The sequence below is a fragment of the Hibiscus syriacus genome, unplaced genomic scaffold (genome assembly GCF_006381635.1).
Source record: "Hibiscus syriacus cultivar Baekdansim isolate YM2019G1 unplaced genomic scaffold, ASM638163v2 tig00006172_pilon, whole genome shotgun sequence".
NCBI lineage: Eukaryota > Viridiplantae > Streptophyta > Magnoliopsida > Malvales > Malvaceae > Hibiscus > Hibiscus syriacus.
The window spans coordinates 1-138081 of NW_024062083.1; the positions used below are offsets into that span (position 1 = coordinate 1).

General features: G+C 35.3%; 3 protein-coding genes, 2 long non-coding RNA genes and 2 pseudogenes across 5 annotated transcripts; 3 read left to right on the forward strand and 4 right to left on the reverse strand.

Moving 5' to 3' along the window:
* The first annotated feature begins 800 nt into the window (after positions 1–800).
* LOC120200553 (novel plant SNARE 11-like) lies at positions 801–1420 on the forward strand. The gene is made up of 3 exons (XM_039201361.1): positions 801–904; positions 995–1069; positions 1275–1420. The coding sequence occupies exons 1-3, from the start codon at positions 821–823 to the stop codon at positions 1362–1364; spliced, it is 249 nt and encodes an 82-aa protein (XP_039057292.1). The 5' UTR covers positions 801–820; the 3' UTR covers positions 1365–1420.
* A 4556-nt stretch (positions 1421–5976) lies between these two features.
* On the forward strand, positions 5977–8060 carry LOC120200554 (annotated as a pseudogene).
* A 698-nt stretch (positions 8061–8758) lies between these two features.
* Positions 8759–91341, reverse strand: LOC120200555. The gene is given in 67 exon segments (XM_039201362.1): positions 8759–9280; positions 9430–9538; positions 9910–9962; positions 10052–10267; positions 10342–10472; positions 10475–10622; positions 10706–10864; positions 11215–11574; positions 11653–11874; positions 11992–12118; positions 12862–12998; positions 13085–13262; positions 13679–14170; positions 14270–14451; positions 24307–24462; positions 24541–24639; positions 24723–25071; positions 25175–25248; positions 25368–26144; positions 26816–27331; positions 27508–27626; positions 28298–28340; positions 28445–28639; positions 29079–29348; positions 29526–29688; positions 38401–38564; positions 38774–39263; positions 39348–39698; positions 39869–40207; positions 40291–40375; positions 40475–40764; positions 41217–41320; positions 42328–42519; positions 42616–43254; positions 43439–43723; positions 43832–43975; positions 44490–44598; positions 44708–44892; positions 44970–45083; positions 63546–63677; positions 63818–64165; positions 64250–64693; positions 64786–64860; positions 64943–65095; positions 65566–65664; positions 65788–65887; positions 72822–72931; positions 73061–73264; positions 73340–73546; positions 73630–73750; positions 74385–74452; positions 74865–74960; positions 75041–75145; positions 75235–75556; positions 75655–75747; positions 76304–76474; positions 76719–76879; positions 76963–77048; positions 77051–77150; positions 77251–77352; positions 77943–78060; positions 78146–78240; positions 78643–78693; positions 78797–78931; positions 79427–79530; positions 80308–80567; positions 91330–91341. Coding segments are annotated over 66 exon segments (12999 nt in total). The 5' UTR covers positions 80405–80567; positions 91330–91341; the 3' UTR covers positions 8759–8944.
* Positions 18991–28072, forward strand: LOC120200557. Its single transcript, XR_005523569.1, has 3 exons — positions 18991–19098; positions 20600–20606; positions 28063–28072. It is a non-coding gene; the product is annotated as an uncharacterized LOC120200557 (long non-coding RNA).
* On the reverse strand, positions 90712–92091 carry LOC120200556 (E3 ubiquitin-protein ligase BOI-like). The gene is made up of 3 exons (XM_039201363.1): positions 91885–92091; positions 91376–91802; positions 90712–91278 (listed from the first exon to the last, which is right to left on the reverse strand). Exons 1-3 carry the CDS (start codon positions 91929–91931, stop codon positions 90727–90729), a joined length of 1026 nt encoding a protein of 341 aa, XP_039057294.1. The 5' UTR covers positions 91932–92091; the 3' UTR covers positions 90712–90726.
* A 32403-nt stretch (positions 92092–124494) lies between these two features.
* On the reverse strand, positions 124495–132437 carry LOC120200552 (annotated as a pseudogene).
* A 36-nt stretch (positions 132438–132473) lies between these two features.
* On the reverse strand, positions 132474–136223 carry LOC120200559. Its single transcript, XR_005523570.1, has 3 exons — positions 136214–136223; positions 135972–136097; positions 132474–132534 (listed from the first exon to the last, which is right to left on the reverse strand). It is a non-coding gene; the product is annotated as an uncharacterized LOC120200559 (long non-coding RNA).
* Between the last annotated feature and the right edge of the window lie 1858 nt (positions 136224–138081).

Genomic DNA, 138081 nt, shown 5'->3' on the forward strand with positions numbered 1-138081 from the left:
GGTAGTGGCTGTAAGATGTGCCAGTAATTCTCAGCATAAACTTTGCTATGAAGAACTATTCGAGCGTTGATCAGAGCTATATCTAATGGCTAATATATTCTGTTGGTATGGCAGCATGAATTTCCAGAAATAATCTTACTATGAAGCTTTGTTCTACTGTTCTGCCTGATCCAATTCTGACTCCTTTACATGATTCTTGGGATGTTGTTGGAATGTACTGGAAATGGTTTGTAGGTATCTTATTTTCCTTCAATTTTGAACTTCTTCTGAGACAACCTGTGTAGTTCTGCAGCTATGACAAATCAACAGCTAATGGATAGAGGAAACCAGATGAGGGATGAGACTGATCAATCCATTGACAGGGCTAAGAAGGTTGGTATCAAAACTTTTCTGCATCTGATTATATGACACCCGTGCATTTTCTATATAGAGAAATAATTTGTTTTATATTCAGATCCTTAGATCTTGAAATTTCCTTCTATATTCTTTCTATATTAACTTAAATCAACAAAATGCAAGAAGTCTTGGGATGTCCAACGTTTTGTATTAATTCCCCCGTCATTAACACATCCAGATTGATGGGCTATTGAGAATGAATGACTAATTTTGCCTGAACCTTTTTAATATTAGGTTGTTCAAGATACTGTTGATGTTGGAACAGAAACTGCTGCAGCTCTCAAGGCTCAGTACACAACTTGAAAGCATTAAGAATTAAACATCATGGTCATCAAGTTTTACACTTAGATTGTATTAATCTTTGAGATTATACAGCGATATTCAAACTAAGGCATGTTATTTCTATCATATCTAGACTGAACAAATGAGCAGGATCGTTAATGAGCTGGATTCTATCCACTTCTCAATCCAGAAAGCATCTAAACTGGTCAAAGAAATTGGCAGGCAGGTCAGTCTCTGAAACATACACTTCCTCTCACTCATATGATCCATATCACGTTAAATTGTATTTACTAATTTTATTATCCATTGTGAATAGGTTGCTACTGATAAATGCATTATGGCATTGTTGTTTCTTATTGTCATTGGAGTTATAGCCATCATAATCGTGAAGGTAGGATTGTTTTCCTCAACCTCGCTCCAACATTTTGACCACTGAACTAATATGTATTGTGGATCGTGTATAACTGGATGAATATTAAAATCATTTTCTCTAGATTCCAAGTGAAATTCCAGATTGAAAGCTGCCTAGGTTAATTTATCGTTCTTGTTGCACACAGTAGCTATACCTATGCTCAATTGCTGGGTTTTCTTTTCAGATTGTGAATCCAAACAACAAGGACATCCGTGATATCCCGGGATTAGCACCACCTGCAATGAACCGACGGCTACTTTGGACTCCGAATTGAAGAGTTAGAATGGACCACCTGATGACATGTCAGGACTATTTGTAATGTAGAATCATTGCTACCTATACTCCGGGAGAAGGGTATGGTTGTGCTGTTTTGATTTTTGTTTATAATAGTTTGGTGTATCCACTAAGAGTTTGGCTGAACTTCCCATGCGCTAACCTCGCAGTAGTCATGTTATATTATATCATTGAATAGCATTAGCATGATGAGATCTGTACACCGTTTTTTTTCTTACTCTAATACATTGTTCTGATTTTCATAATGTTTTATTACTACTACTACTACTGTAACTGTACCCAAGACTATATTCTAATCAGTATGCTCAAATCTTTATTTTTATTTTCTATATTGGAAGATTTTTATTTAATATTCATATATTAACATCTGCATACATCTCAGTTTTTCTTTTTAATAATGGTCAGAGTAAAAGATTTTGAGTTTTATGTCATTTCTCGTCAAACGATTTTTGAGGAAATAAGAGTCTAAGATGGTTCACATTCAAATCTTCAAATTGAATTTACTCTCTGACATAATCATAAGTGAAAAAGAATGAATAAAATTGAAATTTCGTTGGTCTTTAAAATTGGTGTATGAATAAGCAGTATATGGAATTATAATTCTCTCGTCCTAAATCACAGTTTTAATTTCATTCGCATAGAAAAGTATTCATATCGTTAAGAATGTGTCACATCAATTTATACAATCTAACAAAATAGATGTATTTTCTTTTTAATCAACAGCATAAAAGTTGCACAAACACCAAATTGGAGCACAGAGACAATATATCTCACACATAATTAGTAACGTGAAACGCGTTATTTAAGTGGAAAATATTCTTTAAATTGTAAAAGTTTCATGTAAGGCCAAAAGAAGATTGACTCATAGTAACGAGTTGGTTCAAGTGGTAAGTATATTTTTATTCGAGTTTCGTGTATATAAAAAATTTCTGTTGAGAGATTCACTCACCAAAATAAGGTGTGATCGATCTCAATTCGTTAAGGCGAAACCTTGAAATTAGAGAACAACCAAAAACAAAGAAGACGGATTATATTAAATTGGATTCATTTTTAAATACTTTTATTTATGGCTTTTTGTCATTAAAAATTATTGAATTTGAGTTTTAGTTGGCTCATATTGGTTTGGTTATTCCAACAAAGGTGAGGAAAACGAATTGCATTATCAAAGAATTCAAGAGGTGGGTACCGAGCTTAAATTGTTCGGCGGCAGAAGTTGGGTAATTATGGCTATTTGACCAATTTACTTTGGCAATGTGCGAGGGCAAAATTAAATCCTAAAGCAAGATGGGAAGGGGTAGGACCTAAAATGAGACAAGAGAGATCGTAAATTATTCGATATTGATACGGGCAAAGTTGAAATACTCAATTCGAATGGACTTGATTTGAGCTCAATTTCGACTCGAGTTCTTAACGAGCCGAAACAAACTACTTAATACTCGACTCGAAAGCTTGCGAGCAGCTCGAAAATATAATATATCAAGATTTTTTAAGAAAAATAAATTATATTAACATTTAAGTTGATTTGTTTAAAAGAAAACGTAGAAAAATTTTCATGTATTTAAGGTTTAGGTTGGAGTTCTAGTTTGAGGTTTCAATAGAGTTAAGTTTCAGATTTTTTTTATTTCGAGCTTTAGTTCATAATTTCGAGTTCCAGTCAAGTTTAAAAATTTTAAATTCGGTGAATTTTGAAACGAATCAAGCTTTATTTTAGAATTTTGAATCAAGTTAAGTTCAACATACTCGAGCTCAACTCAACTCGTTTACTGCCCTAAGAAGGGTGAAATGCCAGCAGAGAGAAGCGTTAAAGTATAATATGAATGAAAAAGCATAATTCAATATGATGGTTAAATTTTGATTTGAGATGAGATGATTTGAAGACTACTAAGTAGAGGGGAAAATTGTAATTTAAGGGGAGAATTAGTAGTGCCTATTAAGACTTTTAATTAGATTAGAATAATCAATTTTAAATTTAGGCTTTATCTTTTTTAGATCGGGTAATTCTTTCCTCTTAGATATTTAAATAAGGTATAATGTAAAATTAATCTCTATATTTATCAAAATGATCATTTGATAAATGTTATTTTTTAAAAAATTTGGTATTTAACGTTATATTGCGAGATAAAAGACCCTTCTATATAAAATCGTAGTTAACGTACGATTAACGTCAAAACATGAGTTTTTAAAAAAATTATAAAGTTTTTTTATGAGAGAAAATAAACAATTTTTAAAATTAACTATACACTTCATTTTTGTTTAAATATGTGTACTCTCACCTATTTGTTATAATTCAAAAAATTGAAGTGACAAAACAATCTCTTCAAATAATTTACAGGTGAAAGTTGAAGTTGAATAGAAATTCTGCTCTTAGCAATTTCCAGTTGCCTTCACTGTTGAAACGACAACAACGTAAACCATTTTGACTATCCATTTCTCCACCGTTTGTGTATGAATTTTGGAATTCTCAAGAAGGTATCAACTTGACGATCCACTCCACTCATTTTTAAACACAAAAAACCAAATTTGAATATTGCAAATTGTTAATGAACAAAGATTTCATTTAGGTTGTAAATTTTAGGGGTAACTGAAATATTATCGGTCTTACATACTGATTATGGGTATATTTGTAAGTTACGACTTAAAATGTTAATCCAAACAATCTAAAATGTCAAATGTGGTTAATACTTATTTCACGATAAATATCAATATCTGTAACTAAATATCGATACTTATGAGCATCTAAAATTGAGGTTAGCATTTTAGGTTGTAATTGGAAAAGTTATCATTTTCACATGCTTGGTTAAGATTAACGTAATATTTTAGTTTGCAACCTAAAATGTTATATATTTTGGTAACATTCCAATTGCAACCTAAAATGTAAAACACGATTCACGACAAATATCAATATTTGTAACTAAATATCGACTCTCAAAGATATAAAATTGAGATTAACATTTTAGTTAATTTTTAAAATATGATATTTTATGATAAAGTTTTCAATTACATTAATTTATTCTAGAATAATTAAGTAAGATAATTTTGAAGTAACGAAACTTATAAGAAGAATAGTCCATTCAATTTATTTCATATTTATCAAAATAAATTAGCTTAGTACGAATATTTCAGTGCGAATAAAATATTTTCAACTTCTTTGTCCAGATGTTAAAGTTTGTTACTTAAACAAGTTGGAGTATGAAATTTTTTATAACCTCATACCCTAAAATGTTAAGTGGATGTCTTGAGTATCGAAACTCATTTGATGAGTATCAGAACTTGTGTTAATATAACCGAGTTTGAGTGAAATCATGCTGTAATGAAATATTCCATCACATGAGAAATAAAAACCATGAGTTTTATTTTTGTGTTTAAACGTTGCAAATCGATTGTATTTCACGCTAAGTATCAATATTTTTATTTGAGTATCGAAACTTATCGGAAAATAATCCGACATTTACGATTAAGGTAATGTTTTAGGTTGTAATCTAAATTATTATCCAATCCAAACCTAGAATGTTATACATTTTTCTAACATTTAGGTTGCAGCTGAAAAAAATATTCTTTTTAATATTTGTTATGATTTAGGATAATGTTTAAAGTTTGACTTAAAATGATTATATATTTTGGTAACATTTCTGATTACAATCTAAAATGTTGCATGAATTTCGAAATTGAGTCAAACTTAAATCGAGGTTAATATTTTAGGTTTTAATCGGAAAAATTATCTCATTTACATACTTTGTTATTAACTTAATATTTTAGATTATAAACTAAAATATTACCTATTCCAACCTAAAAGTTATATACTCTAGTAATATTTTATTATAATTTAAAATATTAAATACAGTTTAATATTTATTTCAGATAAGTATCCATTTATAACTAAATATATATATACTTATCAATACTTAATATTTCTTGGTTTCACAATTTTTTTTTTACATGCAACGATAACTATTGATTTTTTCCCCTCAAATAATTGATCTAACGGCAAAAAGCAAAATACATCCACTATTTTAGGAGCAGAATTAGGAATTTATTATAGTGGAGGTTAAAATATTTTTATTTTTTATAAATAGAAATTCTTTTAATTGAAGGATATTTAAAAAAATATTTATTTTATATTAATTAATAATTAAAAATATAATCGGTGGGGGCCAAAGCTCCATTGCCCTCCTTGGATCCGCCCTGCACCGTTGTTAAGCTGAAATTTTTTAGACTTCCCCAACAAATGTGAATGTAGAAAAAACTATACCCCATTCTTCACGAATTTTATAATATTGCTGATGACTTGTGCTTTTAAAAGTCCTCCCTTTAAAAATCAAAATGAGCCTTGCCAACGAAGGGATATAACTTTATAGAATAGATTTGTATAAAAGCGTGTGTATTTGCTGTCAGTTTGGTCAAACTGGGTCTCTCCTTTCTTCTCCCGTCCTTTTCATGGTCTTGACTTCAATGACTGAATGCATCATTCACCCTTGTTTTCTTCTATACTCTAACCTAGGTGTCGGCAGTGATTTCCAAACCTTAATCACCCTCTCTTGTCTGGGTTTTGCTTCTTAGCTGGCTTTCGATTTTGTTTCACACACCTATTCTTTTTCTTCTTCTTCATTTTTCCATTGCTTTGAAACTGGGCTTTTCTGGGTATTTTTCTTTCCCTTGTTCCTTATCCGGGTCTAATCTTCTCCTTTTGAAGCAACGATTTTGAGGATATAACCTGAAGAGATTTTGTTTTGCCAAGTTAGAGAAAATGAAGTGTTTTTCTATGTTCAGCAAGGACAAATCAAAGAGCAAACGAAGGGAATCAAGATCTGCTCCTGAATTGAGGAACCAAAGTAAGCCAGATAATCCACTGAGTCGGACAACAAGATCAACTCCTTCTCCTAGGAGCATACCGGAATTGTATAAAGAGAAAGAGCATAATTTGAGGGTCTTCTCTTTAGAGGAGTTGAAGGATGCAACAAACGGGTTCAACAGGATGTTAAAGATCGGCGAGGGAGGTTTTGGGAGTGTTTATAAGGGATCAATTAGGCCTCTCAATGGTCGAGGCGACCCTACTGTTGTAGCCATAAAGAGGCTCAACACGCTCGGTTTACAGGTACTTGCTTCAAGGTTGAAACTTGTTTCTTCCTTTCGCATTTGTGGGATCAGATTCTGTTTCTTCATGGTATTGTGGTTAACCTTGTAGGGTCATAAAGAATGGCTTGCGGAGATTCAATTCCTGGGTGTGGTTAGTCATCCGAACCTTGTAAAACTTTTAGGGTACTGTTCGGTAGACGGGTGAAAGAGGGATCCAAAGGCTGCTGGTGTATGAATTCATGCCTAATCGCAGCTTGGAAGATCATCTTTTTAACACTACATCCACGTTACCTTGGAGAACAAGACTAGAGATTATGCTTGGTGCTGCTGAAGGACTTGCTTATCTACACGATGGTTTGGAAGTTAAGGTACAATCTTATATGAAACATGCTAAATTATCACCCGGGATCGTCCTCTGCTTCAGCATCTCTAACAACTGATGCACTAAATTACCTACTTGTTATTGTACTGCAGATGATCTTGTTCAATCTTTATAATGGGCTGCTACTGTGATATTTGTATAGGTGATATATCGAGATTTCAAATCCTCGAATGTGCTCTTGGACGAAAACTTTAGGCCGAAGCTCTCGGACTTTGGTCTTGCAAGGGAAGGGCCATCAGGGGATCGTACTCATGTATCCACTGCGGTAAGTAGATATCGGAGTACACTATTTCTTGTCTCAATTTGTTGTGTGCAACGAATCTAACGAATCTGCATTGCATCCTTGTTTGTTGTTAGTTTACCCTCCACTATCTGCTGACCTTTTTTGTTGACTCTCATGACTCACAATTGCCTCTTAAATAGTTTTGAGAATCATGATGCATTTCATAACATTTGTTGAACTAAGGTAGTTGACTGTTTCGTTTCATTTCGGTAAAGGTGGTCGGAACTTACGGCTATGCTGCCCCAGAATATGTTGAAACCGGTCATCTCACAATCCAAAGTGATATATGGACATTCGGAGTGGTACTTTTCGAGATCCTCACGGGGAGGCGAGCCATCGAAAGAAACCGCCCAACATCCGAGCAGAAGCTTCTAGACTGGGTTAAACAGTTCCCACCCGATAGTAGACGATTCACCATGATAATCGATCCTCGACTTAGAGGCAACTATTCACTCGGTGCAGCTCAAAAAGTGGGAAAGTTGGCCAACAGCTGCCTAAACAAAAATGCCAAGAAGACCAACGATGAGTCAAGTGGTAGAGAGCTTGAAGCAAGTAATAAAGAATCAGATGAGGCAAGTTCTTCGGCCGACAAGTCCGCCGGTACATCTTCCACTAGAAAGGGTGACAGGCAAAAGGTTTGAAGTTCGAACTATGAATGAATTTCTGGATGTCCCATGCTCCGCCGAGCTGTGCAGCTTAAGGTTTCTCATACAGAGATATGTTTAAAGACAAGGGATGCCCTGAAGACTTGGTCTTTGCATTCCTTTTTTCCCCCTTTTTTTCTTTTCCTTTACTTCCATAATACGATTCATGGATAGAACATATAAGAGATAGTACCTAAAATGGCGAGAATTTTAGAATCTAGGATTAGTGCTTTGTAAATTAAAACTATAAGCCCTTACGAATTGAATAGATATGTGAATGCCATTGTCAATGAATCTACAGAAGTATAAATATATTATTTTTATTGCCAGGCACAAATTATCGAATTATACATCATAAATTGATTTAAAAATTATTATTATATTAATAAAAAAAACTTTAGATTCAAAATATTGTGTAAAATTTCCTTAATTTAATTATTTTATTTACAATTACATGTGAATTATTTAAAGTATAAATAGTATAACTTATATTATTTATAATAAATTTTTATTAATTAATTATTTCTAACTAAACAAAGTAAAATTGATTGCAGCTAAAATTTTACATTAAATTAATCATATACTACTATTTTCTCGGTTCACGGACTCACTTCAGTAGGAAATTAGGTAAAAAGGGCTTTGAACTTTGAAAGAGAAATTAAAAATTATTTTTTAAATTATTTTTCACGGACTCCCCCAATTAAAAAATAAAATCAATACAATTTTTTAAACATTTTTTTGTTGACCGTTAAAATGTTAACGTGACAATTTACGATATTAATACGAAAGTTGACTAATTTTTTCTGTTGACGCTAAAATATTCACGTGATATTAATATGATTAGGAGAAACATATTAAACAGTCTTAAACCGCTAATGGAGAAAGTCAGGGTCAGTTTTACCCGACTTGTTCAACTCTCTGGATAGGTATTTTGGGGGCAAATATATGAAATATTGGCTTATTCTTGGGAAGAATTTGTTTCCAAGTAGGAGTAAAATAAAATTACTTCTTCCATCTCACTCCGTGCATAAGAAAGAGCAGTAGGGTTGATAATCAAAGAATTGACCATTCAAACATATCTATCGGATTCTAATATTCTCAGAGGCCTGGAAAAACAATTGTATGAATCATGGCACATCTCCTGTTGGTTTTTGGCTCGACATCATCACCTTCTGTCTTTACTCGGATTGCAAAGGCTGGAAATCATCACGAACCCTGGTGGGCTTCCACCCGGATTCTTCTTTAGTTTCTCTTAGAGCAACAAAATGAAGAGCGTCACTTTGGACTTGATACACATGACAACCCCACGGGTATGATTCCGGTGCGAACCAAACTTTTTGCTCCTCAAATGTTGTTTCCTCCCCAAGTGTTTCTGCCACACAATGTACCAAATCAGCTTCAGGCTCGGCGAAATCTGCCACAACAACACACCCAGGAGAGATGAACCCCGCAGGAGCCCGTGGAGACCAGATCGAGACCGGAGTCGTGTAATCATCTAGACAGTTCCTCCATACCTGCAGAGACTCAATATGAACTCCATTTTCCAAATGGTACACTGGCTAGCAATCTTAAGTCAAATTAGGATATTTATTTACTCTTTCAAGCCGTAATAGACAAAATGGGTATAGAGATAAAATTTCACAACGCCTTTGCTCTGTCTTACCAGGTCATAACCTACAGGAAGCGCAAATAGATTGTCAATTTTCCGGTAAACAGCAGCAACGTTAGGAGGATGGCTCCCGACACGAGCTATGTCACCAATGAACACATACCTGAAGGGAAGATCATGATCCAATTCCAAACTTAATGCAAAAGTAAAAAGGAGGAAAAAAACACATGGCAACTTAAGGTGATGATTAGGATAAAAAGTGAGATCAAAGAAACAAAGCCATGATGCAACAACAAAATTAATGCCAAAATAAGCAATTACGACTTAAGGTGATGATAAGGATAAAAGGTTTGAGAATCAAAAGTATTCCATATTTCATAAATATATTAATTCGTACACTGTTATTGAGTGAGCTTGTTACAACTCTCTGAAAGCTAATCTTCAATAATGATGACCTGCTTTTAGCTTTTAAGTTATAATGTGGTTAGAATCTAAGACAAGTCAAAAAGAGTTATCAAAGAACTTTGTAATTACCCTTCCGGACAAATGGGCCTCCAAATGCTACATACTCCACCATCATCGGCGACCTAGTAGACAAAATAAACTATCTATGTTAAGATTGTGGAATGAAGTAATCTACGGTAAAACAAGAAGAGAATGGCAAGGAATACATCACCTGTTTTCTACATAATGCACATCGGCCGTTCACTTCTCTCTCGCTGCTCCAGATCTTCAGAAAGTTTACACTGTGTTCAATAAATTTTGTTCCATCAGATGCAGAAATTGATGCAGAAAGCTCTCCTGATTTAATGATGGATTTCTTCAGGGCATGTGGTGCTTTCTTATCAGTCTCACTCCAAGATAAATGCAGATGCCTCTGGCTTGAAGGAACCTGCACAAGTAAAATCTTGTTAGTGTTGTTTACATGACATCTTTAAAGCGTACAGATTTATACGAAGTACCAACCTTTGGCACAATGCTGTTCGGGTCAGATTGATGTGCTCTCCACATCTTACGCACTACCGAGCAGATCTTAACAGCTTGCGGTTCTGTTCCCTCAACTTCTTCAACACTGCATTTTATGACTCTAACAAAGCTTCTGATCTCCTAAAATTCTTAAGATGGAGGAGTAAGCAAGAAGGTATATGACTGCCCGCTTTCGCCAACTCCAGCGACATGAGTTCTTCCCATGGAACGTCCCATATGATCTTGCAAGGTTTTTTGTCCATCTTGTCGAGAGATGAACACTGCGGACAACAAGAAAAAAACAGCATAAGAAAATTAGCTGAAAATTTACTTACGAGTCCTAGCCCAAGTCCTCTTGTCTCACCTGCAATAGCATAACTCGTTTATTGGTCACTAGAAGTATCTTTTGGTATGGTACAATAAAATGCTCTTCGTAATAATCAGAGCAAGCAAATTTAGAGGGCTCTTTAAATATCTCAGTACACCCAAAACGTCGACTTGCTTCTGCCAGATAGAGCACCATCTGGAACAAAACCAAGAAAACAGTCAAGTATCAAATTTTCCATTGTTACTCTCAATGCATGAGACCTATTTGCTTTTGTTGGTAGGGTAATATTTGGCTTACATGTGACGGGAGTGGTGTTATCATATCATTTAAAAAATATATATATAGTGACTCAGTTGGGTATTTCCATATAATACCAATTGGTTTTGCTTTGGAAGCTTACTAGTTGAGACAAATTAAGGTTTAGGCAGTCCATGGTCATACATTTCATTCCTAACTACAAAAGTGACAAAAAGTAAAATGATAGCTTTTTCTAAGAAGAAACATCTCAGGAACACTTTTCCATCTCAAAAAAGGCTACAAGATACCTGACCAGTAGCTTCTTTCTCAGAGTACTCTCTAAGAATGCCATCAGCATGAATAGCTCGGGGGTTTCTAATTCTCTGGAAGGTGCTATTGTTAGTCAAAGCCTCCAAACATTTGGAACAACTAGCTTCAATTCCATCAACGGTCAATGAGAAGAAATCTAATGCTCCACTGACTGGTTGAACAATAAATCCTAAGAAAGCACGACCAATTCCATGAGCAAATCCCACAAAACCCTCCTGTCTGGTACTTTCCACTGGTTTTCTCACAATTCCAGACACCCCAAAAGCAACACCCTGTGCAAGGGCTTCTGTTCCTTGAACAATTCCATCTCGTACTCCAGTGATTCTCCTTGATGAAACCTAAAATCTTGAGTTAGGATCAGGTTCTCAAATTTTTTTAATAACCACTTGCTTAAAAAATGAAAGAGACAGACTTACCTGCTTTGAGCGCAATTGGAGAAATTGTCCATCAGTTGAAAGCTCAGCAAATCCTTTACTCAAAGAAGCCAAGGTCGAACTAGTCATACCAAGTACATCTACTGAAAATAACAAATGAAGAGGGTTATGAATCAAATCTCTCCAAATACGGTTTCCAATTGCAGGAAGTATGGAACTTCTCCGCATGAATCTGTCTTTCCGTATTACCCTCCTCAGATGCACCTAAAATTAAAAAATCAGTCAGTAGCCTGATATTTGCAATGCCTGTAGACTTTTCTCCTGAACTCAACTATGCTGTTTTAGCAGGAAGGGTCATTGCAATATTAAATGTTCTCTGACCTGAAATTTGAAGGCATTTCCAATAGCAGAAAGTATAGGACTCCACACACCAAGAACCCCTTGAGGTCTCTGAGCTGGTGCTGTCTCCAGAGACACTTTCAACCTTAATTCCGAAACATCTATCAGGCTGAAAAGTTCAGAAGAGGGAAAAATAATCATTACAACTCAGCTTCAAACTCCTAAATGATATTCTCTTCTAATAAGCATTTGATGATGAAGATATATTTTATTGACTGAAATAAGTGCTCTCAGAACACTTTTCATTGAAGGAGAAATTCTAGTAATGGTAAACGAGCATTTCATAAAATATTACTCATATAACAATATGTGCGCATGGAATTCAAGTGGAGAAAATGGGTTTTGGCCAGAAATGGGTTTCGAAAATATGTGCATAAAATATTACTCATATCATAATCTTAGCTTCGAAAATATCGGAAGATACTGAAAACAAGAACACTAAGACCCTAAAAGAATAACTTAAATAGTTAACAAAGTCAACTCAACTTGGATATAGAAAATTTGTATGTCTTAAAAGTGGATAAATATGTAGGCTGTAGAATTAGAACATATACAAGTGTAATGTGCACGTGTACTTGCATGCACCATCTAGGAGCATATAGCCCAACAGACGGAGGAAAGTCAACAGGAGGAAAGGAGTTACAGAAACTGACATGAAAATATCATAAACACTATCAATAACTTTATGCTATTTTCCTCCCCCGTGATAATGAATAACAGCCATATACGTAGATTCTACCAAGGCATTGACCTTGCCAACATTGCTGATGCCCAAGTGTAGCACTCAAATCCTCTTCAGTCTATTAACATTTCAAGTTTCTAACTGAGAAAAGATTTGAATATTAGTCTTACTCAACACGTATCTCTGGGTCAACTTGAGTGATGCTTGAACTTTGGGGAATGTGATCTAGCTGAAGATTGTTATAGAAATCAACTAATGCCCAGATGATCGGTTCATGAACATTAAGCCTCCAAGACTTGTCAGTCACCTATCAACATAATATGATCAGTTACGCTATTGTCTAAAGAAACCCAGTGTACCCAAATGCTAAGCATAATGCAGATAGAGCTTTACCCGTATATAGACATACGGATACACCTGAATTCCATCAGAGTTCACATTTCGCATTGTAATAGTCGTCTTAAATACGGGATGATGAATATCACTCATCTGCTCAGGTGCTAATAGCACTGGCATCAAAGTTAAAGGAAGCTGGTTGTCAATTTGCAAATGTCCCAGTATGAGCTTGAACCTAGAGGAAAGAAATAGAATCTCTTAGCATATTCATCTGAAGTACCGAGACAGATAACAGATAGAAGATATATATTTAAATCCAAGACATGAAAATATTTTCAAAGAAGGAATGAAAAAGCCAAGGAATTCAGGAAAAGGATGTTAATTTAAGTCATCTCATATTAAGCAACAGACCGTTTCCATTTATGAAACAAGAGTACACCACACAATAGGAATTTTAAATGCAACTGATAAAATTCAAAGAAGTCACTAGATCATAAAGCACAACGTGTTTAAATAACTTTCAACAGGTAGCAGAACATTCTAAGCTGTGTGTCATCAGAAACATTATACTACAATGGCCAAGAATAAAATTTCCAAACAGCTGAAAACTACAATATCATGCCAAACAAAATCTGAAATTGAAGCTCTTACCTGCTGGTGGTTCCACCATCATAGCCTGTAGAATATGATATAAAGGCTCTGTCAAGGTACACGTAAAAGAGCTCTCTTGGCATGTGGTCCACAAGAGATACCCCAACAACTCCCAATTCAATGATGACTTCTATTGGTGTAACATCAACCTGTGGCTTTCCAGCAGCCATCAGAGGCCTATCTCCATGTGAACTCAACTTCCATGTCCGATTATCAGTAAATCTAACAACTTTTATATTACCTATTTCAAAAACATGCAACTGCATTCCAAGATCTCCTTCACCTGTAGGAGACTGCACAAAACTTTCCAAATTGACTTTCCAGATTCGGTTATTGCAATCTCCATTGATTTTAACATCAATGAACTTTTCTCCATATGGATCTTCCCAGGAAAAAATTGTAGTTGAAAGAGCTCCTAAACTGATCCATGCATACTCACCAAATCCAGATTGGCAAATACTTATTGTTCTATCAAAGGTTCTGTTCTCAATCCTGTTTATTCATGTTTTGACAAGTCAATAAACACCAACATAAACTTGCATCGCCTCACAAACTATCAGTATTTATATCTAGGAAACAATGTATACTTGCCTGATAGGACCTTTGGTTGATCCAAGGCGGAATACAACTATAAAACGTGATCCTTCTTCATAGCCACGTATTTCTACATTCAAAAAAGTCCTTGTACCACCATGTCCCCTCAAAACCAATGAGATAGTATCCTCTTTCACTATTTGAACAGGAAATGACCAATCTGTATCTTCTAGTCTTATCTGGAGATTTCAAATGAATCAACACAATAAGGAAGATAAATTTGATGCATCATAGAGTGCAAAAATGAAGAAAAACAACAATCCTGAAAACCATAACAATAAATAGTTTTAAAAACCAAGTAGGCAAAACTATAGATCATTTTGAAAATCATAAAAGCAAATGAAGGCATCGGCTAGTGGAGGAGGAAAGGTATTGTGTTTAAAGTAGATTTCAGAAGAGCATACGAATCAGTTGATTGGGATGTCTTGATCAAAATTATGGAGTACATGGGTTTTTAACGAGGCCTGAAATTCTTATCAAAAAAAAAAAATTATGGAGTACATGGGATTTGGGCAGAGATGGCGGTCTTGGATTTTGAAGTGCTTATCCTCAACATCCATTTCGGTATTAGTAAATGGTTCTCCAACAGAAAGCTTCAACATATCTCGGGGATTATGCCAAGGGTGTTCATTATCACCGCTGTTATTTAATTTAGTGGGAGAGCTGCTTAACCTTTTACTGTCCAGGCAGTAAAGTTGGGTTTGTTTAATGGATTTTAGATCGGTTGCGATGATAGGTCTTTCTCGCTCTCTCATTTGCAATTCGCCGACGATTTGATAATTTTTTTTAGCTTTAGAAGGTTAATTGAAGTGTAACGTCCTCCATACCGGGTTAGTGATCAAATTGGGAAATTTTAAAATTTAGTGACCAAAGTAGATAAATTGAATGGTTGAAAGATTTAATAGGAATGTTTCATGTAGGATGGATAAGCAAAGAAGGGGAAATTAAGAGGGCAAAGGAGTCTTTTAGTAAGAGAAATAATTAAATATTCCTTAAGGTTATTTATAAACCATGTGGAAAGCATTTGAGAGAAAACAAGGTGTAGAATTATTTGGAGTTTAGTTTGAATGCATATCTGTCTGCATGTTAGAGGGCCGAAATTAAGGAAATCTAGAGTCAAACAGATCAATATTCAGTTCCATATATTAAGGGATTCTGGTAGCTTGTTACCATATCCTTATATATTTATTTCCTGTTTATTTCTTTCTATTTTAGATAAGATTTGATCCTATTCTAGGTAAGTTGTATATATCCCTAGAAATTAGGTGTTTCAGCATGTATATATTTAGGGGATGTGTAACCTGTTTGATTATTGAAAAAGAAATAAAAAAAAAGGTATTCCTCTAATTTCTACATGGTGTCAGAGCATTCTCTGAACCCTAAATACCTCATATAACCAAATACGGGTAGCCATGGCCTCCAGTAACAGTAGTGGAGATAGCAATCCCATGCCCATTACAGGACACAAACTGAATGGGAACAACTATCTCCAATGGTCCCACTCTGTTATGATGTTCATATGCGGAAGAGGAAAGGATGATTATCTCAAAGGAGTGGCTGCCAAGCCAAGCCAGGATGATGAGAAGTTCAAAATCTGGAATTCCGAGAATAATATGGTCATGTCATGGCTCATCAATTCCATGACAAATGAAATCGGAGAGAACTTTCTACTCTACAGAACAGCAAGGGAAATCTGGGAGGCTGCAAAGGAAACGTATTCCAACAATGAGAATACATCTGAGTTGTTTGAAGTGGAGAGTGTTCTCCATGACTTCCGTCAAGGAGATTTAACAGTAACCCAGTACTTCAATACACTCAACCGCTATTGGCAATAGCTGGACTTGTTCGAGGAGCACAATTGGAGCTGCCTAGATGATGGAATCAGGTATAGACAGATCATTGAACGGAAGAGAATATATAAGTTTCTGATTGGATTAAATAAAAATCTAGATGAAGTAAGAGGAAGAATCTTGGGATCCAAACCTCTACTTAATATCCGGGAGGCTTTTTCTGAAGTCCGGAGAGAGGAGAGTCGAAAGAAAATCATGATGGGCTCTCAAGAACCAATGACAAGTCTTGAGAGCTCAGCCCTTGCTGTTAGAGGGAACTCCTACAACGACACCAAACCAAAGAAAGGACGCCCTTGGTGTGATCACTGCCGCCGACCTGGTCACACCAGGGACACTTGCTGGAAAATTCATGGTAAGCCAGCAGATTGGAAGTCTTCTCGGTCTGCCAACGACAAAGAAGGGCGAGGCAATTTTGCCTCAATGGATGACAAACCTTCACCTGAACCCACTCCATTCAGCAAGGAACAATTAGAGGTTCTACAGAATCTGTTCAACCAGTCTTTGCATGCCCAAACCTCCACTGTGGTTGGTACTGGGTCCTTAGCCCAAAAAGGTAATTTTTTAAGCGCTCTCAGTGTTAAAAAAGAGATGTCAAATCCATGGATTATAGATTCTGGAGCTTCAGACCATATGACTGGAAATGAGGACCTATTTTCTACTTACAGTCCATGTGATAAACACTTAACGGTCAGAATAGCCGATGGTTCACTCTCAAAAGTGGTTGGTACAGGTTCTATTAAAGTATCAGAGAATATTACACTTGAATCAGTCCTTCTTGTGCCAAATTTGAATTGCAATTTACTGTCCATTAGTAAACTTACTCGAGACCTGAATTGTGTGACTAAATTTGGTTCAACCATGTGTGAATTTCAGGTCTTGGACTCGGGGAAGACGATTGGCAGTGCTAAAATGTGCTCGGGACTCTATCTTCTCGAGGTTACAAATCCTCCTCAAGGCACAACTTATCAGTCCGATTGTCTAGTGTCTGGTAATCCTACTTCTTTTTCTGTCAGTTGTTCTAATAATGATAGTGCAATCATGTTATGGCACTATAGATTAGGCCATCCGAATTTCTTGTATCTTGAGAAGCTGTTTCCTTCTCTATTTCATAATAAAAATCCAAATGAGTTCAAGTGTGAAATTTGTCAATTCTCTAAACATGTCCGTAATTCTTATCCCAACCAATCTTACAAAGAATCCCATCCTTTTTCAATGATTCACAGTGATGTTTGGGGGCCATCTAAACTAAAAAATGTGACTGGTTCCCGTTGGTTCATTACATTTATTGATGATCACACTCGGCTTACATGGGTCTTTCTCATGAAAGAAAAATCAGAGGCAGGTCAGATTTTCAAAAACTTCAACACCATGATACAAACTCAATTCCAAGCCAAAATCCAAATTCTGAAAACTGACAATGCCAAAGAATACTTCAAATTCATACTCAATGATTATCTCTTGAGTCATGGCATCATTCATCAAAGCTCATGTGTCAACACCCCTCAGCAAAATGGAATTGCTGAAAGGAAAAATCGGCACCTTCTAGATGTTGCAAGATCTCTTATGTTTTCTACTCATGTACCGAAACATTTCTGGGGTGAAGCTATTCTCACTGCAGCATACCTCATAAACTGGATGCCATCTAGGATTCTCAACTTTCAAAGTCCTTGTCAAACCTTACTTCAGTTTTTCCCAAATACACGTCTCATCAACACTATTCCCTTCAAGGTTTTCGGGTGTTCAGCCTTTGTTCATGTCCATCAACATAAAAGGGATAAATTTGATCCTAGAGCACTTAAGTGTATCTTCCTTGGGTACTCTCCAACTCAAAAGGGGTATAAGTGCTACTCACCGGTCACTAAACAGTACTACCACTCCATGGATGTTACATTTTTTGAGCACCAGCCCTACTACCCCAAATCTGATATTCAGGGGAAGACCAATTTTACCCAGGAATATCAAATTTGGGATATTGATGAATCAGTTCAGCTCTCTCCAAATTCTAACTCTATTTCTCCTCAACCACATCTCTCCCTAGAATCTTCATACCAAAATCTGGACATTAGTGAATCAACAACTAATAAAGAGTTGATTACCTATTCACGGAGGAGAAAGAACCAAAAGGAGATGGAACCTTCAGCACCTCTGCAGCAAAACCAAGAATCTGATCCTAGTCCAAGATCTTGTGAAGATCCAGCACCTCTGCAGCAAAACCAAGAATCTGATCCTGGTCCAAGATCTTGTGAAGATCCTTTAGGTAATCCTAATCCTGAGCCCTCACAGAGTAAACTAACTGGTGATGACAGTGACTATCCTATTGCCGTGAGGAAAGGGGTTAGAACTTGCACAAAACATCCTATATACACCTTTATATCATATGAAGGCCTGTCACCAAAATTCAAGTCGTTTGTTGCCAACCTCGACAGCACTCAGGTCCCAAATAACATACAAGAAGCTCTTGGATCTCCTGAGTGGAAAGCTACTGTGCTTGAAGAAATAAATGCACCGAAAAAGAATGGCACTTGGGAAATATCAAAATTACCATCGGGAAAAAGGCCAGTAGGATGCAAATGGATATTCTCAATCAAGTACAATGAAGATGGAAGTGTTAATCGTTTCAAGGCACGGCTAGTGGCAAAGGGATTCACTCAATCATATGGAATCGACTATGAAGAAACATTTGCCCCAGTAGCCAAGTTAAACACAGTTCGGGTTCTCCTATCACTAGCTGCAAATCTTGATTGGCCCCTTCACCAACTAGATGTCAAGAATGCTTTTCTAAATGGGGACTTAGCTGAGGAAGTTTACATGGAAATCCCTCCAGGATTTGAGACACCGAAAACTGACAACAAAGTTTGCAAACTTAAAAGATCATTATACGGGCTCAAGCAATCACCAAGAGCTTGGTTTGAGAAATTTACCAAGGTAATAAAGAATCATGGCTATTCTCAATGTCAATCAGATCACACCTTGTTTGTCAAACACTCATTTGCAGGAAAACTGGCTATCCTCATTGTATATGTGGATGACATTATCCTAACAGGAGATTATGAGGAAGAAATCAACACTACCAAAGGTCTTCTAGCTAAGGAATTTGAAATCAAGGACCTTGGACAGCTCAAATACTTCCTAGGAATGGAAATTACAAGGTCAAGAAAAGGAATCTGTGTTTCCCAAAGAAAATACGTACTGGATCTTTTAAAAGAAACTGGGATGCTTGGATGTAAGCCAGCGGACACACCTATGGATTCAACAACAAAATTAGGCACTAAAGAAAATTGTGCACCGGTGGATAAAGGCAGATACCAAAGGCTAGTAGGTAAACTTATCTACCTTTCTCACACACGACCAGACATTGGTTTTTCAGTCAGCATGGTAAGTCAGTTTATGAACAATCCAAATGAAGAACATATGGAGGCGGTGTATAGAATTCTAAGGTATCTGAAGCTAACACCAGGGAAAGGATTATTTTTTGAGAAGAATCAAAGAAGAGACATAGAGGTGTTCAGTGATGCAGATTGGGCAGGATCAATACAAGACCGAAGATCAACTTCAGGGTATTGTACTTATGTGTGGGGAAATCTAGTCACATGGAGAAGTAAGAAGCAATCAGTGGTGTCAAGGAGCAGTGCAGAAGCTGAATTTCGGGCAATGGCCCATGGTATTTGTGAGGGAATATGGCTAAGAAGGGTACTAGAGGAATTAAGAATTTCTAGTGGAGAACCTATGAAGATGTTCTGTGATAACCAATCAGCAATCAGCATTGCCAAGAATCCAGTCCATCATGACAGAACTAAGCATGTGGAGATTGATCGGCACTTCATAAAGGAGAAGATAGAGGAAGGGATGATCAAAATGCTATTTGTACCCACATGTCTTCAAACAGCCGACATTCTTACTAAGGCTCTACCAAGAAAGACTTTTGATGATCTAAGTTCCAAGCTGGGGTTAATTAACATTTACCATCCAGCTTGAGGGGGAGTGTAGAATTATTTGGAGTTTAGTTTGAATGCATATCTGTCTGCATGTTAGAGGGCCGAAATTAAGGAAATCTAGAGTCAAACAGATCAATATTCAATTCCATATATTAAGGGATTCTGGTAGCTTGTTACCATATCCTTATATATTTATTTCCTGTTTATTTCTTTCTGTTTTAGATAAGATTTGATCCTATTCTAGGTAAGTTGTATATATCCCTAGAAATTAGGTGTTTCAGCATGTATATATTTAGGGGATGTGTAACCTGTTTGATTATTGAAAAAGAAATAAAAAAAAAGGTATTCCTCTAATTTCTACACAAGGTTCCATATATTTCTCTCTTCTTCTTCTCCAACCGTGAAGCTTGCAAGCAAAGGTGAGTTGTCTTCTTTTGGATTAATTCTTATGAGTTAAGCATGGTTTTGGTTAATGAAGATTTAGGAAAGATGATGGAGAGAAACAAGGACTTAGAAACTCAAAGAATTCTAAGTTAAGAGAGATTAAAGGTTGGGAGCCATTGAATGAAATCTTGGATTAAAGGTCATAATAAGAATTAGAAGCTGGATTTGACTTATCATCAAGCTAATTAAGAAGTATGAGGTGATAGAATTAAAATTAGAACAAGTTGGAATTTGAGCAAGATTCTTAAATTCTATATGGAGGATTGGTTTTTTTATGTTTTAGAGGTATTGAATGGATAATAATTAATTTAAGTAAGAGTATGAAAGTTAAGTATATTAAAGGGAGTAAAATAGGAAGGTTTGAGCTGAAATGAGATGATTTTCGAGCTCAAAATAGGATTTCTGGGCCAGGGGAATCGGTACTCATTCAAGGGGAATCGATACCCCCTCAAACGAATATGAAATTCCACAATGCCAGAGGGGAATCGATACCCCCACAGTAGGGAACCGATTCCCCCCTAAAGAAAAAAAATAAAAATCAATTCCTTAAATTTGCTTAGGCTATTAGAAGTTAATTTTAAGACTTAGGCATCTGATAATCATATTGAAAATTATGTTTATGTAGATATTGAGCCTAATCGAGTTCTGGAACAATCGACAAGTAAGATCGATCGAGGAAAAAACAAGGAAATATAGGTGAGTGCATATGCATAGCATGAATATAGTATTATATTCAGTTCTAGACTTGTGATAAGTCTAGATTCAATATTTGATACATGATCACATTCCATATTATGATACTTGACATGAATTCATATTATATTCATTATGTGACATGAATATGCAGGAAAAGTTATATGAATTATGTGATAAAGGTATGGAAAATGAAATGTTTATGTGATAAAGGTATGAAAATGATATGTCTATGCGATATAAATTATGTGAATTGTAAAAGCCCATGTTCTGTAGATGAGAACTATAGGTATAATTGGCATGCCAAGGGTAGAGGGTCTACGCGGTCCTTCGGGATATATATATATTCTTTGGAACATTTGTGAGTTCTTTTGAGACACATAATTGATCCTTGGCATATGTATATGATTCTTAAGGAATTTATATGTGGTCCTTCGGGACAAATTCTACGCGATCCTTCGGGACAAAGTTCTACGCGACACTTCGGTGCAATTTATACGAGCTGTGGTGACAACATAGTGCACAAACTCGCAATACTCAGTACCTTAGGTTCTCAGTATGGTATCAGGGGTCAATAATCTTCTTAATACAAATTCGTGAATGCTAATGTAATATGCTTAGGGTAAGGATCATGGTGATATAAACTACATTGATTAAGTATACGATTTCATCTCATTTCATATCATTATGGCATCTTCATCCAGTTCCTTGCTATTATTATTACATTGCCTCACTAAGTCGATGACTTAGCGTGCGAGTGTTTCACGCGTAGGATCCGAGAAAGTAGAAGATACATGTTAAGCAGCTGACAACATTACTCATGCAACTATCAGATCAGAACAACCTAATCAGTAGGTCATTTTGTTATGTAAATGGGTGTTGGCGTGTAACTAAAGGGTTAAGTTGTGTATGCTCTGAGTATTTTGGTAAACTTGTATTAATATATGTATATTATCGTATTTTCTTAATATAATTTTAAGTATTTTGCTATTATTTGTTAAGAGTAATGTTTGAAAAAGGTAATGTGACATCTCGGATTCGTATCCGGGTCGGGTACGGGTTGGGGTGTTACATGAAGAATATTGAAGATTTTGGTTGTCTTTGAGATGTATACAGAGCTGCAATTAAATCTGTCGAAGAGTAAGATATATGGTATTAATATGGAAGAATCAACAGTCAAAGAATGGGCAAATTCAATTGGGTGTATGTTTGGTGTTTTTCCGTCGGAGTATCTTGGGCTTCCCATGGGTGCCAGGCGAAACTCGGTAGCTTTATGGGAGCCGATTCTTAAGAAATTTTTTCAGAAGCTAGCTGGGTGGAAAACATCTATGTTATCTCTTGCGGGGAGGGCTGTTTTAGGAAAGTCTGTTCTAAATATGTCTTTGTTCAGGATGTCATCTGGTGTTCGAAAGAAGTTGGATTCACTAATGGCTAACTTTTTGTGGGGGAGCTCGGCTTAGAGAAATCGAATCCATTGGGTGAATTAGTCGACAATATGCAAACAAAAGGATTATGGGGGGTTTGGGTATCACGGATTTAAATATGATGAATAGGGCCCTCTTAGGGAAATGGGCCTTCAAGTTCAATAGTGAAAAGGAGTCTTGGTGGAAGCGGATGGTGTGCTGTAAGTACAGCGTAGATAGAAGGTCGATTTTGCTGGATAAGAATCTACCTTCCATTTCTTCTTGGCTTTGGAAAAAAGTAATTAATAATCATTGGTCGAACGATGCTTTTGGCCTTTGCTTCCACAATCATCTTATTTTGCAAGTGGGGAAGAGAAATTCCATTCTATTTTGGCACGATACATGGATATGCAACATTCCATTGAAGGGAAAATTCCCAAGACTTTTCACTCTGTTAGTAAATCAAGATGGGGTCATTGAGGATTATGGTTGTCTAAACAATGGGAGTTGGTTCTGAGATATCCAAATGAGGCGAAATATGCTGGATTGGGAAGTTAAACAATGGATGGAGCTATTGTCAATGTTGGATAGTGTTAGTCTTGGATCGGAGGATGATGATTGTTGTGTCTGGAAGGGGAACAGGAGGGTGTATATTCGGTTAAATCGTGCATTAGTTTAGTATCAAACTTGTCCGTTCCGGATTTATCTTCGTCGAAGCTGGTTTGGGTTGGAATTGCTCCTCTAAATGTCGAAATCAAATGGTGTTTGAGAATGGAAGGTTGGATCAAACTCTTCTTTTCTTTTTGGCCAGGTACAGGGTGGCTGCTTAGTTCTCGGTGAAGAATTTGAATTTCTTTGTTTCACTAGATTGTCTTGTGGGAGACTTAACTTTGGCTGATTTGCACTTTTCTCCGATGAAGAAAGTTTCCAAGACTTATGGTTTGTGCCTCCCTCCTCGGGGTTTTCTTTAAAGTGAATGTGGATGGGGCTGTAAGTAGTGACTGGAGGCGTAGTGGTATCAGTGGATTGCTTAGGGATGTTGATCATAAGCAGTTGGGGTATTTCTCGGAAGCGACCGGTCTAGGCCCTCCCGATTCTTGTCGAGTTAAAAGCAATTCAATATGGGTTGAGTCTTTTCTTGGATTCGGAGTGGAGCGACAAGGGGCGTCTTATTGTAGAAAGTGATTCTTCTATTGCTTTGATGTGGATTAAAAACCCGGAGGCAAGCCCGACTTCTTTTGTTCATATGGTGAAGGAAATCGCCAAGCACGTGATGAATTATAATGTGACTATTAGGCATATCTATAAGTGTTTTAATTGTGAAGCAGATAGTTTAGCTAAGTCGGGCATAGGGTAATGTGGGGAGTTATGGATGGGGGGAGGTTGAGCGTTTTGGGTGTTTTGTGAGGATGGTTTGTACTTGAAATGGTTTTACCTTGTTTGTACTATGTTTTAGAAATAAAATTTTTGGGCACTCTTTTCCTCCTTCCAATGTCCGTTGAGAGATATAGCTCGACGGTTATGAAGGGGGTTTAACGAGGCCCATTTCTTATAAAAAAATCATAACGTAAAACAAAATTGCAATATAGGCCTGTGTAGGTAAACATGAAATGAGATAGGCATAAGTATTATCCCATAATATCACGGCACACCACCAAGACGTGGATAGTTTACAAACACGGGAAGTGAGGTTTTAGGCATCCACTAACCTGAAGTTTATCTGTCCCATCGTTCTCACAATGTACAAAGGAGATTCTTGTATCAGATGCGCGGAGAATATTAGATTCATCTTCACTGCTTAACTTAATGTATATGTCCCGACCGAGTCTGTTTGTAAAGGTCATGTATGGCCGGACAGTAATCACCTACAAAAATTTGATTGAATGAATTTCTTGTATTCCTGGTAACACATACATTTTTAGAGCACTGAGTAATATTTCTACCTTTGTAGGGACAGATTGATAGGGGCAGGGCTTTGCAGAAACAAAAAGGTGCATACATTTTCCATCAGCATTATAAGCATAGAGATCCACAGAGCCATCCTGCAGAGTCGGGAAAAAGGAAGTGCTAAACAAAAAAATTCTTTTAAGATATGGCTTCTAATTACAGTTAATATTTGATCTACCATGTCCGCAAGGGGAGAAAGATCTTTAGCGGTCCCGAAGTGCTCATTGCTAGACTCCGTAATTGCTACACACAGACCAAACAAATTAAAGTTCAATGATGAGGCAATTGTGTGACCACTATACATTTCCTCATCAGTTATTTCCTCAATGATTCCTGTATTTTCTTTTTTAGCACGAAATGGGAACTCAATCTTTCTTGTGCGTTTCTTCCCTCCCATATCAACAAGCCGGTATGTAAGTGGCGGACATCTGGAAACTGAAAACCAGTAAGGAGCATAGACTCTGATTATTTTTGACAAAATTGTTTGTTCCTTGTCAGAATTATGCTCAATAATGAGTTGAACTATCCTGCATATACCACAAATATTGAAGGCATTAGATCGGGGAAGATTTTGATTTAACATATTCAAGAGAATTCAATTTTTTTAGGGTAATCCAGCATATAATAAACCTTCCAGAAATTGAACTTCTTAAGCTTATTGATTTGGATGGAATTTCACAAGGATGAGATATCAGAACAGCTTCCTGTAAATCAGTAGAAGTTAAAAGAGAAAATAGACAACAGAGTACGACAGAATAGACAGACTTGATGGGCACCTTTATATGCATTATAAACAAAAACTATTGGATTTTCCTAAACTCACATTTAATGTCATCCATCCTCTCTGTGGAAGTAGTGTGAAGAACAAAGGATTACGTATATCAGCATTGTAAATATTTACAGTTCTTCCAGGGTGAAATATTCCTCTGGAGCAGGCAATGAAATGACCACTAGGTTGCATCTCAAGGATAGAATATTCAGCAGTAAGAGGAAGATAATTGGAGATAGACAATGGGGATTTGACCACAAGACTCCAGTCCATGATAGAATCGGAACGTATGTCTTTTGATATCTCTGTTGCTTGTATGCCTAAGCAAAACCATAGTTTATGTGCAGAGGCATTAGAAGAGGTCTCAATTAGCTGGTTGCAGCATAGCAATTCCTCAGACTCGGTGAGAGCTGATACATATATCCCAGAAGTGCCCTTAGCTTTTTCAGAAACCTCCCGTTGACCAGGCTTTTCAACTACAGAGCTCCAAGAATACTTGTTAGAACCATCAAATTCTGAAGGTCGCAACTGGAAAACAAATGGTCTAGACTGATTTAAGGCAGATAAGGGAAGAGGTACTGTATCTCCAGGTTTCAATTGGCCCAAAAGTATCTCATTGGTTGTGTGAAGTGATATTTGTTTCCTATTCCTTATCCATTTCCTTTGCCTCGCAGAATTCAAAGATATTGGGGAGTCATCAGACCCGGGCCATTTTAGGCTTTCTACATCTGGAGCATGAACCCATCCACCAGCAGTACTAGCAGATGGTGTATCCAAATGCCAATCATCTAGCCAATCCCAACCCGATGGTAACTTGACACCAAAAGTTTCCTGCAAGGTTGGGGAGGAGTCAAAAACCAAATTAGACCTCATCTTAAAGGATAAGTAGGTCCTTTTTTTATAGGAATTGAAGGCCTCATTAAAAAACCCCTTCTTGATAGGATAAGTAGGTCCTGAAATATCAAAATACATTTCTATAGACCCTAGAACAAGAACAGGCTTTAAAGCATGTAATTATGAAAGATGTGCAACAATATAAATATAAAGACTACTCCAGTATCAAAAAGTTATACAGATATCATATTTACGTATTGTCAGGTATTAAGTATACAAGTTTACCCACGGGGAATTCGTAACCTTATTATCCGGGACAAATGCAATCAATATAAAGTGGAAGGGGAAAAATGTATTGCATGTTCGTAGAATTAGAGACAAAAGCAATACAAGTAAAATAAGATGAATATATATCAAGTGATCATTTTTCGAAAGACAGATTTCTGGAGTACTGCAATGGAAACAATGTTCATTGCTGATGTAGGAAAATGATAAAGGAGGCATAATTCCCATAATTCAAAATACTACCATAGCTAGAGGTTCTTCAAACAAAAACTTCATGTTAAAATAATGAGCATGTTAACATGTGATTTAGATAAGGCAGCAAGAAAAACTAGTTATGCTAAAAAATGAGTTAGTTACAGCTAAGAAATTACTAATTAGCTTACCTTCTGGGAGCCTCCGCAATAGGGCTGATCTTGATTCAGTTGAACATTACAACCCACCCACCCAATATTTGGATCATAAGTTTCAGTTTCAAAGAACTCATCTGTCTGAATTCTGCTACAATCAAGTTGAGCACCTTCAGGTATTCTTAAATCAGTAGGCTGCTCCATAATCTGAGTGGAAGACTTTGGTACAAGACATAAATCAAGAATGAAATCTGTGTTATTATGCACAGAAACCAGTGACCTAATATTTACATATCTGTTGCCATCCTTCACACTAACTTCACCAACCACAACATCATTGCCTAAGCGCCAACAAGCAGTGGGTGCCGCATAGTTGAGTTGCACAGTAGTCCAAGGTCCTCCCATGCTAGGGCTTATCTGAATGAATCCGAATTTTCTGCCACCGACAAAGGGCTCACTTGTCTCATCAACATCAGATTTTGATGACAAAATTACAGCACATCTCAATCTCCCACTTGAATGTTTCCTGCTCCCATCTACTTGAGTGGTATTCTACAAGAAATAGTCCATTTAGGTATCACAGCTGTTGGAATCCCTTGAAAATATTTCCTCTTAAAACCTTGGATTAGTGATCTCAAGTACCAAGTTACACACACACACACACACACATACATATATATATATAAAGATTATCTCAACAAGTTTTAAAATAAGAGAATTACATTTACAGTAGAAACTGGCAAGGATAAGTCCATCCACATTAAGGAATTGGAGTAATCATGCGAACCATCGGGAGTATGCATGGCTATCTGATTCAGAGGAGCTGAGAAAAATCCAATAGCATCACCTGTAAAAGAACTTGTGGATTCAGCAATGAAGGTATGTAAAGTAGGAGATTATCTGGTTCCTAGAGTTCCTCTTTTATTCTAGACTACAAAAAGATACTACTTGAGTTGCTTTTTTTTTTTTGATAAAAAGGAAGGCCCCATTAAAAAAACCCCTTCATTTACTGTAAATGGACTTACTGTTATCTTTATCAAAACCCCAACAGTAAAATATTTTCATTCCCTTTGATGCTAGCATGTCACTTCGATTCAAAATCATAATTACCTTGGGTCAGGAAAACAGGTTATTTTTTTATCCAAAAGTGTCATATATCAACGTTATTAGAATATATACAATCTTTTTTATTTTATTTTATTGTATATGTATTATAATACACAAAACAAGTTCCTGCAGTCATAGAACGTCTATTTGGTGCACAATTCATAAGCTTGAGATAGTAACCTAAAGAAGTCCTGATGCTAGTTGTATAACTATTAAATTTACCACATATTCTCATATCCTTTGTCCCCTTATCACATTTCTGATCGTTCTCTCAGCGATACAACAAATGCAACAACATTAAAATTGTTTAAGAGTTGTGTTTAACAGCTTAATGATTTGGAATATCATATATACATATCCAAGTTAAGTTGTCGCCTGCAGAATGAATAGGTTGGCATATATATCTAATACCTTTTCCTACATCAGCAACAATTAGCTCCACTGTATATGAGTCCTGTGAAAAATCAACATTATAATAAGGGAATATGCAGAAAAGGAGAAGCCGCATTACAAATGCACAGGGTCCATTAAAGAAAGATGAAGATTATTCATACGTACTGGGGAGTCAACTATAAAGAAAAATATTTCACTCCAGTCAACCAATTCAATATCAGAAGACATGTTACTTGAGATGCGTCCACATGTCCGTGCACTTTGTTGGTGATGCAGTGATTCACTTGGAAGGCTATGGCTTGGAGAAAGGCGAACAGCCACAGTATACTGATGAGAACTCAATCCCTCAACTCTGGGTAACTTCATCAAAAGCGTGCCAACAGACCATGAAAATGATCAAAGTATTTGTCACATTATAGCTAATAGGAATAGAAAGTGAAATGGAACATAAGTGAACTGAAAACTGTTTCACAGTCAAATTTCTATAACTTGCCACGATATCCCAGAATCTAGAACTTCATAACTTTTAAAATCAATTCAAAAATAACCAAGTATGCCTTCAGGTTCAATCATCGTAATTTTTATTTGTAACTTCTAAAATTGCAAAAGCAATCCAATAACATTCTCAACAAAGTTAACCAAAATAATAGGAAAAATGAAATTTCAATTGAACACTGATTTATATTTGTAAACATTTTCCTTCTTTACATTAGCTCATACATAAATCACAAAGTTTGTAACAAGAACAAAGAAAGTCATAGTCTCCATCAATAGATTGAAAGAGATCAAAAGACTATACCATTGCATCTGCTATAATGATTGTTATCATTGTTCTTATTTTCCTGCACAGCTTTCCTTTCAAGTGAGAGTCCGGCATATTTTCTGAAGCAGGAACTTTTATAGGCTTCGTATCACCAGCCGGCATCATAGTAATATCCGAGAAACCTTTCCTCTCCATGGCACGAACAAAAATATCCTGACCAAGTTTATTCTGTGGGACGATGTAATAACTTCTTTTTTGGTGAATATTAACAATCGATCTTGTTGCAGAGGTTGGAAAACGTGCTTCCTATTTAAAGTAATGTAAAGAAGAAACTTTCAAATCCAAAATTCAATATAAAAGAAAATTTTCAAAACTGAAAACAATAGAAGATAAGAAAAGAGCATTCATATCAGCGCGATATAGATATCAAGCACTAAAAAATAGTGTATTATCAGAACATTCCAAAAAATAGCAAAAACTTACTGGTCTTTTATAATATTGATGAATATCACCAAGATTATTCCAGCTTGCATAAGCTTGAATAATCATATTAGCATTGGACACTGAGATATTCAAGTTGAGATCCCTGGTGGAGGTGAAACGTAACTGAGAAGCCGCTCCAGGGGAGCTAGGATCATACTGATACCTGCAAATTACCATAAATTGGGCCAGGAAAGTTAAAAACAACAAAATAGAAGGGTGAGAAAAGTAGTAATAAAAACAGATGAAAGATAAGATAAAGCCAAAAAGGAGCCAAGGATCATTTATTTCATAACTACATGGCTGGGTAAAGGACAACACATTTTTGGTAAATAGGAAGAGGAAGATGGTAAGAGAAGCTTATAAATTCATCCGCTAAATATGAACTTATAGAATTTTTATTACCAAGAAAAGGCTTCAGAAAAACATAAGTACTTAAATATCAAACTTCAGTATTCAAAACTTTAGTAAAATCAAAGATAAATATCAATTGCCAAGGATAATTGTTGGTCGAGGAGAGAAGAATTGCAATGGAAGAAAGATGGGAAGCTCTGTCATTTTGGTTTCAATTATTGGATCCGGTTGTGGACGAGGGGGGCATCCCATTAGCTTATTGTGCGATTTCAATGGTTGGTGTTCCATTAAATTGTTGGTCGGTCCCGTTCTTTTCTAGTTTAGCATCCAGATGGGGCAAGTTAGTTAGAATTCAAGATCAAACTGCACATAGAGTGGATTGCAGAGTGGCACAGTTGTTACTAAGGGTTGAGAGTCCATTTGATATTCCCGAACATGTCATCATCAATACATATGGGAGGAAGTTCATGATTAAAATTAAGGTTAAATGTGTGGAGGATTTTTTTCCTGAGTTAACAGACATGGAGGAAGAAGAAGTTGCAGAAGACCCATGGGAGAAAAGTTCTTCGGAATGGAGCAATGAAGAAGTGCAAAATGGACAGGAAGAGCAGGTGGGAGAGGAGCTGTCAAAATCCCAAAATAGGGTTGACGAATGGGTTAGAAGTTCCCAACCAGGGATACACACAAATACCGAGGGGGGTTTGAATTTAAACATAGGAATGGAAAATACGTTTGACCTGTGCAAAGATGTGACTGAGGCAGGTAATGTCTCCATCCAGCAGGAAAAGTCAGAAGAAGTTAATGAAGGGAGAGAAAATGGGAAATGTCTAGGAGATCCTCCCAATGAGCATGAGAAAGTTGACTGTGGGAGTGGGTTTCTTAGGGGCCTAATAGTATATGTGAGGAGTGGGCTGGATCAAGAGAAGGAGAGATTAAGCAAGGATTATTGTACTACTACAACAGGATTCAATGTTGTGCACTATCAGTGTCTGCTCATAAAAATTCTGGGAGTAGAGTGGGAAGGGGTAAGTGCAAACGTGTTTATTCACGATCAAGGAAGGGGGATCTAGGAGCCGTATTGGTACAAGTTCGGAGCATGCTTATAACAATGAGGAAGTGGATGGGGCAGAGGCTTTGGAGTGTTGGAACGTAAGTGAATTGTTAGGGGTCACATTCAGAGGGGGGAAAGAAGCTTTTATGAACAAAACGATTCCTTTGATAAAGGAGAGGGAAGTACAGGGGGGTAATTAAAGGGTGATGGATTTTAGGGTTATAGCTGGATATTGATGACTAGTTGGAATTTAATGTCTTGGAATATTAGGGGTTTGGGTAGGAGGGTAAAGGCTAGAGCTGTTAGGAGGGTTGTGGAGGAGAGAAAGCCTTTAGTTTTATCCATTCAGGAATCGAAAATGGAAGTGGTGAATCAATCGATAGTGAGGAAAATGGGAGGAAATTTGTTGACAGCTACGGCAGTTTCAGCAGCTGAAGGTTCTGTTGGTGGTCTGATTACTTTGTGGAATAAAAAAGTGTCAGGTTCAAGAGGAGATCATTCATAGGAGATTTGTAACAGTTAAGGGTACTATTGATGAGGTACTAGGGTCTTGCTGGTTCATAAATGTGTATGGACCGAGTGTGGAGTCAGAGAAGGAGGCGTTCTTCGGGGAGCTGCTTTTATTTCTGGAGAATTTAGACAGTCCAGTCTGTCTCGGAGGGGACTTCAACGTGGTTATGTCACAGGAGAAGATTGGAGGTGCAGCGAATTTAGCTTCAATGTTTGCTTTCAGAGAATGTGAGTAAAGCTAATCTAGTGGATTTGCCTATGGTTGGAGGTCGATTTACATGGTGCAACAATAGAGAAATTCCAACTTATGAGAGACTAGATCGGTTCTTAGTGGATCAAAGTTTTTTATCAGTGTTCCCCATGATAACACAAAAACTCTTAGAAAGGTCTGTTTCAGATCATAACAGCATCTTACTGGAAAATAGGGGATGGAATTGGGGACCGAACCCGTTTAAATTATTTAACTATGTCATGGAAGAGGAGGGTTTTTGTAGAATGATGGAGGGAGAGCTGCACAAGCTATGTAGAGTGGAGAATAGACAGCCGATTTCTACTGTATTAAAAGAGGTGCAGGAAGCAGTGAAGAAATGGTCTAGGAAGGGGTATTTAGAGTTTCCCGGGAGAATAAATAGGTTGGAGAAAGGAATTCATGAAAAGGAACTTCAATTGCAACAAGGTCTCCCCATGGTGTCTATGAAGAATTTAGTGGAAGCAAAGAAAGAGCTGTGGGACTTGTATAAAAAAGAAGAATCGATTTGGCTACAAAAGTCAAGATTGAAGTGGAGTTTGGAAGGGGATAAGAACACTAGATTTTTCCACCAATGTGCAAGAGGTAGAGGAAGGAGAAATGGTATCAAATCCATCAAAGTAGACAATGAAGACATTTCAGACCCAGAATTAATTAAAACTTCAGTGGTGCATTTTTTCAAGGGGTTGTTTAATCAGGAAAATATATTAGAAGTGGAGGAACTGGACCTGGATTTTTTACAACTCTCGGAACAACAGAGATTGGCCCTTGAGAAGCCTTTTTCTGAAGAGGAAATTTGGGGTGTAATTGCTAACTCGGATAGTAACAAAGCACCTGGCCCGGATGGACTGAATTTAGGTTTTTTCAAGAAGTTCTGGTCAAGTTTGAAGGAAGTTCTGTTGCTGTTTTTTAAGAAATTTTATGAGGGAAAGGGCTAGGATAATGACACCAATCACTCTTTCCTTTCTCTTATTCCTATGAAGGCCAATCCGGAGGGGTTAGAAGATTTTAGGCCAATTAGCCTAGTTGGGGGTTTCTATAAAATTCTTTCAAAAGTACTAGCGAGAAGGTTAAGCTTGTGTATTAGTGAAGTTATTAGTCCATCTCAATTTGCATTTATACCGAGGAGACATTTTGGATTGTTCGTTTATAGCAAATGAGGGCATTGAGTGTTGGAGGAAAAAAGGATTGAAGGGAGTTGTTTTTAAGGTGGATTTCAAGAGAGCCTATGATTCGGTTGATTGGAGGATATTGGTGAAAATAATGAGCAAAATAGGGTTTGGAGATAGATGGAGTTCTTGGATGTACAAGTGTATCTCAACAGCTTCCATTTCGGTTTTGGTAAATGGCACACCTACAGAGAGAATATACACTACTAGAGGATTAAGATAGGGCTGTTCATTATCTCCTATGTTGTTCAATTTGGGAGGCGAACTGTTACATCTAATGTTGGTGAAAGCAGTGAACAAAGGGTTGTTTTCGGGTTTTGAATTAGGCTCGATGGGTCGGTCTTTCATGTTATCACATTTGCAATTTGCGGATGACTTAATAATTTTTAGCAAGGCATCTACTCATGATTTGGTGAATATTAGAAGGGTGCTTTTAATTTATGAATTGTTGGTGGGGCTGAAGTTGAATTTGAATAAGAGCAGAATTTTTGGAATCAATGTGGGGGAGGAGGAGTTAGCTTCTTGGGCCAAGGAAATAGGTTGTGCAAGAGGAGCTTTTCCATCGGAGTACCGTTAGGGGCTAAGAGGAATTCTTTTTCTTTGTGGGAATCGGTGGTACAAAAATTTTATAATAGTTTGCCTGGGTGGAAGGCAAAGTCTTTATCTTTGGCTGGACGGGCAGTTTTGGTTAAATCAGTGTTGTGCTCTCTTCCAATTTATTACCTTTCTATTTTTAGGATCCCTATTAGTGTTCTCAACAAATTAAATTCTATCATGGCGTCTTTTCTTTGGGGGGGATCGACAGAAAAAAAGATCCATTGGGTTAAATGGGAATTGGTGTGTAAGCCAAAGAAGTTGGGGGGTTTGGGAATTCCAAATCTGTTGCTTTTAAACAGGGCTCTTATGGGGAAGTGTGTGGAAATTTGCTGCAGAAAAATCCTCTTGGTGGAAAACAGTGGTCTGTTGTGTAAACAATATGGATCCAAATTCAATGATGATCCGGAATACTTGGACAACACGTACTTCTTGGATTTGGAGAGGAGTTGTAAAGAACTTCTTTTCAAGTGATGCATTTGGGGATTGTTTTAGGAAAAGTTTGTGTGTTAGAGCTGGGAATGGAGAATCAGTGTAGTTTTGGCATGATGTATGGTTGGGTACGGTTCCTCTGAAAGATAGGTTTCGAAGGTTATTTGCTCTGTCGAACAACAAAGGGGGGAAGGTTGCAGAGTTCAGGCTGTATAATGATTTGGGTGGGGTCTGGGATATTCAGACAAGAAGGAATCTGGTGGATTGGGAGGTTGAACAGTGGCTGCAGCTTATCTCTCTCTTGAACAGTTACTCATTATCATTAGTTGAGGAGGATTGTTGGGTTTGGTTGGGAACTGGTGAAGGCTGTTTTACAGCAAAATCATGCATGCAATTGTATTTTGATAGAGAGGGTAATGATGAAGTAGAAGGTAATTGGGAAAGATATGTTTGGAAGGGGGTAGCTCCACCACGAGTGGAAACCTTTGTTTGGCAACTTGCTCATCACAGAGTAGTGGTGAAGGAGGAACTGCTAAAGAGAGGAGTTACTGGGGTGGAAGACACTGTGTGCTCTTTGTGCAGGAAGTGTAATGAGTCGGTCTCACATTTGTTTCTGCACTGTGATGTGGTGTGATAGAGAGGGTAATGATGAAGTAGAAGGTAATTGGGAAAGATATGTTTGGAAGGGGGTAGCTCCACCACGAGTGGAAACCTTGTTTGGCAACTTGCTCATCACAGAGTAGTGGTGAAGGAGGAACTGCTAAAGAGAGGAGTTACTGGGGTGGAAGACACTGTGTGCTCTTTGTGCAGGAAGTGTAATGAGTCGGTCTCACATTTGTTTCTGCACTGTGATGTGGTGTGGGACCTGTGGGTTAAGTTCTTAAAGTACTGGAATGTTTGCTTTGTGGTTCCGGCTAAGTTGATGGAATTCTTAATTGTGTGGGATGAGTTAGTTCCAAGATCTTTCATATGGAAGTTTATCCCTAGGGTTGTGTTGTGGTCGGTTTGGAAATGTAGGAATGAGGTGATTTTTTAGCAAGGGAAGGTTGATTCTGCGTTGTTGTTCTTCATTACAAGGTTCAGAATTGTTTCGTAGTTTGGAACTTCATTTAAGGATGTCCATATTCCTTTCGATTCCTTGATGGGGGACTTAAAATTAGCAGACTGTAATGGTAATTTGAATAAGAGGACTCCTCCTCCTTCTAGTTGGAGTCCTCCTCTGGAAGGTTTTTTAAAAGTAAATGTTGATGGTGCAATGGTCAAAGGTTGGGATAAGGGGGGAATTGGTGGATTGATTAGGGATGGGAGTGGTTCGGTGCTTGGGTCGTTTTCAAAGAAGGTAGGGGGAGGTCCTCCTTTACTTGCAGAGCTTTTGGCGATCAAAAGAGGGTTGATTCTTACTGAGGAAGTTGGTTATAGTCCAAGCCAGAGGATTATTTTGGAATCAGATTCGACTAATGCTCTAATATCTTTCTTTAAAATGCCTTGCAAAGTTGGGAATAAATTAAACTCCTTAATGGCCAGATTTTTATGGGGTGACAGTGCGGATAAAAGGAAGATCCACTGGGTTAGTTGGGGTACAGTTTGCAAACCAATGAACAGTGGTGGCCTTGGGGTTCTTGACTTGAATGTTTCTAATCGGGCATTATTGGGGAAATGGGTGTGGAAGTTCGCAAATGAAAAGGAATCCATATGGAAAAGAGTGTTATGTAGTAAGCAAAATATTAGTAGTAATACTATGTCTATTAGTAAGGTCATTTCTCCAAAATCTTCTTGGAATTTGAGAAGTATTGCTAATAATTTTTTGAAGAATGATTCGGCGGGTGAGTGTCTTAGATCATTTTTGAAGTTGCAAGTAGGCAATGGTAAGTCCATATCTTTTTGGACTGATCCATGGGTGGATGAGGTTCCTTTAAAAATTCTTTTCCCTAGAATTTTTGCACTCTCTACTAACAAATAGGGTAAGGTTGTTGATTTTGGAAGCTTTGAGTTGAATGGTTGGCAGTGGAACATTATTACTAGGAGGAATTTGTCTGATTGGAAATTGGAACAATGGTTGGATTTGATGATGAAATTAAAGGAAATAAAACTCACTGATTCGGTTGAAGATTTTCTCTCTTGGTCTGCAAGTGGTGATGGGTTATTCTCAGTAAAATCGTGCAGGAAAGCTCTTGGTAAGGAAGTTGGGGGTATTGATTTGTGATCAAAAGGGGTGTGGTTGGGTTTGTCTCTGCCTCGTGTAGAAGCTTTCCTATGGCAGTTAGCTCACCAGAAAGTTGCAGTTAAAATGGAGTTAGTGAAAAGAGGAATGTCCTTAGAAGAAGATATTCTATGTCCTTTCTGCAAGGAACATGAGGAATCTGTGCAACACTTATTCATTTCGTGTTTTGTAGTTTGGGAACTATGGAATAAATTGGCAAGCTTCTGGGACTTGTCTATTGTGCTACCACAGGACCCTCCTTCCTTACTTAATTCGTGGGAGAGTTTGAGGTTGAATTCATTGATTTGGAAGTTTATCCCGGGAGTCATTTTTTGGTCTATTTGGAAAGCAAGGAATGCGATTGTGTTTGAAGGTTTAAACCTTGATAGGCTGTCTCTCTTTTTCCTTGTGAGATTTAGGTTATCTAAATGGTTCCTAGCCAAGTATCCTAAATTCCCTATTCAGGAAGATCTGCTAATTGGGGATCCATCACTTGCTGATGGTATTTCTGTTCCTAAACCTAAGGATCATTCTGTTATTGGTTGGCTTCCTCCACCTGTTGATTTCTTAAAGATGAATGTTGATGGAGCTGTGAAGTTAAATGACTCGATTGGAGGTATTGGAGGCATTTTAAGGGACTGGAATTGCTGCACTCTTTTGACTTTTTCAGGGAATATTGGTCAAGGTCCCCCACCAGTTGCAGAGTTAAAGGCTATTAAAAGAGGCATCGAAATTTTTCTAGCTTCAAGTTGTTCTGCTGCCAGTAGATTGGTTGTTGAGAGTGATTGTAAGTCAGCAGTGGAGTGGATTCACACCCCGTCTTTGGCACCAGTTTTCATGTTGCCTCTTGTTAAAGAAATTTTGTTGATCCTTTCTGAAAAGGTGGTTTTAATTAGGTTAATTCCAAGGTTTTATAATGGGGAGGCAGATAGTTTAGCAAAGCAGGGGATCGGTTGATTGTATGTTTTAGTTATAGTTTATTTTTCTATGGCTGTAGGTTCTTGAAGTAGTTGAAGTTGTTAAGTCTAATGTAAAATCATCTGTTGTATTGTTAAGTCTTATGTAATTCCGGTTTGGTAATAAAATGAGGCACTCTTTTCCTCCCTCCACTACTTGATCCTTTCTATTAGGAAAGGGTCAACTATGAGGGAGGTTTTTAACGAGGCTTCCTATTCCTATAAAAAAAAATCATTGGTGACGGATATAGCTACTCGTGTGGAAATGAAGGGTATTATTACAAGGCATATTCCGAGAGCTGCAAATTGGGAAGCGGATGAATTAGCAAAAGCTGGTATAGGTTGATTTTTGGGTTTCTATTGTGGTTAGAGGTGTTATATCTTGGCTGTTTTTTAAGGGAGTTGTTAGGGTGCGTTATGTATCCACAGTTGTGGCTTAAAGGTTATATTGTTAGTAGTTAGTCATGTAGGTGTGGAGGTGTATTATGGTTCTCGTTAATAAAAGTTAGAGGCACTCTTTTCCTTCTTCCTATGCCCTTCATGTTATGTTTATATTATAACATGTAGGGTATGAAGGGGGTTTTTAATGAGGCCTTTTTTATCAAAAAAAAAAGCCCTTTTGATACTTTGCTACCCCTGCCGAAATTCTCTTCCCATAGATCAAGGCATTGTTTGCCTGGTCAACAAGGTAGAGCAGATCTTTCTATCTCGCAAAAAAAATGAAAGCAATAGTTACATCCCTGTATTTGGGTCTCTTGTTGACAAGGGGATGAAAACCTTAATGACCTTACCATGGTGGTTAAAGAACTCATATTATCAATGAAAGCTATCCAGTTCGCTCCAGTGGGAAGCGAACCATTTATTAGACTCATGACGTATTGGAGCTCTTATTTGCTGGCAGTTACTTATTGTCAGAATCAGCCGTGTAGAAGTCTCATTTATTAGACTCATGTTGTATGTAAAAGTGTTTTTAAGTCTTATGTAACTTGGCTTTCATTAATAAATTGAAGTACTCTTTTCCTCCTTCCGTTAGTTGGGCCTTACCTTACGGATAAGGTCCACTAAGAGGGAGGTTTTTAATGAGACCTCCTATTCCTATCAAAAAAAAAGTCTCATTTGTTGTTTAGAAGCCTTTTATGATTGGAGCAAAGGAGATCAAGCTAGAAAACTCAAAATTTAATAGAATGAACTTACAGAATCTAGAATGGACTATCACTTATATCTTATTCACCACAAGAGAGCTAAAACACAGTCCAAAAACTATATTTTTTTGGATAAGTTAACTAAACATGCCAGACAGCCGAGTGATGCTAACTATGGTATTACATTTGGTTAGATCACTAGATGCATCATAAGAAAAATTACCTTAAAAACCCATCCATTGGCTCGACAATCGGTTCCCATGATTCGTATTTATCATTATATGACCTGGCAGCCAAAGAGAAGCTAACAGTAGAATTTGAGTACTCAGGTCTTCCATGTAAACTGAATGCGATTCCACTCAATGATATATTGAACAATGGAACCACCTGCATCATGTCACGTATATAACCGTTTGAATTAAACCAGAAGTAAATTTATCACAGATAGTGGTGGTTAATACTTTGGCAAGTCCAATTACAACGTGAGAAACTTATTTATTGGAAACTGGAAGGGTTTGGGCTTAAACATTTTCAGAGCTAAAAAGAACCATAGATCACCAAGCTACCATAGAGGAACTTCAAATAAAATAACCTACCAGGCCACCATAGTCATCAAAAAGGGCAGCAGAAAAGGTCCTTATTTCAGCATCAATGACAGTATCATCTGAACCACTGTGCAAATATGGATCTGCTAGCTTTAGAGCAAACCTTCTTGGAGGTTTTCTGGATCCAGCACGGACAAAAAAAGTCCCCAAGTCATTAGCAACAACCCAGATGCTAAATGGTACTGTGCCAAACTTGGCATCTGTTGGGTCCAAAACACTTTCTTCCAAAAATTGATCACCAGTTACCATATCACTCCGCATGCATCTTAATGTGCAAAAATCTTGTTGCTTTGGTGTCCCCTTAGATGCAATACAACCTAACGAAACATAACCTGGAGGGGCTTGAGGCAACCAAAAAGAGACACTCTCCATTCCTCTCTGTTTCTTTATCTGTCCAACTGGCTGGAAGCCTGAAGGTGCTTTGAAAAGATCTTCATCTTCAGCATCATGAAGAACAATGCATGTATTTGGAGGCTCGTACCTGACACACAAAAAATTAGCAATCATCAATGTTTATAAATTATACAACACATCCAAAATCAATCCATTATTAAATATCACGAACCCTTGAACAGCAATATCGCCAAAATACACCATTCCTTGGGGAACCAATGGACGCCATATGGATAGTTTCTTCCTTGAGCTTGAATTTCTATTCCACCACACCAACCTAAAACTAGCAACAGCTTCAAACCGCCGACCAGAATTTACAACAATTGAATGATCTGACTGTTGATTGCTGATGCGACCAGATACAGCAGTTTGGATATCTGAACTTCTAGATGCTTTTGGGTATACTTCAGGAGACATAATAATTACATGGCGTAATTCATATGGTCTAGCTAGCAAACTAAGATTCGTTGGTTCTGCTGGCAAGAAGGTCCCAAGAGAATTATCCACGCGCCAAAATGCCAGACTGCATGGATATTCGCAATACACAAGTAGCATATTGGAAGTAACTTCATTAGGAAATTTGTTAACATAACAGTACTAGCAATCCATCAAAAATAAATAAAAAACATGTGCCCATTAGGATATACAGGTAACTGAATTCATGATAGAAAGAAGATTTATTATTAAACATACCGACTGGTATCACTGGTGGTAATGCAGTCCCTGAGTGAACAAGGAGAAACACAAGAATTCAAGATGCAGAAAATTGAAGATGGTGGTGGTTGCAACTTCCCAGGGGAAACCACACAACCTAATGCAACATAACCTTCAGGTGCTTCAGGGAACCAAACAGAACAGCAGATTTCTCCCTCACCAAGCACCCCATTTGACAATGTTTTGGAATCGAGTTCAAATTCATCAGAGATGCCTCCAGAATCTAAAGGCGGCCAAATTTGTTTAAAGGATGTGGGTCTCTTGACTGGCACATAGTTGGTGTTTACAGCAAGAACTCCTTTTGTAGGTGGTTTGTCCCTGTCATGTGAAGCCCATCAGTATCAAAGTACAAAGAGAAGTACAATAACTTTAAAAAAAGGCATAGTTAAGAGTCCACCGACAATGGTGTCAAATAGTCGCCAAGAACAGCAAAGCCAACAGGTGCACGAGCTCTCCAAAAGGCATATATCTGGTCATTGTTGGGATCTGTAAAGCACGCTAAGGCAATAAGTCACCATGTGAAACTTCAAACAAATTCAGTTCGTTCAACATTGGATTTAAGAAGAGAAAAAGAAATGGGCATACTTCTAATTGTTCCAACTCTGTCGAACTGGGAACAACAGACAGTCATTTCCCTTGACGTTCTCCTTAGAAAGGCCAAAATATCTTCTTCAACAGCTAAAAACAGTCTAAGGATGCTGAATGAAAAATTCATGAATATGTCTGAAACAGATAAATGAATATTTGTCTTTCCAGATGCATTAGAATACTTAATGGAGGTGTCAAAAGGCTCCAAAATTCTGACTCCATTACTCTCCATTGTCAAGCCAAGAGCATTTGAAGTCATCTCAACAGTATCACCTTTCAGAATAAGCCTGCAGAAGTATGTGGTATCAGAATATCTACTGTCATATTGTCAAGAGTTCATTACAAGTTAAAGCTTCATTCCTAGGCCACATTACTCTTGCTCTACATTTGATATCGAAGGAAACTAAAAATTCTATTTTGATGTCTGAACACTTTAAGAAGTGCTTACAAGCATTCAAATTTCAACCACCATTTGATCATGAAAATTATACCAGCTACAAATTTTATACACCAAAAATCATACAATGATCATGCTATTATCTTCTGAGAATAAAGGGATTTAACATAATTTATATTGAAAAAAATGGTTATCAAATATGAACATTGAATATGCACTATAGTTCAGACTTTAGAATAAAAACAAATCTATAGAGAGAATGAAGTAGAGTCTGCATTGAGCATTGAGAAGAAATAAACATAAGGCTTGTGATTGAAGATGAGAAAAGTAAAAAAGAACCACCTTCCAAAAGCATCCAACTGGGTATGCAAAAGTTTGTTAGACAAGACTGAAGATTCTCCCACATCTTTTGATGCATTATAAAAGGTCAGTTCTGGACCAATTGCCTGCACAAGGTAAAATTATTCATGGGCACCTATCGAAATTTTAATGTCATAGAGATTAAATGTCACTTTAAATCAATCATAACTGATAGCAATCATGTCACATTCAGAATATAACATGTGAAGCATATGTGAGCAGGGGGAACAATAACATATGATCACTTCATTGGAAGCCTTGACATCAATTACAGTACACAAACGCAAGTCAGCATTTAGACTTCGACAATGAAGATGATTCATAGTCAATCATAAACAATAGCAAGATACACATTCAGTCATGCTTTGCAATAGTTGCAACCAACATCATGGTATCATTATGCCAGAAGCGGCCATGTTAGTCGTCGTCATCTCATTTTTTCAGGTGTCTTTTATGATTAGAAAGATAAGTCTTATGAGTATATATAATCTAGTCAAGATAGCATAGTAATCCAAAAAGTTATGAAACTTTTTTTTGGGGGGGGGGGGTGGTGGTGACTGCAATTTTACCTTTCTTTCAAATACATATGAAACATAAATGAAGACCTTATATTTAAGGGGAGAAGCCAGGACACCTGCTTGGCCCCCTTAGCTTCATCTCTGAATAGTACTCGGATTTATCACATTGAAACCAATAAACAGTTCATCTATACACAAGCCTGGCGGCTCAAAGATTGCAACATGTTGATTTGGTAACTTTTGAAACGTTAACGGAAGCACCAAGAAATATGCCAAGAACCATACCACATATGGTTTCAACCACACCCTTTTTGGCGGATAAAGAGGGCACCATACCTCGAAAGCCTAGGATCTCTATCCAAAACCCACTTCATCCTTGCCACTAAAATAAAGTGAAATCTAGTGGCTTTTCTACCAACCAACTGAAAACAGGAATATCCTTTCGGTTTCCGGCAAATCATTGACCAAAACACACCTTGATAACTAGCTAGCTTTATGAACAAAAACTAGAAAACACAAATGGAAATCCAAAATATAAATAAACAAAAAGGGAAAGAAACAACCAACCAAACAACCTGAAACTCAATGATAAACTCTGCAGATCTGTCAACAACGGCATTTTGAGGTGTGATGTGATTAGCAATTTCCCTTGAAGTATCCACTTCAAGATCTTCCTCTCCTCCCTCTAAGTAGACCAGATCATCCTTCGAAGCACAGTAGCCACTGTTGGTTCCCAGGGAAATACATGAATCTAAATAATGCCCATTCTGCACCAAGATAATGGTAGTTAAGGATTAGTCCATTCTCAGAAAAGATGTTCATTCATTACGACAAACAAAAAAAGATGTGTTCAAAACATATACCTTGATAAGAACATTCTTAAATTGCAACTTTTTCCCATTTCCCACATATATCAAAGCCTCATTACTAGGTGCAGCAAGATCAACTCCTTCCCTATCTTTTAAATGCAATACTCCACCATTACCATCATAAATAAAATGATCGAACTTTTCATCATCAGCAACTAAAGGTTTCAAAGGAGAGAGTGAGAACTGAGCAGATGGCTGTGCGTATGTTGGTTTATCTAGAATAATAGCATCTGCCATATGCAAGGACTTCTTATCTTCTTCATTTGTCATCATGGTGCCAACTGTTGGAACAAAGAACTCGACAAGTGCCAGCAGAAAATCAAGTGCTACAAGCAACTGAGGCTTCTGGATACAAACGGAAACAGATGTTGACAATTTACTAAATTTCGCATCAACAAGAAGCATCGTAGGACGTGGTTTGATATAATTCTCTTTTGTATTGTTTGCATTGGATATGTTCTGGTCATTGGTATTAGCAACAGAAAATAGAGGGTTCTTTGGCATTGCTATTGCCAACTTAAACTCTTCTCTGGTTCCCACACGGTTATCAATCACAGTGAAACCCTTAAGACTTGCTGATAGAATACCTTCGTCTAAAGTATTAGACATGTAGAGAAGCCAGGCATCACTTGCCTGCATGACAAAGAGGAAAAACAACCAGGACGTGCAAACAATTTACTATAGCATGAACAATTAACTTAAAAGCCAGATGTCTTATTCACTTTGAAAGCTTTAAAACTCAACATTCATCAGAAAGAACAAATGAAATGATAGAACTACAGACTGTAACAAAAAAATGTAGAAAATTGAAACTTACCTGCACAGTGGCCAGAGGTGAACGCCATTCTTCCCCAACATATAAGCCCATTTCAACAAGATTGATGACAACTGAGACCTTCATGACAGTCCAAGTTTCACCATTTGGAGTCCTAGGCTCAACACCACTTTCAGGAATAACATCTTCTACAGCGTCCAATGATGATTTCAGAAAATCACTGCTTAATGGTGGCACAATATGCGGAGTCTCAGATATATTAGACAATGCACACTCAGTAATAATCATGTACTCCCTGTTCGTCAACTCTGCTTTCAGTTCCTCTATCTGAAAATCATGTCAAAGAAAGATATAACTCTTCTCATCATATAAACGTCAAGAAGACAACAAAGCATTTTGGTTGCTGTACCAGCACATAAACACACGGTGTGTTACCTTGATGGCAGCTTCAATACTTGGTACTTGATGCATTAAGTCTCGAAGAGACCTCCGGATGACAATAGAAACCCCTTTGACATCCTTAATAATACTTTCACTTAAAACTGATTCAGTACCAACATTTAAATTGATATCCTCAATCTGCATCCCATTAGGAAAAACAGAGTAAAAAAATGCATAAGAAAGACGAAGTTAGCCAGGTTAATAGTTGAATTAAATCATTGATCAAATCAAATTGGTCCCATGTGATGTGGTGATAATTAATTGGTGCATCTAGAAACATCTTATTTACGAAATTCATAGGCCAACCTTGAACTTATTAAACAAATTAATCCCAGTCTAGAAGGGAATATTTGGACAAAATTGGTGCAACATGTATCATTACCCATCAAAATTAGCAATAGATAATTGATTGATTATCCTTTTTATACAATAATCTGTAAAAAAAATACACAACTTCCAAGGAAATGTTGAACATTGTTGGAGTAAGTCAAATAAAGTACAAAGAAAAGCCTCAAACAAATTATAGCTTTAAGAAGAGTTCATGATATCCAAGTTAAAGGGAGACACAATAAATGTTTCTGTGACACTTTTATTCCAATTTCTTAAATCTACCAAGTTGGCCTATCATGTAAATTCCAGTCACGATCCTCACCTTGATTGTCATTATATCAAAATGGACAGCATTCAAGTCACTTTTAGTGCCACATAACCATTGGAAGGTATTCTGAACCGTAATATGAACGACATCAAGCTTCAGATAACTGCCAAGTTAATTTTAACATGTCATGATCAATGACAAAAATAAAGATAGCACACATAGGCAGAAAACAAAGTAAACTTGAGTAAAGCTGTATTCCAGAATCAACGTACTCGAGGCTGTCTGTCTTGCGAGGCATCAAAATTATAGGTTTCCTTAGTGAAATATCCAACCTTAAAGCTGGTGATCCTTCAATTTCACTAGTGGTGAACCACTTCTCCGAGTTTGAAACTTGATCTTTAAATTTGACTACACTTTTTGAATCGTTGGGAACAAGACCCATAAAGTAACTAATAACCTACATTATCAAATTTGAAATACATGAGATAACAGAAACTGCACTAAGTAATTGCTAAGAATTAAGAGTTACATTACCTCCTGCACAAAGCGATTCAAGTAAACAACGCGTACTTCAGAAAGTTGGCCAAACAGGCTATATTCATAACCTTGGTAATCTTCATCATCACTGTTGAATGAAGTAAAAACCAGCTTCACAACAGCAAAAAGATAACAATGATTAAACATTTCAAACATTATAAACTAAACTCAAACATACTTGGTGCAACAATAGAGAGTCTCCTACTTGGGTAAGGCTTGATCGGTTTATTATCAGTGGTTCATTCCTAAATCAATTTCCTAATGTGATTCAGAAAATGTTATCAAAATCCCTTTCGGACCATAATCCCGTGGTGTTAATAGAAGAATGCAACAATTGGGGACCTAAACCTTTTCGATTATTCAACTGCTTGTTAGAGGAAGAGGGGTTTGTTGAGTTGGTTGAAAATTCACCGTCTAAGGTGAAGAAGGATAATGGTCGATGGGGTATATTTTCTTTACTTCAAGGAACAAAACAGAAGATCAGGGATAGGCCATTTACGAGTCAAAAGGAAATTTCTGAAGAAATTTCTCAACTAGAAGGCAAGATAAATGGTCTGGAATTGAAGTTACAAGGAGGGATTTCCATTCAAGAAAGGGATTTGTTGATTCTGTCCAGAAACGAATTGTGGAAGTTGCACAGGAGGGAAGAGAGTATTTGGTTACAAAGATCAAGACTGAAGTGAATCAAGGAAGAGGATAGGAATACAAAGTTTTTCCATTTAACAACAATGAATAGAAATAGAATGAATTCAATTTCGGCTTTGAGAGTGGCTGATGAAGAAATTCTGATCCGGATAAGCTGAAAAACTGTCTTTGAGTATTTTAAGGAGAATTACAGTTCAAAAGATACGCTAGAGGTAGAGGATATTAATCTTAATTTTATGACATTATCAGAGGAGCAGAAGAATGGACTTGAGGTACAATTTTCAGAACAGGAAGTTTGGGAAGCAGTGTTTCATTCGGACAGTTCCAAAGCCCCGGGTCCAGACGGTTTCATGATGGGTTTTTTAAAAAAATTCTGGCTTGTACTGAAGGATCATTTAATGAAGTTTGTGGATGACTTTCACAGAGGGAGGAGTTGGGAACATGGGGTCAATCATGCTTTCATTACTTTGATTCCTAAAAAACTAAATCCTGAAGGTATTGAAGATTACAGACCAATAGAGATTTTTTTTAATGAGAGAGATAGTTAGAGAGAGAAACGGAGCGAGTGCATATGGGAGTCCCTCCTCAGATGAGGAATGGACTGTCTTTGTTGACAACCTTAGTAAGAGAGTTTCTAGAAGTGAGCTTTAGAGAGATTTTCATCCAGTATGGCAGAATAGTCAAGGTTTATATTCCAAATTTTATTTTTAAACCGAACTACAAATCGTCCACGTTTGCTTTTGTGCAATTTGCGTTAGAGGAAAGTTGCAATAGAGCAGTTCAGAATGTGAATGGAACTCTGATTGATGGGAAGCGAGTGACAGTGGGGGTGGCAAAGTACAAGAAGAATAGGAGAAGAGGTATAGTGGGGTATAAACGTCAACCGGAAGGTATCAAATCAGGCACAGGGGTCAAAGGTAGGCAACAGATGCAAACGGAAAGAGCGAGTAGTCTGAGGAATGGCAGATCGTACGAGGAAGTGCTGAAGGGGGATAGCGCGAAGAACATGGAGTTTGAACTAGTGGAGAGAGAAGGAGGTCAGTCTGTGAAAGCAAATGGAGTTAGGAATGTATGGGATATGCACATTCCTACGGATGATTATGGCTGGGTGAAGTATTCATTAACAGGGGTAGTCAAATATTCCATGCAGCTGGACATGGTGAAGGAGGCATTCGTAAAGGAGGGATTTCAGGTAAAGATAGTAAGTTGGGGTTTCGTAGGGAATGTTGTCATTGTTATGTTCAAGTCAAATGAAGATTTCGGTAAGGCGTGGTCGGAGTACCGTGACAAAATGTTTTCCTGGTTTCAATGGTTATCTCCAGTGTTGAGTGATGAAGGTGTTCCAATGGCGTATGGTTTGGTAGAGTTAGTATGGCTACCACTTCTTTGCTGGAATGAACTATTCCTGGAAAGATTAGCAGGAAGGTGGGGAGACCTTGTTTGTATATTGGATGAGACCAGAAATAAAGAGGATCTCTCATCGGCGAGACTGTAGATGAGGGTTGCAAGTCCTTATGACATTCAAGAATCCATTATTGTATGGTCTTATGGAAGATCTTTTAAGGTCAAAATTACTTTGGGGGGAAGTTATTATACACCCCCGGCTATAATCGGAGAAAAGTTGCAGAAGAGGTCTGATGATGGTAGTAGTTCAGGGAAGGAAGTAGGCATTCGGGGATTGTCAGCAGTGGTAGTGGGGACAGAGGGGAACACGTGGAGACAAAGAAATTTAGAAAGTGGGGGGATTAAGGAAGGTGGGGAACAGTTCCCTGAAAAGACGTCCCACACGAAATCCAATAGTGATGGGCTGTCAGGGAATCTGGAATGTGAAGTGGAGCCAGTTTTTAATATGGAATATGCGGGTCTTGGGCTGAGAGCAGTGGTGGATCCGAGCTGCTCAGCCCAATCTGATTCAAACTGGGATTCCTTTTCACCAGTTACTAAAATTATTCCTGCTGGGCCGGCGGTTAAGGTGAGGTGGGATGATGTAGGAGAGAATAACAAGTTTCAGTCTCTTCATGATTTAGTACAGGTGGATAGCTGCGATTTAATTGGAAAAGCAGGTGAGGGTGTCCAGGTAGTCGAAGAAAATAGAATGGAGATTGAAGTGGTAAGTCAATTGGTGCAGGAGGAAAACAAGGAGGTAAGTGTAAAGAGTGTTAAGAGGTGGAAGAGGGGATTTCCTGTGTCTGCTTGTATGACTATTCGATCAACGTAGGATGGGAGAAAGAAAAGAGGTCAATATGCTAGAGTTTATAAAAGGTCAAGGAACAAGAAAATATGGCTAAATTCGTGTAAAGAAGCTGATTTTATTGGTTCAGAGGCTAATACGATTCAAGAACAGAAGGGATCAAATTGCAGAATATTACAACAGCCGTCGGCAGTAGTGTCAGAGTGTGCGGCACCTGATGCGTTTTCATCTCCAAAGTTAGGAAGAGTTCGCAGAAAGAATAGAAGAGGTTTAATTTATCAAGCCTTGGAGTTGGTTAATATTCAAACAGCCTACTCTCCTCTTTTTTCTAAGCTGGTGGAGGAAGCTATGGCCATTTGGGAAGTATGTCTGATGTTAGGCATCTCTTTCAAGGATGGGAAGGAGAAATTTATTGAAAAGATTATTTGCCTTGAGAATGGTTCGGAGGTTGTAAAGGATGATGGATATGATGGTTAGGTTTTTCGGTTGGATGGGTTTGATTGGGGCGTTTGGGAGTGATACATTTGTATGCTGAATTTAAGAATTCTTTCGTGGAACATTAGAGGTTTAGGGAGGAGGGAGAAGATCGCTTCTGTCGCTAGGCTTGTAAAGAAGGTCAAACCAGTTCTGGTGTTTATTCACGAATCCAAGCTAGAACATTGTAAGGAGTATATTCTAAGGAGGTTAGGAGGGAGTATGTTGAAGGGAGTGAAGTTGTCTCCAGCACAGGGGTCTAAGGGTGGTTTGATTAGTATGTGGAATGAGAATATGTTCAAAGTCACCAATCAGCATGTACACAGCAGGTTTTTGGCATTGGTGGGGTATTTTTTGAATGATCAAAAAGAGTTCGTATTTATACGGCTCGGCTATTGAAGACGAAAATGAGGATTTTTTTGGGGAGTTGTGTTTTGTAGTTTCGTTGAATTTACCAGTTTGTATAGGGGGGATTTTAATGCGTATATTGATCCGGAAGAAAAGCTAGGGAAAGCTCAGAACTGACATACTTTAAATATTTTCAGAACATTTGTGCAGAGAGCTAAGCTCATTGATCTGCCCATGTCAGGAGAGTCTTTTACATGGAGTAGTTTTAGAGAAGATTCAACATGGGTTAGGCTTGATCGGTTCTTGTTAAGTGACAGTTTTCTCAACTGTTTTCCTAAGATTTCACAGAGACTTCTTTCGATCTCTATGTCTGATCATAAACCGGTTTTGCTGGAAGATGTTTGTATAAATTGGGGCCCAAAACCTTTTAGATTCTTCAATTATCTTTTACAGGAGCAAGGCTTTGATGATTTTGTGGTTAATCTTGTGGCAGTTGAGAAGAATAAGAGGAATTTTGGGGGAATTTTCAGAATGCTTCAGAACGCTAAAAACCAGATTAGAAGTTGGCCTGGAATCAGCAATGTTGGGCTGTCAGACTCCATTTCGGTTCTTGAAGGGAAGATAGAGAATTGGGAAAGGAAGTCGCAAGGTGGAATCTTGTCCAAAGGGGAGTGGGATCAGATGGTAGAATGTAAAAAGGAGTTGTGGAGGCTATTAAGGAATGAGGAGAGCATTTGGTGTCAGAAGTCCAGGAGTAGGTGGATCAAGGATGGGGACAGAAATACGAGGTTCTTTCACTTGAGTGCTTTGACAAGAAACAGGATCAACACTATTCATTCATTGAAAATTAAGGGAGAATTTATCTCGGACTCGGGAAAAATTAGAAGCAGTGTGTTCAATTTCTTCAAGAAGGCTTACAACACTAATTCAGCAATGGAGGTTGAGTACCTAAATATGGATTTTGCACAACTTTCTGCAATTCAGAGTACATCTTTGGAGGTGGAATTCTCTGAGCAAGAAGTGTGGCAAGTAATCTCTTCTTCGGATAGTGCAAAAGCCCCTGGCTCGGATGGTTTTACCATGGGTTTTTATAAGAAATATTGGGAAAATCTTAAGGAGAAGATCATGGAGTTTTTCTCTGATTTCTATCAAGGTAAGTCATGGGAGCATGGAGTCAATCATGCGTTTATAACCTTGATTCCTAAGAAAGGTACTCCCGAGAGCATTGAAGATTATAGACCCATTAGTCTTGTGGGCAGCTTGTACAAAATCCTCTCAAAAGTTCTATCAAAAAGACTTATTTCTTGTATCAAGGATATCATTAGTCCGTCTCAGTTCGCTTTTATTCCGGGTAGACAATTGTTGGACTGTGCATATTTAGCTAATGAAGGAATTGATTTTTGGAGGAAGCAAGGACTTAAAGGGGATGTTTTCAAAGTGGATTTCAATAGAGCTTACGATACTATTGAATGGCAGATTCTTCAAAGGCTAATGAAGGAGATGGGGTTTGGAGAGAGGTGGTGTTCTTGGATCTCACAATGTATCTCTAGCGCTTCTATTTCGGTTCTAGTGAATGGGTCTCCTACTAAGGAGTTTTCTATTGCTAAAGGCTTGAGGCAAGGGTGTAGCCTTTCTCCTCTTTTGTTCAATTTGGTCGGGGAATTACTTCATAGGATGTTGACTAAAGCAGTGGATTTGGGTCTGTTCGAAGGTTTCTCCTTTGGTAGAAATCAAAATTCATTCTCTTTGTCCCATCTTCAGTTTGCAGATGACTTGATTATTTTTTGCCGAGCATCAATTACGCAGATTAAGAATGTTAGAAGAATTTTGAGGATTTTCAGCTTAATGACGGGGCTCCATCTAAACTTAGCCAAAAGTAAACTTTTCGGAATTAATGTGGAGAGTGACATCCTTGAAGATTGGGCTAAGGAGATTGGTTGTTCTATTAGTTCATTTCCCACGGAATACTTAGGCCTTCCTTTGGGGGCGAAAACGAATTCGGATAAGTTATGGGATCCGGTTATTGTCAACGTTAATAAGAAATTGGCGGGTTGGAAAGTTGCTTCTTTATCTATGGCTGGTAGATTGGTATTAATAAAGTCGGTGTTGTCATCCTTACCTATTTTTTACCTTTCTATTTTTAAGATGCCTTCTTCTATTTGTCAGAGGTTAAATTCATTGATATCGGATTTTTTATAGGGGAGTAGGGGCGACAAGAAGAGAATGCACTGGGTGCGCTGGGACTATGTATGCAAGCCGTTGAGTGGAGGAGGATTGGTAGTGGTGGATTTGAAGGTTACAAATCGAGCGTTATTGGGCAAGTGGGTTTGGAAGTTTGCCAATGACAAGAATTCGATGTGGAAGAAACTATTATGCAGCAAACACAATGTGAGCTGTCAATCCATGGATATTAATAGAGCTTGCTTTCGTAAAGACTCTTGGATATGGAGGGGAATTGTAAATAACTATTTAAAGGAGGATGCCATTGGAGGTTGCCTTAGATCTCATGCTAAGCTTCAAAAGGTAATGGTAAATCTATTTCTTTTTGGAGTGATACGTGGATAGGGGTTTTCCCTTTAAAACTTCGGTTTCCTAGAATAAATGCCCTTTCTTCAGATAAATTGGGTAAGGTAGCTGATTTTGGGAGTTTCGATTTGTCTGGATGGGTTTGGAATATCAAGACCAGGAGGAACCTTTGTGATAGGGAGGTTGAACAGTTCGTTGAGTTGTTGGACACCATAAAAAATATTAAACTAATGGAGCCTTTGGAAGACCGTTTGTTGTGGGTTGGTTCGGGTGATGGGCAGTTTTCTGTTAAAGCATGCAGGAATGCTCTGTCTGTTCCTCTTAAGGACTCAGTTCAGTGGGAAAAAGTCGTCTGGCAGGGTTTAGTTCCTCCTCGAGTGGAGACTTTCCTTTGGCAATTGTCACATCAAAAAGTAGTTGTGAGAGTGGAGTTGTTGAGAAGGGGGTTGATTTAGGGGAGAACATTCTCTGCCCGTTGTGTAATCAAGGGGTTGAATCTATTCAGCATCTATTTATTCATTGTCCTGTATCTTGGGAACTATGGATGAAAAACTATTGGGTATTGGGGTATTCGGCTTGCTCTGCCGCAAGACCCTCCTAATTTACTCAGTTCATGGGCCGAATTGAGGCCATATTCTGCTATATGGAAGTTTATTCCAGGGGCAGTTTTTTGGTCCATTTGGAAGTTAAGGAATGAGATCATCTTCGACAAAGGAAAGTTGGACAGTATCTCTTTGTTTTTCACGGTTCGATTCAGAGTAGCTAAGTGGTTTGTAGCCAAGTATCCACTTTTTTCAACTCAGGTTGATTTCTTAATTGGGGACCCCTCTGTGGCTAACAACTTTTCAGACTCTAAGGTTTTGGACAGTAGTGTGGTCTGCTGGATTCCTCCTCCACTGGATTTGTAACATCCTCAATATCGGGTTAGTGACCAAATTGTAAAGTTTCAGAATTTGGTGACTAAAGTAGAAGAATGAAAGAATTAATGATTATTTGAATATATATATATATTGAAGGTTATTTGGTAATTATGGAAGAATTGAAAGGGTATTATGGTCTTTTTATGTAAAAGATAATTATCTCTTATTTAAAGAGATAAGCTGATGGGTAAGGAAGTATCTACATTCTTCTTCCTTCTTCTTCCCGTGGGTTACTTCATAAAGGTAAGTTTAATTTTAGTTGGTTAATTCTTTCGTTTTAAAGCTTGTTTTGACTCTTGGGATATTAAGAAAGATTAAGGAAAGCTTTAGGGGGCTTAAACCTCAAAGATTAACAAGTTATGAGAAATTAAGAAAAATAAGTTTTTAAGTGAATTTTTGATATGGAAGGAGTTAATAGATTGTGAAGTTGAATTTGACTTGTCAAGGATTAAATTAAGAGGTAGGAAGTGTTAGAATTGGAATTAGAACATATTGGAATTTTGGTATGATTTTTGAATCTTATATGGAAGATAGAATTTTGAGTTTAAAGAAGGGATTATGGAGTAGAAATGAGTTTAAATATGTGTATGAAAGTTAGGAATATTAAAGGGAGTGAAGTATGATGTGTTGAGCTGAAAATGAAGGATTTTCGGGCTGAAATATGATTTCTGGACAAGGGGAATCGGTACCCATTCAAGGGGAACCGATACCCCTTCAAGCAAATATGAATTTCCAGTATTCTTAGGGGAACCGATTCCCCCATGGGGGGGAACCGATTCCCCCTAAAGGAAAATTGGAATATGGGTTTAATTAGTTAGTTTAAGTTGCTAGTATCCAATTGCAAGGTGTAGTATCTAATGATGATCTCGAAATGTACGTTTATGTAGATTCTACGCATAAAGCAATTCCGGAACGTTTGGCAAGTAAGATCAATCAGGGAACGATAAGAGATGGGAATTGACTAGTGAGGCCAGGTGAGTGCATATTCGATAGTATATGATGTGCGATGGGAATAAGACTTGCGATGAGTCTATTTTCCTGAAGTGTTACACATGAATGCATGATTAAAGACATGAGGTGAATATGCATGTATGTATGCTTGATTATATGGATCGATTGGTTCTTTTATGTGTTAGATGATAAAGTATAAGTAATTACATAAGAAAGGTTATGAATTAGATGAGATGTAAACTATGTGATCATGGTAAATATAATTATATGATTATATGATAAGTGAAATAAGCGGGATAATATTGATCTATAGGATGAAGTGAGAATAGTACACTAACTAGGAGATTTGAACATAATGATAAGATGAACATATAAGATAAGCTAGAGGGGAAAGATTCATATGTTTAAGTAAAGCTATAACACATAGGTTGAATGATAGAAATTTGTGAGTTATATGAGAATATTATACGAGTTATATGAAATTGAATTAAGTAAACATATTAGATTATACATAAAGAAATAATAAAAGTGAGATGTGTTTATAAGTCTGACATAGATGAATATGAATATGAATTATAAGAGTGCTATATGATTTATATTAGGATAAATCTTGAGGATATATATATACACATATATAGATATGAAATGAAATGAATGAGTTATAGGAATACATAATTATGTGATGAAATGGTGGATTACCTGAACATGTGAATATATATAGGTCTAAGAGAAGGCATAAGATTAAGATATAAGTAATGTGACTATAAGTATAGATATGTGCTCTAAGTGATATGACTTATAGTATTTCTATTATAATGTTACATGATATGTTATGTATGTTAAAGGAATTATGTTATGGTATAAGATTGATAGGAAATATATATGTGAAAACAAGTATATGCTACGAGACAAAACTTATGACTATAAGCTACGGGAAAGTGTTCTAGGTGTTTCGATATATTATATGAAGTATATGATCTTATGTGAACAAGATATGATAGGTATGTTTATATGAATAAAGGTGATTGGGTGAGAAATGATAGAAATTATATGAAAACATGACATATGTGACATGTGAACTATATGGAAATGATCTACGGGTAAATGAACTACGTGACTATGTGATCATATGAAAAGAAGATATGTGATACGTGATATGTAAAGTGAATTACAAGTGTATGTGTATGTTTGAAATGAAATAAATGATAACGCCCATGTTATGTTCATGAGAGCTAGTGGTATAGTTGGCATGCCAAGAGTCGAGGGTTTATTCGGTTCTTTAGGACATATGTATATCCTTTGGAACCTGTGTGAAGTCTTGAAAGACACATACTTGATCCATAGTATATGTATATGAGTCTTAAGGAATTCTACGTGGTCCTTATGGACATAATTCTACGGGCACTTCGGTGCAATTCTACGGGCACTTCGGTGCATTCTACGGGCACTTCGGTGCATTTATACGAGCTGTGGTGACAGCATAGTGCACAACCTCTATAGACTCACATATCGATAGTTCTCACATATGTACATGGGCTAATCCAGAGATATGAACAAATATAAGTTAGTGGTATGATAAATGCTATAGAAAGGATATGATGTTGTGTGTATAGTGTTTGATTGAAAAAGTATGTGATTATGTGATAACATGTGAATGATGAATTATGTGTATGTATGTATTTACTGCGATTAATCTGATATGATTCTATACGATATGAAAAATGCCTGGAATTTCTATAACATGATAGAACAGAACATGCATGTATCAATATATGTTTTAAAGTGCATTATAAGTGGTTATGCCTCACTAAGTCTTCGACTTAGCGTGTGATTGTTTCACACGTAGGTTTCGAGAAAAGTAAGGAGGGATGCGGAGCAAGACAGGTCAGTTTTCCTTACCAAAAGATCAGATCAGAAATATTGGATAAAGTATGTTTTTGGTTATGTATAAGTGTTGGCATGTAATAAGTTATTAAGTACGAGCACTCTGATAAAGTCTGTATTTTGTTTTAAATAAGTTTTAAATTTCCCGGGATTTTTCTTAAGAGTCAAGGTTTGAAAAGTCAATGTGACACTTCGGACTCGTATCCGGGTCGGATACGGGTTGGGGTGTTACATTTAATGGTATCAGAGCTATGGTTTAGCCGATTCTCGGCATAAACCGAAGTCCAAAAGGTCATAAAAGGTGTACATGCCAACATAGATTGAAAATTTCTGATCTGATAGTGTAAGGAATACGTTGTCTTGCTAATAAAATAAGAATGGTTTAATACAGTAGAAATCCGATCGTGATAATTTCGAAGTAAGTGAAAGGTGATATTCCTGATGGTGATAGCTATTCACTTGCCCTGGCCAGGCAGATGAAGAGCGGACACCTCAGGAAAAGCCTAGTAAGATCAAAAGTTGATTTCAGAAAGCTGAAATCATATCTGAATGATGATAGAAAGTTTTCATCGTTTGAAATCGGAAAAATGATATAGAGTTATTATGTGATTAAGATGGAATATGGTGAACGGTGTTACATTTAACACCATAAGAATGTTAAAAGATCTAATGACGTGATGAGTACGTATAGAATAACTTAAGGATAAGTACATCATTGACAAGCGTATAAGATGTATATGTCAGAGCTTATGAGTTTGGAACGAAGTGATAATATTGTGCATAAACAAGAGTATGTTTATGATAAGGGTTTGCAGTTAAGATGGGAAAAGTTAGCATTGGCTAACTAAAGTACGTGATAAAAATGTACTGGAATTATAAGATTATAAGATATTTCAGGATATAATAACCAGATCTGCAATGGATCTGGATACAGTTGTATATTTGGATCCTAGTAAGGTGGTATAGTAAAGGAAAAAGGAAAAGAATTGGTATATTTAAATAAAGCTGAGGATTGATAAGAAGAGTTTGAGAATATGTATATCGATGATCAGATTATAGGACACAGGAAGTCAGAATGTTGAGTATGAATAAAAGAAATTTCGGGATATAAGAGAATAGAGGTGAAATTGATAAGCTGAGTAAGTGAATTTTTAAGATAATTTCGATTTGACAGGATGTATGTGTTTGGTGGATTAGGGTTTGTACCCTAGATTGAACATATATTATTGACTAGCTGTCAGAGTAAAAGTGATAGAATAATAAGATTGAAGGAAAAGGTAAAGTTGAGTTAGTTGATTATGATGTGAATTTGAATATGATTGTATATTCTGAGCAGATAGCTATGATGTAGAAACTGAGATAAGTATTTGCATGGAATCTTCAGGAAGAAAAATACAAGTATAAGAATGATAAAGAATAAAGTTATGAATAAGAAATGGGTTATTAAAGTAATGAGGATGCAATGAAGATTGGTACATAAAGATTAGTATAAGTGATAAGACAAGAGTATGGGAACATGAAAGGAAATATAGGATTTATGTATAAGGAATAAGGAATAAAGAAATGAAAGAGATTGATTTAAAGGATCAGATACGACGACTATGGAAGTACAGAGGACAATTTTATTATAGAAATAAGACAAGTGTGCAAGGTGATGTGAAAATATTGTTTGACTCCTTGAAGTATAGATTTAATCACGTTGAAGAAGATTTAAAGTTGTGTTTTGGTCAAATGATGACGAAATACAAGTTTGGTATGGTTATAAGGTAATTAAAGATTGATAAAGAATTTGATTGATTAAGGATTTTGAGTGATAAGAACTGATGCTATTGGTTATATGATAAGTAACATGATAAGTATGTATAAAGGAAAAAGGTAGTTGAAGAACTAAGAGAAAGAAAGATTAAGTAAAGGAAGCAACATAAAAACATTGGAAGATATGTTCTTACTAAGTTGTTCAGTGAAAAATTCGAGGACGAATTTTTTTAAAAAAGGAGGGGAGATTTGTAACATCCTCATATCGGGTTAGTGACCAAATTGTAAAGTTTCAGAATTTGGTGACTAAAGTAGAAGAATGAAAGAATTAATGATTATTTGAATATATATATATTGAAGGTTATTTGGTAATTATGGAAGAATTGAAAGGGTATTATGGTCTTTTATGTAAAAGATAATTATCTCTTATTTAAAGAGATAAGCTGATGGGTAAGGAAGTATCTACATTCTTCTTCCTTCTTCTTCCCGTGGGTTACTTCATAAAGGTAAGTTTAATTTTAGTTGGTTAATTCTTTCGTTTTAAAGCTTGTTTTGACTCTTGGGATATTAAGAAAGATTAAGGAAAGCTTTAGGGGGCTTAAACCTCAAAGATTAACAAGTTATGAGAAATTAAGAAAAATAAGTTTTTAAGTGAATTTTTGATATGGAAGGAGTTAATAGATTGTGAAGTTGAATTTGACTTGTCAAGGATTAAATTAAGAGGTAGGAAGTGTTAGAATTGGAATTAGAACATATTGGAATTTTGGTATGATTTTTGAATCTTATATGGAAGATAGAATTTTGAGTTTAAAGAAGGGATTATGGAGTAGAAATGAGTTTAAATATGTGTATGAAAGTTAGGAATATTAAAGGGAGTGAAGTATGATGTGTTGAGCTGAAAATGAAGGATTTTCGGGCTGAATATGATTTCTGGACAAGGGGGAATCGGTACCCATTCAAGGGGAACCGATACCCCTTCAAGCAAATATGAATTTCCAGTATGTCTTAGGGGAACCGATTCCCCCATGGGGGGGAACCGATTCCCCCTAAAGGAAAATTGGGAATATGGGTTTAATTAGTTAGTTTAAGTTGCTAGTATCCAATTGCAAGGTGTAGTATCTAATGATGATCTCGAAATGTACGTTTATGTAGATTCTACGCATAAAGCAATTCCGGAACGTTTGGCAAGTAAGATCAATCAAGGGAACGATAAGAGATGGGAATTGACTAGTGAGGCCAGGTGAGTGCATATTCGATAGTATATGATGTGCGATGGGAATAAGACTTGCGATGAGTCTATTTTCCTGAAGTGTTACACATGAATGCATGATTAAAGACATGAGGTGAATATGCATGTATGTATGCTTGATTATATGGATCGATTGGTTCTTTTATGTGTTAGATGATAAAGTATAAGTAATTACATAAGAAAGGTTATGAATTAGATGAGATGTAAACTATGTGATCATGGTAAAATATAATTATATGATTATATGATAAGTGAAATAAGCGGGATAATATTGATCTATAGGATGAAGTGAGAATAGTACACTAACTAGGAGATTTGAACATAAATGATAAGATGAACATATAAGATAAGCTAGAGGGGAAAGATTCATATGTTTAAGTAAAGCTATAACACATAGGTTGAATGATAGAAATTTGTGAAGTTATATGAGAATATTATACGAGTTATATGAAATTGAATTAAGTAAACATATTAGATTATACATAAAGAAATAATAAAAGTGAGATGTGTTTATAAGTCTGACATAGATGAATATGAATATGAATTATAAGAGTGCTATATGATTTATATTAGGATAAATCTTGAGGATATATATATATACACATATATATATGAAATGAAATGAAATGAGTTATAGGAATACATAATTATGTGATGAAATGGTGGATTACCTGAACATGTGAATATATATAGGTCTAAGAGAAGGCATAAGATTAAGATATAAGTAATGTGACTATAAGTATAGATATGTGCTCTAAGTGATATGACTTATAAGTATTTCTATTATAATGTTACATGATATGTTATGTATGTTAAAGGAATTATGTTATGGTATAAGAATTGATAGGAAATATATATGTGAAAACAAGTATATGCTACGAGACAAAACTTATGACTATAAGCTACGGGAAAGTGTTCTAGGTGTTTCGATATATTATATGAAGTATATGATCTTATGTGAACAAGATATGATAGGTATGTTTATATGAATAAAGGTGATTGGTGAGAATGATAGAAATTATATGAAAACATGACATATGTGACATGTGAACTATATGGAAATGATCTACGGGTAAATGAACTACGTGACTATGTGATCATATGAAAAGAAGATATGTGATACGTGATATGTGAAAGTGAATTACAAGTGTATGTGTATGTTTGAAATGAAATAAATGATAACGCCCATGTTATGTGTCATGAGAGCTAGTGGTATAGTTGGCATGCCAAGAGTCGAGGGTTTATTCGGTTCTTTAGGACATATGTATATCCTTTGGAACCTGTGTGAAGTCTTGAAAGACACATACTTGATCCATAGTATATGTATATGAGTCTTAAGGAATTCTACGTGGTCCTTATGGACATAATTCTACGGGCACTTCGGTGCAATTCTACGGGCACTTCGGTGCAATTCTACGGGCACTTCGGTGCATTTATACGAGCTGTGGTGACAGCATAGTGCACAACCTCTATAGACTCACATATCGATAGTTCTCACATATGTACATGGGCTAATCCAGAGATATGAACAAATATAAGTTAGTGGTATGATAAATGCTATAGAAAGGATATGATGTTGTGTGTATAGTGTTTGATTGAAAAAGTATGTGATTATGTGATAACATGTGAATGATGAATTATGTGTATGTATGTATTTACTGCGATTAATCTGATATGATTCTATACGATATGAAAAATGCCTGGAATTTCTATAACATGATAGAACAGAACATGCATGTATCAATATATGTTTTAAAGTGCATTATAAGTGGTTATGCCTCACTAAGTCTTCGACTTAGCGTGTGATTGTTTCACACGTAGGTTTCGAGAAAAGTAAGGAGGGATGCGGAGCAAGACAGGTCAGTTTTCCTTACCAAAAGATCAGATCAGAAATATTGGATAAAGTATGTTTTTGGTTATGTATAAAGTGTTGGCATGTAATAAGTTATTAAGTACGAGCACTCTGATAAAGTCTGTATTTTGTTTTAAATAAAGTTTTAAATTTCCCGGGATTTTTCTTAAGAGTCAAGGTTTGAAAAGTCAATGTGACACTTCGGACTCGTATCCGGGTCGGATACGGGTTGGGGGTGTTACAGGATTTCTTTAAGATGAATGTGGACGGGGCGTGAGTAGTGTGGGGATGGTGGCAGGTATTGGGGGAATTCTAAGGGACTGGAATCGGGTTGTTTTGTCTTCATTTTCAGTAAATGCAGGTCCTAATACTCCTATCCTAGCAGAATTGAAGGCTATCAAGAAAGGCATTGACATCTTTGTTTCATCTGTATGGGCTTCGAAGGGTAGGCTCATTATTGAAAGTGATTCAAAGACAGCAGTGGATTGGATTAAAGATCAGAGTTCAGTCCCTATTTACTTGTCTAATTTTATGAAGGAGATTGCGTCTGCTGTTTCTGGAAATCAGTTCATTATCAGGTGGATTCCTAGGTGTTGTAATTGTGAGGCGGACAAGCTAGCGAAGGAGGGGATTGGCTGATTGTACTGCTTTTAGTTGGTTTGTATGTTTTTGAGGGGAGGTCTTGCAGGAGTGTATCAAGCCTTATGTATTTTTGTAGGAGTGTTTTTAAATTTTATGTAATTGTATTATCATTAATAAATTGATGTACTCTTTTCCTCCTTCCACTAGAGGGTCCTTGCCTTAGGGCAGTGGACTTCTTAGAGGGAGGTTTTTAATGAGGCATCCTATTCCTATCAAAAAAAAAAGATTACAGACCAATAAGTCTTGTTGGCAGTCTGTACAAAATTATCTCCAGAATCTTATCGAGGAGATTGGTTTCTGTTATTAAAGATTTGATCAGCCCATCGCAGTTCGCCTTTATTCCAGGTAGGCAGCTACTTGATTGTACTTTTATGGCCAATGAATCTATAGATTATTGGAGGAAAAAAGGAAAGGAGTTGTTTTCAAAGTGGATTTTCGTAGATCCTATGACTCAGTGGAATGGCCAATTATTTTGAGATTATTGAAGGTAATGGGTTTTGGGGACAAATGGATTTCTTGGATTGATTATTGTATCTCTTCTGCTTCAATATCGGTTCTAGTTAATGGATCTCCTACAGAAGAATTTCATATGGACAAAGGGTTGAGACAAGGTTGTAGTTTATCACCTCTTCTGTTTAATATTGTTGGTGAGCTCTTAAATTTATTGAGTAAGGCTGCTGCTCTTGGTCTTTTCGAAGGGTTCAGTATTGGTAAGGAAGAGAATCTTTTTAATTTGACACATCTCCAGTTTGCAGATGATTTAATCTTATTCTGCAGAGACTCCTCAACACAAATCCTTAATATAAAGAGAGTTTTGAGGGTGTTTAGTTTAATTTCAGGGCTACACCTTAATCTGTCCAAGAGTAAACTGTTTGGTGTTAATATGGCAGAGGACAGTTTGAAAGAATTTGCACTGGAAGCAGGTTGTGGGGTGGGATCTTTTCCTATGACTTATCTAGGTCTACCGATAGGAGAAAAGAAAAATTCAGAGCTATTGTGGGAGCCAGTATTACAGAAAGTTTACATCAGATTAGCAGGTTGGAAAGCTGCCTCTTTATCGATGGTTGGATGATTGGTGTTGGTAAAATCGGTGTTGTCTTCATTACCTATTTTCTACCTCTCTATTTTCAAAATTCCGTTTAAGGTAAATCAGAAACTAAACTCAGTAATGGCAAGATTTCTTTGGGGAGAAGAATCAGACAAGAAAAGGGTTCATTGGGTGAATTGGAGTACGGTATGTCAACCATTGGAAGAAGGAGGCTTAGGAGTCTTGGACTTGAGTTTGGTTAATAGAGTTTTGCTTGGGAAATGGGTTTGGAAGTATGCAAATGAGAAAGACTCTCAATGGAAAAAATTGATTTGTTGTACGCATAATGTTAGTAAGTTATCTCTGTCTATAGGCAAGGCTGTTTCTCCTCAAGATTCTTGGGTATGGAGAGGTATTCTGAGTAACTACGAGAAAAAGGATGAGATAGGGAAGTGTTTGAGGTCCAATTCGAAGATCCAAGTGGGAAACGGTAGGTCAATTGAGTTTTGGAATGATATTTGGGTTAATGGATCTTCTTTAAAGATTCAATTCCCTAGGATTTTTGCTCTGTCGACTAACAAAAGGGGAAAAGTGGCTGAATTTGGTGGATTTGAAAATAATGGTTGGGTTTGGAACATTCAGCTAAGGAGAAATCTTTGTGACTGGGAATTGGAACAGTGGATTTCCTCAATGCTTTTGATTGAGAACATAGCCCTGAATGAATCTGTGGATGATTTTCTGGTGTGGTCGGGGAAAGGGGATGGTTTGTTTTCGGTAAAATCTTGTAGAATAACTATTTCGAGCAGAACTGGAGGTTCTTTTCAGTGGAAGAGGCGGTTAGAGTGAAATTGAAGAAAAGAGGGGTTAATATAGAAGATGTTATGTGTCCTTTTTGTCACAAATATGAGGAAACAATTCAACATCTGTTTATTTCTTGCTCGGTTGCATAGGAGTTGTGGTATAGATTTCTAAGGTTTTGGGATATCTCTTCAGTTATGCCCCAAGATCCTTCTTCCCTACTTTGTTCTTGGTCTTATCTAAGGGAGTGCTCTACTATTTGGAAGTTTATTCCAGGTGTTGTTCTATGGTCTTTATGGAAAGCTAGGAATTCAGTGGTGTTTGAAAACTAGAATCTAGACACTTCATCTTTGCTCTTCATTTCCAGGTTTAGGTTGGCTAAATGGTTTTTAGCGAAATTCCCTCAAGTTAATATTCAGGTTGACCTACTAGTAGGGGATCCAACGCTTGCAGACAGATTACCTATTAAATCCTATAAAAAGAAGAAGGTTCTTTATTGGTCTCTGCCTCCTAATGATTTCTTTAAGTTCAATATTGATGGAGCGGTAAGAGGTGATGGGCAGCAGGGTGGAATTAGAGGAGTCTTGAAAGATTCGAAATGTTCTACTTTAAAAACATTTTCTATTGTGGTGGGACCTGGTCCTCCTTTGTTAGCTGAGCTGAAAGCTATTAAACAAGGAATTGGTTTATTCCTTTCTTCTAAATGGGCTTTAAAGGGAAGACTAATCCTAGAGAGTGACTGTAAAACAGCAGTTGATTGGATTTTGATGCCATTTTCTGTCCCTACATTTTTCTATACTTTGGTTGGGGAAATTGGGGCCTTAGTTTCTGCTAGGGGTATTATTGTTAGATGGATTCCTAGGAGATGCAATTGGGAGGAAGACAAGTTAGCTAAGGAGGGATAGGTTGAGGTTTAGAGCTTTATGGTTGTTTTGGTTTGTATTTTATTTCGGGCAGTTTATTATGTAAGCTGTAATCTTATGTAATTATGGTTTATTAATAAGATGAGGTACTCTTTTCCTCCTTCCGCTAGTTGCCTCTTTCACAAGAGTCAACTAAGAGGGAGGTTTTTAATGAGACCTCCTATTCCTATAAAAAAAAAGACATACACCAACGAGTAAAAATGAAAAGTACAATTGTTTGTGTTTTTGTTGTTTAGGAACGAGACCCCACTTTATTTTTAAAAAAACATGAAACCAGTTACAATTGAAAAGACAAAGGATCCTGTAGCAAACTTGAGAAACAAATCCACAATACAACAAATAAAGAATTTTCTTTTCAGGGTTAGTAAAAGATGATAAAATTAAATACCTCGACAAATGAAGTGCCTCCAGGATCTCTCATATCACAGATCCAGAAGTACATATGATTGCCAGGGAGGCTGTCATCACTTATTCGCAAATTTCCTAATGCTGCGTTTATACTAAAAGAGGATGGGAACACCTTTAAACAAAAGAAAACTTTTGAACATTAAAACTGTGAACATTAAAAGGGGGGGAAGAGGTGCAGATGAGAAAGGGGGAGGAAATTAACAATGAAAACTAAGAGAAATTCAGCAAAGTGCAGAACAGGGTAGGGCAGACCTTTATATCAGTAAGCAGATTTTCTTGCGACAAAGTAGCGAACTTAGTTTCATTTTCATTCATCAACAAAATCTGAGCATGAGCCATATTTAATGTTAAGTTGAAAATAATTCTGGATTTTCCTTTTCCTAGCAGACCTTTGACCACAGGCTCCTCCACCCTGGTTGACTGTGGATTGTCAGTAGGATCTTCACTGGAAATATCATGTTTCACACCAACTGCAGAAGAATTATCACTAATAGACTCGCAGCTATCATCCTCAATAGTAACAGCATTAGCAAATTCCATAATGGCAAGGATTGTTGGTCTACGACAGAAAAATGACAAAGTAGCCAGAGTCACAGTGACCTGAAAACAGCATGTTATTACTCCAATGAAATATAGAAGACCAAGATAATGAGGCTGAGAAAGATTCAAACTGAGAGAACCTACCTTCATGTCGACATTGTTGTACAGAGGAGAGTTCTGGTCATAAATAACAATTTGTGCTTTTACAAAACTGTTTAATGTATCAATTAGTTCAACATCCTCCCTTCCCAGAAGAAGTTCATCATCAGGGAGTAAACCAGTTACTCGACTAAAACTCTGAAATTTTTGCAAACTAACTAACTCAGATGATTTTCTAGGTGTGGATGTTGTGCACTCAGCAGAATCAATCAAATCTTCAGGGGCTTCATAAAATTTTTCATCTCCTTCACTTGGGAACAACTCAATCCCACCATCGTCCAATACTGAATGTACATCTGCACTTCGTATAAAAGATCTTGCCAAGTAGCAAGGCTTCGACACAGTACTGCAGCAAATCAAATCTTCAATTTCCAAAGATTTCAGAACAGTGCCAATAAAAATATCACTCCCTTTTATTGAAAGCTCAACCTGTTTTGAAAGAGGTAAAAAATTATAAGATCAAAAAGTATCAAAACAAATTGAAATATGAACTATCATAAACAAGATAATGCTAAACTTACTTGACCACCTGTTGCTCGAAATTCAAATAGTGGATGCTCTTCAGCAAGAAGCACCTTATTGAAGCTCCGCTCATGCTAGAAACGATGGACAAGTAAATAAAATTTCCTAAGCAGTTCAAATTTAGTTTAATTTCATGACAAAACAGTCCAGGCTTACCTGATGATTATAACTAATACTGATCTTAAGCTCATCAAGAACACCAGTTATAAAAACACTTTCTATCATCGGCAAATCAAATGCATCATGCTTCTCATTGGGTTCTGTTTCCGAGTCTGATGAAGTTTCAGAGATAGTAAAAGGTGCAGAAGCCTGCAGAGAGATTATTATTTAGAGTAATTTCTTTCTTTGAATCAGAAATATCATGTGAATCACATAAAATGCTTCCTGCTTAATTAAAACTTTCATGCCTTTTAAGATTATGCCCCTTGATTTTATAGAGCATTATCCTGAAAGAATGTGATGCAAGTGTGCTAATAGAAACTTTATCACTTCAACATTTCCAATTTCATTACTAGTATGTAGGACTTCAAAATTCCAGCTATTTTTATGTGCAAATGGAGAATTATTTTGGTAGATTTATTTTGTACGAATCATTTTTCTCCTAATGGTAAGATTTTAGGATCCTACTCCAACTAATTGCCTTTTTATATCTCTATGTATTGCAAGACTTTGTGAAGTTCATATCTATTAAAGATTCAAGTTACCAAGAGACTAAATTTTCTATCATTCTGCTTCTGTTATTCTATCTTTTCAGACAAGACCAGGAGCAAAAGACCTACTGATGAATGATATATAGCTCCTTGCAGGCGGCTTTGCCATGTTTTCCTTGAATCATCATTATCAAACTGTAATATTAGTGCATTCACATCTTCCACCACCTAGTAAGAAAAATTACACAGATAAAGCAATATTCGGGGGGGTTTGAGCAAGAATCAAAATTTAATGTACAATCTCACTGAATTTCATAGAAGATAGTGTTTTAATAACTGAAATGCTCTTACAGCCTTGCTATTTGACAGTGTGGCATCACAAACAGCCAATACAGATTCCATATTACCAGCCAACTCTGCCGGAACTAGATACGCCTGTTTTCCTCTCAAGCTACAGAGCAAGTAAAACAGGGCATAAACATAGAATAGAAATACAAATAAAAAACCCACATGAAGCATGAAGTAAACTAGCTGATGCAACTCTGAACATGCAAGAAGTCCTTGAAAACTTTAGCCATAAAAAAAATGCAACTTTTTTTGTGTGCTTCCAGCCAAGTTTGAAAATATCCATCCTCTTCAAATTCATAATCCTCCAAGATGATTACAAGAGGTGGTGTTTTAAATTTAAGGATTTTCACGAACGAACAACCGATGGAGAGAGAGAGAGAGAGAGTTTTCGAAATACAAGGGGGGAGATTCTTGGTCGGCTTTCGTTAATAATCTTAGTAGGAGAGTGTGTCGTAGTGCTTTATGGGATTGTTTTAGTCATTATGGAAAAGTCATTAGGGTGTTCATTCCATTTATTAACAACAGACCGAATTATAAGGTTAGTACGTTTGAGTTTGTCCATTTCGCAAGCAAGGCGGATCTATGCAATGCAGTGGAAAAGATGAACAATGTCACGATCGATGGAAGGAGGATTTCTGTGACAGTAGCGAAATATGAGAAACTTTCTGGGGTGAGGAAGCAGATTGAAGGAAGGGTTGAGGGTTCAAATAACAATGACAAAGGAGGGGCTAAGCATGGAAGGTTGTCTTCTCCAGCTGATGGGGTAAGGAAGATGGAAATGTTGAATAGGTTCCATGATGGGAGAACCTATAAAGATACGGTGGTTGGGGAGAGCAAAGATCCTGTGGGTGTTCAAGTGGGTAGACATCGAAAAAAGGAGATGGAAAATCCTATGGAAGTCTTTATTCCGATGGAGGAGAGGGCTTGGTTGAAATCATCACTTACGGGTATATGTAAAGCAATTTTTGAAGTGGAGTTTTTGCAGAAAGCTTTAAGGAATGACGGCATCAATGCAAAGGTAGTTAAGTGGGGATTTGCAAAAAAATGTTTGTTTGGTAATTTTCCAAACTGTGGAGGAGAGAAGGATGGTGATGGAAGAAAAATGGGAAGCTTTGTCTTTCTGGTTTGAAAGATTGGAACCTGTTCTGGATGAGGGAGGTATTCCCCTGCCTTATTGTGCGATCTCCATGGTTGGAGTTCCATTAAATTGCTGGTTGGTTCCTTTCTTTACTAGTTTGGCATCCAGATGGGGAAAGCTAGTGAAGATTCAAGATGAAACTGCTCATAGAGTGGACTGCAGAGTGGCTCAGATGCTTCTCAGGGTGGCCAGTCCATTTGAAATTCTTGAACATATTATCATCAATTCGTTAGGGAGGCAGTTCTTGATTAAGATTAAGGTTGAATGTGCTGAAAATTATTTTCCTGAGTTATCAGATATGGTTGAAGATGCTATTTCAGAGGATCCATGGGAGGAGAGCTCCTCCGATTAGAGCAAAGGGGTTGTTCAGTTACAGCAGGATGAGCACGTGGGTACTCAGGAGGTGTCAGATTCCCAAAATAGGGTACAGGAATGGGTTCAAGGATCCCAGCAAGGCAAAAACACAGAAATCGAGGGGAGTTTGAATTTTTGCTCAAATTCAAATAAAGCTGTTTCGGTTGACTTGTGCAAGCGTGCGAATGTTGCACGAGCTGTCTCCTTACTGCAGGAAAATTCTAAAAGCACCAAGGAAGAGAGAGAAACTAGGAAGCACATGGGGGATGTTCCCCGTGAGTATGCTATTGTGAAATTTGATAATGGGCTTTGGGAAGGCCTGCCTAGACAAGTATTGGATGAGCAGAATAAAGAGAATGGCAGGAAATATTGTGGGGGTCATATTCCCACAGTAGATTACATTGAAGAGCAGTCTCGGGCCTCTCTTCAGTGTGGGTCTGTATCGGTTCTTTGCAAATTACTAATGGAAAGAGTGAGGTTGGAAGTAAAGTGAGAAGAGGCTCATGTAATCGGGTTTATTCGAGATCTAGGAGGGGGGAGCTAAGAGCTGTGTCGATGTAAGTTCAGATTTTATTTATTCCAGGGAGCCTGCTGGAGGGGTGGAGGCTCTTGAGTGTTGGAATGTTAGCAAACTGTTGGGGGTTAAATTTAGAGGGGGAAAACAAAACTTTTTGGAAAAAACAGGTTCTTTGGTTAGGGAGAGAGAAGGAAATGGGAGTAATTAAGGGGTTTGGGATTGAAGGTTATTCAGTAAGATATAGATGTCTAATTGGAAAATTTTGTCTTGGAATATTCGAGGTCTAGGTAGGAGGGTTAAAGCTAGAGCGGTAATGAGGTGTGTTGAAGAAAAGAAGCCATCAATAGTTTTTATCCAAGAATCGAAATTGGAATCAGTGAGTCCTTCATTATTGAGAAAATTGGGAGGCAAATTTCTTCCTGGTTCGGCAGTATCTTCAGCTGAAGGTTTTGCTGGAGGCTTAATTACTTTGTGGAATGAAAATGATTGTGTTGTTCAGGAAGAGGTAATTCACAGCAGATTTTTGGCAGTAAGAGGAATTATTGAAGAGTCCTCTAGACCTTGTTGGTTTATTAATGTGTATGGCCCGAGTGTGGATTTTGAAAAAGAGCGGTTTTTTGGGGAGTTGCTTTCATTCCTGAAAAATGCAGACTGCCCAGTGTGTCTTGGAGGGGATTTTAATGCTTTTCTGTCACTGGAAGAGAAAGCTGGTGGTGAAGTTAATTTGGTCTCAATGAATGTTTTTAGACATTTTGTGAACAGTGCTAATCTGGTTAATTTACCTTTGGCTGGAGGAAGATTTACATGGTGTAATAATAAGGATGTCCCAACTTATGTGAGATTGGATCGATTTCTTCTGGTTCAGAATTTTCTGTAACTTTTTCCATTGATTTCCCAAAGTCTTCTACCAAGGTCTATTTCGGATCATAATTTGATTTTGCTGGAAAATAGGGGTTGGAATTGGGGTCCTAAACCTTTCAAGTTGTTCAACTATGTCATGAAGGAAGAAGGTTTGGTAATATGATGGAGGCCGAACTACTCAAGTGGTGTAAAACAGACAAGAAAATTCCATTTTCCAGCGACCTAAAAGGGGTACAGAAAGCTGTTAAGAGTTGTTCAAATAAGGGCTACTTAGAATTTCTTGGAAAAATTAACAGTTTGGAAAAAGAAATTCAGAAGTGAGAGATTGATTTGCAACAAGACTTACCTGGGGTGTCTATGAAGCAACTAGTAGAGGCAAAAAAACAATTGTGGGACCTTTATAAATTTGAAGAGTCTACCTGGTTTCAAAAATCGAGAGTGAAGTGGAGTTTGGAAGGGGATAAGAATACAAGGTTTTTCCATCAATGTGCAGGAGGCAGAGGTAGGAGGAATGGTATTAAGTCCCTCAAATTGGGGAATGAAATCATCTCAGATCCTAGTAGGATAAAAGCATCAGTGGTGGATTTCTATAAGGATCTATTCACACAAAAAAATACTCTGGAGGCCGAAGAGTTGGAATTGGATTTTCTAAATCTTTCGACTGATCATAGTTTGGCTCTTGAAAAGCCATTTTCTGAAGAGGAAATTTGGGATGTAATTGCCAATTCGGACATCAACAAATCGCCTGGACCTGATGGGTTAAACTTAGGGTTTTTTAAGAAATTCTGGACTATTTTGAAACAAGTAACGCTGCTGTTTTTTAAGGATTTTTATGAGGGGAAGGAATGGGATGAGGAGTTAATCACTCTTACATTTCCCTTAATCCTAAAAAGGTGAATCCGGAGGCATTAGAAGATTTTAGGCCTATTAGCCTTGTTGGGGGGTTTTATATGATCCTATCTAAGGTTCTAGCAAGGAGGTTAAGCCTATGCATTAACGAAGTTATAAGTCCCTCCCAATTTGCTTTTATCCCGGGGACACACATTATGGACTGCTCTTTTATTGCAAATGAAAGTATTGACTACTGGAGGAAGAAAGGATTGAAGGGAGTCGTTTTCAAGGTGGATTTTAAGAGAGCTTATGATTCGGTGGATTGGGAGATTTTGATGAAATTAATGAGCAAAATGGGGTTTGGTGTTAGATGGTGCTCTTGGATTTATAAATGTGTGTCAACGGCTTCCATTTCAGGCCTAGTAAACGAGAATCCAACGGAGAGAATTAAACCTTCAAGAGGACTAAGGCAGGGTTGTTCGTTATCTCCGATGTTGTTTAATTTGGGAGGGGAGTTGTTACATTTATTGTTTGCAAAAGCAGTGGAAAAGGGGTTGTTTTCGGGTTTCTAGCTAGGTTCTCTTGATAGCTCTTTTAAGTTATCACATTTACAATTCGTGGATGATCTAATAATTTTCAGCAAGGCATCAATTCGTGATTTGTTGAATGTTAGAAGGGTTTTGTTGATTTTTGAATTGTTGGTGGGGTTGAAGCTTAACTTAACTAAGAGCATAATTTTTGGAGTGAACGTGGAGGACGAGGTTCTAGATGCTTGGGTAAAGGAAATTGGATGTTCTAAGGGTGCTTTTCCTTCGGAGTATCTCGGGTTACTGTTGGGGGCCAAGAGGAACTCTTTTGCTTTATGGGAACCTGTTGTGCAGAAGTTTTACAGTACATTATCTGGTTGGAAAGCTAAATCCCTATTGCTGGCGGGAAGGGTTGTTTTGGTTAAATCGGTTTTGTGCTCTATCCCCATTTACTTCTTATCTATTTTTCGAATACCAATAAGTGTTTTCAACAAGCTAAACTCGATCATGGCAGCTTTTTTATGGGGAAGCTCAGCAGGAAAAAATAACATTCATTGGTTGAATTGGAAGTTGGTGTGTAAGCCAAAGAAATTGGGAGGTTAAGGAATTCCGAATTTGTTGATTTTGAACAGGGCTTTATTGGGGAAATGGGTTTGGAAATTTGCTTCGGAGAAGAGATCATGGTGGAAGATAGTGATGTGTAGTGTGAATAATTGAACTCGAATTCTATGATGATTGGGAACAATTGCTTAGCCAGAGCTTCTTGGATATGGAAAGGTGTGGTTAATAATTTCTTTTCTTCTGACGATTTTGGGGATTGCTTAAGAAATAACATGTGTTTAAGAGCTGGTAATGGGAAATCCGTGCAGTTTTGGAATGATATATGGCTGGGTATGGTTTCTCTGAAGGAGATGTTTCCGATACTTTTTGCTTTATCAAAAAATAAAATGGGAAAGGTGGCAGAATTCAGGTTGCACAGTATATCCGGTTAGGTTTGGGATATACAATTGAGAAGGAATTTGGTGGATTGGGAGGTTGAGCAATGGTTGCAGCTTATTTCCTTGTTAAACACCTCATCTCCTTCATTACTCGAGGAAGATTGTTGGATATGGCTAGGTAATGGAGAGGGATGTTTTTCAGCTAAATCCTGCATCACAAAATTTTTTGAGGAGGGCATTTATGGAGAAGAGGGTTTTTAGGACAGGCACGTTTGGACAGGGGTTGCACCTCCTCGTGTAGAAGCTTTTGTTTGGCAAGTTGCACATCAAAGAGTAGCAGTTAAAGAGGAGCTGTTGAAGAGAGGTGTCGTTGGGATTGATCATCTTTTATGTCCGATTTGTGGGAAGTGCGAGGAGTCAATTTCACATTTGTTTCTGTATTGTGAGGTGGTTTGGTTTCTGTGGTCCAGATTTTTGAGGGACTGGAATGTTTCATTTGTGGTTCCTAAGAATATGACGGACTTTTTGATTTTGTGGGATGATTTAGTTCCAAGATCTAATATTTGGAAATTCATTCCAAGGGCGGTTTTGTGGTCAGTTTGGAAATACAGAAATGAGATTGTTTTTCAAAAAAAGGTGGATTCTGCTATGCTGTTCTTTCTTGCTAGATACAGAACTGCTATTTGGTTCGGGGTGAATTTTAAGGATGTTTATATTCCTTTCGATTCCCTAGTTGGGGATCTAAAACTGGCATATTTGAATGGTAATAAAAAAAAGGGTGTTCTACTCCTTCTAAGTGGGTACATCCTCCACAAGGCTTCCTTAAACTCAATGTTGATGGAGCAATGGCTAAGGGTAGGGATAAAGGTGGAATAGGTGGTTTGATTAGAGATGATAGGGGTTTGTTACTGGGTTTGTTCTCATAAAATATTGGTGGTCCTCCAATTCTTGCAGAACTAATGGCGATCAAAAGAGGTTTGACTCTCATCGAAGAAGTAGGTTTCTCTCTAAGTCGGAAGATTGTTTTGGAAGTGGACTCCACCACAGCTCTGAAGTGGATTAAACATCCTGACCTCTGTACCCCACTATTTCAAAACTTGGTTAGAGGTTTAGCGTCTAAGGTGGAAGGACAGGGCATCATTTCAAGACATATATTGAGAGCCGCCAATTGGGAAGCGGATGAGTTAGCAAAGGCTGGTATTGGTTGATCAAGTAGTATTCTGTTGAGGTTTCTGTGTTCTTGTGTTTGTCCAGTTTTTTAGGTCCTGGTCTTACTGCTGCAGGTCGTTCTATGTTTTTAAGTTTTATGTCAAGCCTATGACTACAAATTGGTTGTACGTTATGTTTCAGGGTAATAAAATTCAGAGGTGTTCTTGTCCTCTTCCGATGTCCTTCATGTTACTGATATAACATGAAAGATATGAAGGGGGTTTTAATGAGGCCTAACTTCTATCAAAAAAAAAAGAGGTGGTGTTTTGTCCATGATCCACAATTCTCACAGTAGAATTCTAATATAATGTAGGGGGAAAATGATTTACTATGTAATAGTCACAAGTGAAGCAACCGTTTACAGTAGCTACAAGATCTCCAAAGAAGAGTTTAAAATTAAATAAAAAACTTTTGCTCAGCTTCAAGCTTTCAAAAAGAGAGAGACTTCTTCTAAGTTTCAAAATTCAAAGAAGTGGTCATGCATCTTAGTTAACTTAAATGTAACTTCTTCATTCATATCTCCTAAATCCTAAAACACATATCCAGTTAACTTTGATGATCATGCTAGTTGACTATTTCGTACACCTAAACTTCAACGCACACCTTTAGTTATGAGATGATCATGTAATGGGAAAACCAGTTTGGAGAAGTTGGTGACAAACCTGACATATTGCTTGTATGACTTAGACCCAGGACTTTCAAGTACATACAGAAAAGGCCCTACTAAGCACAAGTATCGCCGCTTCCATACAGCTTCCCTGTTTCCAACACCCTATAACATAAAAATTCAGGGGGTGGGGGTTGGTGGAGAAAGAAATGTCAAGAGAATAAAACCAGACCAGAAACAAACAATGTATACATACATGTGTGTACATATCTATGAGACAAACAGGAGAGAGACCTTTCTACTAAGAACAAACAACCAACCCTCAAAGTCAGCCTGGTTCCAAGGACGAAAGACATCTGGCCTGTCATCGTCCTCCTCTTGAAAGATTTTAATTACTTGCATCAATCTATGGTACCGAGCGGGAGAAAAGTGGAAACCTAATGATGGTAACTGCACGGCAAGTCTTGTTGAAGGGTATGATGGGTTCTCTATACGAATCTGTGACAAATAATTTACCTCAAAACACACAAAAATCTAACAACAATATTCACAGGAAATTATATACAACTTTACCTGCTGTAGTTTCAAGATTACCCCGCATTTTTCAATAACAGGCAAGAAACTAACAATATCAACGTTATGAAAGGTTGCAGAGTTATTTAGAGAGGTTTGGCTCCAATGGTAATCACCATCAACCAAAAAAGCAGATACATCACTTAAAATCAAATCAAACTGCAAATACAAATCCAGCTCCTCAGAAGATGCACGTGCATAGTCATCCTGCAAACATTCAGCGAATTCAATATAAATCATGCATTTCAAATAAACTAATCAAGATGGGGGGATTATCTTCATTCTTTAACCTGTGAACGAATGATCAAATTTCCCAAATCAAGAAGAAGTTTTGTTGAATGCTTGTTGTTGGGTCGAAATTCAGTTGGAATCGTAATCTTAGGAGCTGCAATATCCAAGTCTAGCAGAAACCTACAAACAAGTAAAAGATAAATGCTCCTGCATATTAACAACTTACCCAAACAAATTTCTTCTCGAAGTTGATGTGATGAATATTTGATTGCATAAATCAAAAGGAATTAACAAAACGTGATATGTAAGAGCCACAAAAGAGCCAAACATGGTCAAGGCTATGTCCCAAAAAGCCAATTACAAAGAGAAGTGTATTCCACTGAAATATGATAAAAAAAATTGAAAGACAAGAAATCAATACCAGATAGCTGAATCTGTCATTTCAAAAATTTCAAGTTACAGATTACAATATAAGAAATAATCAATCCATGATAAAAATACTGAGTGAAGCAAAGTGGAACAAGACAACAAATGAAGCTTCCAAATTCACAGTAGGTCTGTTTCGTATGTTCTATTAGCCTCTGGTCAAAAGTTCATGAGGTAATTATAGTTCTGGCATCAACAAAGCATAACTTATGTAGCTATATATATTAGACCTTCCATTGCAGATATTAAGCAGCTGCGGCAACAGATATTAGAACAATCCAGAAAACAAAGCAGAAACAATACCCCAGCAATCGTTCAAGATATATCATTCTTTTCAAACTACCAAAAATATAGACACTAGTGCAACTTTGAATCTAAAGAAACAAACCTAGCATGGTCCTTCAAAGCCTTGTTCACTTGTTGCTGAGCAGACCGTTTGACTCCATCAATTGTCATCTAATAATCAGTTAGTGGAAAATTAGAGAACCAATCAACATTAGTAATATGCTAGTAGGAACTGTCTGAAAGAATAGAGCATACAAACCATGATGAACTTAATTTTTACTGGAAGTGCATGAGAATTTATGCAAACAAATTTCTCTTTAACCCCAATTTCCACAGTAAAGCTATTTAAAGAATTTTCCTTAGAACTCTTTAAACAGGAACATCTAGTCACCTTATTAATTTCATAAGAAAAGTAAATACACCCACATTAATATGACAACTGTTTGTTTAGCTTCCTATATTATGAGCTGCCAACACAATGATACACTAAACGATATAAAACTCATAAAGCCATTTCAAGTGATTTGGGCTAACGAAAGTACTCTACAACAGAGTTAAAATGATTGCATAAGCATCACAAAACCTGTACTGCTGTTGCAGTTTCCACTGCAATTGTCTGACTGACAGCTGTATTGCTTTCAAAAAAGTTGATAACTTCATCAATGGATTCCTTTAGATACTGCCAAAAAGACATTGAATTAACAAATCAACATACAGTCCAAAGGAGGTGGGAGATGAGAGTAAGGAATAATTTCATACAGTTGCATAACATGGAGAAGCTTTAGCAACCAGGCTCCAGTCTACTTTGGCATCAAATGGCTTGTAGCAGAAGACCCCAACTAAAGATTCAGATGTAGTTGCACTCTGCATGAACAAATATAGAGTACACTACCATTGAGCAAAAGCTTAACCAAACAGAAAAGCAATTTTGAAGAACGAAAGAGGAATTAAACCTCAGCTAGAAGACCATTGGGAGAAGATAATTGATACGATCCCAATTTCACATCAAATACTTTTGTCTCTGGATAGAGCTTAATGGAACAATCAAGGCCTTCACATGATAATTCAGCAAGACATGCATGGGCCCCATCTAGAAGCTTTGAAGCGTTATGTTTCATGTGAATTTCCAAAGAAGTCTGAAGAACATCAGGTTTTGCATTAATAATAATTGAATGGTCGTCATCCTCCTTGTACCCTATAACTTTGTTTAATCGCTCCCAGTCCTCTTCACTAAAACTGAATGATTCACTGTCATCTTTAACAGATTGACTACCCCTGAAATTGCAAATGATTCACTGAAGTTGGTAAATTCTACAGTGTCATAAGAGGTGACTTGTTAAATTATAAGAATATTTCTTCACACAAGCACTTACCATCCCAATGACCACCATGATTTTTTAGCTTTCTGCTGCTTCAAGTAGTTTTCTGATTCTATCGACTGCTTAACAAACTTGTGTGCCAACATTCTGCACAAAGCCAGAATAAAATTGAAGTCATCAACAAAGAGAAGCTACTTCATTGGACCCAAAGTTTAGTGATATTTAAAAAATTATAATCAGTATGCACATAACTGTCGATAACATGCCCAGAATACTTGTGCATAATGCATATGCCTACAGATAGGGAGTATGAAGTGATACTATCCAACAATCATTTAGCCTTAGCTATATTGAGCCACTTCATCTATTGTCATTTGGTATATGTTAACGTTGGATAGCTAAAAAAATTAGGAAAATAATCTAAGGAGACTAATAATACAGGAGTAGGATTAATTTCATTATGCAATTAAAAAAGAAAATGCTACGGTTAAGCCTGGCGTGGGAAACCCTTGGTTCAATCCAAGAGCAAACCAGTCCAAGGCCATAAAATATACTCTTGACGAAGGAGGGGAGGAATGAGCCAAATATTGTATATTAGTTAAATAGCTTTATTTTTTGTTGTCAGAGATTATAACAAACTATATGATCCAAACTAAAGTCACACTGATGACTTGTAGTATGATGTTTAAACAAAATACAGTACCTCCATTGCAATATAAGTTCAATATCAAGTCCACGATCAAGCTCCTCGATCTCTTTACAGTCATCAATTACTGGCCTATTCACATCAGATTTAAGCAGGGATGCATATAGGGATATATATTTCTTCTGCAGCCTTGTATATCTCAAAACCTGCTCCCACGACAGTTTACCACTGCCAGAACAACCAATCTTAGACAATGCAAAATCAAAAATAAAAACTGTCTAACTGAAACTATGTTCAGACAAAAGCCAAAAGTTAAGACACGAACCATCTTTGGTTAAAAAAAAGTTCTGATATTGAAGACTTCCAAGTTGGGAGAGATTAGAGGTATTTGTGATAGGTTAATCATAATGAGATGATGTGCAAAAAAAAAAAACCTAGGATGCCAAGAAACAGAGTTAACTTGTTCAGGTACCTAGCCTTCTTCATCTGGTCAGAAACAGCTTTATAAGCATACTTCCACCAAGACCTTGGATCCGACTTCAAAGAGACGGTTGGACGATAATGAGCAAATTTTAACCTCTGATTGAAGGCAGTGAAGTTCTCAGCCAATTTAAGAATATCCCTGTATCCATCCTGCATGTAAGAAGATAATCAAATCATTAAAAAACCTACATTCAAGAATAAAGAACTTCCAAGGTAAAAACACACAAAATAACCTTTGACAAGCAAAGGGTCACATCATCCAAGCTCACTGCTCCTTTTTGGAGAGGCTCTCCACTGTCAGAAGATCCATTTTGTCGAGCTTCAAGTACTTTGCATTTCCAGTTACTGGTTGTAGGATGTAGGTGTGCTCTTCTATAGTATAATCAGCTGGTCTGCCATCTTTTGTACCAAATCTAAAAACCTGCAGCTCAACAGAAACAAGGACAATCTTTCTTGACAACTGAGGAATTGTGTGAGAAGACATGGATGTACGAGTTAAATGCAAAGAGTGACAGGAATACCTGAATCCACTCAGAAGGAAGCAAATCCTCCCACGCCTTATAGATATGCCAAGGTAATATATCAGAGTCTAGATACACAGCAAGTCGGTCCAGTTCAACAGACTACAAACAGGGCGGGTAAAAACATTAAAAAATCATCAAAGATAATAGTTAGTATATTGAGAAGGAAAGGAATACGAGGGAGCATGAAATTAAAAGCATGAGAAAGTCTCAGAAAAGCAGCAGCGAGCAGAAAACAGTTCCAGTGGTCATTATGGCGTGGTGATACTAATTGTGGTGAATAAAAATGCCTTTTTCCAGAAGCAATTAATAGTCATGAAAGTTGGCACAATAACATCAAACAATTGTATAGGGGATCCGACCAACAGCCAATTTAACTGGTAATAACACACTAAAAAGTAAGCAAAATTTGGCAAATGCAAATTCTAGAATCAAGTAACTCATAGTTATGTATGGTAACGAATTTTAAATCATATGAAACAGTAAATGAACAATAGATTTTGCTAAAATTGAGCAGCATCAACGAGCAATCCAGCAACAAACAAATTTCTTTTCTACAATTATAAATAATGTATTCATAATGAGCAAGCTGACAACTCTTTCTACAATGATCCATGTTCAGCAAACTTCTTTCAAACAAAAGTGATTAAAATAATGGGAAATCAAGTCTGACATCTCATTAAAAGAGGAACCTTCTGTATATGATCCAGTGCACCACCAGTAACAAAAGTCTCCTTCCCGCTGTCATCAACTGTTACAGCTGAGAGTCTCTCCAGTGTAAGGCCTGCTGCAAAAGGGTGGCCAGGATTGCTAAAATGTAAAAAAGAAAAAAGCACCGGTAAGTTCCACATGGATTGCTAAAACATAGGACATTAACCATCGAGCTTCAGTTTACCTCTCAAGGTCCTCATATCTGATGTGAATATTTGAGATGGAGAGCTTCAAGTTACCAATTATTGTGCTGATAAGGGATCCCAACCATGATTTATTCTTCAAACACAACGTAGATTTTTATCATGATTAGCTAACAAACATAAAATCAGAAGGAAAGATTCACCAACACTTTTTTACTTGTGCACGATAAATTTTGGAAAATTTCACAAGCTATGTGCAGAATCAAGTAAGACGGAGAGATATACAGATAAGCTCTGCATACAGAAGAAAATCATAACTTTTAGCCTACCCTACCTCATAGCACCAGTAGGTTCTAACAATTGGAAAAAAATTGTAAACACCAAGACTTCTCAAGCCCATTGAAGCTCATGGATCGTAAACGAAAAGCTTATGTAATGGTAAAACAAAGTCCAAAAAAACAACTGTTTGAACATACAACCACCAGCTAACGAAAATCAATATTTCAAAAGTATTAGATTGGCAATCTCATCAAAATACCATTTCAGACTTCAAATGATGCATCCTCTCCACCAGCATCATTTCCATTTCCTATCACCACCAGCAAAGATTAAATTAATAAATAGATATCTTCAATATTCAACCACATTTTACATGGTTAACATCAACAGACACACTGCTCACCAGCTCTTACCTGTACTCGGTTTTTCTTAGCTTCTTGGATTGCATCTTCACTGTAACCTTCAACTGAAGTTGCAGGTTCAGCTAACAGAAAAATTTGATCCAAGTAAACCAAAACTGGATCCTGACCAAGCCTACTCCATGGAACCTGAAGTTGGCATTTCAACATAGGTACTTTATAATAATGCAACAGACTTTAGAAGAAATGAAATATACATGATAATCAAAAGTGTATCAACAACTCAATCTCAAGTCGTTTCCCCCCATTTTGGAGGACTAACTTCCAAGGTTCAAATCTCATCTCCCCACACGGACTTCTTCACATGTACCCAAAAATAAAATCAGCATGCAATGCTAAAAGTTCTCTTATATTACACTTCAATTCCATCATAAACATGTCCGGCGTAGCAGCCAGTCACCATTTCACAACATCATCTCAGCCATCTTTAACAAAAACTTCATAATTGCATTAGTTTCTGAACCTCATAAATTTCACACTCGTGGAACTAGGATTATAATTTGTTCTCTCTATTTTGTATTATGTATTCTATAAAACAGCTGCAAGTAAATCCAAAAATTTCAGAACACACAGCAGGGTCACAAGACAAGCAAACTTTGTAACAACAATAGCTACACCACAAACCTTAAGTTTAACTGATCCAAGAAATCCTGCCTTGACCTTCACTGGCAGTTTTAATGCATTGAGTGCCTCGGGCTTCAGTTGCATGTTTGTTAACTCCACATCTCCTGTTTTAAATTTGAGAAAATAAGTGAAGATATCAAGAAAACATATTAATACATATGGATTATTTGAAGCAAGACCACAACAATTCCTATTCCTTTTAGAAATACTAAGAAAAAGGTGAGTTTTGAACATCGTAGTACATACTGCCTTCACCAATCAAATATGAAAACCTTTTTGATATCATCTAATCTCACTTTAAGTTACATCAAAGCTCTGAATTCCTCAATTCAATGTTGTTTATTGAGCATCTCAAATTCTTTCTTATATTTCCCCCAGTGTCCGCTAATTTTTTTCAGGTTTTTCCCTTTTCAAAACATTTAGGTAGAAAAGAGTTTTTTTTTATCAAATGGAACTCATAATTAGTAGATAATAGACATCATGGTGGCAATAAAATGAGATTAACAGTCTAAGATAGCACTCAATGTTTATCACTTAACCAATACTGAATTGTGAGATTCATATGAACATTTCCATCCGCACTGAAAGATTAAGCAAGACGGAAAGTAGAGCAATAATAAAATTATATTTAGTTAAAAATGATCTCAATTTCCAAATCACTCGCGAACGATTTTCTTTCTCTATTATTTACATTCGCGCCGCCCAAACAACCAAAGTAGCCAAATAAATCATATCACCAGAATAAACTTTCATACTATACTTAAAAACAATAGAAGCAACATAAACACCCAAAAAAGCCTAGTGAACATAGTTCGACGGTAGACGCAATAACAGCAACGGATAAAACAAACAAAAGCAAAAGCGAAGCGAATGATACAGACCTTGCCAAACACTGATCTTAAGAGCTTCTTTATTGAGACCTCTGACGTAGTTCCCCAAATACCTCTGCAAGAGGTAAGCCACTTGATCCTCCAACATCTTCCCTCTTCTTTTTTTCTTTTTTCTTTGTTGGAATCTTCAATCTGAACTATACAAGATACTGATCACAAAAAAGGAATTTAAAATGCAAAACACTGTGAAATTTGAGAAAAAGAGGAAGAAAATTTGAAAGAATCATTCATTCTGTCAGGTTACTTTAAAACTATATCTAACGGCGGTTTTACCCAAAAATAATAATGAAAAAAAAAAGTAAAGGTTTTGCTCTAAGAACACGCCAGCGCCTTTTGAATGGAAGGTGGTGACTGGAGTAGACTAGAATGGACAGAGTCGTGACAGTTTTACAGATACAGACCGGGACATCGGTTACTCCTGCTTATGAGATTTGACTTTGATGCTTTTAAGCAGTGGCGGATGATTATTGGTTTGTTTACGTATGAGATGAGAAAAATATGGTAATTACAGCTCGGGTAATGGTGAGGGTACTAATTCTCCTCAGATATTACTCTTGTGCCATTCAGAGAAAGGCGGTGGCGCCCAAGACGTTTGCGTAGCAAAATTGTTGACGTCCGCCAAGTTCTGTGAATCGTAATGGATGCTGTGGGGTTTTTTCCTGAAACCACATGTCTTCAGCTGTGAATGGACACGTGGGTAGAGGCCAAGTTAGGGTAAAAGAGACCTTAATGATAAAATAACAAGTTTAATAAAATTTTAAGATCAAATAATTATAAATTTGTTTTTCTTTTTTTTATTTTGACAAATTTTCATTTTCATATAGAAAATGAAGCAACAAGCTTCACCTTAATTAGCAATTAATCAAGATAATGGTAGGGTTTTAGGCTAGCGGTATAGGGTTAAAAGGATTATATTAAAATTTTATGAATATAAAATTATAAAATTAAAAAGTATAAAACTATATTAATAATAGAAAATATAATTAGTTAATTTTCATAAAACTCAATGCTTTTTTTCCATTTCAAACAACCCTGTCAATCTACCAAGTTTAACCAATACCTACCAAGGGGCTTTAGGACTAAAACAGTGTCACGTCACATGATTTGATCCGAATCATCTTCAATATTATCGCAAAATATACAAATTCATCTTTCATTGCGAGTGTGTTAGTTTTGTGTCCTAAATATAGTGATTTCATATAATTATTGTAATCAAGACGAACTAATTCAGATAATTAAAAAATTATCATCTAATTTGTCGCGTTTATATTTTTAAATTTTTTAAAATATATTATTTTTTAAAAATAATAAATAAAATGAGAGTGTCCATTATATTAGGTTACCCTTTTAATATATTAGGAAAAAAATATTAGTTGGGTGCTTTGTATGCTTTTGCACTTTCTTTAAGTAGCGTCCAAACTTCCAATAGTTTTGTTTCTTATAATTTTTTTCTGCTAATATTAGCATAAAAAAGAGATCATTTCTTTGTATGAATTTAGAGGTCTCAATGATTAAAATATTTATCATTATACGTTTCAGATTCGAATATCACAAATGCAAGAGATATGAATGTTTATTGTTAAATAATTAATAATTATATTTTAATAGATATTACTTTATATTCATTGTAATTTTATATTAAAAAAAGATTATTTCTCTAAATAAAAATAATAATAGATAGATTTAGATTAATCAATCGTCTTGGAGTTGGGATTGGCGAGTAGGCATTAAGAAATGTGCGTCGGAGTCTTGAATAAGCAAAGCATCAAACACTTGGACGAAATTAAGACATGAGTGGGAAGAGATTTGGATTAAAATGGAATGGATATTGGATTTGAAAATATGTATTTTGCATGAATAATTGATTAATTAGATTAATTGTATCTCATAAATGTTAAATAAATTAAATTTTATCTCGTAAATACTTAGTAAATATTTATATTTTTAATTTAATCAATATAATCTTTCTTAAAATTTGATCTATTTTGTCCAATGCAAACACTATATTAATTCAATTGCATCACTCATAGGGAAGTACCTTTGCTTCATGAGTGGATGAATGAATGAATAAATAAATAAAATATTTTATGTTAATTTTTTTTGACAATTTAGTAGGAAAGAAATGTTAGGTTGGACCCTAAACCATAGCAGTTAAAAATATAGGTAGTAGTTATTAGCAATGTTTTCAAGGTATGTATCTCACCAGGGTCGTCTCATATATTTTTTGAATAAAAACTAAAAACTATACTTTATAAAATTAAATTATATTTCAATACTTTGAACAATTAATTTAATATTACATAAATAAATAATGAAAAATAATTAACTTTTGTGAAAATGTGTTGTTTTTATTATTTTATTACAAAAACACCTTAAATATAACTAAAAGAGAATAGATATAAAAAATTGAATGTATGTATGTATGATACATAGCTTGGTTTTGAATAATAAATAAATAAAAAGAATTGTATATTATTTTATTGTTAGATTGAGAATGAAGAAGACTAAAAATTAAAGAATATTTGATAAATTGAAGAGTAAGATTTGAAAAAAGAGAAAAACATGATTAAATTTAATTCAAAATTTAATGAATAAATAAGAGAAATTATCAAAAAACTAAACATTTTATGAAATTATAAAAATGAGCCTTAATTATAAATATAAAAAATTGGGTTAAATTTAATTCAAAATTGAATGCATTAATAAGATAAATATAAAAGGAGGGTCAAAAACTAAAAATTCTATGAAATTATAAAAATTAAGAGTCCTAATTATAAATATAAAAAAATTATAATCCTAATTATAAATAAAAAAAAAATGGGGCCCTGAGCGATTGCTGAGAGTGCTCCCTTTAGAGCCCGCCCTGTATCTCTCACTGGTGGAAAATATCTTTATTTTCCTTGTTGAATATGGTATGATAAGTCTTTAGCATGTAGGTATCGTTGTTGTTGTCTAATTGGTTCGTGTTTGTGTCTTTGGAGAAAATCTATAAAATTAATCAAAATGTTTTTTTATTATCTAATTTAGATTTTTAATTACGATAATAAGAGTATATATAATTTGAATTTATTCGATGCATAATGGTGACTGTCCGTTGGATTTATAAATATAAATCCAAACGTTTTCTTGAATAGATTCATCTTTATATTGTAGTTGTTTTAACAAGTAATTACATCAGTTGTAATTAGCTTTGATTGCTGCAGAAATCCAACATGAATTATAGCTCTCTTATTATGCTTGAAGACCAACCCATAAATACAAACTTTTTTCAGCATTTTTGAACTTTGGGTGTATGAGTTTCAGAAACACTGTGTTAACTTCGAGAGGCGTGATTCATCGTAGCAAATTAGCAATTAGACTAATCGGAACTTCTATGGCAGCGGCTTATCGTGACACAATTTGCGAATTATTCTTTTTATAATTTTTATTGTTCTGTCAGTAATATTACCAACAGTAGCAAAGTTGATTAGGATTTTCGGTATTGTAGGTTGGTTTGAAGCAGAAAAGCATGGTAGAGAGCGGCCCAAAACTGCTTTGGTTGAACCCATTTCGTAACCTATTTTTGTCTGAGCTCGGCCTGGAACGGCTTCTCTCGGTTCAAAGTTTGGGGCGATGCAATCCCGTGGGCTTGAGGATGACTCACTGCCACAATTTGATGCCCCAACTTCCGGTCTTTGATGTTGGTTGTTAATACCTTTAATGGTGTAACTCAAGCAGTCAAACACATGATTGCTTACCAACGAGTTAGTTTAAGTGGTAAGTAGTTTTATATCGTTTAAACAAGGTTCAAGTTTGAGTTTTTGTGTATGTAAAAAATATCGTTGAGAGATTCACCTATTAAAACTAAATATATGACCTAAGTCGATTAAGATTAATCAAAGCAAAACCTTGAAACTGGAGAGAAACAATAAAAAAAACACATGATTGCTTCTTCAAACCTTAAACAATCTACACTGCACCAAAGCTAATAATGACACTCTGAACTCGAACGCCAACATGTAATTAATGATATGAATTTCTTTCTAAAATGGGTACCAAATGCTTTCGTGTATTCATTTTGCTCCTCAACTTCGAATACGTCATACTTCTTCACGGGTAATACATTCGATCATTTAATAAAGGCTCGATATCCAAGCACGAGTTACCCCACCATGCTTTCTTTGTTTACTCAAAATCCTGTTTCAATCTTTTTTTTCTTCCGGATTCTTGCTTTACTAATGGTTAAATTTTGGTTTTGATCCCTCTACTATGCTCAAATTTGAGATTTAGTTCTTAAACTTCAATTTGGTACAATTTAATCCTCTACTTTTATAGTGTCATTAAGTAGTCCAAACAAATAACATATTGAACCATTTCAATTTTTTTTTTGTGATTTTTTTTTTAAATATTCATTTTAGTATGATGGGACAAAAGCATATTTTTTTTATTAATTTAAGGAAAGTACGAGACAATATCTTTCAAAGAACACTCTCAACCATTTAATATTGAGCACTCACATCTTTGACATTCTTGGTGCTCGAATCCGGGATCTCAAGAAACAACTACAATTCTTTTAACACTGAGATCACTTGATTATATATATCTTAATAAAAAATCAAAATAGTTAATAGCCTTACTTATACCAATTTTTATTAAATTAAATCTTAAATTTAAGTATTATCAAAAGAGCAAAACCAGAATTTGACCCCTCAATTAATTTGCCAGATACGAAGGAAGTGCAAGCAGTGGAACTCAAAGTATACTACGGTTAGGGGATAATAGTTTAACTCAAAAATAATTTGATAAGCTTGGATTTTCTAAAAAAAATTGGGTTCAAGGTAGATCGAATTTTATAGAGGGTGGGGTTGTGTTGGATTTAAGGTTGCGGTAAAAAATTTTGATCCGATCCGAATCGAGAATTTTGTTATATAAATTTAGGGATAATTTATATAATACTAAAATCAAAATATTTTTTATATATTTATGTCAGATCAAATTGAGTTTGGACTAAAAATATACTTCTCGATTGGATTTAGTAGAAAGGTTATACTTCTCTAATCAAATCGATTTTGGGAAGAAGAGATATTTGTGGTTGCAATGTCTATGAACTTAGGAGACTAAATCACCAAAGAAAGATCCTATCATCATTATTATAAGGTTAAAATCTCAAAGGTATTTGATTTAGATATTGTTTATCCCAAAAGACAGAATAAAATAGTGTGTCAAGTGGCCACTACATTATTATGAATGGTTGACAAGTGGGATGGCAGGAGAAAGTGAAATGTGGGTTTGGTTTACCTAACGAAATTGAAGAAAAGGCCAAAACCCCTGTACTGATAAAGCATGCAAGCTAATGCTAGCTATTCAGAGTATATGCATTTGATCGACCTTTCATGTCCCTGTTTTGTCAAACTTCCACATGCATCGTATCAAGGCCCCCCGTCCTCCTTTTCCATACAATGTGCTTTATCACGCCATTATCTCCAAGGCTACCTGGCTTCATATATCATTCAATTTAATTGCTAAAGACAGCTTGTACTCGTTTTCAACACACATTTACAAGCAGAAACAACAGTCAAATTACCTAACATGTTGTTGTTAATTAAGCTTTTTTTTATGAAAAGTACTTTCAGACAAATGGTGTCACTGACATTTGATGGGAAATAACAACACTGAAGAAGAATATACAACCTTGTCTGTCTTCCACTTCCAAAATTTGATTGCTTTTTAATGGACTGCATTTCCCCCTCTTTTCTTTTGCTCTCACGATCTCATGTGAAACTCAATGAAGTTCACACTGTGTTGTAGATGAGAATAAATTGATCTTTTCGATCGTTCATGGTTCACTGTTTAATTTGGATAGAGAGTTATGGCCGATAAAGGGACAATTGTTGATTGTGTTTTTTTTGTGGGAGAAAGATAATCATGAAGGAGATAGTTGTCTAGATTGTAGAAGATTCAATCCTTTTCTCGATCGTGTTAAGAGTTTTCATAGTGAACCTAGTCTAGGTGGTGTCAGACATAAGATAATTATGACTAACTGTAGATCGACAGATAGATAGATCCACTAGTTAGACTTTGAATTTTGTTCTATAGATTATATGGGTCTGTTATAAGTCATGTCTAGAGGTATTGTCTATGTGATATAACCTTTCTAAAGGTGAATAACACTCTTGTTTTAGAGATCAAAAATCTATTAACAACTTCGGTGGGTAAAAGAATATTATCTATAACTTTAGACCGACGAAGAGCTGATAGTTTTTGAAGTTAATTTTCAAAGATATAACATGTATATCTATCAAGTCTTTTATGCCACCATATGTCGGTTCATATGCATTGTCTGCATACTTATTTTTTCAAAGGCATGGGGAGTGAACAACTCACGACAACATGGGGCACTATTATGAATTTTATGTACTATCATATTCTCGTCGTTGTCTCATCTTCAAGAATCTATTTATTGGGTCACTAGAAATCCCTGGATAACATGAAGTCTAATGATGGAAATATACGTTTAACCCTTTTCCTTAAGACATCTTCCGACTTTTGAATTTGACAATGTGAAGGAGCCGTGAATCAACCGTGTGAATTGGACAATGTAATGTGATGGGCATGCATGCCATGTGATGTGATCACGACATGCAAGCTTACTGTTAAAATCGCATAAAACTATTACTACCAATTTTATATATGCCCTTGATCCAATCTACACCACCCACAGCTTATTATATTCAAAGCATAAAGTCTTGGGTTTACTTCCTATATAGAGTTGTATCTTCTCCCGATCTTCTTCGCTAATTGCACTTTCGCTTTTAATCCTCCGATTATTGAGACCTCGGAGTTTCATAGTCTACAGAATATTAGTCTTTGATTTAACTGTTGTTAATTTTATCAGTGATTAAATTTATTATATGTCGATTAGATTTGCTTATCATGTGGACTTATAAATAATCACCAACACACTAAGTGAAGATATATAAATCGCAATGTACTTTTAAAATGAGAGTATCTCTATACCTCTCTCTCTCTCTCTTTTAAAATTGCATTCAATGCATATGTACATTGAAACTTGAAAGCTACAGGCTTGGAAGGATAACTTTGTAATTTGATGCTAATTTTAATGCCTCTCTAGCTCATATCAGTCTCTTGGATCTCAAGGAAACATTTTTTTATCTGAATTCCAAGATTCATTGCATTGTAAAATTGTAGACGGTGATATAGCAGTTGATATAAAGGCAAGAGTTTGCTTGCACTACAAGTTTATCAAAAAACCCCTCCTATAATTTCAAAGGCAAAAGAGAGATTCCTCCATTTACGAGTTTAGAATTTTATTCCCAGATGTAGACTAACTATGTGTGTAAACAAAATGATGTAACAAATCAATCCTGACAGGATTTTAAGTTAGCGGCGAATTTGAATTTATAAATTTTTTGGGGACGAAAATAGATTTCTAATAAAAAATATATAGAAAAAAATCTAAAATATGATTTTATATTTTTACGGGTGACCGCCACCACCCGCCCTGCCTATATCCATTTCATCTCCAACCCACTTTTCTAAGGAGATTGAAACTCACCCAATGTTAACTGTGGACTTTTATGGAGAATATATACTGAATAATTGAGTTGTGCATTGTGAACATTCAGAAAAGAGATGCATACAATCCATGGGGTTTTGTCTCAACAACTGACCCAATCAAATGGGAATATCGATGATGTGCTGTTAGCATTATGTAGGCTACTAGACCTATCTCTTAGTTGTTATATGTGATTTTCTCAAATCTTATTAGTATTACATTCTTATTTCATCAGCATAACAATCAGGAATTTACATTATATTTTATAACAATCAAACTAACAGAGCTAGGGTCCGTTGTAATTTTTTTTAACTTTATATTTTTTTAGAATTAAGTGAAAATAGACGATTGAGATTAATTTTAAAAGATAAAAAGATATTTACATAAAAAATGGATAATCCCATAGATAATGTCCGATCCTAAAGCGTAAAATTAAAAGTTTTTACTAGATGCAAGTAAATCTTAATATATATATATATCAGAATATAATTCAATTACACAATGTAAAACTCTTTAGTTTTACATAGATTTAAGATCGTTAGATTAGTGAAAATAGATGTCTAATATTAATAGTAATAAATTAGAAGATATTCACTCGAAAATAAAAGTTAATCTTTTATTTTTATTTATCTATTTATCCTAAATCTATATAAAATTAAAATAAATTAAATTACTATATATATATATACACACACACGCGCTTACGGACGTTTATGGGACCAATATCAAATTTTCAGCATCTTCATTTGTAGTTGCCATGGGACCAAACCCATTAGTGGCATATGCAATGACTTCACTTGAAGCACCAAAATAGAAAGGGTAAACTACGAATTTAATACCTAAATTAATAATTTTAGTTTGTTTTAATACCTAAATTTTTTTAAAACTATACTTAATGTTTAATTTTATTTCATTTTAGTACCCATCATTAAAAACTTAACGCATTTAGTACATAAACAATAAGTTTTGGTCCATTTTAGAACCTAAACTTTCATTTTTTTTAAACCTAATGTTAAATTTTGCATGGGGTACTAAAATAAAACAAAAAATAAAGTTTTTAACGACAGTATTAAAATGAAATAAAAACTAAACTTCATGTATGATTTTAAAAAAATTGAAAGTTTTAGCACTAAAACATATCAAAACTGATAGTGTATGTACTAAATGCATAATTTACCCTAGAAAAATTTAAAAGTTGGTTTGCAAAATGGGACCGCTGGATGGAGTCGAGTCACATCGGGAGACGTCTGATTTGGGTGCATTGTATTGTAGGGAGGAAATGCCGAGTACAAATCATTTTGTTGAACACCAGTCAGTCAATTAGATCAAGCATCATGAACCAGTGAGTCGAGTCCAACACCGACGGTGAAGTTGCATATAACTATGCTTTGATCATTTTCGAAATAGGGTAGCATGTGTTCAAGGGATTCGCCTCCAAAAGGCAATAATTAAAAACCCAATATAGTGGTAGGTGGTGTCTATAATGGACACATTTTGCATCTCTGCAACACCCCTCGACTGCTACAACTTGGGTCATATGATTGTGCTTTTAGATTTCATCCAAATATGCTCGTTTGGGTTTTAATTATTAGGGTAAACTATGTATTTAGTATTCAACTATTCACATGTTTTCATTTTGATTATCATAAGGTAATGTCATACTATCATTGAAAAAATAAAAAAATATCAAGTATATAATTATGCTAATTATTTTAATAGTGTGTGACTAAAATAAAACTAAAACGTAATTTTATGTATGATTTAAAAAAATTAAATAGTTTACCCTAATTATTATTGGACGACATTGTTTCTCGATCTACCTTTTAAGCTATACAATAAGAAGAAAGAACAACTGCTAAATTTTAGATGCCAGAGGAGAAGCTACACTAAGATTGTAAAATGTTGAATAGCAAAAAAATTCCTTAATGTACTAATACGAAAAACAATTAATGCCATCATAAAGTGATTGAAAAAAGAGTAATTTAAAATTATAATTATTAAAATTGAATTTTTTTAAAATTTAATAACTAAAATCAGGGACGAAATCAGTATTAAATATTGGGAGTGATAAGGTATTTAATTTCAAAATAATAAGAACTTAATTATGTATTTAATCTAAAATATTGGATGACAAAAGCTCAACTTTCTTAAATTTAAACCGATAAGTACCTAAAATACTATTAAACAAAAAAAATAGAAGGGGCAAGATCCCATCCCACTTCATCCCATAGCTCCGTCGACTAAAATAAGAATTAAAAGATAATTGAGTGATAAATAATATAATTTACCCTAAATTTTAAATTAGCCCCCATATCACTCCGTTCTCTGAATGTGTCAAATGCTTGGTGCACGACTCCTAAAAACCAACCTTAAAAAAAACAATGAAATGGAAGAGTTTGCAATAACAATTGGAGTTAAGTAGATCATCGCGTTTTTCAAGGAAAATAAATTACAAGCACTAAAAAACAATAATCGAGACATTATAAATTTTGCATTTTTTTTGTTTCAACTCATTGAGAGAGCTTTTGTAGCAAAGCAATTGCATTGTTTTTCCATTTAGCATGCCAAAACAATTAAGTAAATCAAAAGTTTTATCGTTTTTAACAACAATAAGTCGCAAATATTAAGACCATAATCAAATAAATGATATATTATAATTTAAAATTCCAAAAATAAATAGAAAGGACAGGAGAAAGGCAACGCCATGACCCAAGTGGCCCATTTTCATTGGGAATCAAGTAAAAGAAAGTAAAAAATTTCTAGTTCTTCTGTAAAATACCAATAATAGCAGACCCCCCCCCAAAAAGAAACTAAATTTAAAAAAAATAAGTAGAGAGAAATGTAAAAATTTATTATTAAGGTTTTTTTTTAAGGGAAAAAACCTCAACGCTAGAATTCCGAACGGCGAGGCAAACAGGGCAAGCTTGCGCCACTCGATCACACTCTGTACAAAGGCAAAGATGCCGACAAGGCAGCAACACTACCGAGGCGGCGAGTGCCCAACACGCCTTGCAAGACGGTCCCGAAGCTGCCAGCCGTTCGGGGTCCACGTAAGCCGACTCGGCGTCCTCCGCCTGCCCTTGCACTCCTCCGGCGCCATTTAGCCCATCTTCCGCTCTCATGCTGTCCTGTGTCACAGCAGCCCCACCGCCTACCATAGCTTGCTGGAGCTGCGCTTGTAACGAAGCCGCTGTCGCCTCCTGTGCCCTGGCTTTTGCTTGCCAAACCTGCGCCTTTACGCTTAATTGCGCTGCGCGTGCTTCCAGCTCGGCATTCCGACGCGTTACTTTCTCCACCTTCTCCTCTTTCTCTCTTAACCTCTTAGCTACCGATTCCTCCGCCGCCACCAGCAGAGAATGGAAGTGCCTATTCCTTTTCTCCGACAACGTACGGCGTAATTCTTTTGCCTATAATGAAATAACAAATAACATTCCAAAATAAATTACATTTCCCCAAACAAAAAAATTAACGAGGACCCATTTGGAAGAAAGAGAAAAGGGGTACCTGGGCTTGAAGAAATTGGTCCAATTCTTCTCTCTGGCGTTTGATTTGAGTACCCAAATCATCGGATGCCATGGACAAAAAAGCAGAGGAGCTGGAAACAAGATTTTGTTGTTGCTGTTGTTTAAAATTTGGACTCTGACTCTGCTGTTGGTCGCTGAAAGATAATCGGAGGCCGGTGGAGAGGGGATTCAGTTGGTGGAGCTGGGAAACCTCTATCATCTGCGGCGCTTGCATTTGTAAAGAAAACGAATTGATCGGCGTTGTTGTTATTGCCGCCGCCGCTGTAACTTCCCTTCCTCTTTTCCTCGGATTGATATTACTATTGCTGTTGTTGTTGCTTCCATTGTTGAAGAACATATGAGATTGATCCAGAAAAGCTCCTCCTGCTTGCTGCTGCAATGAAAATTCATTCCCCTCTTGTCCACCTCTGAAAAATAACAACAAAAAATATAATCAAACAAACATAAAAAAATGATTAAAGAGGAAGAGAAAGAGAAATAAAGATGAACCTGTTGTGGAAGATGACATTGGAAGGGTATTGAGCTTGAACGGCCATTAAAGATAGAAGTACAAAGGAAAAAGCAATAAAGTTTGAAGAAAATCAATAAGGAAAGACAAAGGTCATGAACAAGAAGCCGATGCCTAGTGAAAAATCACTCTTCTTCTTCTTCATTATTCCATCTTATTGGCGTTGTTTTAGATGATATATAGATAGGAAACAGAGAGAGAAATGGGTATGTGGGGAAGAAAGAATGAGTCCAATACACTTTTATTTTACTTTCTTCTTCTTCGGGGTGGGATTAGACAACTCTCGTGTTTGTTATCGAAACTTTCACACCTCACTACCTCCATTTATTATAGGTTTTACCCTTATTCTAATTTTGTTTTTTTTTCCTTTCTTCATTTATTATAATATTTAACTAAAGCACGGTTAAATAATTCCATAAAAAATTAAAGAAAAATAAAGCATAAACCATTTATTTAGTTATCTAACTATCATTTTATTCTATTTTGGTCATTTGTCGGTAAAATATTAACGGTGATATTGATGCGTCACTACAAGGTAATATCATGTCATCACTAAAAAAAATTATATAAGCAGTTTATTTTTTAACGAGTGTGTAAAGCTAAAGCAAAACCAAAACACAATGTTATGTATAATTTGGAAGAAAAAAAATTAGATGATCAAAATAAAACTAAAGTGATGTTGGGTGACTAATTACGTAGTTTACCCAAAAATAAATACGGGTTTGTACGTTGAAAGTTTATATTTATATATCCATTATATGGTTTAGAAAATTGATTTCTTTAATTCTATTCCTTAATCTTAATAATGAAGAAAAGTATAAATTAAAATATCTCAATCATCAATTTAAAGATTACATGGACTGATAAATAGTGTGTATGTCCATATATGGTGAGTTTTTAGCAGGAAATGAAAATTTTGGAGCATTTCATGGTAGAGATCATCATACAAAACCAGACAAATTACGCTAATCATCGATAATTACAGCAAATTGAGGTTGCCATCGTGTGGACAAATAAAATTATTTAATTAAAGGAAACCCCTTAATGTGAAATACTAATAAACTAAGGTTTGAAATTAGAATGACAGATTAACCACACTCGTAATAATATTGGACTTTTATATTAATTATAATAAGCTTTCGCATGGGATTGGGGCATGAAATAAGCTCACCACACTCGTAAAAATATTGGATTTTTATACTAATTGATTCGGGCATGAAAATCTATTACTATAATAAATTAACCATTTTTCTCTTAAATTCATAAAACAATGTTTTTAATGTAAAAATTTAAATTATGGTATATTGATATTTAGTTAGCGTTATATACAATTATTAATAAAATTAAATTTTAAAATAAAGTAAATTAATTCAAACGTTTGAGTAAAATGATTATGAAAGGTCAGAATCGTATGTTAATATTAACAAATAAATAATGATAAACTTTAAAAGTATTTTTTAAATACTGTTAATATGTTTCTTTTAAAATTGAGGGATGAAAAGTCAGAATATCTTGTTAATGTGTTCTTTTAATAATATGGTAGTAAATACAAAAATTACAATTAATTTTTATTTATTAAAAATTATAATATAAATTAATCTTTAAAAATTTTATAATTGTCAGTATTTGATCTATTGATTGATTGATTTGAATCATGTACTACATAGACTTAATTATGAGAACAACTCTTCTAATTCTATTCGTATCATTCACAAGACCATGATTCAGACCTAAACGTAATTTGAGAAATATAAAACCTCATATCACTAGATTAATTGTATTTTGATAACTAGAAATGACAATAAACCAAATATTTATAATTTTAAATTATATGAATTAAAACCTCTGTCTATATATTCAAATTATGTTTATCAATAAGGTATTTCAATATTAACATTGGAATCTAAATTAATTATTATTATCTGACATATATTTAAATTTTGTAAAAAAATTAAATTTAATATTCTGAGTTATGTATTAAATATCCAAATTCACATAAATCTGAGCCCCATAGAAATCTCTTAAAAACAAATATATTCTCTGTTTTACAAATTAAAATCAAATTTAAGTATTCAAATTTACAATACATATTTAAATAATAATCATTCGAAAATATAAACTCTCAAATTTAAACATTAACTAATATATTATTATATAAACAATTAATAATTTTCATGTATATTTAATGAAAATATTATTATATACAATAACTTTAAACATACACTTAAAGCATTCACTGCAATCCTTAGTTTTAATTGATTTTCCTTCTTATCCAACCCTTTGATCCCTAAATTGCAATTATATTATTTATATTCTGACACGAAACAATTTACTTAGCGGTTAAAAGAATTTTTATTTTTAGAGTTCACAAATTTGAGCATCAATAACTACAGCAAAGTAATTAGACATTCATTATCGAATGATTAAATATTTAATAAAATATATATTATTTTATAATCACTGTAATTTAGTAAAAAAAATTCAGATTGATCTCTACCTCTTTCCAACAGTTCACCCACTACATAGTTGCTTTCTTCACACCGAAATCTAAGCCAAACATACCCACAATTCCAACCTATTAAAATCTTTAATATTTTAGCTTGCTTTCATTATTTCTATAACCTAATCTCCTAAATGACTTCACCAAAATAAACTAAAGCACCATTTCTTTTGTTTTTTTTTCTCTATTAAATTCTATTTGGACTTTTATTTAATTATTTAAACACAAAAAACCCTTTTTGCAAGAAAATGGAAAAATAAATCCATCAAACGACATTAGTGATAAAACAAAATGTTATTCTCTATAGAGGTCCTGAGTTAAAGCAGTTGTATCTGTAGAATTTGTGTGCATTATCAATAGATTAAAAAAATTCTGAATAAATATTACCACGTAATCACTCCGGACTATTAAGAAAATAAAAAAGCTAATCTTATATAATATGCAAGTGCATTATCATATAATTGAGCATGGGCATTTTATGAGCTACCAAATGAATTTACATAGTTTAGTGTCATCTTAGTCATGAATTGGCACCTAAATCAAGTTAATTGTATAGGCTTGACACCCAATCTTAATTGGTTGATGAGTTTATTAGCTAAGAGTGGTTATAAAAATGAAGGAAATAAATATTTATGACAACGTCGGTAGGAGGGTTGGTCTTATAATTTATGAGATTTTAATGTATGCTTTGGCATATATTCTTTATTCCGTTTCAATAAAGTTGTAACCGTTGGTGCAATAAGTTAAGTAATTAATCTTCTTCTTTATCAATGGTAGAGGTACTATTTTCATCACAAGTTTTAAACTTATTTACCGGATGTTTGAGGTAATATTAACTATGACAGATTTTTTTTATTAATTTAGAGTTAGTATAAGATAATATATATTTAAAGATAAATTTCAATTATTTGACATTGAACGTTTTTACCTCTGATAAATTTCAATTATTAAATCAGATTTATTTTTTATTTATGCTTGGACATTTTTGGTCCCTTACTTCAGTCTATAAATAGAGAAACTTCCTAAACTTCTCAACACACCCTCATTTTTCTCACATATCCTCTCAATCTAAAAGCATTTCGAGTTTTTTTTCTCTGCTGCTATCAGAAGAGCAATACCACCGATAGTCCATTCCAGTTTCAGGTGTATGAATTCTTGGAGCGACTGTGTTAACCTCGAGAATAATTCGTTTATCGCAGTGATTGCACACATCGGGGCGAATCTTTTTCTAAAAAAATAGTTTTCACCATGACACGATTTCAGTTACTAATTTACAAATTATATTTTTAATTTATCATGTCAGTACTAACAATGTGATTTTGTAGTTTATATTTCCAACAAGAATGAGATTCAGACCTCAATGTGTAGACAAAGAAAAGGCAGTTCATGCCCATAATTGTAAAAGCATTAGGCAACAACCAATAGTGTTTACTTGCTCAAATGGGTTTATTTACACATTTTTCTTTAAATGAGTGCTAAGAGGTTTGATCTCCAACCGTATATACTGAATTCTCTAAAATTTATAAGTGTCGTAACTATATTAAATACATTTGGTTGCGAGATTTATCGGACAATAGAATCTTCTCGATGATCTTCAAAATATGTATACGAGTGAATGTCTTTGCCTCTCCTTCTTAATGATCATCCTCTAGTATATTAAAATTTTGATTTAGTCAGATTTGTAACACCCCAAACTTGACCCATTATATATAGATAGACTTAAGATGTTACATTGGTCCACTAAAGCCACTAAAGCGACCAATCAATTTAAACCTCTTTCATGTTTTTATTCATATACTTGAAATTTGATTATAAAATAATCAAATTCTTAACAGTTGTAAAAGGTTTATACAAAAATCTGAGCTTCGTAGTATATAGAGTGTAAATCAAAATGTAAATAAAAAATAATCGTATAATTACATACCAAAAAAATAAAGGTCCTATGAACATGAACGCATATACTTTCTGAAGTAATCCAATATTGTTGTTTAGTATGATGATGCTGGAATCCCCTCAATGGTGGTGTTCTTCAACGCGAACCATGATCTACTAGCATACAAACGGTAACATACTTATGTAAGACAATATAAGTAAAGAAGAATAAGCATACACTTGTATCATTATTAGTAAGGGTAGAGTACTTATCAATATTCATTTATGATCTTCACATTAATGTCATCATTCACAATCTAGTCCTTACCAATTTTCATAATCGTATCATTTTCAATGTGTAAATCATCAGTGATAACTCCGTAAAAGGGTCGTATTTTGGGACCTTTTCACTTAAGTTATTGAATGTCTAAGACCTCATTTAGGACCATGTAGATGCATTTAGGAACATATAGTTGCATGTGGTGGAATTCGTTTTGTCGCGGCATTTTATTTTGTCATCGGTGCTGCTTTTGGGGAAGGTGTTTGTCTAATGATGTGCAAAAATTGAGAGCAAGGAAAAGAGAAAAGGTGAGTTTTATGAATTCTTGATTATTTGTGGAATTAAAGGTTGGGTTTTGATCATTAGATAATAACTAAGCTTGAGGAAGCTTAAGTTATCTTAAAAATCAAAACATAAAGGAGTTACGAAAGATTAAAGAAAATGAGTTTCAAAGTGAATTTCTGAAAAAGAGTTAATAAATGAATGTGGAGATGAAATTTGACTTGTCATAGGTGTGAATAAGAAGTTATAAGTGTTAAATCAAAGTTTGGATAACATGGAAAATTGGGAATGATTCTTAATTTTAAGAATCATGAAGAGATATGAAAGATAAAGATAGCTTATATGGATATAAGTTGATTTATAAAGTGGTAGTTGAGTTTAATGACATGTTAGGGGCTTAAAATAGAAGAATTGAGTGAAGAGTTGATGATTTTCGGGTTTGAATACAATTTCTGGGCATGATGCATCGGTACACATTCAATATGTACCGATGCACTCTTAAAAGAAGAACACCGAATGCCCGAAATGCATCGATGCAGTTTGAGTGTGCACCGATGCACCAAGACAAATTTTGAAGGTGCATCGATGCATTAAGGGGATTCATCGATGCATGAGAATTCGAAGCTATTTTGTGTATCGATGCACCCCTAAGGAAAAATGTGAATATGAGTTTATTAAGTTCGTTTAAGTTGCTAGTATCAAATTACAAGGTGTAGGTATCTAATAATTGTCTTAAAATGTATAATTATGTAGATTCAGAGCCTAATCAAGTTCCGGAATCATTGACAAGTATGATCGATCAAGGGGAAAGATAAAAGATTGGAATTGACTAGTGAGGCTAAGTGAGTGCATACAAGTTAGTTTATGATGTTTAATGGAAATAAGACTTGCGACAAGTCTACTTCCTATATTAGAAGGCATGAATGTATGATCATATGCATATGTTTGATTTGGGTATATGTGATATATATTATAGTATGTATTAAATGATTTGTGTGAATACATGTAGTGTGATAAGTTATATGAATTAATATGATTGATCTATATGATTACATGGGAATGTGAAATAGGTTATATGATAGGTGACCATACATGTTACCTAGTAAATGTGATCAATAATAAGAATCAATATAATAGATTTATATGACTACATGAGAAGGGTGATGAGTTAAATAAGATTATATGAATAAGTAACATAAATGACATAAGGAAAACTTATGTGTTATATGATTTAAGCATTGAAATGAACATAAGATATATATTCATTTGAATTTATTCGGTAATATGAGTATATGACATTACTATACGGTTTAGATGAAATACTATACATGAATAAATGTTTTTTAATCAAATGGTTTGTATTATGTTTTGGTTTTAGCTAAATAGTATTTTAAATGCACTGTTTTGATTTCAGTGCTATGAAAATATATATTATATGTGAAGCACTATGCGTATATGTTCTATGTGAATAAATGCTATAGGAAATGCTACGAGTAATTGATTTATGTGAATAAAAGATAAATTTGAGTAATGTTATTTGAAATATTATATGTTATATGAATACAAGAACATGAGATATGTGGCATGTGAATTATATGGAAATGATCTATGTGTAAGAGAACTACGTAACTATGTGATTATATGAAAATGTGATAATGAGCTATGTGCAAAAACTATGAGACTACGTGCCTAGGTAATATGAATATGTGAACATGTGAAATGACATAAACGATAATGCCCATGTTATGTGTCATGAGAGCTAGGGGTATAGTTGGCATGCCAAGAGTCGAGGGTCTACGCTGTTCTTCGGGACATATATGTATCCTTTGGAACATCTATGAGGTCTTTTGAGACACATACTTGGTCCTTGGAATATGTATATGGATCTAAAGGAATTTTCTACGTGGTCCTTAGGGACATCTTATATGGCACTTCAGTGAATTTCTACGCGGCACTTAGGTGCAATTCTACGTGGCACTTCAGTGTATTTATATGAGCTGTGGTAACAGCATTAGTGCACAACCTCTATAGACTCACATATCTATAGTTCTCACACGTGTACATGGGCTAATAAAGAAGATGATATAAAAGAATCTTGTATGATATTATGTGCTTTGTTTGTAATCTTTATGTTGAGAAATGATATATGTGATATGATGTAGATGTGTATAGCTTGGTTAAGAAGAATAGGTACAAGGACATCAAACTAAAAGATAAAGAACGAAAATAAGACTATTAAGAGATAATGATAAATGTATTACATACCCTTTATATGCTTTGTGTGTTAGGAAATATATTATCAGAATTATATGATGATATGTGTGTGTGTTTCTTGTGAAACAATATGTATATATATGCGTTTATGTTTGGAAGCATTTTATAGTTTATCATGATTACATAAATTGTGTATAATAGGAATTAGTTATGATATACTATAATCAGTTTATTTATGCCTCACTAAGTCATCGACTTAGCGTGTGAATGTTTCATACGTAGGTTCCGGAAAGCTAGAAGAAAGGTTAAGAGGAGCAAGACAGGTCAGCATCTCCCTTACAAAAATAATTTCAGATCAGAAAATATAGGATTTAAATGACTTTGGTTATTTTGAATATAGTTGGCATGTACTAATTGGTTGAGTTAAATATGCTCTGATTGATTCTGGTTATTGTGGTCAATTTATGTAACTAAATCGTTTTCACTTTAATGAAAGTTTTAAATTTTCTATGAATTTTTGTCAAGAGTCAAAGTTTGAAAGTCAATGTGACACCTCAGACTCGTATCCGGGTCGGGTACGGGTTGGGAGTGTTACAGGCTAGGCATAAAATAAATATTATTAGGAGAAATAGACTTAGATTTTCCCAGTGACTCCTATCACTCACTTTCATAGTAGCTTGTCGTGTGAGAAAGCTAAAGTCTTATTAATCAAATCGTATATTTATATTTTATTTTGCCTTGACATTTCCATTTGTTTGCACTTATCACAATTGAATATGCCACGACATTTCATCCAACTTGCCACGACATATTCAATTGCGACCACACTACCACCATTCTATTTTAACATCATTCATTCCATTTTGCCATAACATTCTTGCAACACCCCCAACCCGTATCCGACCCGGATACGAGTCCGAAGTGTCACATTGACTTTTCAAACCTTGACTCTTAAGAAAAATCCCGGGAAATTTAAAACTTTATTTAAAACAAAATACAGACTTTATCAGAGTGCTCGTACTTAATAACTTATTACATGCCAACACTTTATACATAACCAAAAACATACTTTATCCAATATTTCTGATCTGATCTTTTGGTAAGGAAAACTGACCTGTCTTGCTCCGCATCCCTCCTTACTTTTCTCGAAACCTACGTGTGAAACAATCACACGCTAAGTCGAAGACTTAGTGAGGCATAACCACTTATAATGCACTTTAAAACATATATTGATACATGCATGTTCTGTTCTATCATGTTATAGAAATTCCAGGCATTTTTCATATCGTATAGAATCATATCAGATTAATCGCAGTAAATACATACATACACATAATTCATCATTCACATGTTATCACATAATCACATACTTTTTCAATCAAACACTATACACACAACATCATATCCTTTCTATAGCATTTATCATACCACTAACTTATATTTGTTCATATCTCTGGATTAGCCCATGTACATATGTGAGAACTATCGATATGTGAGTCTATAGAGGTTGTGCACTATGCTGTCACCACAGCTCGTATAAATACACCGAAGTGCCCGTAGAATTGCACCGAAGTGCCCGTAGAATTGCACCGAAGTGCCCGTAGAATTATGTCCATAAGGACCACGTAGAATTCCTTAAGACTCATATACATATACTATGGATCAAGTATGTGTCTTTCAAGACTTCACACAGGTTCCAAAGGATATACATATGTCCTAAAGAACCGAATAAACCCTCGACTCTTGGCATGCCAACTATACCCCTAGCTCTCATGACACATAACATGGGCGTTATCATTTATTTCATTTCAAACATACACATACACTTGTAATTCACTTTCACATATCACGTATCACATATCTTCTTTTCATATGATCACATAGTCACGTAGTTCATTTACCCGTAGATCATTTCCATATAGTTCACATGTCACATATGTCATGTTTTCATATAATTTCTATCATTTCTCACCCAATCACCTTTATTCATATAAACATACCTATCATATCTTGTTCACATAAGATCATATACTTCATATAATATATCGAAACACCTAGAACACTTTCCCGTAGCTTATAGTCATAAGTTTTGTCTCGTAGCATATACTTGTTTTCACATATATATATTTCCTATCAATTCTTATACCATAACATAATTCCTTTAACATACATAACATATCATGTAACATTATAATAGAATACTTATAAGTCATATCACTTAGAGCACATATCTATACTTATAGTCACATTACTTATATCTTAATCTTATGCCTTCTCTTAGACCTATATATTCACATGTTCAGGTAATCCACCATTTCATCACATAATTATGTATTCCTATAACTCATTTCATTTCATTTCATATCTATATATGTGTATATATATATCCTCAAGATTTATCCTAATATAAATCATATAGCACTCTTATAATTCATATTCATATTCATCTATGTCAGACTTATAAACACATCTCACTTTTATTATTTCTTTATGTATAATCTAATATGTTTACTTAATTCAATTTCATATAACTCGTATAATATTCTCATATAACTTCACAAATTTCTATCATTCAACCTATGTGTTATAGCTTTACTTAAACATATGAATCTTTCCCCTCTAGCTTATCTATATGTTCATCTTATCATTTATGTTCAAATCTCCTAGTTAGTGTACTATTCTCACTTCATCCTATAGATCAATATTATCCCGCTTATTCACTTATCATATAATCATATAATTATATTTTACCATGATCACATAGTTTACATCTCATCTAATTCATAACCTTTCTTATGTAATTACTTATACTTTATCATCTAACACATAAAAGAACCAATCGATCCATATAATCAAGCATACATACATGCATATTCACCTCATGTCTTTAATCATGCATTCATGTGTAACACTTCAGGAAAATAGACTCATCGCAAGTCTTATTCCCATCGCACATCATATACTATCGAATATGCACTCACCTGGCCTCACTAGTCAATTCCCATCTCTTATCGTTCCCTTGATTGATCTTACTTGCCAAACGTTCCGGAATTGCTTTATGCGTAGAATCTACATAAACGTACATTTCGAGATCATCATTAGATACCTACACCTTGCAATTGGATACTAGCAACTTAAACTAACTAATTAAACCCATATTCCCAATTTTCCTTTAGGGGGAATCGGTTCCCCCCCATGGGGGAATCGGTTCCCCTAAGACATACTGGAAATTCATATTTGCTTGAAGGGGTATCGGTTCCCCTTGAATGGGTACCGATTCCCCCTTGTCCAGAAATCATATTTCAGCCCGAAAATCCTTCATTTTCAGCTCAACACATCATACTTCACTCCCTTTAATATTCCTAACTTTCATACACATATTTAAACTCATTTCTACTCCATAATCCCTTCTTTAAACTCAAAATTCTATCTTCCATATAAGATTCAAAAATCATACCAAAATTCCAATATGTTCTAATTCCAATTCTAACACTTCCTACCTCTTAATTTAATCCTTGACAAGTCAAATTCAACTTCACAATCTATTAACTCCTTCCATATCAAAAATTCACTTAAAAACTTATTTTTCTTAATTTCTCATAACTTGTTAATCTTTGAGGTTTAAGCCCCCTAAAGCTTTCCTTAATCTTTCTTAATATCCCAAGAGTCAAAACAAGCTTTAAAACGAAAGAATTAACCAACTAAAATTAAACTTACCTTTATGAAGTAACCCACGGGAAGAAGAAGGAAGAAGAATGTAGATACTTCCTTACCCATCAGCTTATCTCTTTAAATAAGAGATAATTATCTTTTACATAAAAAGACCATAATACCCTTTCAATTCTTCCATAATTACCAAATAACCTTCAATATATATATATATTCAAATAATCATTAATTCTTTCATTCTTCTACTTTAGTCACCAAATTCTGAAACTTTACAATTTGGTCACTAACCCGATATTGAGGATGTTACAAATCTCCCCTCCTTTTTTAAAAAAATTCGTCCTCGAATTTTTCACTGAACAACTTAGTAAGAACATATCTTCCAATGTTTTATGTTGCTTCCTTTACTTAATCTTTCTTTCTCTTAGTTCTTCAACTACCTTTTCCTTTATACATACTTATCATGTTACTTATCATATAACCAATAGCATCGGTTCTTATCACTCAAAATCCTTAATCAATCAAATTCTTTATCAATCTTTAATTACCTTATAACCATACCAAACTTGTATTTCGTCATCATTTGACCAAAACACAACTTTAAATCTTCTTCAACGTGATTAAATCTATACTTCAAGGAGTCAAACAATATTTTCACATCACCTTGCACACTTGTCTTATTTCTATAATAAAATTGTCCTCTGTACTTCCATAGTCGTCGTATCTGATCCTTTAAATCAATCTCTTTCATTTCTTTATTCCTTATTCCTTATACATAAATCCTATATTTCCTTTCATGTTCCCATACTCTTGTCTTATCACTTATACTAATCTTTATGTACCAATCTTCATTGCATCCTCATTACTTTAATAACCCATTTCTTATTCATAACTTTATTCTTTATCATTCTTATACTTGTATTTTTCTTCCTGAAGATTCCATGCAAATACTTATCTCAGTTTCTACATCATAGCTATCTGCTCAGAATATACAATCATATTCAAATTCACATCATAATCAACTAACTCAACTTTACCTTTTCCTTCAATCTTATTATTCTATCACTTTTACTCTGACAGCTATCAATAATATATGTTCAATCTAGGGTACAAACCCTAATCCACCAAACACATACATCCTGTCAAATCGAAATTATCTTAAAAATTCACTTACTCAGCTTATCAATTTCACCTCTATTCTCTTATATCCCGAAATTTCTTTTATTCATACTCAACATTCTGACTTCCTGTGTCCTATAATCTGATCATCGATATACATATTCTCAAACTCTTCTTATCAATCCTCAGCTTTATTAAATATACCAATTCTTTTCCTTTTCCTTTACTATACCACCTTACTAGGATCCAAATACAACTGTATCCAGATCCATTGCAGATCTGGTTATTATATCCTGAAAATATCTATAATCTTATAATTCCAGTACATTTTTATCACGTACTTTAGTTAGCCAATGCTAACTTTTCCCATCTTAACTGCAAACCCTTATCATAAACATACTCTTGTTTATGCGCAATATTATCACTTCGTTCCAAACTCATAAGCTCTGACATACATCTTATACGCTTGTCAATGATGTACTTATCCTTAAGTTATTCTATACGTACTCATCACGTCATTAGATCTTTTTAACATTCTTATGGTGTTAAATGTAACACCCGTTCACCATATTCCATCTTAATCACATAATAACTCTATATCATTTTTCCGATTTCAAACGATGAAAACTTTCTATCATCATTCAGATATGATTTCAGCTTTCTGAAATCAACTTTTGATCTTACTAGGCTTTCCTGAGGTGTCCGCTCTTCATCCTGCCTGGCCAGGGCAAGTGAATAGCTATCACCATCAGGAATATCACCTTTCACTTACTTCGAAATTATCACGATCGGATTTCTACTGTATTAAACCATTCTTATTTTATTAGCAAGACAACGTATTCCTTACACTATCAGATCAGAAATTTTTCAATCTATGTTGGCATGTACACCTTTTATGACCTTTTGGACTTCGGTTTATGCCGAGAATCGGCTAAACCATAGCTCTGATACCATTAAATGTAACACCCCCCAACCCGTATCCGACCCGGATACGAGTCCGAAGTGTCACATTGACTTTTCAAACCTTGACTCTTAAGAAAAATCCCGGGAAATTTAAAACTTTATTTAAAACAAAATACAGACTTTATCAGAGTGCTCGTACTTAATAACTTATTACATGCCAACACTTTATACATAACCAAAACATACTTTATCCAATATTTCTGATCTGATCTTTTGGTAAGGAAAACTGACCTGTCTTGCTCCGCATCCCTCCTTACTTTTCTCGAAACCTACGTGTGAAACAATCACACGCTAAGTCGAAGACTTAGTGAGGCATAACCACTTATAATGCACTTTAAAACATATATGATACATGCATGTTCTGTTCTATCATGTTATAGAAATTCCAGGCATTTTTCATATCGTATAGAATCATATCAGATTAATCGCAGTAAATACATACATACACATAATTCATCATTCACATGTTATCACATAATCACATACTTTTTCAATCAAACACTATACACACAACATCATATCCTTTCTATAGCATTTATCATACCACTAACTTATATTTGTTCATATCTCTGGATTAGCCCATGTACATATGTGAGAACTATCGATATGTGAGTCTATAGAGGTTGTGCACTATGCTGTCACCACAGCTCGTATAAATGCACCGAAGTGCCCGTAGAATTGCACCGAAGTGCCCGTAGAATTGCACCGAAGTGCCCGTAGAATTATGTCCATAAGGACCACGTAGAATTCCTTAAGACTCATATACATATACTATGGATCAAGTATGTGTCTTTCAAGACTTCACACAGGTTCCAAAGGATATACATATGTCCTAAAGAACCGAATAAACCTCGACTCTGGCATGCCAACTATACCCCTAGCTCTCATGACACATAACATGGGCGTTATCATTTATTTCATTTCAAACATACACATACACTTGTAATTCACTTTCACATATCACGTATCACATATCTTCTTTTCATATGATCACATAGTCACGTAGTTCATTTACCCGTAGATCATTTCCATATAGTTCACATGTCACATATGTCATGTTTTCATATAATTTCTATCATTTCTCACCCAATCACCTTTATTCATATAAACATACCTATCATATCTTGTTCACATAAGATCATATACTTCATATAATATATCGAAACACCTAGAACACTTTCCCGTAGCTTATAGTCATAAGTTTTGTCTCGTAGCATATACTTGTTTTCACATATATATTTCCTATCAATTCTTATACCATAACATTCCTTTAACATACATAACATATCATGTAACATTATAATAGAAATACTTATAAGTCATTCACTTAGAGCACATATCTATACTTATAGTCACATTACTTATATCTTAATCTTATGCCTTCTCTTAGACCTATATATATTCACATGTTCAGTATCCACCATTTCATCACATAATTATGTATTCCTATAACTCATTTCATTTCATTTCATATCTATATGTGTATATATATATCCTCAAGATTTATCCTAATATAAATCATATAGCACTCTTATAATTCATATTCATATTCATCTATGTCAGACTTATAAACACATCTCACTTTTATTATTTCTTTATGTATAATCTAATATGTTTACTTAATTCAATTTCATATAACTCGTATAATATTCTCATATAACTTCACAAATTTCTATCATTCAACCTATGTGTTATAGCTTTACTTAAACATATGAATCTTTCCCCTCTAGCTTATCTTATATGTTCATCTTATCATTTATGTTCAAATCTCCTAGTTAGTGTACTATTCTCACTTCATCCTATAGATCAATATTATCCGCTTATTTCACTTATCATATAATCATATAATTATATTTTACCATGATCACATAGTTTACATCTCATCTAATTCATAACCTTTCTTATGTAATTACTTATACTTTATCATCTAACACATAAAAGAACCAATCGATCCATATAATCAAGCATACATACATGCATATTCACCTCATGTCTTTAATCAGCATTCATGTGTAACACTTCAGGAAAATAGACTCATCGCAAGTCTTATTCCCATCGCACATCATATACTATCGAATATGCACTCACCTGGCCTCACTAGTCAATTCCCATCTCTTATCGTTCCCTTGATTGATCTTACTTGCCAAACGTTCCGGAATTGCTTTATGCGTAGAATCTACATAAACGTACATTTCGAGATCATCATTAGATACCTACACCTTGCAATTGGATACTAGCAACTTAAACTAACTAATTAAACCCATATTCCCAATTTCCTTTAGGGGGAATCGGTTCCCCCCCATGGGGGAATCGGTTCCCCTAAGACATACTGGAAATTCATATTTGCTTGAAGGGGTATCGGTTCCCCTTGAATGGGTACCGATTCCCCCTTGTCCAGAAATCATATTTCAGCCCGAAAATCCTTCATTTTCAGCTCAACACATCATACTTCACTCCCTTTAATATTCCTAACTTTCATACACATATTTAAACTCATTTCTACTCCATAATCCCTTCTTTAAACTCAAAATTCTATCTTCCATATAAGATTCAAAAATCATACCAAAATTCCAATATGTTCTAATTCCAATTCTAACACTTCCTACCTCTTAATTTAATCCTTGACAAGTCAAATTCAACTTCACAATCTATTAACTCCTTCCATATCAAAAATTCACTTAAAAACTTATTTTTCTTAATTTCTCATAACTTGTTAATCTTTGAGGTTTAAGCCCCCTAAAGCTTTCCTTAATCTTTCTTAATATCCCAAGAGTCAAAACAAGCTTTAAAACGAAAGAATTAACCAACTAAAATTAAACTTACCTTTATGAAGTAACCCACGGGAAGAAGAAGGAAGAAGAATGTAGATACTTCCTTACCCATCAGCTTATCTCTTAAATAAGAGATAATTATCTTTACATAAAAAGACCATAATACCCTTTCAATTCTTCCATAATTACCAAATAACCTTCAATATATATATATATTCAAATAATCATTAATTCTTTCATTCTTCTACTTTAGTCACCAAATTCTGAAACTTTACAATTTGGTCACTAACCCGATATTGAGGATGTTACAATTCTCATTTGTACATATCATCACTAACTTTACTTAGGTGACAAAGTAAAGTTCATTGACAAACCTAATTGATTTCCCCAATTCCCTGTGGGGATGATACTCAACTTATCACTGTATTACTTGTTCGATTGTGTATACTTACATATATATCCGCACCCATTTATAGTACTCACAAAGAGCGAACAAGTTTTTGGCATCGTTGCCGGGGAATTGACAACTGGAAGTTAATTAGTTTTGTCATAGCATTTTTATTTTACTTGTTCAATTTTTTTGTATAATTTTACTTGTTATTTTCCTTGTTTTTTTTTAGGTTTTTATTTTACGTGCTCAAGCAAAGATGTGTCAGATCTGAAATCAAGGAATTGGTCAAGAGAAAGATCAGAATGTCGAGGCAATTCCGAATGCTGGGAATGCATCTAGGCCTCGTAGTATTCGAGATCATTTAAACCATATCATGGACGACCTAAATCCTGGAATTGTGGCACCCATGATTCAGGCATCCCATTTTGAGCTTAAACCGTTTATGTTTGATATGTTGGACTTTATTGGACAGTTTGGTGGTGCTCCTCATGAGGATGCAAGGTAACATGTTCTGGCATTTTTGGAGGTTTGTGACTGCTTTCAACAACAAGGTGTGCATGAAGATGCACTGAAATTGAAGTTATTTCCATATTATTTAAAAGATCACGCCAGGGCATGGCTCAATGGATTACCTTCCGGCTCGATAAGGTTGTGGACTGATATGTGCAAAAAAATTTTGCTCCGGTATAATCCTCTGAACATGAACACCCAACTGAGGAACGACATTGCTTCTTTTCGTCAAGTTGATGACGAGTCGATGTATGAGTGTTGGGATCGATACAAGGCATTGTTTCACAAATGCTCAAATCATGGTTTTCAAGATTGGACACAAGTGGTGTTGTTCTACAATGGAGTAAACCCGCCCACGAGGATGATGCTAGATGTCTCGGCAAATGGGACACTGCTTGACAAATTATCAGCAGATGCATTTGACATTCTGGATAAGATTGCCACCAACGATTATCAGTTTCCATCCACAAGGCTTGGAGTTTGGCGAAAATCTCATGGAACTTTTGAGCTAGATTCTAAAGATTTGGTGTCCGCCCAACTTGCTGATATCACCAACATGTTAAAGAACTTGCAAAATCCAAGTGAGGTAAGAGAAGTGAAGGCAGCTCATTCAGTATGTTTATTATGCCACGGAAATCACAATGAGAGTGACTGCCCGACCAATCAAGAATCCATCAACTTTGTAGGTAACTTCAATCGAGGTAACAACAACCTCTATTCTAACACATATAATCCTGGATGGCGTCAACATCCAAACTTTTCATGGGGAAATCAAGGAACCAACAGTGCACATCAACCAGCTCAACAGCAGAATTACAATGACTCCCAAAATTGTCAATCGAATATGCCATGGCATAATTCTAACGAGGGAGGGTCATATTCATCTAACACAAGCTCTTTGGAGGCCACGATGCAAGATTTTATCGTAACAACGAAGACCATACTACATGACCATGCGACCTGTAAAAAAGTCAAGAAGCTTTACTTCAAAGCCACTGCTCATCTTTGAGGGCCTTAGAGGATCAAGTTGGTCAAATTGCCACGACATTACAGTCTCACCACATGGCAGTCTTCCTAGTGATACTGAAGTCATTAAGGCTCAAGACAAGGAGCATTGTGGTACATTCACCTTAAGGAGTCGCATCAAAATCTATAAAAATGTTAAGTTTGGGGGAGAGACACTCAGAGAGCCTGGTCATGAGGTTGTGCAGGAAGATCCGAAGGTGCAAGAAGATTTATATTTGCTAGAAAACAATGATAAGGGTTCGAAGAGTGCAGCCAATGAAGAGAAGAAAATTTTTGCCATGACAAAAGAAAATCTCCCATCAGTAGAATATGGTGACCAAATGAAAGCTACAGAATTTTGCCACAACAAATTTTTATGCACTGATAATCACTTGAAGGAGCTCAAGGATATTCCAAAGGAGATGAGTAAGTTTAGCTCACCCAAAGCTAGACCAGGTATGAAATTTGAACCTTTGAATTCTATTAAATTTACTCATCCTAAACCCCAAGTAGCTGCTCATTTTTCTTGGCTAGAAATTGCGAAAGAACTAAGGAATGAAATGTATATTAAGAAAAAATTCCCTAATGAGAAATTATTATTTGTCACGACAATTTACGTATGTTGACAAGAGCACTTTGAAGAAGAGATGACTACTACAAAGGTCCTACAATTCATATGTGAAGGACACAAAATGTCAGGGCTAACTATTTTGAAGGTGGAATTGTTATATGTGTAGGGAATTTTGGTCTACACTGGTGCTCCGATCGATGTCGAAACTGGCCAAGTATCTTGAAGATGCCGTTACATTTTAGATTTATTCCTATCCATCCCACACAGACAGCACGTGATACCGTACAGTGGAAGCTAAAGGAAAAATGAGCGGCAACAAGGAAGAAAAAAAAGGAGGGAAAACTTTTTCATTTTTTTCATTTTTACTTTTGCTTTAGGGTTAAATTTTTTCACTTTTACTTTTGTTATCTTCCCGCCCATACCCCAACCCACCGAGTCCATGGAGGGGGGTCAATTCGAGAGCTCAGGCTCACCGACTTCAAAGAGGAGCCCTAGCTCTCCACCATCCCTGAAGGTCCCAATACTCCTCCAGCTGCACCAGATTCTGACTCCACACACTCCAGCCCCACAAAACTGAGAAAGCGCACATGTCACACGATCGCCGCACCACCACAAGCGTAAAATCAAGGTACCTTGCATTACATTGCATTTCATAGCATGTAGTTTGATTTTCCTTAGTTTTAGTAAGCATTGAGGACAGTGCTCAAGTTTGGGGGAAGTAGGGTTCTTCAATCATTGCATGATAGTGTTAGTAAAATAAATTTGGCATGACATTAGTAAGTGACTGAATAGTTTGCTGGAATTAGTTAAGGATACCCGATGATGAAGAATTCTTGATGGCTAGGATATATTGTACATAACAGGTTGAGGATGATAGAACCAACTATAGGATTTGATTCTTTGAAACCCTTGAATACACGATTGTATGCTTTCCATGCTTGAGAAACTTAGAAATTTTTTATAAGAGAATTCTTAAATGTCGTGGCATAAAACTTTGAAATATGAAAACCCTATAAAAAAGGAATGAAGTTGTGAATAAATGCCTCGACATATCTCTAGAGAGACACTCCGCTATGCCACGATATTTCCTGAAAACTGTAGTTAAATAAATGGCAGCTATGACATATGAGTGAATGAAAGAAGTCACTGGATGACACTACCTGACTAGCTCGGGGGTGGAAGGTATGCTCCCTTTCAGTTAGAGTATAAAATGGTAGGAGTGATGGGCTGACTCCTCTCGTAGCAAATAAAAGAAAAGAAAACAATGTGGAGTAAAATTTTGTAAATGTCGTGGCAAATTAAGAAAGTTTGCTTAGAAATTTTTTAGGTTTGTTAAGCATGGACTGGATACAAACACGCACACACCCACACAAAGGATCTTGGCCTAGGGGACAATACTTTATTTCTTGAACTAGTTTAGCATGTTGAAGCCAGATGTTGAGAGCTGAAATTTTATCTCATATAACTATTCTGCTTCTGAACTTGCCATGGTATTTTATTTTGCTTAATATTATCCATTGCTTGAGGACAAGCATGTTATAGTATGCCCAAAGACCAATCATATGATGATTGTAATAATACTTTTATTTACCGATTTTATTGAATAAAGGCATTGCCGATATTATTTTCATTTATATATATGTGTTTAACATAAAATGGAAGATAATAAGTCCATATAATGACATAATTGTTATTATTAAAAGATCCCTAGTCAAGTATTATTATGGGCATGGACAATAATAATACGCTTAAGACTAACATGTTATTGATTGATGACAATGAGTTGTTATTGACATAGAGATGTCAGAATTGATACACGATTATATTATTAGAGAACAATATATTGGATTAACAACCATGAGCATATGTCTTGGATTATTATATGAAAATCATAACATTGCTCATGGTGATGACTGTATGTATGATCCTCAGACTTGAGATTAATACTATCCCAACATATATTGTTGTATGTTTTGATGCAGCTAAACAAGCTCCGTAATTGGTTGCTCTATAAAGACTGTTATTGAATATATCTAAATATATGCAGTGGGTGTGTATGATTAAGAAATGATTTGTCCTTCCTATATAATAGGAAATATATCATAGGCCACTTGATTGAGTAAGACTATATACGCATGGCCATGCTCGAATAAGTTGGTATGAGATATCGTAAACTATTCGTTAATTAAAGTCTACTCTAGATATCAAGAAACAATAGATGGGCTATACAAGTGTGACTATTCTAAGACTTGTGCCTATTCTAGATATAAAGGACATAAGGATGTAATACATAAAAAGAGTAATCACCAAGATGATATGTCGAATCATATTTTCTTGTAACTTAGGTGACAATGATATATTGCTAGATGCCACTCATTGTATGTAATATTAGAATTGTTCTAATAATTACTGCTAACGTTACAAGAACCTACAAGGTCATATCCTAGGATTGAAATGAGAAAAGATGTACAATTTGTTGTACGTTACTAAAATATATATATATAGTTAATTAAATATATGTTTTAATATTCTCGAATATTTAATTTCAATTAATTAAATATAGATTTAATTAATTTCAAATAATAAAATCCCTAATATAATTAGAGTAACTTGGATATAAGAGGATTATTAAATTCCAATTAATTAAATATAGATTTAATTAATTTGAAATAATAAAACCCTAATATGATTAGGGTAACTTGGCTATAAAAGGGTATGTTAGGTCTAGCAGCCATTTTACACAACACACTCAAAACCTTCAGTCGTTTTCTCTCAAAAGGAGTTTTGGGAAAAACAAAGATTGCTCTCAATCGGGTGAACTGAGTAAAGGCCGAGACGTGATTTCGTGGAGGCTTAAGATTCAAACTGATCTATACCACCAGTATTCACTGTTGTACTTGCTGTTTTTCAAGGAACCCACTCTAAGTATTCGCATCTCTTCCTCCCGATTTCATTTTTTCGTACTTGGATCGCTGGTGAGACCGTCGAGTTTTGTTTTCGCTGCGCCATGGGGTGCGCTGACGGTCCCAACAAAGCAATAGCTTAAGTTTGGGGGTGTGATAACTCCGTAAAAATGTCGTATTTTGGGACCTTTTCACTTAAGTTATTGAATGTCTAAGATCTTATTTAGGACCATGTAGATGCATTTAGGAACATATAGTTGCATGTGGTGGAATTCGTTTTGTCGCGGCATTTTATTTTGTCATCAGTGCTGCTTTATGGGGAAGGTGTTTGTCTAATGATGTGCAAAAATTGAGAGCAAGAAAAAGAGAAAAGGAAATGCCATGACATTAGGAGACCGTAGAGCAGAATGAAAATGCCGAGTTGGATTGGCATTTCGAAATCGAGCAAAGTGCAAAAAGATATTTTTGAAGCCAGTTGTCCCTCATTTTCACCAAGAGCGAGAAATCCACCTGGATTAGCACTGCACAGGCCATGCTGCACCATGCCACCCATGCTGGACCATGCTGCAGATGTCACGTTCTCAGCCAACCACCCAGTATAGGCCATTTCCAGATGCCCATGCTGGACCACTGCCCCATGCTGAACCATTGCCCAATCCTCACAAGAATCAAGCAAAGTTAGGGGTATCCTAGGAATTTCAACACCAATTTCTAAAGTTTTTCTCCCCTTATATATAGAGGATGAAGCCACAATGAAATGGACTTTTGGTCCTACGCCAATTTGAGCTTAAAAGTTAGAGAGAGAATGTCTTACTTTTCTCAGTTAATCCTACTTGCCATGGCATTTCTCCTTGACAAGCCTAAGGGAGTGGCGTTCTAAGCATCCAAGAGGAGCTAGATCGCTGAGAGCAGTTCTTGGTGACCGATGAAAGTATTTGGCAGTGCACGTTGAAGGCTTTTTCTCCTCCCTTTTGTTATTTCCTTTCATATTTTGTTATTGGGTTGTAAGGAACGAATGAAACTTGCTTTGTGCTTGTTTATTTCGAACCCCACCATGAACTAATCCTATTTGGTGGGAGTTCGCTTGGATGTTCAAGTTTTTATTTCAATGAATGGTTGTCTTTCTATGCTTCAATATGTTTTGTTTATGAAACTTAATGCCTTAAGGTTGTAGGAGCTACGAGAGTAGCCTTTCCTTAGGAGGTTTTGAGGGTTCGAGAGAATACCTTGGCAAAATATCCTTAGTATTCAAGAGAAACTATGGAGGAACTACATAAATAAGGGGTTCTAGGTAGTAACTAGGCCTAATCCACCTTAGAGATAAGGCTAGGATTTCATTCGACTAAAAGGAGTTGTGCAAAAATGATAGGTTAGATGTTAATGCTGCCACAAAAAGGTATGCCGAAGACATATCCTGTTATCTGGACCAATAGGATCACTGCAGGGGTTTAAGCTAATCGGTTATGCCAGGGCATCTTTAATCTATCGAGTCCCTTACTAGAGATAGCATAGGGCACTTTAGTAGACTCTGTCGGGCAGGCTAGACATAGAAGAAATATCATTATGAGAAATAGACTTAGATTTTCCCAGTGATTCCTATCACTCACTTCCATAGTAGCTTGTCGTGTGAGAAAGCTAAAGTCTTATTAATCAAATTGTATATTTATATTTTATTTTTCCTTGACATTTCCATTTGTTTGCACTTATCACAATTGAATATGCCACGACATTTTATCCAACTTGCCACGACATAGTCAATTGCGACCACACTACCATCATTCTATTTTCACATCATTCATTCCATTTTGCCACAACATTCTCATTTGTACATACCATCACTAACTTTACTTAGGTGATAAAGTAATGTGCCAATACAAACCTATTTGATTTCCCCAATTCCCTGTGGAGACGATACTCAACTTATCACCGTATTACTTGTTCGATTGTGTATACTTGCACATATATACACACCCATTTATAGTACTCACAAAGAGCGGACAATCATTCACTGTGAACTGTCTCGTCAGTACTGTGATTTGTCATGTTAGCACTATAACAGTCAATGACGAAAAATGTTGGTCAAATGGTCATACCTTTTAAGTAGAGCTTTACGATGTTTTTGCTCAAAGAGGGTTGTTGTTAGCAATGATGGATCCAAAAATATTTTTGAAGTTGAGCGTACATATGTTAACAACACAAGATTTTTAAACGATGTGGACACAAATAAAACTTGAGAGTGGTCCCTTGCTAGTAGAGAAGTTAGACTAGACGTTTATTTCCTTTAGTTATCGAAAAAATTACATTTTTATGAAAAAATTACTTTTTTTATGAAAAAATTAAAATTACTTTTAGTGGTAGGTATTTAGGATAAAAAAGTTACTACAACGGATATGAAGCCAATTTTGATATATAGTCAACTTCCAAAACCATATGATAATTGATATTTCTAAATGCAAATTAAATTTATGGTATAATGATAAACAATTTTTATTAAAACTAAATTTCGATTGACGTTAGATAAATTCTTAAATAAGAGATTGTTGCATATTGAGATAGAGTCGATTACATATTTAGGTACATTTGAGTACAACATTCAAAATATTGTAGTAACAATGATATTAATTGACTTAAATTTTAATCGATATCACCGAATAAAGTCATAAAAAGAAAAACATTAATGATTAAAATTAATTTTCTCCATAAAAATAGGTAAAAACCCTATTAATACATATAAAATCCAAATTTTCAAAAGAAGGGACGATGAGCATAAAATCCGCTCATATCATATACCGACAAAAATGATAAATTATAAAGTTTTGAATTTCAAGTCTATTGTCTTTATAGTAGAAATTAAATTTTGATAATAACATTCCATATTTTGAAATTTGAAAGGTCATCGAGAATGGTTAATTCAAATGGTAAACAGTTTGATATCGTTTAAGGTTTTGAGTTTGAGTTTTTGTGTATATAAAAAATATTTGTTGAAAGATTCGTTCACCAAAATCAAATATGTGACACGAGCCGGTCAAGATTAATCAAAGAAAAGTCATGAAATTGAAACCGGGAGAGTAACTAAATTTTTTTTGAAAGGCCAAGAAGAAGTTGGCTGATATAGAGGTGGTGATTGGGTCATCCATCAGCAAACAAAGAAACAATACAACGCCATTGGCATGTCATATAGATAGCATACGTGTTTCATGAATTAATATCGACGTGGAGTTACTTTTTATATATATAAATTATGATTTTATTTCCTGTATAACGTTCAATTTATAAGGATTAAATTCCAACTTTAAGCATAATAAAGGGACAAAATCAATGATTTAACCTATACTCGAGGGTTGCTCCTCCATCTGGCCTTTAATTTCCAAATGCATCACTTTTAGCACTCTTGGCCCTTAGGAAATGGGGAAGCAATTATAAGGTTGAGGCTTCAGACATACGCACAAGGATCAACCGTAAGACGGGTGGGATAGTCGTCTTTTAAAATTTAAAATTATTATATATTTTAAATTTTTTAATGTATTTTCTATTAAATTTATTTTTGTCTTTTTGAAATTTTATAATTTACCCTAAATTTAAATTTATCCCCCTAACATAAAATAATGCATTTGTCTCACAATACACATGCAGGGGTGTAGGCCTACGTAGGCCATTGCCCCTACCCAAAAAGGATAAATTACTTATTAAGTCACTCATTTATTATTTAATTTTTGTTTTAGTCACTCAACTATTATTTATTTTAAATCACACTTAATGTTATTTTTAGTTTCTCGTTTTTAAAAATTTAGTTGTGATGTTGATGTATTATCATAAGATTATGTCATGTCAATTACAAAATATCATGTTAACATCATTTTTATCTTTTTAATGGTAAGTGGTCCATATATATATATATAAATAATTTTTTTAAATAAAATATTTATTATGTTTATATTCACGCAGTCTAAAAAAACTTTTAGGGATTCGTCACTGTACACATGCGGTTCCAAACAAGAAAGAACATGAAAACCATGCATTTTCCGCTCCCTTCGTTTTTCTTTTTCCAAGTTAGAACCCAACAAAAACTATTATTCGTAAAACCAAACAAACAATAATCGCTGGAAAAGTCTTATTATGGTGGCCTGCTTTCTGTGGGTACCTCACAAAGATTTGTTGGAATCTTTTATATTTACATGCATGCAAGTGTTAAATTTGAAGAGAGAGATAATAAATTGTTATAAAGTGAGAAACAATCCCATTGTTCCCAAGAATCTTGGCTTCGTTGAAAAGGGTTTATATTGATTTTAGTCATTTTCGAACTGAGAATAGCCTATTTGGTTTAAGTTGTATTTCCTCGTACTCTAAACTTTTGTCTTTTGAATTGTCATGCAAAAATCTAATACTTTCTAATACATATAAAGAGATAGATTTTCCAATTTGTACGTTTCTTATGTTGTTTTGAGATGGAGAATATAGTTCAAACAAGGTTAATTTTTTTAGATGTACTCTAGTTCTCAAGGCTTCGCCTTGACTAGCTAATCCGGATTGATTTGGGTTGTATACTTTATTTTGGTGGACGAGTCTCGCATACACAAGGATTCGAAATCAAAACTTTACTTAAACGATATCAAACTGTTTACCACTTAAATTAACTTGTTGATAAATAAGGATATTTGGTTGTGGTTCTTATCACCCAATTTCATTTTCAAGCATATTCCACGAATCAAATTAAATACCGTAAGCTAAGCCGTGGGTGGTGCTGAAACTAAATTATCTTTCAAATATCTAAGGTCATGCGTTGCTGCAACAATTTAGAACGACTAGTCTAACATTCAAATCTATTATTTTCGGCCATTTGGAGCAATTGTATATAGAATGGACCGAGGGAATTGGTATGGTGATCCATCCCTTGAAAAATTTAATTTCTCTTATAATTTAGAGTTAATTGCATTATATATTTCCAAACTGTAACCTTTATTTTAACTTGATCCTCTAACTTTTGAATATTTTAATTGCATCCCTAAACTATGATTCTCAGTCAAAATTAATCCTTAAACTTTTGAATAGTCTAGTTTCATCCCTAAACTATGACCTTGTTTTTAAATTGATCCCCAAACTTTTGAATACTCCAATTTCATCACCAAATTCATCCAAATGTGTAATTAGTTTCAACCATAGTTTAACCTAAATTTTGGTTTTTTTCATACATATAATAACATAACTTGGTCTAATGATTTTATTAACGAGAAGTTTGATTTATATATATGTATAGTTTGGGATGAATTTGGAATGTTAAAAAAGTTTGGGGCCAATATAAAATAAAAATCATAGTTTGGGATGAAATTGAAATGTTCAAAAGTTTGAGGAGTAATTTAGAATGATAGTTATAGATTAGGATGAAATTAGAAAATTTAAAAATTTAGGGACCAATTTAAAATGAAGGTCATACTTTAAAGACATATGATGTAATTAACTCTATAATTTAAGTATATTGTTTATATTTTATATTGATAATCTATTTTTACTTTTAACATTTTATAAGTAATCTCCTAAATCATACATACATCCTTATAATATTTAAAATACTCATCAAATGCACGACATTATCTCATTAGTTAAAGGAATCGTTGTTGTTCATAGAGGTCACGAGTTCGAGCACCAGCGGTTATAGCGGGTGATTGAGCTTTCATTATTAAATGATTAAGAGTATTTAAACAAATATTACTTTGTAATCACCTTAATAAAAAGATACTCATAAAATTCTAACAACAACAAATTAATTTAATGAAATAAGACACTAGAAATTAGAAAATCTTATGCCGACAATTAATTGAAAAAATACTCAGAAAATCCTTATTGAACAACCTACAATAATTGAAATTTGAATCAATTCCATAATAGAATTTCAATAACATGCCACACTCTCACCCATCTATAATATAGGTAGGTCATAGAATAATATTTGTCTGTGTTTCTTTCCTTTGCCTCCACGTTGCCATGCAGCCCATCTCATCTCTTGTTCTCTTTTTCTTTTATTTGGCACATTCCCCATCTCAATTCCCTCCTGCCTTGTACATTACCTCTCCTCTTTTTTTATCATCAACCACCTAATTCCATGGAGAAAAACAAAACAATATTTAGAAAGGGAAAAAAGGAGACTTATTAGATAAAATTGGTCAAGCATAATCAGCATGACCAGCTAGAATCTTTTCAAAATCTTGTTTTTGATGCCTCATGGGATCATTTATTAAATGGGGTATTTTAATTATAAGATTTCCCAAGGCATTTCCAACTCCCTAGCTAACACATGCATCATGCATGCATTCTTCCATTTCTCATAATTTCCATTTCAAATAATTCAAACCCCCCCTCTCTCTCCCCTTTGATTGAGGTTAATGATATTTATTGATTTGATTTTAATCTATTTTTTAATAGTCTCGAGTGTTATAAGATAACATACATTTAGAATTTTCTTAACATATTGACGACGTATAAATTTGAGTCCACTAAAAAGAACAAAATTCTCTTTTACCGCTAAATCCTATTTATTGAGTTCGCGGAATAGATTCGAGATTTAATTATAATAAAAATTATTTTAATAAAACATTTTTATCATTTATTATTTCATAGTAAAGTGTCAGTGTCAGACAATGAAAAGTTGGTTACAATAATAAGAAACTGTTCACTTGTGAGAGAAAACATGCACCAATTTTGCCTAAATTTTATAGTTTCTTTGCCTCTAGTTCATCTCTCCCCTTCTCACCTCTTTTGACATAAATCTAAAAAAAATGTTCCATCAAATTTCAAATAGGAAATGATAATACATGCCGCCTTTCCATTGTAGAAGTTTTGGACATACATACAAAGGTTTCAATTGTGGAAATAGTCATCAGGTCGGTCTTCTCCTAGAATTTTAAAATTATCTTATATTTTAATTTTTATGTATTTTTATTAAAAATATGTTTTTATTATTCTAGAATTTTATAAATTCATATTCGTCTATAACATAAAATTTTATGTATTTCGGATCGAGTAAAAAAAATTAAAGAGTGATTAATAATTAAAAAAGATGAAGAGAAGATGGAGATTTGACATTTCATCAATTTGTCTTATTCTTTCGGTGGTGGCTTTGGGTTTAATTTGCTTGATCAACCATTTTCTTTTGTATTATCAGTTGGATTGGGTTAGGCTCTTTCACACACTATCTCAAATTTGATTGGCTCTCGAGATTTTCTCAAAGAAAGTTTTGATTTTTCTCTTTTAATAAACTTAATAGGATGTTAACAAAATCTTTCATATTTTTTTTGGTAAAATATGTATCTAATACCTAAATTATCAATTTTTGTTTGTTTACTCCCTAAACTTTCAATTTTTTCAAAATTATATATAACGTGTAGTTTTTATTTCATTTTAATACCTCACCGTGAAAAACTTAACGTGTTTTAATACCTAAATTATCAATTTTTATCCATTCTAATACCTAAACTTGGGAAAGAAATTGGGAAATTAAGTTTGGCTTTGGTGTCACTTGATTGCTTCAATATGAAACACGTTTAAAGGTGTAATTTGATGGGGATTATTTCATTTTATACTCTCCACAATAATCCCAAACTGCACCGTCTCACGATCAAACACGCAGATTACTTATTTCCTCGTGCTTCCTTAACCAACCTTATAATTTTCATGGCATGGTGTCACTTTCAATCTTTCATTATTATGAAACTTGGGAAAGTTTTAGAGGTTTGGCTTAGCAAATATATATATATATAAAGGCCGATAGTAGACGAAGAAATTAGATAAATTCAGTTGGCCCAGCATACACGTTTTTAGCCCAGAAAATTTCAATCAATCTATAATTCTCGCTGAAAATTATATACATCAGCAATATAGACTGCTGATATTTTTATTCCGTTTAAAATGATTGCTGACTTTGTTGAAGCATACAATCTGATAAACTTATTTATAGCTTTACTCGATGTGGGAATCACCCATGTTGTCCAGTTTGACAACCAGCCTCATGATTCCTTGTGGAAAAGCATTTGCCAGCAAACCACCCGCGAAAAGAAGAGATATAATATCTCTAATGTTTAATTAAATAATCATATTGATTTTTATTTTTATTTTCATTTAGGGTAAAATATTTCTATCGTTTGATTAAATAGTCATAATGAATTATTTTTACCTAACGTTTTATTTTAGGGTAAAAATGTCTTTGAAATTTGATTAAATAGTCATTTTAACCTTTTTCTAAAAAAATATTTTAGCCTCCAACGTTTTATTTTAGAGTAAAAAAAATCATATTTTAGAGTGATGACAATTTGTTAGGCAACTGTTTTCATCCATAGAAGGGTTCTTGAACATTTAGCTGAATAACAGTAAATAGACAATTATAGAGAAGGCAGGATTCATTGCTGCAGATACAGAGGAGGAGACATTTCAAAATGGGGAATATATAGTCTATATATGTACAAGTAAACCCAATCAAACATCACCAGAAAATGATGCTTTCTTTTTCTATCTTATATCAGCTTTCTAGATAGTCCCCCTGACCCTGAGAATATTTTATCTCCATTCTTATGCTTTCCTTATCACCAACATAACTATGAGTTTAAGCCTTTGGTTAAACAAATTGAGAGGTTGTTTGATTCAAGAAAGGTCCAAATGGAAAGCATCTGGGGGGTAATGGGTGCCTTCCAAAGGGAATACTTCATGAAACCAACTTCCATAGGACTTTTTCCCCCCTTTTTGATTGAGAGTTATGTACTAAGCATTTGAGTATGATAATTCACAAGGTACAAACTTTTGAATTCTTGTCAGTTCACACTATGATCACTGGGCAAAGATGGGTTTAACTTTGATTATTATGCAATAAAGATTCCCCACTTAGCATTATCAAGATCCTCCTCGGCGAAATCTAAGCTCCCTACTTTTTCTTTTAATGAAATACTACTTTTTTTTAGGAGGCATGATAGTTTAACCTTTGGTTGAACAGAGAAATTAAGTTGGAAGTGGTTTTTGACTGTTCATTTTTTTAATTTAAGTGAAAAATTATTGATTGCGATTTGGAGTTGAGAGATTCAAAAAAAGAAATTTCATTCTTTAGCCTTGCATGACACTTTATATACATATATTTAATTTTGGTATCAGGTCTGGATAATGATGGTTATATGTAGATTGACATGACACGTTGATTGCACTGTGAGATATTAAATTTAGTTGATAGAGCATATGGGTCTGTCAATGGCCATATCAGAGACTATAATTGGTTGAAAGATAAGAAACTTTTAATATTTTAAAGATTAGTCGAGAAGTTTTGAAATTCAATAAACGAAAAGTAATAATAAAAATATGACTTGCTGAAGAGATCCGAACGAGGTATAAAACATTTAAAATAAATCAAAATCAATTAGATCTTTGTTAAGTATGCATATTCAAACAAAGATACAAGCCATGTTTGAAGGGAGAATAAAAGGAAAGAAAAATGAAAAAGGCAGTGCGCATCATGAAACCTGCAATGCATAATGGGATCAACAGTGTTGTATAAGAAAAAAGAAAGATTTCTCTTTCATAAACCATAATGGAGATGTTCCTTTAAACCCCATTTTATGATTCTTTGTTTGAAGCCTCCAATCTGACTTTGATACAAAGACAAAATTATGAATAAGGGGAAACGTTCTCATGCGACGCCTTAAAATATGGTTAAAATAAGATGTTATTGGTTTTGTTATTATTTTAAATAATAAAACCGGTAAAAAAATACCAAAAATTATTATTTTTACCGGTTCTAATTAACTATATCGGTAAACATAATAGAAAAAATCCGGTCAAAAAATAATATTTTAGGTAGAGCTTTACCTATATAGGTAATTATAACCATTAAAAATAATGATGTTTTTGATTATTTTTTATCGGTTTTATCATTTAAAATAATAACAAAACCGGTAACGCTTTATTTTAATCGTATACTAAGGCGTCGCACAGCAGAATTGCCCATGAATAAGAACATGTTTGGTTGTCTCATAATTATCATTTTCAATCCCATTACCCCATCTGAAATGACCCCAATATTCTTCAATTTTGCTTTTCCCTTTTTTTCATGTTGGATGTTATTGTAGTTAAAGTAAAGGCATCTGAACGAATGATCAATTGATCTAGTAAGATGAGTCATTAGATTCTTTAAGTAAGTTCATATGTTCAACTTTGTCGTTTGTTAATGGGGCAAACTGGATTAAGAGGTCATCATCGCCTTTGCCGAAAAAACCAAATCAAACATAATAAAAACATGAGCTAAAAAATGGAACTAAGATTAAATATTAAAAGTTAAATTATTTAATTTTAAAAAATATAATAATATGTTAAATATTTGAATTTAAATTTTAAAAGAGATAAATATTAATTTATTTAATTTTTGAACTTATGTAAATTTAAATTGTACCAAACATTAATTTAATTGTTGAACTGGTTACTATAAATAAAGTATTTTATTATTCCATTGATAATTAAATTTATTCGATCATTGGTTTTAAAACAATGATATTTGATAGCATGTTAAAAATCAAATACAGTTTAAACAATAACCAATTGAATAATCTCATTAAAAAAACAATTGAATAAAATCTAAAAGGAACGAAGATTACTGTTGAAGTCGAACATTTCTGAGCCCAAAATAATGTAATACCAAAAATAAATATCAGAGCCAAGTTTCGATCCTGGGACCTGTGGGTTATGGGCCCACAACGCTTCCGCTGGGCCACTCTGAATAGTTATTAGAGAATTGAAAAACTTTGTTTTTACTGGAACATAATATTATATTGCCCACGACCCAAACATATTGCTCTTCCAAATCAAAGAAACTTGTTTAACCAACATTGTTTCCATCTCTGGAGGGAAGAAGAAACACGGAAGGCCAACAAGGGAGATTGATTGAGTGATAGGTTGCAGGTATTTCCCATATTCTCCCTCCCTTTCTTCTTTTACTAATTGTGTTAGCAAAAACATCAATTATCTCCATTTTATTTTCATCTTTTACCACTATTATGTCGCATTTTTTTAAAAAAAATATTTTTTAAAACAAAAAGCATAGAAGTGTTTTTTTTAATTATTAAAAAAATAGAGTTAATTTTTTTTTGATATTCATCTATCATTTAACAGAAAACTTATTTTAAATTTCATGATCTTTTTGTCGGTATATAATTACATGTTTAATAGAGTATTAAATTTTCTCTCTCATAATATTTATTTTATTTTTAAGAAAAGGAATTTTAAATTTATATATTATATTTTATCAAATTCATACAATCGTGATAAGTTTCTTTTTTTTTAATATAAATATCTTTATCAACAAGAGTTTTCACATATAAAATATTAATTACGAGTTATAATAAATTATCTTTCAACAATTTGACATTCTGTATGTCATAATATTTTATAAAAAAAAATCATCATATTATTAATGAATTTAAATATCATTTAAAGACATCTTATTTCATAATATTATATCATGTACATTTTGTTGTCAAAAAACACCTTTTGACAGCAAGTTCTCAAGAAATGGAAGAGCTACGACTGAAAAATAATGAAGATATTGAAACCTTGTAATAAATAAATAAACTAAGATATTATCTATTCACTAATTCACATAATGTTTTTTCTTCCCTCTGAAACTATACCCACACAGGTGCAGTAATTGCAAAAAAGAACCCGAAAAAGGCCTAATACTAGATCACGCTTTGTACAAACTTTGAACAAAATTTACAGTGGGAAAGCAGCAGCCAAAACCATGGTTGAAGAAGATATTGCCTCGGGCAGGCTTCATTTTAGTGTCAAGAAGTAGGCTCATGTGCCCAAAAAGCATCTGGATCTGGACAGAAGAGGGAAAAATCTTGTGCTTCTAGATTTGCAATGTGCCAATCAACAAAACGAGCTTGTATCGACTTGAATAGAAGAAGAATGGTTGGCAGAAGCCACCATTTGTCGTCTTCGCTGTTAGCAGATGCAAATTCCAAAAGATATTTCAGACATCTCGGTACAAAACAAATAGCTTATGAAAGGGAAATATATATATATACATATAAATGAGAACCGGATTGATTCGATAAGCAAAAGTGAATTCTCAGATGTGAAATTTATGCACACAAATGATGATTATCTTAACGAATTTCAAGTTTCTCAACCCAAAATCTAATCATTCTTCATATGATCGTTCCACTTCATCACTTTTTATGCAAGAAAAAGCTTCTCTAACCGAATTCCAGGAACATAACAGTCCTGAAGACTAAATGAAAATATCTACTCCAGCCTGACCAATGGAGTGATGGACCTGATGATGTTCTATTAGCACCGTGTGATATAGGAGTATGGGTTTAGATCCATCCCATTACTTTTATGTCAGTAACTTTTCACTATACTGATCATCACCATTGATTGATATGTGTTGGAACCACCAATGAATTGGGGAAGTCATAGTACGAATGGTGATTAAACTTGTATTAGATAATAACGGATAGGGAAGTAATGAAGGGGAACTTGACCCTAGAAGCATAACTTGTTACATTTTGATGCAAACTACTAAAAACGAATGTATATTTTAATCAACTCAAATTTATGCAAGCTTCATTGGAATAATAATAAGCATTAAAATCCTCACCTTCTAGTGTTCCAAGTATTTTCCTTGTCACGTGGCAGGAAGGAGGAAAATCCATAATGAATAATGCCACAAATGAAAGCAACAGCCTGCAAAAAAAATAACCAGGCACATGATACTAGCACTGACGTTGGATGTTTCTATGTCAAAATCAGTTATTGATGTCTTATTCCCAGATGCAAAGTCAGGTTCAACTCTTTATGAGTTGTGCAAATTGTAAAATTCCGCCCTTTTTCTATATCGCCATAGCAAATCATTTCTAGAAACATCTACCTTACCTGAAACCAGTTCACTAAGTTGCATATCACATCATAAACAACATATCATTACTATGAAATTTATAACAGTACGCATTAGTTTATTGTGACATTAAACTATATATTTCACACACGCAAAAAGATAAAAGAGAGGAAAGTACTAGAAAATCCAAATGTATTAGAGCTGATTCATGCCAATGCTAAATTGGAATATCTTTGGTAATAAATACCTACAATTTAGAGGTACTTACGATATTCGACAGAGATGTAGCATTCCACAGGGAATATATACGGGTAAGTGAAGCTCTATGAGGCTCTTTACTGAACAAGGCATTCAATCCAGCTGGGAATGGAGATAGCAGTGATAAAGGAAGAATAAGCAGAACAGCAAGGAATACCCCAAGAGATATCCAATAGAACTGAAGCAAAGTAAGAAGGGTAACAGCGAGATCTGCCAAAAGCATGGTAGTAATCAAGAGCTGAAGGGAGTCCTGAAATATTAAAATTCAAGCATTAGGTGGTTGGCAATTCGAAATATCATAAATAGGAGTGAGGCTATACAAGTAAGATCTCCAGACCACCTTATGACCAACAGGTCTTGTATTGTGCAATAAGAGAGAAAATGGGAAGAGAAAATCTCTCTTAAATTCTAAAGATCTCAACGTAGCATCATTTATAAGACCTCCATTGATTCCCCCAGTGAACTTTTTACGAGATAACGAATGAGTTGGGTGTGGCCAACTTTGCTGGAGCTGTTTAGGGTTTCTGCCTGTCGATGCAGCTTCTTTCCTAAAATCATTAATACAGTCGATGAGCAAAAAATAATTTACAGAGCTCAAAAAGCAACAGTTCTAATCCAACCTATTTGCCTTCATTCACTGCAGCACTAAAAAGGGAAAATAACTTTCTTCATACATACCACCAGTAAAGTATGTTCCATTTAAAGGCAGAAATTGAAAATGAAGGCTCGGGCAAATAAATCAGAAACATTCAACCGAATGTCGCCGAGAGATGTTAATATCGAGATTTATTGCTAATATTTAATATCATTGACATGCATCAATTGCTTTCAAGAGCAGATTCAACACGTGTTCTAGTGGCTTTCTACTTTAACCGTCCGTTGGGATTAGTGATGATATTCCTGTGTTTTATTTTGAAAGATTAGAACAATGTAGAAGACAATAACTCGAGGTTACCTTGGGGATCCATCATTGCTTCTATCTAACAAGTTGGGTTGATGCAAATTGTTAAAAGTATAGTCACCAACCACTACCAAGATGCCCAGTTGATAGTAACCAGACGCTGTTGCTTGAAACCAACCTAGCTCAATTTTAACTCCATGGAATTCAAGCTGTGGATTTCCATGACTAGCCATCCAATCCATAACAGGCACCAATGCAGAACGAATGGATCCATGCCTCACAGTCCTCAACTGAGCATTCAAACCAGCTACCAAACGATTCCAAACAGTTGGTGGTATGTGCTGGGGATAGCATATTTCTTGAAATCAGATGAATATTATATAAAATAAAGTTATGATAAAGCTACTGAAAATTAAAAAGACAACCAAGACACCTGGCCAAGAAGATTAGTCAACAATGTATCACTATGAAGATTGTATGGTGACATATAGCTTCCATCCCCACCAAAAAGTATGCACATTGGGAACCGCTTTTGTATGATTGATACCATGTCTACGCGCTTCTCATCACCACCAAGGAAAAAATCAATGTATGCAACCATCAAATCAGGTGTTGCTCCTACCTGCATAAATTAGGTAACCATTTAGAGACATGAAAAAGAAGGGGAATATGGACATGAAAAATAATGTTAATTGTGATCGACATAGTTGACTTAGTTTTCAACAACTACCAGACTTTTGTAATTTTAAATTCTTTCTTATCTTCACCTTTTGAGTTTAAAGTTATTGTTTAGCTATTTGATTGTCACTGTGATCTTTTATGATTGTTGGTTGAGGTGTAACTCTATATAAACACCTCCATGTTTCATTCAATAACACACAATTCAGATTCACTCCTTACTTTCAATGCTTTAAATATAACTATGCATATAAGCCAAGGAATGCATGGATATGTTTGAATTCCATTGATGAATTAGAATAAAGGATAATTTCACTTGGTAAACATCTCATGATAGTTCAATCTTGATGATATAGAACCCAGCATTATCTTGGAAGATGTAAACACCATCAAGATATTAATGAAACATGGTATTTTAATTTAAGAAACATATTCTCAAACTAACATTAAGCAAATAGTTCTTAGCAGATAAAGCATAGCACTCAAGAAATAAGATGACTCCAAAAGGGAAAAATGTGAGAACTAAAACCTTCATCCCCTTGTATAGAGCTCGTGATCTGCAAGAGCGGAGACATGAATGGTCATATTCTGATTTGACATACTCCTGAAGCCGATGAACTTTTTTCCTCCGCCGCCACTGTTTCCAGGACCAGGCACAAGGGTATGCCACCATTGAAAGTATACTGTGCACTGACCCTTCCCACCAATCATATGCAGCAACTGAGTTGATCTCATCAATAAATCTGTTAAAAGCATCTTCATACCTACATGCCAATGGGTTTGTGATTATGAATACTATTTCAGATAAAATGGAAAATTTAAATTTTAACATACAAAAAGGGGGCTTTAAATAAATAATTTGTTCTAAGACAATTACCTACTGTTCAAGATACTCAAAGCATCTCTATAAATTTACTCAAAAAAAATTAATCTCTATAATTGGCAAGCTTCAATATGAGGTGTGTCTTGCATCAATAGCCAGTGAAACAGGGTGATACTAACAAAATGGCTGCTATTCTCATGAATTTTTCTTGTTAAGGGTGCTTAGCATTCTACCATTCGCAAGTTATGAATATGTTGGTTTACTATACTAGGAACAAAACAAATTGGGCATAAAATGAAATCAACCCCCCCCCCCTTTTGGGGTAAGAGATTTGCATTCAGCTGCAATCCAAGAACATTCCTACTTCCATGAATTCATCTAGAGAAGGATTGTGCTAGATTAGCACACACAAAAAAAATAGAGTCATCACTTCCCTTGTTAAATAATTTGCTTACACGATCTCAATGATTGTATCAGGAGGAGAGTAAGGAAGGTTCCATGGTTCTCTAAAAATATTTGGCCCCATGAAGTACATTCTGTAAACGTGACTTTGAGTTTCTTCTACTCTGGTTCCCCGTACCTAGTAAGAATATATATATAGTCCACACAGAAACGTTACAAAATATGAAACTGGACCCAACCACTGCTGCTTACATTTAAGCCGTGAAAATAAAATATGGCTTTCAAAAATATACCTCTGATAGAGAAAGAAGGTATGGGAAACGATGACTACTTTGATGTTCAATATTAGCAACATATGAGCTTGAGTCGACCAATTTAATTCTTAAAGTGCTTAACAATACAGCTAGAAGCACCAAAATTCCAGACAGAAGAAGTGCAAAAGGCCAAGGACCTCCAAATGTATACATCAACTCCTCAAGAGGGGTGTAGCAATTTGGCATTCTATACTTGTCAGATATACACTTGTAGGGGCAAGATGGCTGACATACTCCTCCTGGAAAAATAAACACCCTGAAGTGAGAAAGGAAAGTGTATGGATATAAGAGAGATTTGACGTTAAAGGAAAAAGGCATGGAAAAATGACCAACACACATTAGAATAAAATGTAAATCGCTGTTAACTAGTACCTCGTACATGTATGAAATTTGCACGATTTGGAAGAAGCTCCAGAGGGCAAGGAATGCAAAGTTCTTCATCAGAGCCATCAACATCTTTATAAGTGCCAATAGGGCATTCCTGTGAATGAATTCCATTATACTTTTAAAAAGAAGCAAATTAGTTGAGATCTCAAAGATTATCATAACAGCTAAGATGATTTATAAAACAGATAAAAAAAAGTCTAGACCTAAAAGAGAGAGACGATAGTTTTGTATCTATGTGAATGTCAGTTGAAAAGTGAGAAGAAACAAATTGTTCATACCCATATGTGAATAAACAACTTAGGATATCTGTATATGCATAAACTAGCCAATTAAAAAGGCAAGCCAATCCCTAATTGCCTAATGGTGAATAATTTCTCATTATAAGATAGATGTAGACTGAGTAGCATAAGAAAGATCAGATTATAGTGTGGGAAGTAACTTTTGGTCACATAGCACTCTAGTAAGTCAAGATTAGGTGCTTAAGCTTGGATGGAAGGTGCTGCAAGCATATTAAGATTTTATTAACTTTATAGGAATTTGTCTAATAGTGAAAATTGCAACAATAATCTCCATGTATCCCTGTAACATGAATGTGATGCACAATATCATAAAGTCATTGGTACACCATAAAACATATTGAAATACAAGTTTGAAGGCAATTAATAGCAATTTTAAAAATTAAGTGAAATTTACCCTGCAGAATGTACCATAGAGCCCTTTTGGACATTTTTTCCCAGTTACCGTGCCCTCGTTCCCATAGAGCCCACCATTATGCCCAGCACCTCCACTGTCACTCAACATGTTTGAATTAGTAACCTGCAGTGCAACCTTTTTTCTGGATGTGTGTGTGGAAAGGCTTATATTTCAATTTTCTAATAGTTCTTAAATTGATAGACAGTATAAAACATGTGTGTAACATGATCACATAACCTTTTTCCTTAAATCAGATATTAAATAATAAATAGCATAATGCAATTTGCCAAATTCAGGAGTCTTAAAATGTTTGTGACATGATCAGTCCATAAAAAGGTTATGTGATCAAAAGATCAGTTAGTTGCATTTAAGAGCCCTACCTACTATTGATGAAACCACTGATAGTAGCAACTGGAACATATTCATCCTCAATGCCTATCTTAGACCAGTGAAAATGCACTCTTCCACCACCACCACCACCACCACCACGAGGACCACCATTTCCCCCATTAGTTGATAAAGATGAATTTTCCGCAAGCATAAGCTCTTGTAGGAATAGAAGAACTGTCCCACCAGAACCTCCACCAAGTCCACCAATCAATGATCCATTACCATTTATTGTTGCTTGACCAAAGCTTTGACCATCAGCCCTCAAAGAGCCATATATGCTAAGCCTTAGGAGAGGCCATTGGGTTGAGCCAATTACTAGCCAAGAGGCAACCATAGTCGGTAAAAACAATCAATTTACAATGTCAGATAACATTAAAAAAAGGGGGTCAAAACAGTCGGGAAATTTTAACATATTTGCTAATTGCTAGTACTCTTGAAGATTAGTAGCTCCCATCACGCGTTAAATACTTAAACTAATCATAAAGAATGTTTGGAAATTATGAACTGAAAACTCACCAATCATTCCTCCGCCAACCACATGTCCGAATGACTGAGTAGGACCTTCGTTCCACTGCCCAACTCACAAGGAAAATCAGCATTCCCATACCGATAACCACCACTGCTAATTCTTCCATTGAAATATCCAGAACCCCCTCGTCCACCATGCCCAGCACCACTACCAGCTCCATTAAGATAGTTTCCTCTTCCTATACCTGTGCTGCAACCTAAAAATGGGTCTCCACAAATTAGAAGTCTTAAACAAAAGCATGAATCATACTTCTTCGAAATTAAAGATTACTAGGAAACCATTGTGGAGTAAAAGATGAAAGGGGGAAATGCAAATTACAACAATGGATCAAATATCAACAAATGCACCCTCTTACCTAATTCAGATGCAGTAAGCAGGCCATTAGCATCTATGGTGACTGTCCTTGCCCTATGAATGTGGACAATACTTCCCTTGATGACCCCATCAACGAGAAGGTCCTCAACCCGACAAATCTACAAATGGGTCAAATAAAAGCGGTTAGAAATTGAACCATGCCACATGCATAACAGCATCCTAATTCTATAGAACAAACCAGGAAGAAATCATTTAAAGCAAATAAAGCAATATGCTGTGCATGTTTTTTTCTTTTCCAATTCCAATGTACGAGAACAGTCATACTCAAGAAGAAAGTTTTACTTTCTAGATACACCTGGAAGGAATTTACAAGGTGGCACCTCTTTTTAGCTATAATTTTAAATATTATAAAATCAGTTCAAGCTTTGTAACTAGAAGAACAGATGGAATATATAGGACCTATCATGCTTTAGCAAATGTTAGAGAAGTCATGACAATGCAGGATGCCAATACAGATTTCTATTCTTCTTGAACTCTGAGAATTTTCACTTATCCAAATAAATAATCATTTCCTTTGCACATAGAAATGCTTGACCAGATGGAAGTTAGCATTCCAAGCACAGTTTCACGTTAAGCAAGACTTTTTAGTCCCCTCTTATTTTATGACATCAATTGATTCATGAAAGTAACCTCTTCAAAATATAATAGCATATAAGAAAAAAGACGCGAACATGTTAATTAGGCATCACCAAACCAAGTAGAATTCAAAAATGATTTTTACCTGTAGAGAAAAGGACAGTGTATAATTAACATGGCAATCATCTGGAGGGGTTATCAAATCTATTGGTGTTTGGCTCTCGCAAAGGGAATTGTAACCCTACAACGAAGGAAACAAAGAATTAAAAATGGAAGGAACTTCTAACTCTAACCATTAATGTTGTGCAAAATCTATTAAAAGAAATTATCTTCATACACATTTCTGCTAGCGTCATCATCCAGTGGAGCCTGAAGTAAGGATCCTGGCCCAACCTGTAACATTCAAAGACTTGTTAATACAAGGTATCAATTGTCAAATGATATCTAGTTCAAGAGAAATAATTAGGTGTCAAAAAATAGAACAGTAATCTCCTCTGCAATATTTTAGCGGGAATATTGATCATTATATGGATTCTCACAAATCGTTACCTCAATTCCATTGTACAAGTTAAAGTTGTTATGCAAGGGGAAAATGTTTTTATAAGTAACTCCAATAGAACTAATCATATTCTACACTTTTTTTTATATAAGAATTGGAGGTCCCATTAAAACCCCCCCTTCATAATTGCCTGAAACCAAAAAGGTTACACAGCAAAAAGTGGAAGGGAAAAAGAGTACCTTAAGTTTATATTAATGGAGGTTATAAAGAACCCCAGGATTACAATCTACAAAATAGGACACAACACAAACATAACCAAAAAGAAACATGTTACAACCACCGCATTCCTAGAATTAACCAATCCCCTTTTAGCTAACTCATCCGCCTCCCCAATTTGCACTTCTTTAACAGCCTGAATAAGGATCTCCTTACTTCTAACCACATGAACAATTTCCTTAACTAAGGCTCCAAAGGACACACCGAAGGGTCCTTAATCCAGTCTACAATATTCCTACAATCACTCTCCAGAATCAGCCTGCCCTTGTCAACCCACATGGTCGAGGAAAAGAGATTTAGGCCTGCTCTTACAGCCTTTAATTCTGCCAAGACCGGGGGCCGGGACCAATGGAATCCGAGAAGGAACCTAGAATTTGGCCTCGGAAGTCCCTAATTAATCCCCCAACACCACCCTTACTCCAATTGCAGTTCACAGAGCCATCCACATTCAACTTCAAAAAACCTTCAGGGGTGGGGACCAACGAAGAGGCCAAAGAAGATGGACGCCTCTTCCTATAGATATGGCTGGAATCAGCTACCGAAGGGTCACCAATCAGAGAGTCTAAATGGATCACAATCTCAGTGTACTTGGCTGAAAACCAGGAAGCAAGAAGAAATCTTGCAAGAAAATACGCAGGAAGAATATATAGTTCCATTCTCAAATACTACAGAATTTCTAAGTTTCCATATTGACCACACGACCGCTCCCGGGATGAAAGGTCAGATGCGTGAAAACCAAAAGACTGGGATATTTATTAAGGTTCTCATATGTATCAAGATAGGCTTCCTTCAAAGAATCTCAACCACAATAGAGAAGCTTACACAATTGACATACCTTTTATATCACCCGTGCATATCAATATTACAATACCATGTGATTCTGGAACCATATGTGCAGAACTTGCATAGATACACAGATAAGAATACTTGACGTGCACATTCACTAATTACTGCACTGTCAAACTACATGCCTTTAATAGTAAAAAATACTCAAATTGAAGTCATCTTAATTATCTCATTCCTTCAATAAGAATAAAAAAGATTGGTTAAGTCAGTGTTGTGCTCGCTCCCTGTGTATTTTCTTTCCATTTTCAAGATTCCAGTTTCTGTGCTAAAGAACTAAATTCTATCATGGCTTCATTTTTGTGGGGGGGGGTGCAGCGGATAAAAAAAATATCCACTGGTTAAATTGGAGTTCGGTTAGTAAACCAAAAAGATTGGGGGGTCTAGGGGTCCCGAATTTATTACTCTTGAACAGAGCATTATTGGGGAAGTGGGTTTGGAAGTTTGCATCAGAGAAAGAGTCTGGTGGAAGAGGGTGGTATGTGTGTTTATGACATGGATCCGAAATGCATAATGATGGGGAATTCGTGGCCAGGCTGTGCATCATGGATTTGGAGAGGTGTGGTTAAAAATTTCTTTTCCGATGATGGTTTTGGGGATTGCATTAGGAGGAATATGCGTTTGAAGACAGGGAAGGGGAATTATGTGCAGTTTGGAACGATGTATGGTTGGTGAAGTTACCTTTGAAAATACAGTTTCCTAGACTCTATGTTCTTTAGAGTAATAAATCGGGTAAGGTGATGGAGTTCAGGGTGAATAATGGCGCTGGTTGGGTGTGGGACATTCAAATGAGGCGAAATTTGGCAGATTGGGAGGTTGAACAGCTGTTGCAATTGATTTCTATGTTGAACAATATCTCAATATCGCCATGTGAGGAAGACTGTTGGATTTGGTCAGGAATGGTGAGGGTTGTTTTTCAGCTAAATCTTGTATCAACATTTTCCTTGATCAAGATGGTATTCAGCAGAAGATGGAGACCTGGGAGAGACATATTTGGGCAGGGATTGCTCCTCCACGGGTGGAGACATTTGTCTGGCAAGTTGCTCACCAGAGAATGGCGGTGAAGGAGGAATTACTGAAGCGAGGTGTGATAGGGATTGATGATCCTTTATGCTCTTTGTGTGGTAGGGAAATGGAATCAGTTACGCATCTATTTTTGCATTGCGAGGTAGTAGGGGTCTGTGGGCCAGATTATTGAATATTTGGAATTTGTCCTTTGTGATTCCAAAGAATATCATGGACTTTTTCATTTGTGGGATGATTTACTTCCGAATTCTTTGATATGGAAATTTATTCCAAGGGCGTTGATGTGGTCAGTGTGGAAATGCAGAAACGAGGTTATTTTTTCAGAAAGTTAAGCTGGATGTGGTGAGACTGTTCTTTATTGTCTGTTTTAGAATAGCTTCTGGTTTGTTGCAAAGTTCAAGGATGTGAATATACCTTTAGACTCTCTTGTGGGAGATTAAAACTTGCGGATTTGGTGGGGTAGACAAGGAAATGGCAACTCTAAACCAATTTGCTGGGTTCCTCCTCCGGATGGTTCTTAAGCTAAATGTTGATGGAGCATGGTTAAGGGTTGGGATAAGGGAGGTATGGTGGTTTGATTCGGGACAGTAAAGGTGTGTTGCTTCAATGGTTTTCAGAAAGTGTTGGGGGTGGTCCCCTATCTTGGCAGAATTATTGGCGATTAAGAGGGGGTTATGTCTTCTGGAAGATTTAAGTTTTGTATCGGAGGTTTATTCTTGAATCAGATTCAAGCTGCCCTAAATGGATCAAGAATCCGGGTTTTATGCACTCCTATGTTTCAAGTATTGGTGAAGGAGATAGTCTCTCTTATGGTAGGGAAGGATATCATTATCAAGCATTTTGAGGGCTGCAAATTGGGAAGCTGACAAATTAGCTAAGGATGGGATAGGGTGATGGAATGGTTTGCTTGCTTGTATTGAGTAGAAAATTTTATTTCCTATGTTTAGTTGTTGTGTTTAAGTTTTATGTAATTTCTGGTGGTGTTTGCAGATGTTTAGGGTCTGCCTTTGTTGTTCTATGGTTTCATCTAATAAATTCTAGGCACTCTTTTCCTCCTTTCCTTGTCCTTCATGTTACTTTTATAACATGGAGGTTGAAAAGGGGGTTTTTAATGAGGCCTAATCTTCTATCAAAAAAATAAGAATAAAAAAGCAGAAAAACAGTGATTCATGTCAGTATGGCTTACTGTTATGTTATAAAACAGAGACAATGAAAGCCGCTGGCCTTTAATTGCATCACCCTGACCAGTTAGCTGCAGCAGTCCTTGACCATATACACCCAGGTTTGCATTTGAACTAATGACAGAGTTCTCCTGCAAAGACAAGGAATCAACATAAATGCCAAAGACTTTCATAAATAGATGAAGATTGAGCAACAAGAATAAGCAAGAAAAAAAAAGGAATTCGTGATGAAGTCCAAGCATCATACCCTTAGAACACTAGATTCCTTACTTCAAGGATAGATGCTGTGACAACAGTATTTCCACCACATCTATTTGAATCTTGGAGTTCCACATGAGTAGCATTTGACATAAACCCTAAATGCACCAAATACCTTTATTTTGAAAGGGAATTAGTTAGACTAACAATGAGAAAATGATTGTGCCTCCATAGAGGATAAAAAAAGACTGAAGAAGAAATTAGAAAAAAAATAACTCAAGTCTTTCAAACTTCACTAAGAGGGATAGACAACAGTGGTCCTAGCAAACATACTGAAATAAAATGCAGCCAAATACTAGTCAGTTCATCTAAATAGCATTGCAGATATTCTACAACCTTGAAAAAATTAAATCCATAAATGCCTACTGTATACAAGATTTGAACTAGTGATGGTCCCAAAACAGAATAAACCAATGGTTTCAAAGAACCATTTACACAATAAATCTATCATCAATCCTTCCCATACCCATGCTTCTTTAACCTAGTAAGGATAAGTTCTCATAGATAGGAGAAAATGTTTGCTCAAATGAAATCATAGCCTAACTGCCTAGCACCAGATACAGCCATTAAAGTTTGCAGTACAGCTCTACTTAAATAAAACTAACAACTAACATAAAACATTACAGTGCTTCCCTCAACCATAAAAGAAGAAACAAATGTAACATACCTTTATGATGGAATCTCATTAAAGTTCTTCTGCAACAAGCTCAATTCTGACATTGGGTATGCAGACAACCCAAAGACAATTTCCCCCCCCACGATATAGACTAATCTGGCCTCTGACCTTCATAGGTAAAGAATATTAAGAATCAGAAGCCATTTGGAATATGACCACTCACCACTAGTCTAGAAGAATAAATGCACAGAAGGGCGAAAATTATTAGAAGATAAACGCAATTATGATGACAAGCTGTGCATAAAAGAGAACAGAAAAAATGATAAATCTATGAAAAAGAGCATAGCATATTTGGAAGAATATAGAGATTAAGCAACCTGAACTCTGGTCCAAAGAGAGGAACCAACGCTTTTGCATTATTCTCCACAAAAACATTTGACCATAGTGGACTAGTAGAGAAATCAAGCAAGGAGTTCCGTTTCTGTGGTGACATTATCATTGCCAACTCTTAGACTCAGTAAATCAGCATTGAAATATGTACCAGCTGCTCCAGAGTTTCCAGGACAACCAAGACTAAAACCACCTGCCAAAAATAGAGCATGTAATTTTGCCTAATCTAACCACGGTATGTGTCATCTACAGAAAATTACTGAATTCCTAGATTTTATGGGTGTGATCAGTACAAACCATGCACAGAAAACCTTGACATCTTCCTGTATGCTGTAACAATCGAGAGAAATTCTTCACCACCACCACCACCCCAACCCATCCCACCAGCTGCACTTATGGTACCATATCCCTTCCTATGTAATCAAAACATAATTCCAACGTTGAGTCGAGAGTTACATTTCTAATAATGACTAGAATTTTACAGGATGGTAAGACATTAATGCCCAAGCGTAGTCAAGGGACTATGATGCCATTGTTTGTCATTCATAAGCAACTTTCAAGTGCCAAAAAAAATACAGTATATTGAATAGTAAAAAAAAACACAGAATAATTACGCTCAAGTGATTGGCTTTGGAACTTTTAGTATAATATTTCCAATTGCTACACAAGCAACACAAGAATACAATTTTACTCTAAAATAACACTCCCACCCATTTCAATTTATAACAAATAATCCTACAACATATGCTACAATAGAACAAGTTAAAACTGGCCATAAGGAAATTAGCAATCAGAAACTCAAACAAAATCTTTGGGCTCACACCTTAACTATTATCAACGAAATTATTAAA

Bases quoted from the DNA above. Each gene is read 5' to 3' on its own strand.
- LOC120200553 (XM_039201361.1), top strand. From the start codon at position 821: ATGAGCAGGATCGTTAATGAGCTGGATTCTATCCACTTCTCAATCCAG. The intron at 905-994 runs GTCAGTCTCTGA...CATTGTGAATAG, and splicing joins TCAAAGAAATTGGCAGGCAG to GTTGCTACTGATAAATGCAT. The intron at 1,070-1,274 runs GTAGGATTGTTT...TTTTCTTTTCAG, and splicing joins TAGCCATCATAATCGTGAAG to ATTGTGAATCCAAACAACAA.
- LOC120200556 (XM_039201363.1), bottom strand. From the start codon at position 91,931: ATGGCCGTTCAAGCTCAATACCCTTCCAATGTCATCTTCCACAACAG. The intron at 91,803-91,884 runs GTTCATCTTTAT...GTTATTTTTCAG, and splicing joins AATGTCATCTTCCACAACAG to AGGTGGACAAGAGGGGAATG. The intron at 91,279-91,375 runs GTACCCCTTTTC...ATTTCATTATAG, and splicing joins ACCAATTTCTTCAAGCCCAG to GCAAAAGAATTACGCCGTAC.